General features: G+C 39.0%; 1 protein-coding gene across 1 annotated transcript; it reads left to right on the forward strand.

Moving 5' to 3' along the window:
• Positions 1–16,077: 16,077 nt before the first annotated feature.
• On the forward strand, positions 16,078–100,596 carry FCRL3 (Fc receptor like 3). Its single transcript, XM_037807531.1, has 25 exons — positions 16,078–16,146; positions 17,128–17,148; positions 21,285–21,548; positions 21,797–22,081; positions 22,902–23,189; positions 23,620–23,898; positions 24,194–24,310; positions 39,351–39,378; positions 40,149–40,234; positions 40,477–40,542; positions 42,784–42,815; positions 46,489–46,592; positions 46,760–47,034; positions 78,331–78,729; positions 79,189–79,455; positions 79,703–79,987; positions 80,767–81,054; positions 81,437–81,715; positions 85,402–85,680; positions 86,032–86,151; positions 97,185–97,212; positions 98,097–98,209; positions 98,431–98,499; positions 99,899–99,930; positions 100,013–100,596. The coding sequence occupies exons 1-25, from the start codon at positions 16,116–16,118 to the stop codon at positions 100,130–100,132; spliced, it is 4,155 nt and encodes a 1,384-aa protein (XP_037663459.1). The 5' UTR covers positions 16,078–16,115; the 3' UTR covers positions 100,133–100,596.
• Positions 100,597–128,001: the final 27,405 nt, after the last annotated feature.

A 128,001-nucleotide genomic window follows, 5' to 3' on the forward strand; every position in this document is an offset into this window, starting at 1 on the left:
GAACTATAATTTTTAAGTTCTTTTTGCTAGGGTCAGTGAGTGGTATATTCACTGGGATCAAAAGTCTAAAAGGAGAACTGAAGGTTGATAGTATGTGAACACTGAAACTTACAGGTGATCAAGATGATGGTGTAAGACAATCCAGGGTGCCATTCCCCCACAGACTCTTTGAACAACTAGCAAAAACTGGCAAAGTCGTCTTCTTCAAAATTCCAGAAAACAGTTAAAGGGTTGCAGTAACCTAAGCGAGTGTCAAATAAAGAAAATGCAGTTTTAAAATGGCAGGGGAAGCTGATGGCACCATAGCTGCTGCCTCTCCTCCCCCCAGAGTGGAATGGAGCCCTCTGCATCCACAGTGACCCTGTCCAGAGAGAGCAGCATAAAACCTGTGCACACACTGGGGTGCTGCATGTCCACACCAATCTATAGGGTGGCAGCCTGAAAGACTGAACCAAGAAACTTCTCTTTGGCTCATCTTCCCAGAACTTGCCCTGCAGGCAGGAGCAGCTTGAGGACCACTAAAGCAATGTAAGGAATGATGAAGTCAAAGCCACCTGGGGTGAGGATTACAGGCCTTAAGACATAGAGGAGACCACCTAGAAGGGATGAAAAGTATTTTATAGGGAGTAGGGAATATTCAGATTCCTAAAAATGGGAGGATTCTTAAGGTCAGGAGCCAGCACAATCCAGGACACAATACAGGCTGAGAAGACAGAGAGGTCCCCATACTTCACTTTTGCCTCAGACTGACTTTCTTGACAAGCGGACTGGACTCTAAAGGACAGCACTGGACAAAGCAGAGCCAATTTGCAAAGACTGTGAAAGATGTTTTCTTGCACTGGTTTGTTTGTTTTTGTTAGCCTTGCCACTCAGGGAAACTTTTGTCATATGACTAACTGGGTACAAATTTAATGAACAGATGGCTTTGGGACTAAATACCAGAGTTAACACACTAAAATATTAAAAAATACAGTGTGCAACATGATTACAAGACAAATAATGAAACAGGAAATGATAGCCTATCAAAAGTAAGAAGATAAACATCCAAAAACTAACAATGAGGAAGACCAGGCCTTGGACATACCAGAAAAATACTTTAAAAAATGATCCTCAATGTGATCAAGGAGATAAAGGAAAACACTGAGAAAGAACTAAAGGATATCAGGAAAATGATAACTAAACAATCTGAGACTCTCAATGAACAGAAATATTTAAAAAGAATCAAACAGAAATACTGAAGTTGAAGCCTACACTAACTGAAAAAAATTCCCTTGAGGAACTCAACAGCAGATTGGAGCTCACAGAAGAAAGAGTCAGTGAACTCAAGACAAAACAATAGAAATGATTCATGCTAAAGAAAAGAAAGAAAAAAAGAATGAGTGAAGTGAACAGAGCTATTCTGGTTTGGAGCTTTTATGTACTCCAGAGAAGGCCATGTTCTTTTAATCCATTCCTGTGGGTGCAGACCCTATTGCAGGTGGGAACTTTTTGTTAGGTTATTTCAATTGAGATGTGTCCACCCATTCAAGGTGGGTCTTAATCCTTTACTGGAGTCCTTTATGAGAGGATAAAAGGTAGAAAAAGCTGAGAGAACTAAGAGAAAATCCCTGAAGGAGATAAAAGAGGACCCACAGAAGCTCAGAGAGGAAGCCACTGGTACCAAAGTGAAGGACCAGCAGACTCTGGCCATGTGCCTTGCTATCTGATAGAGGAAACTCGGATGCTAGCAGCCTTTCTTTAGAGAAGGTATCATGTTGTTCATGCCTTATTTGGGACATTTTCATGGCCTTAGAACTGTAAGCTTGTAAATTAATAAATCTCCATTGTAAAAGCCAACCTATTTCTGGTATATTGTTTTCCAATAACTTTAGCAAACTGAAACAGAGTCTGAGAGACCTGGTGAAAACCATCAAGTGGATGAATACATGCATTATGGGAGTCCCAGAAGGCGAAGAAAGAGAGAAATGGGCAAAAGCAATATTCAAAGAAAAAATGGCAGAAAACTTCCAAAATTTAACAAAGAACATGAATACACAAATTCAAGAAGTCCAATGAAACCCAAATAAACTCAAAGAAAACTACATCCAAATACATAATAGTCAAATGGTTGAATTTGATGGACAAGGAGAGATCTGAACACTTCAAGACAGCAGCAATTTGTTATGTACAAGGGAAATGTGATTAAGTGCTTATTTCTCATCACAATCCATGGAGACAAGGAAGCACTGGATGAATTATTTAAAGTGCTGAAAGAAAATAATTGCCAACCAAGAATTATATATCCAGTGAAACTGTCTTTCCAAAATGAGGGGGAGGTTAAAATGTTCATAGATAAACAAAAACTGAAGAATTTTGTTACCACTAGATCTGCCCTACAAGCAATGCTAACTAAAGGGAGTTCTTCAGACTGAAGGGAAAAGATACCAGACAGTGAATCAAAGTGGTATAATGAAATAAATACCTCCAGCAATAGTAAACATATTGGTAATTATAAATTTCATTACTATTTTGTTATACTTTTTGGTATGAAACTCCACTTTCTACTTTAGAGGTTCTAAAGACAAAGTGCATAAGAAGTACTGATAAATTTATGGTGTTAGAAATACAATATATGAAGATATAATTTGTAACAAGTACAACAAAAAGGTGGGGGCATGGAGAGATATAGGAAGAGTCTTTGTGTACGCTGTTGAGGTTAAGTTGTTATCAAATCAAACATGGTAGTTAAAAATTTAGGATACAGTATTAAATTTAAGCCCCATGGTAACCACAAAGAAAATAACTGGAAAATACATACAGAAGGAAATGAGAAGGGATAAAATGGTACTTGACAAAAATTAAATAAATAACAAAGTAAGCATTACCAAAAGAATTTTGGGACAAAAAATGTGTAAGACTTACAAAGATCAAATAAAAAAGTTGCCAAAGAAAGTCCTGCATTATCAGTAGTTACTTTAAATGTAAATGGATTAAACTTTCCAGTCAAAAGCAGAGATTGGCAGACCTGATACAAATGCATGACCCAACTGTATGCTGTTTATAAGACATTTACCATAGATTCAAAACACAAAAAGGTTGAAGGTGAAAGGCTGGAAAAATATACTATGCAATTAGTAACCAAAAGAGAGCTGGGGTAGCTGTACTAATATCAGATAAAAGAGACTTTAACTCAGAAACTGTCATGAAGGACATAGAAGATCACTGTATACTGATAAAGGGGTTGATTCAAAAGAAGAAATAACAATTATAATATATATATATACATCTAATGGCAGAGCCCCAAAATACATGAATAAATACTGACAGATTTGAAGGGAGAAATAGATGGATCTACATTAATAGTAGCAGACATCAACACACCACTTTCAGTAATGGATAGAATGTCTGGACAGAAGATCAATAAGGAAATAAAAGACTTGAACAATGCTATAAACCAACAGACATACATAGAACACTTCATGCAGCAGCAGCAGAATACATAATTTTCTCTAGTGCGCATGAGTCTTTCTGCAGAAAACACAATAAGTTAAGTTACAAAACAAGTCTCAATAAATTTTAAACTATTTAAATCATGCAATGTATCTCCTCTGACCACAATGGAAAAAAGCTATAAATCAATAATGGAGTGAGAACTGGAAAGCTAAACCAACAATGGAAGCTTCAACAACCAATGGATCAAAGAAGAAATCACAAGGGAAATTAGGAAATATCTTGAGGTGAATGCAAACAAAAACACAACATACCAAAACTTATGGGATAGCAGCAAAGGCAATGATGAGATGGACATTTATAGCTTTAAATGCTAACATTATAAAAGAAGAAAGACTTCAAATCAAAGACCTAATCTCAAAAGTGGAAGAACTAGAAAAAGAAGAACAAATTAAACCCACAGTAAGGAAATAACAAGGACTAGAGTGGAGATAAATGAAATAGAGAATTAAAAAAAGAGGAAATTGATGAAACCAAAGATCAGTAAAATTGACAAATGTTTAGCTAGACTGATGAAGAGAAAAAGAGTGAGGATGCAAATAACTAAAATCAGAAATGAACATGGGGAGATTGGAACTAACCCCACAGGAATAAAAAGGATTGTAAAAGGACACTGTACATTTGTATGCCAAAAAGTTAGATAATGTAGATTAAACGGACAACTTAATGGACAATTTCTTAGAAATATGCCTGCTACCTACAATGACTCAAGAAGAAATAGAAGATCTCATCAGTACAATAACAAGTAAAGAGATTGCATTGGTAATCAAAAACCTCCCAACAGAGAAAAGCCCATGACTTGGTAGCTTCACAGGGGAATTTTACCAGTTTTTCCAAGAAGAATTAATAGCAATCCTGCTCAAATTCTTCCAAAAAATCATGGAGAAGGGAAACATTCCCTAACTCATTCTATGAGGCCAATATCTTTAAAGCCAAGGTCAGATATAGATACCCCAAGGAAAGAAAATTGCAGGCCAATATCCTTTATGAAAATAGATGCAAAAATCCTCAGTTAAATATAAGCAAATCAATTCCAATAGTACATTAAAAGAATTATACACCATGATCAAGTGGGATTTTTCTCAGGTGTGCGTGAGAAGTTCCGCAATAAGAAAATCAATTTATATAATACACCATGTTAATAGAACAAAAGGGAAAAAAGCACATGACCATCTCAATTGATGCAGAAAGGGCATTTGACAAAGTCCAGTGTGCCTTCATGATAAAACACTTAGAAAACTAGGAATAGAAGGAAGCTTCTTCAACACGATAAAGGACATAGGTGAAAAACCCACAGCTAACATCTTACTTAACGGTGAAAGAAATCAATAATGATTTCCTCTAAGATCAGGAACAAGACAAGGATGCACACTGTCACAACTGTTATTCAGCACTGTACTGGAAGTTCTAGCCAGAACAATTAAGCAATATAATGAAATAAAATGCATCCAAATTGGAAAGAAAGGAATAAAACTTTGTCTGTTTGCAGATGATATAATTCTATATATGGAAATCCTGAAAAACAAACAAAGCTACTAGAGCTAATAAATTAATTCAGCCATGTTGTGGAGTACAAGATCAATATGCAGATATCAGTAGTGTCTCTATACATTAGTGATGATCAATTCCATAGTGGTTGGAGAAGATACACTGTATAATGTCAATATTTTTATATTTATCGAGTCTTAAAAGCATGGTTTCTGAAGAAAGATCATCTAGATTTACATTTTGATTCCACTACTTGCTAGCTCTGTAATTTTCATCCAATTAATTAACCTCTTTGTGTTTCCTCGTGTAATATTGGGACAGCAATTGTATCTAACATAAAGTGTTGTTTTGATAATTAAGTGAAATCATTCATGTAAAATGCTTACAAGCATGCCTGGCACACATTAAGTGCTCAAAAAATAAATTATTATTATCTCTTTTCAAATGCACTTTCTCCTTATTTATTGTGTTTTATTGTTATCTGTTTAATACATTTTATTATTTTAAAAATCTTAAGGTTTAAAAATTTTTATTGAAACTTTTAGATAGTTCAACTATTTGATATTTTAGGTATTTAATCCAGAATTTATCACATATTTTGAATCTTGTTCATGGTTGATAGCTTGGTGCATGTTTGCAATTTTAGATTAAGAATCTTCTTCGGGAATTCCCTGTAGAGTGGGCCCTGTAATGTGGCCTTCAAAAGCAGTTTTATAATTGTTTCTTCTAAGCCTTTAGGGTACCACTGGCCCAAGACCAATTTTTATGGTAATTCCTTAGTTGGAGTTTCTCAGAGCACACACAAATTATGACTGTGACACAATAATGGGGTTTTGTTATTTCAAGGGAAACTTTCTATTCCCTACATAACTCATGCAAAGACAAACTTACGTGTCACCTGTCTGTGCTGGTGCATGGATTTTCTCCCCACCAACCACTCATTTGTTAAGAAGGAAGTCTCCAGAAGGTCCAGATTTTATCAGTGGGTTGAGTTTCAAGTCTCTGCCTTTCACAAGCAAGGTCTTGTCGTCCAGTTCTGCATGGGCATTAAAAGCCAAGCCCATAGTAATTCTCTAGTCGAATGTCTCTCTCCTTCCCCAGGAGAACAGCAGCGTCACTTTACATGTTTAAAACCACTTTTTTTTCCACTTCCTTTTTTTGTCGGTAATAGGGGAATTTCTGTTCTTTCTTACATCTTTAATTATGAATTTAAAACACTATATGCTGTCTATAAGAGACACACCTTAAATTCAAAGACAAATAGTAGGTTGAAAGTGAAAAGATGGAAAAAAAATACCATGCAAATAGTAACTAAAAGAGACCTGGGGTAGCTATGTTATTATAAGACAAAATAGACTCTAAGTCAAAGACAGTTGTGAGGGACAAAGATAGCCATTATATACTGACAAAGGGGACAATTCAACAGGAAGACATAACAATTTAAAGATACGCACCTAACAGCACAGCCCCAAAATATATGAAGCAAATGTTGACAGATTTGAAGGGAGAAACTGACAGTTCTACATTAATAGTAGCAGACTTTAAATCCCACTTTCAATAATGGGTAGAATATCTAGACAGAAGAAGACACATAGGACTTGAATGATACGTTAAACCAACTAGAACTAACAGACATATGTAGAATACATCACACAACAGCAGCAGTATATACATTCTTCTCTAGTATACATGGATCATTCTCCAGAACAGACAATATGTTGAGCCAGAAACCAAGTCTCAATGAATTAAAAAATACTGAAATCATAAAATGTATCCTCTCTGACCACAATGGAATTAAGGTAGAAATCAAAACAAAGGGAGAAATGGAAAATGCACATTTGTGTGGAAATTAAACAATGTACTCAAAACAATTAAAGGATTAAAGAGGAAATCAGAAGGGAAATTAGGAATATCTTGAGGTGAATGAAAATGAAAATACAATATATCAAAACATTTGGGATGCAGCAAAGGTGGTGTTGAAAAGGAAATTTATAGCTCTAAATGCTTACATTTAAAAAGAAGAAAGATTTCAGATCAGAGTCTTAACCTCAAAACTGGAAGAACCAGGAAAAGAGAGCAAACTAAACCCAAAGCAGCAGAAGGAAGGAAATAACAAAGATTAGAGTGGAAAAAAAAGGAAATGGAGAATAAAAAAATTATAGAGAGAATTAACAAAACCAAAAGTTGGTTCTGTGAAAAGATCGATAAAATGGACAAACCTAGACTGATGAAGAAAAACAGAGGGAGGACACAAATGAATCAGAAATTAAAAGGGGGACATAACTACTGACTGTTGAAATAAAAAGAACTATAAAGAGGATCTATGAACAACTGTACACCAACAAATTAAATTAGATAACCTAGATGAAATGGCCGCATTCCTAGAAACACACCTAGAAACACCCACAGTGACTTAAGAAGAAACAGAAGATTGCCACAAAATAATAACTAATAAAAAGACTGAATCTCTAATGAAAAACCTCCCAACAAAGAAAAGCCCAGGACCAGATGGCTTCCCAGGAGAAATTTACCAAATATCCCAAGAAGAATTAGCACCAATCCTGTACAAACTCTTCCAAAAAATTGTAGAGGAGGGAACACTCCCAAATTCATTCTATGATGCCAAACATCATCCTCATGCCAAAGCCAGTTAAGTTACCACAACAAAAGAAAATTACAGACCAATATTTATTTTGAATATAGATGCAAAAATTCTCAACAAAATACTAGCAAACCAAATCCAAAAGCACATTTAAAGAATTATACACTTGACCAAGTGGGATTTATCCCAGGTATATGAGTGTGGTTCAAAATAACAGAATTAATTAATGTAAAATAGCACATTAGCAGAATGAAGGAAGAAAACCACATGATCATCTCAAATGACGCAAAAGAGGCATTTGACAAAATCCTGAACCCTTCTTGATAAAAACTCTTAGAATACTAGGAATACAAAGAAATATCATCAGTATGAAAAAGGGCATATATAAAAAGTTCACAGTTAACATTCTACTTAATGGTGAAAGACTGAAAGCTTTCCCTCTGAGATCAGGAACAAGACAAGGATGCCCACTTTCACTATTGCTATTCAAAACTGTACTGGAATTCTAGCCAGAGCAATTAGGCAAGAAAAAGAAATAAAAAGCATCCATATTGGAAAGGGAAAAGTAAAACTTTCCCTATTTGCAGATGACAATATCCTATATACAGAAAATCCTGAAAAGTCCACACCCAAGCCTCTGGAGCTAATAAGTGAATTCAGCAGTATGGCAGGGTATAAGATCAACACCCCCAAATCAGTAGTGCTTTTATACACTAGCAGTGAACAATCAGAATAAGTAGTCAAGAAAAAGTTATATTTACAATAGCAACTAAAAGAAACAAATATCTAGGAATAAAAATCTAACCAAGGATGTAAAGCCCTTGTACAAAAAACAAACTACAAAACATTGCTAAGAGAAATCAAAGATGATCTAAATGAATGAAAAGACACTGCATGTTCATGGTTTGGAGCACTAAATTTTAAGATGTCAGGTCTACACAATGTGATTTACAGATTCAGCGCAAAATTTCAACAACCTTCTTTGTAGTGATGGAAAAGTTAATCATCACATTTATATGGAAGGCTAAGGGGCTCTGAATAGCCAAAGCCATCTTAAAAAAAAAAAAGAAAAGAACAAAGTTGGGAGAGGAACACTTCTCAATCTTCAAACATACTACGAGGCCACAGCAATCAAAGTAGCATGGTACTGGCACAAAGGCTGAGATATAGACCAGTGGAATAGAACCAAGAGTTCAGAAATCAATCCCCACATTTATGGTCCACTGATTTTTGACAATGGGGCAAAGACAATTCAATTGGGAAAGACGAACTCTTCAACAAATGGTGCTGGGGAAACTGGACCTCCATTTGCAAAAGATTGAAAGTGGACCCCTACCTCCAACAATGTACAAAAATCAACTCAAAATGTATCAAAGACCTAAATTTTACAGTAAGAACTATAAAACTATTAGGAAAAAAATGTACAAAGCATTGTCAATATCTTGTTTTAGGCAACGGTTTCTTAGACTTTAAACAGAAGTACAAACAATGAAAGAAAAAATAGATAAATGGAACCTTAACAAAAATTAAAAATTTTTTGCCTCAAAGGACTGTAAAATGACAACTTACACAATGGGAGAAAATATTTGGAAACTATATTCTGATAAGGGTTCATTATCTAGAATATATAAAGAAATCCTTCACCTCAAAATAAAAAAGATAACCCAATTAAAAATGGGACAAAAGACTTAAATAGTCATTTCTTCAAAGAAGATATAGAAATGGCCTTCTCCTGTCTCAGCTCTGAATTACTTGCCCAGTGGGGCCATCCATAGCTTTGCCATAATACCTCTTATTATGTCCTGAGTCCTCTTGGACAGGTGAAAAATAGTATGTGAACTTTTGCAACCCAGGAGTGGAAGTTTCCTGTGAGACACAGACAAACCTGTCACTAAAACACTCAGGAAATGACAATACTGATTTTGAGTGAGACCGTTAAAGAGAAAGGAAAGAAAAAAGGAGGCCAAAGATGAGACAGAATATCCAAGAAAGCAGCCACTGGGAAAATCTGAGAATCCTGCAGGGTTTATATTATGAGATTACAACTAGCTTGATTTCAGGGGATCTGGCATGGCTTCTAGGAGGAACTACTACCAAGGAAATCTAAGGGGTAAAGGAAGATGAGTGGGAAATGACCTCAATCAAGAGAAGCAGAGCAGGCTGCCTTAAATAAGTCCAGAGCAAGTTGGTAACTCAGTAAAAACAAGATTCAGGAGCCTGGAGTATTCCTGGATTCTGGTTTCCCTCTTATAACTCACAATTAATCAGCCACCAAACCATAGATATTTCTCTCTTCTGGTATTTAGAAGAGATATCATTTAGGCTCTTCTAGTATTTATCCCTTCCTCTCTGTCATCACGGACATTGCCTTAGCTCAGACTTGCAACCTTCCCATACTGCACTCTTTTAGTGACAACCTACTTGTTATTCTCTCTAATTGTGTACTCTACAGTCCACCACATACTCTGCTCTCAAAACCCAAAATGATCATGTTATTGTCATGGTTAAAATGTCATTTAGTCTTACACTAGTCTTGGAATAGTTAGGGGTTTATGGATGTTTCTCAACCTACATGTCCCCTCCACGTTCTGAACTAAGTTGAGAAATGAAATTCAAATGGAAGACAAAGTAATCAGCTTTATTAATGGCAAAGCCGGACTGGGTCATGTAGCTGGGATCTGAGCCAAATGGGGGAAGTCTCTACCTTTCTCTCAGTAAACTTTGGAACCTTTATTTTGGGAGGGTTGGGCCCAGTAAGAAAATAGAAGATCCTGGCTCCTCTGACAATAATTCCCCATTGGAAGATGAGTGGAAACATGTCACCTCTGCTTGAGGACTAAGAAAGCAGAGAGCAAGATGCCATGAGCTGGGACATTCACCACCATCTCACCAATCGGATGAGCCTCTTATCCTGTGAAAAGGAGCAAGTGGCGGGATGAGTGACCTTCACAGTGGTAAAAGGACCAGAAGGGTTTTATCTAATACTGTTCTTTCCTGGGGAGTGGAGTATGAGAGGTGGGAGTAATAATATGCTCTCTAGATTTTTAGCATGACATACAAGGTTATCCCTGATCTTGCTCCTACCCGCCTTTGGGCCTTATCTCTTGTGATGCTTCTTCTTGCTCCTAAGCATCTGCCATTCTAAAGTGCCTGTGGATCCCTGAGCAGCCCAAATTGTCCTTGCCTTCTTATCTTGCTCTTGCTGATTGCTGGGCCTGGAGTCCTTCCTTCTTCCCCGGTTTTATCTGTTTGATGAAAACCTACCCATCTCTCAAAATTCATTTCCTTTGGAAGCCTTTCCCCACACTCCTCAATCTCCACAGTGCCCATATCATACACTGCACAGAATGCCACTGGAAAACATACCACATAAGTGTGCTTACTTCATGTTAGTCTTCTGTTGCAGAGTGTAGTGCCCATAAGGATAGGGACCGTATATTTTCATCTGTGTCTAGCATAGGGCCCAGAGAGTAGAGGGCATCAAATACAACTTTACTGAATGCATTCATGCATGAATGAATGCTCCCCTGCCTGGACATCAGACCTGTATGAATGGGGAAGGAGTTGTTACTGGAGGATATCAAAAGAATGAGCAAACACCTTGGGTGAAAATAAAATTGAAAGTCAGAAGCATATTCTGGATCTTTGGTTCTTGGCTATTCTTCTGCAACAGTATAACTGATGCTCAGTTGCTAGGAAGACACCCACAGGAAGCAGCTGTGGATGACTCTCTTAAGGTTGGTTCAGTCAATGACCCATGGTCTACATTTCCCCATTGGTCCCATCCACCTGCTGGAAAACTCACACACTCACAATTTTAACAGAAAGCAAAAAGCTTCAGATCAAATTGTCTTTGACCCCTGGGGGTCCCTCTCCACCTGCTTTCCCCAGGGAGCCCAGGCTACTTACAGGAAGTGCTTACTCACACAGAGAGAGGACTGCTTCCTGTTGCAGGTCCTCCACTGGTGTCTTTCTAGAGCCTCACTAAGTGTTCCTGTGTCTCTGACTCCCCTCAGACCCCAAGACTGGATTCTATTCCACTCCACATCACAGGGATAGCAGTGCCTTCTTTGGCAATGGCTTATCAGACTTTCTGCTGCTACTGAAGGAACTGGTACTATTGATGAAAAAGAAAAAATTGAGCTCTACAAAACTCCAGTCTCTTGAAGCAGTTATTATCTGAGACTGCATCCTACTTTGGCTATTCTACAATTACCTGGGATAAATATACAGATATAAATCATTCAAAAACTGGATCCCTGGGGCACTATGTGGAGCTGTATGCCCCCCAGAAACACATGTTCCTAAACACATGTTCCTAAACCCATTGTCTGTAGGACCTTTTTATGAAGTTGCTTCAGTTAAGGTGTGGTCCAGGATAGGTCTTAATCCTATTACTGGAGTCCTTTATTAGCAGAATGAAATGCAGACACAGAAAGGGAAAGCCAGAGGAAACAGCCAGAAGCAGAACATTCACAGAACCCAGAAAAGAAGGGAGAGACCAGTAGACACCATCATGTACCTTGCCATGTGACAAGATAAGAACCAAGAATCATCAACTGCTGGCCCCAGAATGCCAGTTTTGGGGGAGAAAGCTTCACCTTGATCATGCCTTGACTTGTACTTTTTCTTAACTTCAAAACTGGGAGTGAATAAATTTCCATTGTTGAAGCCAACCCATTGCTTAAACAGCCAAGGAAACTAAAACAGGTACCTCCATCTTTGGATCTGCCATGGAGGTTATGAATAACAGCTTCCAAGTATTCTTACCCAGTTTGAATGTCCTGTCACATTATTTGGCCCATGCAGGTCCCAGTGGACTTATAGCAATCAATGAATTGAATTTCAGTGGAGTTTCTGGGCAGAGGTGTCTGGGTCTACCTGAACAACATTGGAGGGTGTCTACGTAGACATCTGGATTTCTACTGGTCAATTCTGCTCCAGGAGGTCTACAACAAACAGCATCACCTCTACATCAACCCCAAATGTATATATTTGTAACACTGGACATGTAATTCTCAGGTCAAGTTCCATTCAACAAAGACATAGCATGTTGTTGGGTTATTATAGTAACTATTAAAATTACTATTAAAATACGTTTACCACTACCACCACAACAACAATGATGAACAGGGTCATGATGATTTCTACTGCCATTTATGCAGCAATTATTGTGATAAGTGATTTATATACATTATAACATTTAATTCTGTCATAGTAGCCTCAGAACCCTATGCTTGATACAAGATATCCAGAGATTTCTGTTGTTTATCAGCTCCATTTTCCCATTCTAACTGCCCTAATACTCATACTCTTCAAGTGACAGATGAGATTTGTTTTCTTCTCACTTCTATTTGTCTCTGTCTCATTCCTGGCACACACCAACTTGGCACTGTGCTTTGTGCCCCACTCAAGACATTGAACATGGTTCACAGGGACAGCTGTTGCTCTGCATTAACAGAGTATTTTCCTGGATGCTACACCTGTAGACTCTCCAAGTCGAAAGTCTGCCTGGCTGATCCAAGGGGCTTTTATATGGATGCCTAATCCTGCTTCCCTCTGGTACTTGTGACTCTGTGCCACTGGTGGTTAAAGTTCCCTAGCATGAGGAGTAGTTTTATCTGTCACTTTGGCCAAACCTACACACAAAACATTTCACTTCTATGACTATATCTTCTTTTTTAAAAAAATTAGAGAAATTGGGGGTATATGGAACAATCATGCAAAAAAATACAGGATTCCCATATACCACCCCACCACCACTATTACTCTATTGACTTGGTTTTCCTCCATCACACTGCTAAGCCTCCTAATCTGTGGCTGTGGTGCCTGGTTTGCATCCATGTATGGTATGCTCCAAGGCTATGTCTAGCCAAATGTAGCTGTCTACCATCTATCAATACAGAGCAGCACCCAGATTTAGGCTGTCAATCATCTTAGAGGACTTATTGCTACCACTGTGGTCCACATGCCTCACTCTCACAGCATCTGTCTCCAACAATTCACTATTCTTCTTCTCCACCTGTAGCACTCACTTTCACACCAACCATGAATTCCACCCCATATCATTTGGTGGGGCCTTGGGAAATGTTAATTCTCAAATCAAGAGGGTGTGTTGCCATAGAGGGCATATCAGAATCAAGAAAGGACATGGGTGTTTTGACAGTGCTCCTCAGATGAATGTGAACAACCTATACCCACCACCAACTCCTCCACCACCATTTGCATTTTCCCCTTTCTACTCTCTTCCTTAATTCCCTTACATCCCTACAAACCCTATGCCTTCCTGTCTGGCCAGGATGGGTAGGAAATGCAGGCCAGTAAGAAACCCATCCAGCAGACAGGGACTTGACAAGAAGCTCAGTGACCAGCTGTGGTCCTGGGGAGAGAATCACTCTCCCTCTCTTCCAAATATATACAAACCATTTGACTTGGCAGAAAGTGAAAGTAGCATTGCTCGGTATCCTCTAAAGCAAGATAGGTGATGAAATCCAGGTCTTCTTTTAAAAATACATAAATAGCATGTGTTTATTGTAGGAATACTAGAAAATGCTCATAAGCAAAATAAAGAAAATAAAAATCACCTTGAGTCCCATCATTCAGATATAATTACACTAACTGGTGTTTATCATCTCCAACACTTTTTATGGGGGGACAAGAATGGTATATAGCAGATAAATTGCATTCTGCAGCCACTTTTCCATCAATAATATATCATAAACATTATTGTCATTAAGTATTCTTGCACAGAATAATTTTAATGGCTGCTTGGTATTCCACTGTTTGACATATCATTTATTATTTAAATCTGCCTTTGTTGAGTATTTTTAGTATTTTCTTTTTTCACTATCATTAGCATTGCTGTGATGAATACTGCATACATTCATCAGCATTTCCCAAAGCAAAACTACATTTATAGTGAGTGATAATGTCATGTATTCACCTGAACAGATGACATTGAGACTATGACTACTTCGCTACCAGCCAGTCCCCAGGTTACAACTACCTGTGATTTTGTAGTTTAAAGTTTCATGCTGTAAGGTCTAGATGGACTGATCCTGAGTAGGTTGTTATGTACCACATTATAGGGATCACATCTAATCAGGTTGAGAATCCCAATATGTTCTGTCATGGTGCAGTCTTTGCAGGGTGTGGCTATATTAGGATCAGCCTTGTGTGGTAGAAAAACAACATGGAGTAGAAATAGTGAGGGAGACAATCATGTTTTCAATTATATAGAGAAAGTATTTTGAATCTTAGTAAAATCCCATTGTACAAAGACAGAAATTGACTAAGGAAAATTTCAGCTGAAAAACCTGAGCCATTTGGACAATATCCCTGCTGTCTTAAGAACATTTGAGAAACAATATATTATAGTAATATATCACAGTGATTAAGAGACAAACTGTGGAACTGGACCACTTAGGTTTGAATCTCCACTCTGCTACTACTAGAAATTGACCAAATTGATGTTAGTCAACTTACTTATCTTTCTGCTGCCTCAGTTTCTTCAGCTGAGTAAAGGAGATGATAATAGTGCCAACATCAGAAGCTTGCTGTGAGGATTAAAGAACTTTGTGAGCATACAACACTTAGGACTGTGTTTGACTCATTAGAACTATATATAATTAGGGTCAAGATGCAGTATCTTTACTATTAGTAGTGAGATATCATTAGTGTCAAGAATAATGTGTCATTAATGTCTCTGGCATTAAGAGAGGACTATCTTCAATTCTCCTAGCACCTACCTACCAGACAGAAAATTTCAATCAGAAATTGTGCTGGTTTGGATGTATTATGTCCCCCAAAATGTCATGTTCTTTAATGCAATCTTGTGGGGGCTGACATATTAGTGTTGATTATGTTGGAATTTTTGGATTAGGCTGTTTCCATGGAGATGTGACTCACCCAACTGTGGGTAATACCTTTGATTAGATAATTTCCATGGAGATGTGGCCCCTCCCATTCAGCCTGGGTCTTGATTAGTTTATTGGAGCCCTATAAGAGGTCACAAACAGAAGAACCACAGAGCGGCTGCAGCCAAGAGAGACATTTTGAAGATGGCCATTGAAAGTAGAATTTTGATACTCCAGAGTTCATCTGGAAGAAACTAAGAGAATACCCCCAGATGCTTAGAGAGAAACATCCTGGGAGAAAGTAATTTTGAAACACAACCTGGGAGCAAAGAAAGAAGACACCAGCCATGTGCCTTCCCAGACAACAGGGATGTTCCAGACACCATTGGCCATTTTTCTGTGAAGCTACCCTATTGTTGATGCCTTAGCTTGGACACTGTATGGCCTTAGGACTGTAACTTTGTCAACAAATAAACCCCCTTTATAAAAGCCAATCCATTTCTGATGTTTTGCATAATGGTAGCATCAGCAAACCACAACAGACATGTCAGCGCTTTTTAACTTCTTCTTTTACTAATTATACAACACGTATTCTGAAAGGCAGTTTCCATTTCTTGTCCACATGCTCCAGTTGGTGGCTCATGAAAACATCTCTTCTCACATAGCCGGACCAGATCCCCATGCTGCTGCGGTTACTGCTGGTCATGTTTGGTGAGTTTGATAATTTGAGTTAGAACTGGATGAGGTCTCCAGCTCTGGCCAGGCATGAGGTTTTTTACATGAGGTTTTTTACAGAGCCCAAAGACTAGCAGGAAGGCTCAGGCCTCTGCTTCCAGCTCAGGCTTCAGGGGCAGATGAAAAGCCATGCAGAATGGAGAGATCTAGGCTTGAGAAAAATCACATTGCAGCACATCCCAATCCTTAATTTGCCAGGGGTAGGGGGACTGTACTATTTGTTGGTCATGAATTCCTGCTTTGATCTCTTAGATCTCAGAAAGTATTATGATATTTTCGTGAATAAAATCTTCATAATTCCAATGCTTAATACTCCCCTTATTGTCCATGAAAAACCAATTATTAAACCAGTTACCTGTTAGATTTCAGTTCAGAGGATGCATTGAGACCCTTTGCTAATGTTCCTCAGTTGAGCTGTGGGCCATGAGGGAGATGAGGGCTTCTGCTGGGAAATGAGATTTCTTTCTCTACAGTTGGTAGACACTAAATAAATACTTGTTGAGTAAACAGTCGCTAACATAAAATACGACCTGGGAGAGGGATCAATGTAGAGTGAGTTCAACTCATAACCCTCACAGCCCTCATTTCCTGATGACACCTTCTGTGACTTATGACTATGTTATCATGTAGCAGGTGTCTCCTTCTTGAAAAGCAAGGGGCAGAGTGGAGGTGGGGTGGGGGTAGAAAATGAAATGAAGGAGAGAGTCACTAAATGTCCAGCATCCATGGGGCTTGCTCCTGGCAATCTCTTTGGTCAAGGGATGGATTTGCCATTTGCCTTGTGATTGCAAAATGAATGAGAGTTAGTTGTATGTTTGAAGAAGATTGAATTGTTGGTGAATGGGGAATAGGGGAGCAGACAGAAAAGTTTTTGGGCAATTTATCAGAGCAATATAAATTTCTAAATTGTAAGGGCTAATGTTCTGTGCTAACCTCTGACTTTTGTCTCTCTCACAGCCCTGGACAGTGGTCAGTCACGTGAGTCTCCCTTATCTTTGATCTTCTCCTTCTCTGGTTATCAGTCACCAGCCCCTGGAGGGTCCTGTAGAGATAGCCTGTGGAGATAGCCAAGTGTCACTGTTCCCGAGGGCCAACCTGTTCTGAGGTCCGGTAGTCTCTGCCTGCTCAGCTGGGGGAGCAGGCCCTGCCCTACCCAGCCTTCTCCAGGTTGCAGATGTTTGTGTCTTTGTGAAAAGCCCCAGTGGTGGGGAGGGAAATGATGTCTGAAAGAGGTTGTGCAGACTGGACAGAAGGTTGATTTAGGAGAATTTGTTTTCCTGCCCATAGGACTCAATAGTGTCTGGCTGAATGTCCTCACAACTCTGAAAACAGCTATTGTTAGAGGAAAAGCTCAGCACTAAAAAGTTAGTGAACTTGTGTCGTCATTGCTTATTTAGGTCTAGATCAGGGGTCAGCAAACTTTTTCTGTAAAAGGCCAGATAGTTCATATGTTAGGCTTTGTGGGGCTCTGTCATAACTACTCTGTCTTAACTACAGGAAAATTGCTATAGACCATATGTAAATGAATGAGTGTGTCTGTATTTCAAGAATATTTTATTTACAAAAGCAGGCAGCTGACCAGTTCACAGACCATCATTTGCTGACACCTGCTCTAGACCCATTTGTTAGTTCTGATTTTTTTATACATACATTACTTTTCTAAACTTGTACGAATAAAACTAATTTCTTCTCACTCTTCTTGATTTAACGCTGTGCTCAGCCAAGAAAATAAATACATACAGAATCTCCACATGAGAGGGAGAATTTGTCTCTTGCTTGTTCGATGCTAACCCCCAGTGGGAAAGGGCTCTCTTGGGCTCTAAGGAGCTGTGCTGGGATAAGCAGATCACTGTCTCACCTTTTGTGGAGCACGAAGGTCCCGGGATACCTGTTGAGCCCTGGCCTGGAGCTTGTCTCCTCTCTTGTCTCTGGCCCACATAAGGTCCCTGAGCCCTACCCTAGGACACCCATTATTTCACTTCTTGTCTGGGTGGAAATTCGAGGAAACCTCAGTCAATGCTAACATCTGACCATGGATGGAAATCATGCTATTGCGCAGTCTCAGTGTGGCGTGGACAGGCTCCCTTCAGTGACTCGCCCACAACCATTACAGGACAACTGCCACTTTACTTTCCTTTTTTCTTCTGCTTAAAGGCGTCTCAGAAATCGGGGATGCTCCACAGAACTTTGAGATCTTTCTCTTCAAGAAAAGATTAAAGAGAACTTGGTTTAGCATGATGTAGTGAAAAGAGCAGGCGTTATGTAGCTGGAAAGACCCGGATTCAAATTGTGGCTTTGCTATATGTCATCTGTGTAGCCTGGGTGGTCACTTGGCTTCCCAGAAAAAGTCTCCCCAAGTCTCCCGCATTTGGGGAAACCCACTCCCCTACAGCTTGTGAAATGTAGCACCTGAAAATATCTTTTTTTCTCCACCCACTCCCTCAGGGCAGTCTTCTCTCCCATTTCCTCCTTCTAGCCCCACCCACCTACTGCCCTCACCATCTGCGACCTTTCCTTTGCATGCAAATGCCTGAGAAAATAATAGTTTGCCTTCTGCTCTTGTTGCTGTTCTGGTGAAAATATTTTTTATTGGAATTGTTGTGAAAAAAATTCTTCACCTCAATACATCTTGCCCTTAGTTAAATCCTCGTGGTCTCGGTTATTGGCTGTACCCAAGGACCCCTCCATTCACCACCTAAACTTCTCCCTGGTTCCTACCATTGTCCTCCCCAATACAATTCTCTTCTTTTCTCTCTGAGGTCAGCAAGATTTTAATTGGACAATTTTGTAGGTGCAGGCACCCTCAGCCTGATTGTGACTGTTGGGTTCCTCTCGATCAAACCCAGATGCTAGAGGACGAGAAACCCACTGAGGATGAACAAGTCAGCATTAGGGCTTGACCCCTGCCCCTTTAGGGCCTTTGACTCCTTTCACATGATTAAGAGATGGAGTGCACAGATTAAAACCCTCAAGGTTGCAGACATCACCACAATGACAGCCAACATAGGACCAGCTGAACTTCTGCTGAGCTCTCCAAAGTGCTAGGTGGTGGGCATCTGAGTGGTCACAGCAATTCTGGAAGCAAATTATACAAACTCTTACCCAAATCCTATTCTGATCCTTTGGGGCTTCCTGATAGAAACTGTGCACTAACTTATGTACATTCTCTAGGACACTGTTCTCAGGGAATTTGACTCTAAGTCACCTCCCTCCCTTCACGCTCCCCAAGTCTGCCCCATTTCTCAGACTTGAAACCTGTAACTGTGGTTTCTCTTAAAGTACAGCCATGATCACCTTTCATTCTTCCTCAGCCATAATTAACTTCAGCAATAAAGAAATTCCCTCTCAAGACTGTGGATATTAGCTAAGCAGTCCATATATAACAGGCACGGTTCTATGCTTATCTCATAGAATACTTAAAACATCCATATGAGAGATAAGTTTTCTTATTATTCTATTTCATAGATGAGAAACCCAAGTACACAGACAAAAAGTGCTTTATCCAAGATAAACATACTAAGTAGTAGACCTGGATTCAAAACAAGATGATATGGTTCTTAACCACTTGGTATAACATTCTAAGAACTAAAATCAATCAGTAACCCTTGGTGATGAATCACTCTCTCTGGAACTTCACTCCTAGGTCTCTGGGCTTTATATTTCTCTCCCCAGTGGATTCCTCTCTAATGGTTACTGTCAGCTCATCAAGCTGCTCCCACTTGCTGGTCTGCTGTTATGGATTCAGCATCCCCAGTCCCCACTAGTCAGCACCCTGTGGCTCTTTCTCAAGGCAGCCTGTCACTGGACAAGGGGTCTGTGGCCATGGGTAATTCCTTAGAGTTGATCCAAAGTCTCGTTTAGTCAACTGCAGCCCTGAGCCTGTGAGGAGGCCCATCGGGGACCATTCCAATAATCTTCTCTAACCGTGACTCAGAACATTTCCCTTCTATTCCTAACACCATTCTCCCTGGGAGTTCTTCCAGTTTCTGGATGAAGGCTGCCCCAGTGGTTTGTAAGTTGGCTTGATTGCATGTCCTGCAGCATGAGCTGAATCCCCATGGGATCCAGTTTCCAGCTGCACAGAAGGAAAACAATCTTGAATGAATGAATCTAATGGTTTTGGCAACCCACCTTCTCTGCCCTTCTAATTTCATTAAGAATCATTATCATCAGCATTCCATCATTATCAGAAAAGGTTCCTTTCCAATTTCCAACTGGGAAATTTGGTTTTCTACCTGGAACAACTAGCTCCACAACCAAGTTCTGCAAGTCTCTGTAGGTGTTTTATGAGGCACTCCATTTCTTGTTTGACTGACCTCTACTTCCTAACACTACACATCCAAATTATGGCAGTCATGGTACAATTGAATAGTGGTAAAGGGATGATTTTTATTTGAAATATAACTTAGTGCCTCATCTTGAGGTCCAAATTCTGGACTATAATACAGAAGTCACAAACACAGAACACAGCCCAGTACCATAAATCAGTGATGTGTCAGGGCAGAAATTAGAGTGCCAATGACCAATCTAAGAAGTGCAGCCCCTGGTCTTTTGCAATGACTTTTTTCTCACTACAATCATACCCTAGGAACATTGGATTAAAAATAATGTGTCTCATTATACATGGAATGGATGAGAAAAAAATTTCTGAAAGGAGTATTCAAGCAGAAAATCACAAGAATTAAAGATATGGGATCTTATTTCAGTAACTGGCTTATTCTTTAGTTACCTAGGCCATTTGATGGTTTCAACTGGTGAAGCAAGAAGGAGGGCTGAGACTGGAACTTAGACACTGTGCTATGCATGGTGGGGATGAATACATGGAGGGATGGCAAAGTAATGTTCCCATTGAGGCTGGTGATCTCCTGCATGATGCCACTAATGGCTAGAGCTAAGGAGAAGGCATTTTGGTTACCTTGATACTCTTTCCACCTGCAAAAAATGGGATGCAGCCCTGAGTAATTAAGGCATGTGTTGGACCCTCTGTCTTGTCTAACCATGTAGGGGCTGCACCTAACACCATCTCCTGGGAAAGTGCACTGCCTAAGAGCAAGGCAGCAAATCAGACACTTGGGTTCTCTGCAGAAATGGTAAACCCAGTTTCCCTCTTGCAGGCTGGCTGACCCTTCTGGCTCCCTCTTCTGTCTTTGAGGGAGACACAGTGGTTCTGAGATGCCAGAGTGAAGATAATAAAAAAATAATTACCATGTCTTACTACAAGGATGGAAGAGAGTTTTTTTTTTCAAAAAGAGTCTCAAACTTTCCTATCCCGAATGCAGGTTTGAGTGACAGTGGCCAGTATTACTGCACTGCTTCTGGGAAAAATATTTTTCACTCATGGAAAGAAACTTCAAACACAGTAAACATCAAAGTCCAAGGTAGACTTTTTGATTCCTGTGGGGGCTGGAGCTGGTCAGGAACCTGTGGTAGCAGAGCAGGGTGGGTGTCTGTTAAAGAAAAGCTGCCTGCGGGTGAACATGGACAAGAATTTTTGTGGTTTGACCATGCAAGGGAGACATGATGGGTGACATGCATCTTGTTCTTAGTTTCCTATTTTACTGGGGTTGCTTCTTACCAGGTTCCCTGATTCTCACGACTCTGGGGACTGTTGTGATCCTTCTTTTAGAGCTGTTTCCACAACCTGTGCTGAGGGCTAACCCTTCCCGGCCCACAGAGGGGAGACCAGTCACCCTGACCTGTGAGACCCAGCTCCCTCCACAGAGGCCACATGCCCAGCTCCAGTTCTGCTTCTTCAAAGACGGCCAAGTCCTGGGTCCAGGCTGGAGCAGGTCTCCAGAGCTCCAGATGCCCACCAGGTGGAGCAAAGACTTGGTATCTTACTGGTGCAAGGCAGTGGCAGTGATTCAAAAGGTCAGAAAGCAGAGCCTCCCATCCCAGATTCACGTGCAGAGTAAGTATCAATAAGGCTAAGCCTTGGAAAAGAAGAGTGTTGCAGTTGTAGCTTGGACTACTATTCTTTTTGTTTCTTTGTGCAACTCCTGTCCTTGTGGAAAGTGGCATCTGGGCTAGAGAAATTCTCCAAATTGCTCTTGATACCACTCTTCATAAGAATCAAAAATGGATTGAGCTCCCTGTTAACCTTATTTTCTTTATCAGTCAAATAATCAAATATTCACTAATCCCTGACTCTGCCTAGCACTTAGTGAGGTCTCTGCCTCTTGACAGCTTATCTATGGGCATCACAATACACATCGTCTTATTCAAAGACAATGTAGTGCTACAGTATATGGGATTGAATGATGGATCAGAGTAAACAGAGATCAAGGTGAACTGGAGTGTCAGAGGAGGCTTTGGGGTGGAGGGATTGAATTTGTATTGAGACTTAAAATTGAGAATTATGGGAGAATTGCTATTGAGATTGTTATTAGTAATACCTTTTCCAATGCTACCAGAGTCCCTCTTCATTTTGCACAAAAGACGTTTGTCTGCAAAGTGACTTATCCAAAAAAAAAAAAAGGTTTTCTGTCTTGTGGAGTAGATGATCCATCACAGATTCTTCAGTGATGGCTATCCATTAAATTAGCCAGGATCAGGGCCAGGACATGAAAATATTCAATGAAAAGTATAATAAATTCAATACTTCTTCAGGAATACTTATAATGGGTTACATATGCACACCCATATCCTCTCTCCCTGCATTAGAGAGTGAAATCTTTTCCCTGGAGTTTTCCATGGTCAGGGTTCTCACATGTTACCTTAAATCCATCCAGGAGTCCCCGTCTCCAATATAAGCTTAGAGGCCCAGGCCCCTGGGGGGCAGGTGATTGAAGGAGGGAAGCTGATCCTTATCTGCTCAGTGGCTGGGGGCACAGGAAACATCACATTCTCCTGGCACAAAGAGGCCACAGGAACCAGTGTGGGACAGAAGACCCTGCATTCCCTGTCAGCAGAGCTGAAGCTCCTGGCTGTGAAGGAGAGTGATGCCGGGGACTATTACTGTAGAGCTGACAATGGCCTTGATCCTATCCGGAGCAACGTGCTGAATGTCCCTGTGAAAGGTGAGTTCCACTCTCATTCATCTGAGGCAGGAATTCCAAAACTGAGGTTACCGGATCCAGGACTCATGAGGAATTCCCAAGAGCTTCTAAGAATCAGTGCTGTAGAGAACTAACAGAAATCTGAGAATGGATTACCCTTGCAAGTTAAACTTCTGACATTTTGTAGAGCGAAACATAAAGAGGGCTGGAATAGCATAAGGAAAATACGAGATGACGACAAATGACTATGTCTCTAGACAATACCCCAGAATTGATATTTCCCTAAATTTGTAAAACGTTGTTGAGAAAATTACCTCTGAATTTTCTAGTGGGGATGTAAGAATGGGAGGAATAGAGAATGACCAAGGGGTTAGGCCCTTTGTTGAGACCCCATTATGGGAGTTTCTGAGTCTGTTGCAGGAACAAAAATCCTCTCTCATGTCTCTGTCAGTCCCCGTGTCTCGCCCTGTCCTCACCCTCAGGGCTCCCAGGGCTGAGGCTGTGGTGGGGGACGTGGTGGAGCTTCACTGTGAGGCCCAGAGAGGCTCTCCCCCGATCCTGTACTGGTTTTACCATGAAGATGTCACCCTGGAAAACAGCTCGGCCCTCTCTGGAGGAGGAGCCTCCTTCAACCTCTCCCTGACTGCAGAACATTCTGGAAACTACTCCTGTGAGGCTAACAATGGACTGGGGGCCCAGCACAGTGAGGCCGTGCCCCTCAACATCACAGGTGGGTTGGAGGTACCTGGATACAGGAGCAATAAATGTCTCTGTCTAACCAGCCCCCAGGGATACCATAGTAGGGTCTCAGAAGAGAGGAAGTGTCCTAGGTGATGTCTCCTGTGCATGGGGAAGTGGAAAGGCTGATCTCAGTGTCTGGCTGCTGCTCTTCTGCCCACCTTAACTTTAAAAGCATAGACCATACTTCAGTGAATTTTTATTTACTATTCCTGCCTAGTATCCAGAAGGACCCTAGGGCCTGAGCCCTTACTCTCTAAGGCTGAGGCACTGGTTTCTTTCCACAGGATCTGATGGCTACAGAAGAGGCCTTGTCAAAGCAAGAGTTCTTGGGGGGCTGTTTAGTGTCCTTAGTTCCATTGCTGTTGCTCTGCTATTTTATTGCTGGTTCCACAAGATATCAGGTTGGTATCTACTAATTGATTTGTTTTCCCTTTACTGCTATGACTTTTCCATTACTGGTATTGATTGGATTTGCAAAGAAAAGCTTCCAAACACCAATAATTTCTTCCTGTGCTTCTTAATTCTGCAAGCTTCCATCCAGTGGGCAACATACCATAATGCTAATCTTACAATATGTTGCTTGCCCCTGTGTGTAATGTTGAGATTAAAAGCCATTTTAACAAGAATAAAAGTTTCCATGCTGGACTTTTAAAATTAGAAAGTCTATTAAATATCAGTTAATTTCATTAAAACTTTTTATTCTATTACTATATGTACAACTTAACTTTTACTCCCCCCCCAAAATTAATAAATATATTTTAATGCTGTTGATTATATTTACAGTGCTGTTACACTCTCACCAACATCCATTGCCAAAAAAGATTTCCATAGTCCTAAACATGAACTTAATGCCCGATTCTCACACAGTCCCCTGGTAATCTATATTCTAGATTCTTACTCTATGAGTTTGATATACTAATTATTTCATATCAGTGAGATCGCACAATATTTATTCTTTTGTGTCTAGCTTATTTCATTCAACATGATGTCTTCAAGGTTCATCCATGTTGTCCCATGTATCAGAACTTCATTCCTTTTTATGGCTGAGCAATATTCTATTGTATATATGCTCCACATTTTATTTATACCTTCTTCAGTTGATGGACACTTGGGCTCCTTCCACCTTTGAGCAATTGTGAATAATGCTGCTATGAACATTGGTGTCCAAATATCTGCTCCTGCTTTCAATTCTTTTGGCTATATACCTAGATGTGGGATAGCCAGGTCATGATTTGATTCTTAACTTTCTGAGGAACTGCCAAACTGTCTTCCACCAGGAATAAATGAGTGTTCCTATTTCTCCACATCCTCTTCAACACAAGTAATTTTCTGGTGTTTAAGTAGTAGCCATTCGAGTGGGTGTGAAATGGTATCCCTTTGTGGTGTTGATTTGCATTCCCCTGATGGCTAATGATGTTGAGCATCTTTTCATGTGATTTTTTGGCCATTTGTAGATCTTCTGTGGAGAGGTATCTGTTCTAGTTTGCTAATGCTGCCGGAGTGCAAAACACCAGTGATGGATTGGCTTTTATAAAAGGGGTTTATATGGTTACAGAGTTACAGTCTTAAGGCCATAAAGTGTCCAAGATAAGGCATCAACAATCAGGTACCTTCACTGGAGGATGGCCAATGGTGTCCGGAAAACCTCTGTTAGCTGGGAAGGCACTTAGCTGGTGTCTGCTCCAAGGTTCTGGTTTCAAAATGGCTTTCTCCCAGGATGTTCCTCTCCAGGCTGCAGTTCCTCAAAAATGCCACTCTTAGTTGCACTTGGGATATTTGTCCTCTCTCAACTACTTTGGAGCAAGAGTCTGCTTTCAACGGCTGTCTTCAAACTGTCTCTCATCTGCAGCTCCTGCACTTTCTTCAAAGTGTCCCTCTTGGCTGTAGCTCCTCTTCAAAATGTCACTCACAGCTGCACTCAGTTCCCTCTGTCTGTCAGCTCATTTATATGGCTCCACTGATCAAGACCCACCCTGAATGGGTGGGGCCATGCCTCCATGGAAATATCTAATCAGAGTCATCACCCACAGCTGGGTGGGGCACATTCCAAAGAGACGCTCAAAGAATTACAATCTAATCAACACTGATAACATCTGCCCACACAAGATTACATCAAAGATAATGGGGTTTGGGGGACACAATGTAGTCAGACTGGCACAGTATCTATTCAGGTTTTTGCCCATTTTTAAATCGGGTTGTTTGACCTTTTGTGTTAAGTTGAAGGATTCCTTTACATATTCTGGATATGCAGATTCCAAATATTTTCTCCCATTGTGTGCACTGTCATTTTACTTTCATGATAAAGTCCTTTACAGCACAAAATTTTTTAATTTTGAAAAGGTCCCCTTTATCTAGTTTTTCTTCTGTTACTTGTGCTTTGGGCGTAAAGACTAAGAAACCATTGCCTAACCCATGGTCCTGAAGATGCTCCCCTATCTTTCCTTCTAGGAGTTTGAATAGTTCTGGCTTTTATATTTAGGTATTTGATCCATTTTCAGTTGATTTTTGTATGCGCTGTGACAACAGGGTCCTCCCTCTTTTCTTTTCTTTTTTTTTTTGGTTTTGAAAATGAAGATCCAGTTTTCCCAGCTCCATTCATTGAAGAGACTGTTCTTCCCCAATTGAGTGATCTTTGCCACTTATTAATATCAGTTGGCTATAAACATGAGGATTGATTACTGAGCTTTCAATTAGTTTCCATTGGTCTATCTGTCCTTGTGCAAGTACCGAACTCTTTTGATTACTGTGGCTTTGTTATAAGTTTTCATATCAGGAAGTGTGACTCCTCCAACTTAATTCTTCTTTTTAAAGATGGCTTTAACCATTCAGGGCCCCTTACCTTTCCATATAAATCTGATGATTGGCTTTTCCATTTTTATAAAGTTGTTGGTATTTTGATTGGGATTGCATTGAATCTGTAAATCACTTTGGTTAGAATTGGCATCTTAACATTTAGTCTTCTGGTCCATGAACACAGAATATTTTTCCACTTATTTAGGTCTTTGATTTCTTTGAGCAATGTTTTATCGTTTTCTGCGTACAAGTCCTTTCCATCCTTGGTTAGATTTATTCTTAGTATTTGATTCTTTTACTTGCTATTGTAAATGGGAGAAGGTCTCTCTCTCCCCAGGATTGTACTCAGTTATTGTAACACAATGCCACCCTATGTCAGTTAGCTTTTGCTGTTTGACGAATCAGTTGAAACCTTAGTGCCATCAAGCAACAAGCATTGATTTCTAGGCAATACTTTTTCTTTTCTTTTTTCTTTTTTTGCCTTGTGAAGTCCTTTATTCTGGTCTTGAGCAGCATACAAGCATTGTTTGCAAGTTCCTGGCCATTCATAATTTTCCAATTATATATATATATATATATATATATATATATATTTTTTTTTTTCCCATGAAAGTATAACCTCTTTTATTTCATTACCCAAGTACGAGTCTAATTTATGTTTAGTCTCAAAAGTCTTTTAAAATATATTGGTCCTTCAGTATTAATACATAGCTTCAGGGTAATATGTCCTTTTTCAAAAACAGTGTGTTTTATCTTGATTTGCTTAGTTTAGCACTTTTAGGACTCAAAAGAATTTTAAGGAATAGTGAGGAATACTGGGAATGCATTTGCTTTTCCTATTTGATTAATTATCATATCATTTTTGGCATATATGGGTTACATTTAGTAGATGTTAATTCTCTCGAAAGTCACCAGAAGCTTTTAACAGATAGATAATGTAGCTTTCACAGTGCATACATTATTTGCATCAATCTCTCCTAGCTTTGACAATTCTTTGACCTATTCTGAGATACTTGGTAATTTCTATTGCTTTTATATTATCTGGGGTTGTCAGAGAATTTGTGTCTTTGACCCTTAATGACAAATCAAAATGCAGCTTTATTTATTTGTGTACATCTCCCCAGTTGGTCCTATATACTCTAGGCAGTTCTTCTGGACTGAGTTGGGATGGCTTGGGCTGGGTGGTCTAGGCTGGCCTCACTGTCATGTATGGGCCTTCAGCTACAAGGGACCTCTCCTTCATGGCGTCTTATTCTCTAGGAGGCTGTGCCATCCTCCTTCACATGGTGGCAGGAGGATTCCCAGGACCAGCAAGAGAGGGCACACACCTGTGTGCACAAACCTTTCAAAACTTCTGCCACGTCACCTTTGCTGTTGTCCTACTGTCCAAAGAAAGTCACAAGTAAACCACTGCTTCTTAGTTTACATGCACATACCCACACAAGACCATTTTCCTCTAAATTTGCTTATAAAGTTAGGGTGACTAAGAGTAGGCTTTCAATTTCAGGTACAAGTTGGCCATGGCTTTGACCTTCATATATGTGAAATTAACACCATATTTCATGATGAGTTTTACTTAAGTAGTTGACCCATGGGGACCACCTCAAACAATCAAAGATTATCTAATAACAAAAGAAAGTGGGGTCTTGATCCTTTGTTTCCATGAGGGCCCTTGGGCCTCTCCATAGCTTAACTTTTTTTTTTTTTTGTTAATCATTACAGTTTATGTATTTTAGATCCTGTAGGAAGTAAATAGTGGAGTTATAAATCAACCATACAGTAGTCTTGGTCTTTATATCTACCATGTGATCTTTACTGGAAATCTTTATTTCTTCATGTGGTTTCAGTCAATTGTTTAGTGTCCCTTCCTTTCAGCCTGGTTAGGACTGATCTACTGGTGATGAAGTTCCTCAGCTTTTGATTGTCCAGGAATGTTTTCATCTCCCCCTCATTTTTATCTTTCAGGTGTTTGTGAATTCTCCAAGTCTCTGATGGTTATTGACTTCTATTTGTATTCCATTGTGGGCAGAGAATGTTCTTTGAACAAATTCATTTTTATATTTTTTATTTTATTGAGGCTTGTTTTTATGTCCCCACATACAGTCCATTCTGGAGAAAGATCCGTAATCACTAGTGAAGAACATGTGTCCCAGTGACCTAGGATGTAATATTCTATATATGTCTGTTAAAAGTCTCTATATCTCTCTGACATTTCTTTGTTTCTCTGTCAGTAGGGCTCGCTTTAGTATCTGAAGTAGGGCAGGTCTTTTATTAGCAAACTCTCTCAGCATTTGTTTGTCTGTGAAAAATTTAAGCTCTCCCTCAAATTTGAAGGAGAGTTTTGCTGGATAAAGTATTCTTGGTTGGAAATTTTTCTCTCTCAGAATTTTAAATATGTCATGCCACTGCCTTCTCGCCTCCATGGTGGCCACTGAGTAGTCATTACTTAGTCTTATGTTGTTTCCTTTGTATGTGGTGAATTGCTTTTCTCTTGCTGCTTTCAGAACTTGCTCCTTCTCTTCAGTATTTGACAGTCTGATCAGAATATGTCTTGGAGTGGGTTTGTTTGAATTTATTCTATTTGGAGTTTGCTGGGCATTTATGCTTTGTGTATTTATATTGTGCAGAAAGTTTGGGAAGTTTTCCCCAACAATTTCTTTGAATACTCTTTCTAGACCTTTACCCTTCTCTTCCCCTTCTGGGACACCAATGAGTCTTAAATTTGGACTTTTTATTTTATCCATCATATCCCTGAGATCCATTTCGATTTTTTCAATTTTTTCCCCCATTCTTTCTTTCGTTCTTTCATTTTCTGTTCTGTGCTCCTTGAGGAGGTTGAGTGGTTGTTCAACTTCCTCTAATCTTGTATTATGAGTATCCGGAGTCTTTTTAATTTGGCCTACAGTTTCTTTAATTTCCATAAGATCTTCTATTTTTTTATTTACTCTTGCAGTATCTTCTTTATGCTCTTCTAGGGTCTTTTTTATGTCTTTCATATTCTGTGCCATGCTCTTCTTCAAGTCTTTTATATCCCGTGCCATGCTCTCCTTGCCTGTCTGTAGTTCTTTGATTAATTCTGCCAGGAACTGTGTGTCTTCAGATCTTTTGATTTGAGTGGTTGGGTTCAGGTTCTCCATGTCATCTGGTTTTATCATATGCTTTAAGATTTTCTGTTGTTTTTGGCCTCTTGGCATTTGCTTTACTTGATCTTTAATTTGTTAGAATTGCAGCTTGGTGACATACACTTTCTCTAACTAACCAGCAGATGGTGTCCGTGAGTCACTTATTCCCCTCAAGTCAGTTCTCCCCAACTTTGTGGTGTGTGGGGATCTGATTATTTTGGGGTCCAATTGGTGCACCTAATTTGGGTGTGTTGTTGATGCTGTCTGCCCTCAATGACGGGCGTGTGCCTGAGTGGTTAGGGAGGAAGGGCAAGTTTAACAATCAAACCTCCCAGGTGTTCCCAGAGATTTAAGGCTGTTCTCTTCCGCTGACACAAAAGTCCTTGGTATTGGCGTAGGTTCCTTGGGATTTCCGAGCGGTTCCCCTCTCCCTGCTGTGCTTTTCCAGGACCTCTGCTGAGGTGGGGAGGGCCGTACCATGTCACAAGTGAGCGCCAGCCTTCAGGGAAGCCCTGGGCCGCCGGGCTGTGTAGGGGCGTTCCCAGCCCACTTCAAAGATGGTTGAATGGGACGCGTTGACTTCCCCCTTTCTGCACAGCAATGCTCTCCCAGCTCCAGGACAATCAGCCGTGAGTGTATTCAAGGCCACTGTCCATGGACGATATTGTGTCGTGCGAGCAGTGCTGCGGGAAAGACTCCCTGTCAGGCTGGGTTTCTTGTCTCGGTTCTGTGCTGTGCACTCGGCCCTGCGCAGGAGCAGCCCTGCCCGCTGGGGTGACGGCCGCGAGGCTGGGTTTCTCCCCTTTGTTTCTCTGGACCCAAGACAATCAGCAGTGGGTGTGGGAAGGGGTATCCTCCACTCCAGACACCGAGGCGTTAGTCCAGACCGCTCCCGTCTTATCTGCAGCTGTTCCCGGGCTTCTCTCTTTTTTTTTTTTTTTAAAAAAAATGTCAACCCAACATCTCCCCGCCCTGCAGCATGGCCAACGGATCAGCCGACTCACTCACTCGTTTCAGAATGCAGACTCCTGGTTTCACCAAACGCACGTTCCCTGTGGCTTTAGCAGAACTTGTCCGGGGGTGCTACTTTGGAAGTGGTATTCTGGGTCCTTTCTGGTTTTTTATCTAGTGTTTTCCACGGAGGTGTTTTTTTCTCTGTCTCATCTAGTCGCTATCTTAGGTTCCTCCCATAGCTTAACTTTTGAAGAATATATGGACAAGGTGGTGGCTGTTGCCAATGAAAACAGTGTCTCATTTTATTTGTTAATATCACATCCTAGGACAATGAATACCTCTCTACCTACCTAAAAGAAATTACTCATACAGTTCTTCCTAAAGTGGAAAAACATCTTTTAAATTTTTCTTTAAAAATTAGTTGAATAAATAGATAACAAACACATTTGGAAAACATTCAAAGATGCCAAAGAGTTTAGGGTGAAAGGTAATTCTTCTCTCACTCCTGCTTTTTGGCTTTTCAGAGGCTACCACTATTAGCCATATCTTGTGCATTCTTCCAGAGATATTTAAACATATGCAAATATCATTGTAGGGAAATTCTTTGTATTCACACAAATAATAGCATACCATGTACAATATTCTGCACCTAGCTTTTTTTTTTATTAGAGAAGTTGTAGGTTTGCAGAAAAATCATGCATAAAATAGAGCTCCCCCAAATCCCCCTGCACCTAAATTTTTAATCATACATCAACACATATAGAGTGGCAACAACTTTTTAATGGTTGCAGTGTGCTATTTATGGATTTGTAGTCATTATTGTAGTCATTATTTTAGTGGTTCCTTGTTGACGGACATGTAAATTGTCTCAAGTTGTTTTCCATTACAATGTTACAGTGAATATTCTTGTTTAGATGTCATTTCTTACATATGAAAATTTATCTGTAGGATTAATTTCTAGAGGCAAAATTTCTAGATCCAAGGTACATATATTTGTTTGTTTTTACTCTGTATTTTCTTCACAACTTTAAGGTTTAAAAAATATCTATGATTAGCTGTAATCATTTGTTATTACATACCAATAACTTTTTCAATTAAAAATCAATTATGATTTACATACATAGAATTCACCCTATATAGTGTACAGTTGGGTGAGTTCTGACAAATGTATACAGTCACGTAACCACTACTATAATCAAGATAGAGAAGTTTCATCGCTCTAAAAATTTGCACTGTGCCCCTTTATAGTCAACCCCTCCCTCTAACACTGACTCTTGGCATCCACTAATCAATTTTCTGTCCCTATATTGTTGCCTTTATAAGAATATTCAGGAACCATAGAGCGTATAACCTTTTAAGTCTAGCTTATTTCACTTAGCATAATGCATTTGAGGTTCTTTCACGTTACTGTATGTATCAGTTTTTTTTATCATTAAATTTTTTTTATTGCTTTCATCATTGTGTGGATACACCAGAGTTTTTTATTCATTCCTCATTAGAGGAACATATGGATTGTTTGCAGTTGTGGGCAAGAAGGATGAAAACTGCTACAAGCATCTGAGTACAGGTTTTTGCATGAAGGTAGGTTTTCATTTCATTTGGGTAAATACCTGTGCATGGAATTGTTGTGTAATATGAAAATATATGTTTAACTTTATAAGGCACTGCCAAAACTGTTTCCCAAAGTTGCTGTACCACTTTGCATAACCAACCAGTAATGTATAAGAGTTCCAGTTGCTCTGTATTCTCACTCAAACTTGGTATTATCAGTCTGTTTTTCTTTTTTTCAGATATTTTAACAGGTACACAGTAGTATCTCAGTGTTGTTTATTTGCATTTATCTAATGATAAATAATGTTGAACATCTTTTCGTGTGATTTTTGAGGTCATCTGTATATCTTCTTGATGAAGTGTCTGCTCAAATGTTTTGCCCATTTCTTTTTTAGGGTTGCTTATTTTCTTATTTCATTTGGAAAATTCTTTATGTATTATGAATACAAGCCCTCTGTCAGATTTGTGATTTGCAAATATTTTCTCCCAGTCTGTGGGTTGTTTTTTCATTCTCCTAACATGATTGCAAAGTAGAAGTCCTTAATTTTTATGAGGTATAATTTATCAATTTTTTCTTTTATGGATGGTAATTTTGGTGTCATATCTAAGATACAAAGATTTTCTCCCATATTTTGTTCTATAAATTTTATAGTTTTGCATTTTACATTTAGGCCTATAATTCATACAAAGATTTTCTCCCATATTTTGTTCTATAAATTTTATAGTTTTGCATTTTACATTTAGGCCTATAATTCTTTTTGAGTTAATACTTATAAAGAGAATGCATATGGATCTAGGTTTTTATTTATTTATTTTTTCATATTGATATCCATTTTCCCAGTTTCAATTGTTGGAAAGACTAAGAATTCTCCATTGACTTGCCTGTGTGCTTCTGTCTAAAATCAATTGATTACATATGTGAGATCTATTTCTGGACTATTCATTCTTTTCCATTGGTCTGTCTATCTATTCTTTCTCTCAAATATCACATTCCCTTTACAGAATATACATTTCTAATTCGCTAGACATTGCCAAGTATCACTTATATTGGTTGTACCAAATGATACACCCACAAAGCTATGTAAGTTCCTATTTCATAATAGTTCCATAGTATACTATCAGTGTTTGATCTTTGTCTGCCTGTTAATTGAGAAATGTTAATATCTTGTAGTTTTAATTTGTGTTTCTTTTTTGTGAGCTCTCTGTTCATGTCATTTCACCATTTTTCTATTGGATTTTGGTATTCTTCTTAGTGATTTGTAAAGGATCTTTTTATACTAAAAATATTAGCCCGTTGTCTATGATATGAATGAAATAGGTATTTGTGGTGTTTGAAGCTGTATGTATCTCTGAAAAACATGTTCTTAAATCTAATCAATCCCTATGGCATGAACTCATTGTAAGTAGGCTCCTTTATGAGGCTACTTCAGTTAAGGTGATACCCACCTCATTCAGGGTTGGTCTTAATCCTCTTACTAGAGTCCTTTATAAATGAAACAGATACAGAGAGAGAGGAGAAAGCCACAGAAGCAAGAAGACAAAATCAATGAAACCTGGAAGAGAAAGGAGAGACTAGCAGATACTGCCATGTGCTTTGACATGTGACAGAGGAGCCAAGGATTGCCAGCAGCTGGTCTTTGGGAAGAAAGCACTACCTTGATGTTGCCTTCAGATGGACATTTCCCAGGCCCCCAAACCATAAGCTAATAAGTTTGCATTGTTTAAGCCAGAATATTTCATGAAATTTGCTACAGCATCCTAGGAAACTGAAACAGATTTTGGTACCAGAAGAGTGGGGTGCTGCTATTGCAAATACCAGAAATGTGGAAATCGCTTTGGAATTGGGTAATGGGTAGAGGCTGGAAGAATTGTGAGATGCCGGATAGACTAGGCCTAGATTGCTTTGAAGAGACTGTTTATAGAAATATGGAAATTAGAGGTACTTTCAATGAGGTCTTAGAAGAAGGAGATTGTTGTGTTATTGGAAACGGGAGGAAAAAGTGATCTGTTTTAAAGTGCCAGAGAACTTGACAAAATTGAGTTCTGCTGTGGGATGGAGGGCAGAATTTGAGAGTGATGAATGTGGACATACAGCTGAGGAGATTTCCATGCTCATGGTGGAAAGTGCAGCCTGGTGTCTCCTTGCAGATTATAGTAAAATGAGAGGAAAGGGATAAGCTGAGAACTGAACTCTTGGGTACAAAGAAATCAGAAACTGATGGTTGGGAAAATTCTGAGTTCCTGGAAAGTGAGTCCCCAGGGAATAGTGCTCCATGTGAGGATTTGACTGAACATGGATCCAGTCAGCTATTTCAGGAGAAGTCAGGATTGGAGGTGCAGTTATCCAGGAAGGATCTGTGGAAAGTCCTACTGTCTGATGGTTTGAACCCCTGCATACCACATGCAAAACTCACACTTTTTTGTGAGATCTGTATGAAAGGAACCACTGCCAGCCTGGACTAAAAGGGACAGAAAAGGGACAGATTAAAGTAAAAATCACTTCAAAGGCAGAACCGTGGAAGCTGAGGTCTGGGCCAAAGAGCAGGCCCACCTGCGTGTGTGGAAAGGGTGAGTCTGCCCTGGTGCTTGGAGAAGGCAAACCTTCCATTGTTCAGGAAGATTGCTGCCACGCCAGTGTTCTCAGAAGTCGGAGCCTGTGCCTTGGGAATTGTGGGGAGCCTGGCCACCACCCCAATGCTTGAAGAGGGTGGAGCCTTCACCTCAGTGTTTCAGGAGAGCATGGCCATTGCACAAGCCCCTGAAAAGTGTGGGGCTTCCACTCCATCAGGCCCAGAGAACAAGCCATCATTCCACAGATGACTCTCAGACCTTGAAATCTGGAGTATGCTCTGCAGTGTTTTGTAATTGTTTGGGACCATTCACCCCTGTTTTCCTTCCGATTTCTTCCTTCTGGAATGGAAAAAGTTATCCTATGCCTGTCCCTCCATTGCCTATCAGAAGCAGATAACTTGGTCGCTAGGTTTCACAGTCCACAAACAGAAACAGAGGGGAACTGTGTCCCAGGACAGACAACACCCATAATTTATTTTGATGAGACTTAGTGTACTAAGTATTGTTCCTGAAATGACTTAAGTCTTTTGAGATGTTGTGATGGAATGAATGTGTTCCTTAGGTGGAAAGAACATATGTTTTTGGCATCTGGAGGGTGGAGTGTGGTGGTTTGAAGCTGTATGTATCCCAGAAAAACATGTTCTTAAATCTAATCCATTTCTGTAGGTGTGAACCCATTGTAAGTAGGAACTTTTGTTGAGCCTACTTCAGTTAAGGTGTGACTCACCTCAATCAGGATGGGTCTTAACGCTCTTACTGGAATCCTTTATAAATGTAATGAATACAGAGAAAGAGAGAGAGGGAGGGAGAGAGAGAGCCATGTAAGCAAGAAGCTGAAATCAATGAAAACTGGAAGAGTAGGGAGGGACCAGCAGACGCCAACATGTGCCTTTCCATGTGGCTGAGGAGCTGAGGATCACTGGCAGCCAGACTTCAGAAGGAAAGCATAGCCTTGATGATGCTTTGATTTGGACATTTTTCCAGCTTCAAAACTGTAAGCTAATAAATTCCCACTTTTTAAGCCAACCCATTTCATGCTGTGAACTGGAGCAGCAAAGGAAACTAAAACAGTATTCTTGCTATGTAAAATAAATCATCTCTATATAGTCTAATTTAGCAATCTTTTCTTTTATGGATTCTGGGTTTTGTGCCATATTTTGGAAGGTTGTCCCCATTCTTAGATGGTAAAAAATTTCTCCCATATTTTCTTACAAAATGTTATTGTTTTCATAGCTTATGTGTTAAAAGTTTGATCTGTCCAGAAATTATTTTTGAATAAGTTCTGAGGCCAGAAGCAAACTTTTTTTCCCCAGATTCCTACTCAATTATTCCTATACCATGTACTTAATAATTTCATCTTTTCTTCAATGTGGTGATAACTTTATAATATACCAAGTCTCTATACATATTTGGCTCTAATTTAATGCTCTGTTTCTTGGACTTGTATGCCTTAACTTTCTAATATTTTCCCCTCTACTTCCTCTATTTCTTTTCAAGAAAGTTAGTACCTTTACTAAGCTTCTATTAACATTTTAGATTAAATAAAGAGGAATTGACACCTTTGTGGTGTGGAATTTTTCTCTCTAGGGCATGTGTTTTCATTTTCTTTGGGTATATTTTGGGTTGTAGGGTCTTCTTTATATAGGCCTTCTTCATTTCTTTTAAGTTTAGTCCTAAAATATTTATTATTAATTTGTTTATTTATTTGTTTATTTCTATTATAATTAATTCTGAACAAGGGGTGCAATCATAAAACTTATTTATCTCCCTCTTCTAATTGGTCATTCACACTCACACTGGGGAGCCTGCATTTTCCTTGCCCCTGGTTGAAATCCCAGGCAGGCCCATATTCTATCCACTTATTCTTAGATAATTTTAAACAGACAAAACACCAACCGCAATAAAAAACAAAAACGTAGTTTCGCCAAAGAGTGCTTGTTTAGTGATTAAGGTGCTCGCTCCCATGTAATAATGATTTTAAAACTCTCTGAATCTCATTCTAAGCTAAAGCTTTTCCCCCTCCTCCCACCCCTTGCCCGAGCTCAGGCCCTGTTCAGGCTGGTCTGGGGTACGAAAGGGGCCGTGGTCAGATGTTTCTCTGTTTCCTCAATTTGCTTCTGCTTTTGAAGCCGCCGTGGTTGGCACTGATTACTTCCTCCTGTGGCCAGCAGTTAAAACTGATTCTCCAGACTTGACAGGTTGAGCAAAGCTGACTCTCATTTTGAGAGTGTGTTTGTGGATTCTCCAAGGTCTTCCAACTAGGAACACTTGACTGCACTTCCTGTAATGCAGGTGATTCATTTTTCTTCAGCTGGACACTGAACATTTTTTAGTTCCCTGTGATTCTGGAGACCCATTCCCCACCTTGAGATCACCTTGTCCAGATTTGGAAATTGCTCCAAGCAGGCTCTCTTGCATGGCCCATGTCTTGTCCACAAGAAAACACTCATGCAGCCTTGTCCCCACCTTTATGTGCAGCTTCTGTAGTTTCTTTCTCTCTCTCTGACTTGCTGCCTCAGGCAGCTGGCTGCAGACTCTCTCTTTGAGATTCTATAGACACGTTTCCACCAAGGGATGCATCTGAAGCTCTTCAGCTCAAAGCACAATGACTGTTCTCTTCAAATAAGTTCTACAGTTTCCAATTATCTTCTGGCAGCCTTTCCCACCTCTTACACAGAAAAGTCCTCAGCTAAGGGTCACAAAACCAGTCCTGGGCCCTTCTTTGCATGTGCTACTCAGGTGGTTTTTAAAGTTTCACTTTGGAATGTGGACATAATTGTAACTTACTGTCTTTGTGCTTCAGCCAAAATGGAAACAAAAAAAGTCTCATTTAACATTATTAGAAATTGTTTTACTTCCATTATAGATTCTAATTAATAAAAAAAAATCTGTATATGAAGAGGTTATTTGTTTATGTAAAATGATTTTGAATTCATTCACTTTGAAGAATTGTTTCATTTTTTTCAGTAATACATCAATTCTACTGATTTTTTCAAGTACCAAGACAACCTACAAAACACTAAAACATTTACTTTCTCCTTTCCAATTTTTATGCACATTATTTTTTTCATGTTTAATTACATTGTCTAAGGCCTTCAGGACATTGTTAAACAATAGTAGTTCAGTGGATATCCTTGTTCTTGTTTTTAAGGGAAATTCTAGTGTTTGACTACTATATAATGTATCTAAATACTCCTTTTAATACAGTTCCAGCAGTTCTTATTTAATAAGACTATTTTTCAGGAATAACTTTCAATTTTTGCTAAATAATTTGTTAGTCCCTGTGAAGATAATCATACAATATTTCTCTTCTTTATTAAATCAGTATATTATATTTCTAGATTTTATTACTCGATTGCTATTATTGACTAATTTTTGCATTCCGAATAAAACTCCAATTTTTATGATGCATTCTTTCAACATCAGCTAGCATTTTGTTGAAGATTTTTCGCATCAATATTTATGTGTGAGATTTGTCAGATTTTCTGTTGTGCTTTTTACTGGGTTTTGTACACAATGTTATTCTGTCTTCACAAAAGGAAGTTCAAATTTTTCCTTCTGTTTATATATTCTGAAAAACTTTATATAAATGATATAATTTCCTGTTCTTTAAAGATTTTATGGAACTCCCCTGTGAAACCATCTGTGCCTGGAGGGGTTTTGAAGGAGCCACTTTTCAACAACTTTCTCTATTTCTGCTCTCGTAGTTAATCTTGTGAGAGATATTGCTAATGTTCACCAATCTTCAGTTCTTCTTTACTTCTGGGCTTGTGGGAGAATGAGTTTTTTGAACTGGGGTGGTCCTATACCTTCTAATGTGGCCTTGTTCACTGAGCTGTTGCGGGTGGGGAGACTAGAAAAGAGCTCCTGGACCACTATGAGAATGCCCTCTGGTGAAACACATGAAACCTTCATGCTGATATGTTGTTTTTATTTTTTTCCACATCTCTCTGCAAAGCTAAATGGTGCAAGGGGTAACCTATTGTGTTGTGAAAGTCAACATTAAGCCAAACCCAAGACTACTACTACAGATGGGTGTTAAAGATATCAAAACATTAAAGAAGTAAGAATGGCCATGTAAAGTCCATAAAAGAAGAGCATTAAAGTAGAACTAGAGCCACAACTTATGAAAATACATTATATTTTACAGTAATTAAAGCAGCATGAATAGACAAAGAGACAATAGATCAGGATAGAAAATTCAGAAACATAGTCCAACGCATATGGGGTTTGCCACTTGAAGTGGCATTTCAAATCAGCGGGAAAAGATGATGGATTATTTAACAAAGAGTGTTGGAATAAATAGGTAATCATTTGGATGAAATACAATTGGATTCCTATTCTAGAACTTGTACTTACCAGCTGATTGCACATGGTTTTAAGTCATGTAAAAGTTTTGAGAGATAAAGCACCCTCTGCTGAAATGAATGTTCCTTTATATGCTTTTCAGGAAGACGTTCTGCCACTAATGCACCCAGGTGAGAACTTTTCCTATTCAAAATTGCAAACTCTAGAAGCCTCCCTTATTCACAATTTTAAATATTTATTTCTACTCTTTACATAGAGTTCAAGGTTACTTGATTATGTGGTATCTTTCCATTGTATGCTCTACTTCCATACATTCACGCTGTTAAAATACTGTTAGGATGAGCCATATGACCCTAGGTGTTATTTTGAATAGTAGCAAATATATTTTAATTATCTTACTAATTCATATATTTCAAGATTATTTATTGAGTGTCTATAATGTATAAGAGTTGTCAGATATTAAAAGAGGTGAAATATGCATGGAATGGAGTTCATTTCCTCAGTGGATATATGGTCTTAAAGGGGATATAAAATATGTACAGAATACACAAAAGAGAGAGAGAGATATAAAGTAATGAGAAAGATCCAGGTAAGTCCTATGAGAGTTTATAAGAGAAAAAATTAACTTAGGGCAATATTGTCTTATCTATAACTTTTGAAAAGACCAAAGATGAGGAACGGGCTATTTTTGCCAAACCAAAGTATTTCCTACCCTGTAGGGAAATACTTTGTGGCTGTGTGGCCTGTCTCTGGCTATGCACCTCAGTGAGAACCTGGTTTCTCCCTGCAAGACCACACAGACAGTCTATGCAAAGGACAGTAAAACCACCTAAGCAGAATGATGCCAGCCTGGCTTCTTACAACCTCTCTTCCCAGCCTCTCCTCTCTGTTCTCACTTACTACCCTTGGGATTATCATGTACTTACTTCACTTTTCACAGAGGCCCTACCAACCCAGGCCTTCAAGAGGGCACCCACCCCAATGTACTCACAGAAGTGGAGGAGCAGCAGCCAGAATATGTCAACAGTGAGTCCACCCATTGGAAGGGGCTCTGGGACTGAGGCCGGGAGGGAAGAGGAAGCAGGGGAAAGGACCATGAGATGATGGAGGCCTCAGCTGGTTTCCTAGCTGCCCCAAGCTCATGAGGCCCAGCCACTCCCAATAAATAAATAACCCCTCTAGTATCATGTTGGGGTTGGGAGGATAGTTATGAAGTACTTTGTGCCCATGGCCACAGATAACTGTGAACTCTTGTCTTCTCCATCCAGTGGATCCCGTAGGTGTGAATGTGATTTATTCCCAGGTCTGGAGCCTTCAACAGTCAAGAGACTCAGGTGAGAAATTACAAAGTGGTTCTTGTCAGATGCCTCTTCCCAGGGAACTGGAGGCTATCCTGTGGTTCCAGATGTGCAATCAAGGCTTCATCACATCACTTGTCCCTGGGGAACCAGAGGAGGGATCCAGCCTGTTTTCAGCATCGAAGAACAAATGAGTGGCAGGACCAGAGGGGGCTAGAAAGGAAAATATGGTGCCCAAGAAAAGGGAACAGCCAAAGCAGGCGAATGAGCCCCACATCCAGTTGTTGGTGAACATCTATCACTTACTGAGGTCATAGATCGAGCATGGGGTGCTGAGACCAGAGACGACTTGGGCCACCTGTATCTCCAGCTCACAACGCAGTGGGAGGAGATAAGTGAATGAAGCAACCTGGGGGTGCTCAGGGCTTAAGGTCCCCTAGCAGACACAGGGATGGGGAGCAGGGAGTGCTCTCCACCTGGGGGTGGGGTAGGGTTTCAAGAACTAGAGCCTGAGCTTAGGCTAAGGGACAAAATGGGGAAGCAGTCCAAGTTGAGAGCACAAGTACGAAGACATGGATTGTACGTTTCCCATCAAAAGGAAGACCTGGAGGCAGTTTCCTGTGGAGAAGTCGAATTTTTAACAAAATAGGAAGAAGGTCCATTGAGTCTTCATTCTGATGTGACTAACCAGTCAGGGAGAATCTAAGAAACAGGGCAAAGGGAGAAAAACCAGGGAAATCAGGCAAGAGTGAGAATATCTAAAGTCAAGGGAGGAGTACTGAGCCAGGAATTTCCTGAGTTGAAGAGGCTTGTTGTGGAACCTCTCTGAAAGAAACTACTGTCTTGGGTATGTTGGGAAGAGTCACTGAATGCATCTAGATGCATCTAGAGAATTTTCCCTATGACATGTTAACTTTGCAAGACCTGAGATGATAGTTCCACAGCAAGGCAGAGCCATGTCCTTCAAGATGCTGCCCCAGCACCCTTGACACTGCAATCCTGAAGCCTGCCTTTTGGTCTGTTTAGTTTCCTGGACTGCTCAAGCAAATACCATGAAATGGGTCAGGTTAAACAATGGCAATTTATTAACTTGTGGTTTTGAGGCTAAAAGAAAGTCCAAATCAAGGCATCATCAAGGTGATGCTTTCTCCCCAAAGACCGTGACATTCTGGGGCTGGCTGCCAGTGATCATTGGTCTTTGGCTCCTCTATAACATGGCAATGCCCATGGTGACCTCTCCTGGCCTCTCCCTTCTCTTCCTGTTTCCGTTGAATTTCAGCTTCTTTCTTTCTGTGACTTTCTCTCTGTCTGAATTTTATTCTGCTTGTAAAGGATTCCTACAATAGGATTAAGACCCATTCTGATTGGGCAGGGCCACACCTTAACTGAACTAGCCTCATCAAAAGGTCCTACTTACGATAGGTTCACACCCACAGGAGTGGATTAGATTTAAGAACGTGTTTTTCTAGGGTACATGCAGCTTCAGACTACCACATGTTCTGTGCTATGGGCTGTCTCCTGGGGAGCCAGTGGCTGCTGGCAGCTTAGCCGATTTTCTGGTCAATGGTCAGCCATACACTCCTCTCAGCCTGTGGAGCTGGGTCCTCTGCAAGCTTGATCAGAGGTGTGCCACTGCAGCTCCTTACATGGAGTTGATTTTCCTGTCATTGTTCTCTACTGTAACAGCCCAGCAGAATCAAAAAGATAAAACCATCCTCACCATGCCCGTGGATGCTCATCTTCCAGCATTCTCTAGGTAGAGATTTTCAGGTAGGAGAATGGAAGATCAGTCCCATTATGCCCAACTGAGATAAGGGAGAAAGAAGCAGAAAACACTGAGCAGCCCCTTCTGCCAGTCGCAGATTCTGTGGGAAACTGCTGTTGAGACTCAGGGTCCATCCAATTTCCTTCTGTGTAGAGAGGTGAACCATCCATGGTTGGTCATCTATAGAAACCTAGAGGAATGACAGGAAAGTGAGCTCTGACAGGATATCATAAGGATCAGAGAACCCAAAAGCAAAAAATCCATGGAAGTCACATCAGAGAGAGGAAGGGCTTTGTCGATGGAGGACTTAGAGGACAGGTAGGGTCTTAGAGGATGAGTAGAGTCTTAGAGGACATCATTGTGGGCAACATTAAGGGATAGTGTTTACAGAAGAACAACAGAGAATGGAAATCTACACATTTGACAAAGTAATCCTGTGCCCTGGGACATAAAGTCTGAGAATGGCATCTATATAGGAATTGAGACCTCATTATGTTTTTTTCTTTCCACAGCAAACACTGAAAGGATGTTTCTGGAGAATAAGGTGAGCTAGATTCCTTGGAAGTTCTCAATCTCACCTCCCTCAACCATGTTTCTTCTCTAGCTCATTTAGGCCCTTACTCCTGTGTATCTCCCTCAGGACTTCTCAGTGATCTACTCCGATGTGAAGAAGACTTAAAACACCTGGAGGAATCAGAGGGGAAGCCCAACAACAATAGACCAGAATAAGAATTTCCACAATCTTCATGAAAATGTTCAACTCTCATAAACTTTCATGGCCAGAATGTGCTTCAGGGACTCTAGGCAAGCCACCTTGCATCATCATTTCTGTTCTCCTCATGTTCTTTCTTCAATATTTTCTTTTATTCATTCAATATTTATTGAACTGCTACAACATCCCAGGCACAGTGTGAGGAAATTATTTCTGACATCATCTCTTTAGATATTAATGTGCAAAGACCTGAGAAAATAAGAATGAACAAGAGAGACAAGATCACACCTTCACCTACTTCAAGATGATGAGAACAGAATGCATTTCTGGAATGTTCTTTCCCTTCCACACCATGATTCAGTCATCTTCTGCCTCCCCAGTTACCTCAAAGTTTCAAATTGAATTCTCCTCTTGGTTTTGTGAGAACTTTAGGGTTGGGTTTGAGGGAAGGAACAGCAGCCTGAGTTAGCTCTGCCATACTGCCCAGGCAGTAGAATGTTTGAGTTTACATCAATTTAAACAAATTAACAAGGGATTTTGTGTCTTCTTGTAATGCTAAGTATTTTCACTTTGATTGGCAACATGGTATGGGGATTAAGAGCACAACTTCTGGAGCTAACTGCCTGGGTTGATGTCCCAGTGCTGTGTTCTTGAGCAAACTGCTTAAGCTCGCTGTGCCTCAGTTTACTCACCTTTAAATGGAGATAAACCATTTAAACATGAAGGACTATTACGAAGGCTAAATAAGTATTTTAAATTGCCTGGAACTGAATCTGGCATATAGGTGGCACTATATAAGTGTTCATTATATAAAATATACATAATTATCACTCCACCTCAAACTCTGTACCAAGAAAGTTCAAAAAATAAGTAATGAGAATCTCTAATGAAATGATTGTCAAAGACAGCTATCAGAATTTTCATCACATTCCTTTGATTAGCATTTTGTAGCAAGGCTGAATCTACAAAAAATAACTTAATGTGTTTTTACAAACTATATAGAATAATTTTGAAGTTCATCAGGAAATTAATCAAGAATGTATACAATTATTGCTATTATTATTTAACTTTTTATGTTGAAATAATTATAGAGTCACAGGAAGTTTAAAAAATGTACAGAGAGGTCCTGTGTATCCTTAATCCAGCTACTTTCCACATTAACATATTGTATAACAATAAAACTCTTATCAAAACAGAGAAATTGACACTGGTACCATGCATTAAGCTTATTCAGATTTCACCAGTTTTAGAAGCACTCGTGTGTGTGTGTGCATGTGTGTGTAGTTCTATGCAATTTTATTACATGTAATCACTTCCACCTCAACTTCCAATAACCACTAATCTGTTCTCCATGTCTACAATTGTGTTATTTCAAAAATATTATATGAATGGAATCATGAAGTATGGAATTTTTTAGATAGACTTTTTTGATCAGTATGTCTTGAGATCTGTCCAAGTTGTTCTGTATATCAATAATTCATTCTTTTTCTATTGCTGAATAGTATTCCACAGTGTGAATGTACCACAGTTTGTTTATCCTTCATCTATGGAAGGACATTTGGGTTGTTTCCAGTTTGGGACTATTATTAATAAAGCTTCTATGAATATTCACGTATGGGGTTTTGGGTGAACATAAGCTTTCATTTTTCTAGGATGAGTGCAAAATAGTGCAATTCCTGGGTATAATGGTAAGTGCATATTTAGTTTTAAAAGAAAATACCAAAGTGTTTTCCAGAGTAGTTGTATCATTACCCATTCCTATAGCAATGTATGAGTGATCCAGTTTCTCCACATCTTTGACAGCATTTGGCATTATCATTATTTGTTTGTTTGTTTGTTTTAGCCATTCAGATAAGTGTATATCTCATTGTGGCTTTAATTTGCCTTTTCCAAATGACCAATGATGTTGAAAATCTTTTCATGTATTTATTTGCCATATCTATGCTCTCTTGAGTGAAATGTCTATTCATGTCTGTTGTTCATTTTCCAATTTGATTGTTGGTTTTTCTATTGTTGACGTTTGATAGTTTTTTTAATATATTCTAGATACAAGTGGTTTGTTGCATATTTGGCTTGCAAATATTTTTTCCCAGACTGTAGTTTCTTCCCATCCTCTTAACAGGGTTTCTCTCTCTCTCTCTCTCTCTTTTTATATGCAGGAATAGCTTTATTAAGTCACACAACACTTTTAAAAAACCATGTGGGATGCCCAAACATTTTTAAATGGCTTAAGAGACAACTAGCACCTCCTTGGTAAGCAAGTCCCACTTTTAAAATTTTTTTCTACCAAATGATCAACTGCAGATTACTCATCTCTTTTTCTTCTTTAATGTATCTTTCCTACAGCAGTTTGTCAAAACATTTGTTACACAAACACATTACTTAACAAATAAGTACACCATGTAAAGAATATTAGACATTAACAAGACTTGAAATATTTAAAGTAATACACAATAATAGGGTTATTCAAAGACTATGGCATTTTTCAATTCATTTTTGTTATTTTATTTTCTTTTTTAAAACATTTTCTTTAAAGTCTCTCTGTCTAGGTTTCATTTCTTTTAAATGCACCATGCTCTCTCTCTTTTTTTTCTCCTCAAATGTTCATGTTTTTGCCATTTGAATTCACTTGGCCAAGGAAAAGAAAAGTTATGAACTTACAAGGAACATTTACTGACACCTGATTTTTACAGCCTTAGCCACAGCACATACCTTAAAACAAAAAAATTAATGGCATTCTCTCTCTCTAAGCCAGCTTGGCAGGTGGACTTGCTGCCCTCCGCTCCACGTGGGACATGACTCTCAGGGATGAGTCTGGACCTGGCATCATGTTCATGAAAGCCTTCTTGAACAAAAGAGGGAAGAGAAATGAAACAATATAAAATTTCAGTGGCTGAGAGATTTCAAATGGAGTCTAGTGTATTGGAATAGCTAGAAGAAAATACCTGAAATTGTCTAACTGCAACTCAGTAGCCTTGATTTTTGAAGACGGTTGTATAACTATGTAGCTTACATGTTGTGACGGTGTGATTGTGAAAACCTTGTGGCTCACACTCCCTTTATCCAGGGTATGGACAGATGAGTAGAAAAATGGGGACAAAAAAGTAAATGAATAATGGGGAGGGATTGGGAGAAGGGATGTTTTGGGTGTTCTTTTTTACTTTTATTTTTATTATTATGTTTTGGAGTAATGAAACTGTTCAAAAATTGTGGTGATAAATGCACAACTATATGATGATAGTGTGAACAATGGATTGTACACTTTGGATGATTTTATAGTATGTGACTATGTCTCAAAAAAATTGCAGGAAAAAAAAAGAACACACACACACAAACAAAATCAATGGCATACAGGTGACACCTTACACTGGGATTAGTCCAGACTTTCCGCACAGCGCACCGCATAAGGAGAGGCAGGTCGGGCTCCTGAGGCCCAGGGCTTACATAATGTATTTGTTGAGCAGCTCCTCGGTGGTCTTGGTCTCCTTGGGGGATACGGAGGCAGCCGTCGGGCTTCTTCTCGTGGGTCAGCAGCATGAGGAGTAGCTCCTGCACGCTGACATCCGTCTTCGCCGAGGTCTCCCAGCAGGCGCGATTGCACCTCAGCGCGTAGGCGGCTCGATCCCTCACCGCCAGCTCGCGGCGGGTGTCTTCGCTCTAGTTGCCAGCAGCACGATGGTGCACTTATGCAGATTATTGACTTTGATCTCGCGGATCAGCTTATAGAAGAGGTTCAACTACTCCATGGTCTGCTTCTTGGTGACCTGGTCGACCAGAAACGAAGGCACGGCCCTTGGCAATAGCGAGGCGCTTCAGGCCGGGGTATCTGTGGCTGCCAGCGGCGTCGGTGACGTGCAGAGCGCCCACGTTGTTGTAGCAGCTCATCACCTGGCGGTAGGTGTTTTTCATGGTCGGCAGGTACGCATCACGGAAGGTGCAGCGCACCCACTTCTGCACCAGCGCGCTCTTGCCCACTCCGGCGAAGCCGATCACCACCTCGCGGAAGTCTTTGCTCCGCCTCTGGGGCATGAAACCGCGGATAAGAAGCAGAGTGAGCAAAGGCTGCAGCCCCGCATCAGCCTTTCCTTGAAGCCAAAGCATCCTTTGCCAGTTGTTGGGAATTGGCTGGGAGTTGCGTGTACACAGTCCCGGGGACTTAGCTGGTGGTGGGGTAGCCCTGTGTGTGCTCAACCTTACTGCCTCTCCTTGCACCCAGTTGCTACAAAGAGCTGGTTGCTCCCAGAGATAGCATCTTCTACCTCCTGGAGAAAGGAGTTCACCCGGCAAAACTCCACCAGCGCCTGCCCCACACGGATCCTGCAGCATTTTCTCTTCCTTAACAGGGTCTTTTGCAAAGCAAAAAATTTTAAATTAGCTGACGTCTAATTTATTGATTTTCTAAAAGCAGTTGTGCTTTTAGTATCAAGTCTAAGACTTCTTTGCATAGTTCTAAATCCCAAAGGTTTTCTTCTGCATTTTTTCCTAAAAGTTTTATGTTTTTACATTCTTACAATGTAAAAAATATTTTTACATTTTACATTATTAGGCCCATGATACATTTTGAGTTAATTTTTGTATAGTGTTTGGAGTTTAGGTGGAGGTTCATTTCTTGTCTCTGGTTGTCCAGCACCATTTGTTGAAAAGGCTGTCCTTCCCCTTGCAATTGCTTGTAAACTTTTGTCAAAAATCAGCTGGGCGTATTTGTGGAGGCCTTTTTCTGGGTTCTGGGCTCTGTTCCACTCATCTTTGTGTCTTTCTCTCCACCAGTGCCACACTGTCTTGATTACTGGAGCTATATAGTAACCTTTAACATTGGGAAGAGTAATCCCTCCCACTTAATTCCTTTTTCTCAAAGTTGTTTTAAATATCTATTATTTTTAAAGAAGCCTAATAAGAGAGTACTAGCTTTGATATAATAACATATTTCAAACTCTAAAAATGAAATTAGAGTGAAAGTGGACAAGAAAGTATAGGCCAAAATAATGGAATAGAATTTCAGTTAAGAATAAAAAGTTGAAAAGGAAAAGACAGTGATACTGTAAAAATTTAACAAATCAAAAGAAGGAAACTTCCATTATTTCAAGATAACAATATTTTTATCTTTATGTTTGATTTCCTTTCTTTTCAAATCACCATTAAAATTACTCAAGAAACAAAAAAAAAAAAATTGAGGGAAATATGCATAAACACATAAATTCCTAAAACAGGGAATTTCTATGAGGTATTATGCAGCTAAAACTAAATAAATGGAAATACTTATTTCCAGGAATTAAGTGGTATTGTTTGCAAGACCCTCTAATTTCTAAGCTTTGAACGTCAGGGGCTGAAAATTAGGGTGTCCCATGGGGTTACTGACAAGGTGGGGCTAATCTTGACTAAACAATTCACGCTGGGGGACTCAGTGAGTGCCAGCGTGGAGAGAAGGCCATGGTACCTTCCCACAGCCACCTCTAGGCAGTCCCAATGACCAGTTTCAGGGCTCACTGTCCAAGTGGGCCTCTAAGGAGGAGAGTCAAGCAGGTTGGAATACAAAAGCAATGTCCCTTTTAAACTTCTACAAGTTTACATGTAACCAAGTCCTTGAAAGGACTTAAATCCAAGCATTTTGGAACTTATGTTATGAAGAAACCAAAAAGAAATTCCAGTGAACTTATGTACACCCACTGTAGTTGAACTATGGATGCCCATTTGTGGGGATTTAACTCCAACTTTTTTTAAAGTACATTTTTATTGTGAAATTTAACATACATACATAACAGTGATAACTTTCTTTTTTTTTTTTTCTTTTATTTATTTATTTTTTTAATTCAGTTTTATTGAAATATATTCACAAACCATACAGTCATCCATGGTATACAATCAACTGTTCACAGTATGATCATATAGCTATGCGTTCATCACCACAATCTATTTCTGAACATTGTCCTTACATCAGAAAGAATCAGAATAAGAATAAAAAATAAAAGTGAAAAGAGAATACCCAAACCATCCCCCCATCCCACCCTATTTGTCATTTAGTTTTTACTCCCATTTTTCTACTGATTTTTTTTCAATTTTTTAACTTTGTTTATCAAAAAATTAAAAACAAACAGGCAACAACAACCAAAAAAACCCCACAACATTTCAAACAAAGCAATGGATTAAGGAAAACAAATAACCTAAAATAACTACTTTGCTTCCAATATGTTCCTACCATACCCCAAGAAAATTAATAAACCATGTCCAAACAGAGGAGTAAGAAAAACAAATAATCTAAAATAACTACATTGCTTCCAACATGTTCCTTCCATACCCCAAGAAAATTAACAACCCCTAAGAAAACAAAGGAATAAGAGAAAAAAAAAACCTAAAATAACTCTATTGCTTCCAACATGATCTTACTATATCCAAGAAAGTTTACAAACCATAATCATAATCATAATCTGTTCTTATTAGATTATCATTCCCCCTCCACTAATTGGTATCTCTAGGTCCCCTACATTCTACAGTGTAAAACATTGTACATTTTTCACAGAATTCACATTAGTGGTAACATACAATATCTCTCTTTTTGTGCCTGGCTTATTTTGCTCAGCATTATGTCTTTTTTTTTTTTTTTTTTTTTTTTTAATCTTCATTTTATTGAGATGTATTCATATACCACGCAGTCATACAAAACAAATCGTACTTTCAATTGTTCACAGTACCATTACATAGTTGTACATTCATCACCCAAATCAATCCCTGACACCTTCATTAGCACACACACAAGAATAACAAGAATAATAATTAGAGTGAAAAAGAGCAATTGAAGTAAAAAAGAACACTGGGTACCTTTGTCTGTTTGTTTCCTTCCCGTATTTTTCTGCTCATCCATCCATAAACTAGACAAAGTGGAGTGTGGTCCTTATGGCTTTCCCAATCCCCTTGTCACCCCTCATAAGCTACATTTTTACACAACTGTCTTCGAGATTCATGGGTTCTGGGTTGTAGTTTGATAGTTTCAGGTATCCACCACCAGCTACCCCAATTCTTTAGAACCTAAAAAGGGTTGTCTAAAGTGTGCGTAAGAGTGCCCACCAGAGTGACCTCTCGGCTCCTTCTGGAATCTCTCTGCCACTGAAGCTTATTTCATTTCCTTTCACATCCCCCTTTTGGTCAAGAAGATGTTCTCCGTCCCACGATGCCGGGTCTACATTCCTCCCCGGGAGTCATATTCCACGTTGCCAGGGAGATTCACTCCCCTGGGTGTCTGATCCCACATAGGGGGGAGGGCAGTGATTTCACCTTTCAAGTTGGCTTAGCTAGAGAGACAGGGCCACATCTGAGCAACAAAGAAGCATTCGGGAAGAGGCTCTTAGGCACAACCATAGGGAGGCCTAGCCTCTCCTTTGCAGCAACCGTCTTCCCAATGGTAAAACCTGTGGTAGAGGGCTGAACCCATCAAACCACCAGTCCCCTATGTCTGTGGTCATGTTAGCAACCATGGAGGTGGGGTAGGCGAATACCCCTGCATTCTCCACAGGCTCCTCAAGGGGGCACTACATCTTTTTTTTTTTTTAACTTTCCCTTCTTTTTTAAATCAACTGTATGAAAAAAAAGTTAAAAAGAAAACAAACATACAATAAAAGAACATTTCAAAGAGACCATAACAAGGGAGTAAGAAAAAGACAACTAACCTAAGATAACTGCTTAACTTCCAACATGTTCCTACTTTACCCCAAGAAAGTTACCTAATATAGCAACATTTCTGTGAACTTGCTCCTACTATATCCATCAGAAATTCACAGACCATAGTCATTCCTGGGCATCCCCAGAACGTTAAATAGCTTATCTGTTCTTCTTGGATTATTGTTCCCCCTTCCTTAATTGCTCTCTATTGCTAGTTCCCCTACATTCTACATTATAAGCCATTTGTTTTACATTTTTCAAAGTCAGTGATAACTTTCAAAGTATGATTTAACAAGCAATTAGAGAGCAAATTTCAAAGAATGTTATGGGTTACAGTTCCACAAGTTTGGTTATTTCCTTATTATGAAATATAACATATATACAGAAAGGTGATAACTTTCACAGTGCAATTTAACAAAGTAGTTATATAGGTAATTTCAAAGAATGTTATGGGTCAACATTCCACAGTTTCAGTTATTTCCTTACTGTGAAATATAAGACATATACAGAAAGGTGATAACTTTCAAAGTGCAATTTAATGAGTAACTATAAAGCAAATTTCAAAGAGTGTTATGGGTTACAATTCCACCATTTCAGTTATTTCTTTCTAGCTATTCTAATACCCTAGTATCTAAAAAAATTCATATGAAGATTTGGTACTTGTAATCCTTTGTTAGATCCTATCTTTTCTGTTACTATCCCCTTCTCTCATTTAAGCACTTTCTCAATCTTCAGAGGTGTCCAAGTTAGTAACTACCCTAACTTGTTCATATTAAAAGGGGTGTCGATATTATGGGGAAGAGGGCTGCATATGGTTGTTGTTCTTAAGGAGGCTGTTGCCTCTGGATTTTAGGACTTGTCTGGTATAGGAATACTTTGGTGGATTTATTTGAGAGAGGCAGGGATGCCAGTCAATTGCATGATTTGGTAGGGACAGGAGCCAAGATCCTCTGAGTGAGAATAGGGGCTTACGTTGACGGGTACACACATATCTGCCATCAATCGTGCTAAAAGAGGTCAATCCTGGAACAGGAAGTGAGGGCTCAGGATGTTAAGGAAGAAACCCTTGGCCTCTGAAGGGTGTAAACATCAGAATGCTCACTCATTGCTGGTGGGACTATAAACTGGTACAACAACTTCAGTATCTTATGAAGATGAAAATAGGTATACCACATGACCCAGCAATTCCACTACGAGGAATACAGACCCATCGTGAATGTATAGATACATTCACCAGAAGAAATGTATGCTGTTCTTAGCTGCACTGTTTGTCATCTACCTAAAACTGAAAATTACCCAAATGTTCATCAACAGTAGAATAGACAAATTGTGACACAATCATGCCGTGAAAGATGATCTGACAATGAGAATGAAGGAACCATAACCACAAGCAGCAATATACAATTGTGCAAAAGGTGTTTGACACAAAGAGTTCATGTTGTTTTGATTCCAATTTTACAAAATTCAAAAACAAGGAAAATCAAACCTATTGCATTAGAAGTGAAGATAGTGCTCACCCTTGGGAGATTAATTCTGGAAGGAGGAATGAGGGAAGCTTCTGGGATGCTGCTAATGTTGTTTCTTTATCTGGGTGATCAAGAATATGTCACATTGTGAAAAATCATTGATCTGTATCTTAGATTTGTGCACTTTTCTGTATGTATGTTGTATTTAATAAAAACTTCCAAAAGAAACCAACAGTCGTTAGACTTTAACCAATCTTTAGTTTTTCTGCTAACTTATTTTGTGGTAATTTGTTCTAGATATAAGCAGCATTGTTACTATTTTGCTTCAAAATTCTGCTAGTTATCTTATTTCCATAACAGGAAAATTACTATTACAAACTGTTCAAATGCAGTTACATTATGGAGGTTACATTTCTCTCCACTGTAAAGAGTCAACAGGAGACCATAGCTGAGGTAATGTATTATAGTGACTCAGTGAAGTGTACACTTTAAAAGATTCGTTTTATTACCTTAATAAAGTTAATTAAAAATTTTTCCCAGACATAAATTTTATATTGGCTCTAGTTTTTATGCTATGATAAGATTAATGTAGAGATTTGTAAACATATCCAAAATTTTACTAAAATGTCCCACTTTGATGGGGTTTGTCAAATATATACTCTTCTATAATCACCATGCCAATTAAACAAAAATATTCTCTTGTGTCTCCTTGCACTCAATAGGCCCCACACCCACTTCAGGCAACAACTGATAGGGTATCCACCATTATAGATTAGTTTCCTATTTTCTAGAATTTCATATCAATGGGATTATATAGTGTGTTCTCATTTGTGTCTGGCTTGTTTTACTCAGCATGATCTTTTTGGGAGTCATTCATGGTTTGCATGACTCAGTATTCATTCCTTTTCGTTGCTGAGTGGCATTCCATCATATGAATATACCACAATCAATTTTTCTTCTGGGACATTTTAAAAAGCACTTTAATAGACATACAATCAATTGTACTTATTTAAAGTGTACATTTGATGAATTTTGGCATGTATGCAATTATGAAACCAACATCACAATCATGAAAGTGAATGTATCCATCGATCCAAAAGTTTACATGCGTTCCTTTGTAATTTTTTTCCAACCTACCCCACCACGCACATATACATACATGCCTGTCCCCAGGCAACCACTTTCTGTCATCATAGATGGGTTTTCATTTACCAGAATGGAATCCTGGAGTATATACTCTTTTTTGGTCTGGTTTTTTCACTCAGTATAATTATTTTGAGATTCTTCCGTGATGTAGCATGTATCAATAGTTGAGTCCTTTTTATTTCCTTTTCATAGTATTTCAGTGTATGAATATGCCACAGTGGATTTATCCATTCACCAATTGATAGACATTTGGGTTATTTTCAGTTTTCCATTGTTAAAAATAAAACTGCTAAGAACATTTATGTATAAGTTTTTACACGGTTTCTTTCCCCTTTGGTAAATATCTAGTATTGGAAAGGGTAGATCACATGGAAGATACATGTTTAACTTTTTAAGAAATCGCCAAATTGTTTTTCCAAAGTGGTCATATCTTTTACATTCTCATCATCAGTTTATGCAAGTTCCACTTTCTCCACATCCTGGTCAATACTTGGAATTGTCAATCTTGTACTCCAGTACAATGTTCAATACAAACGGTGAGAGCAGACATTGTTGTCTAGTTTCTGATCTTAGGGGAAAAACATTGAGACTTTCGCCATTAAGTAAGATGCTAACTATAGGTCTTTTTCTAGTTCCTTGAGGTGGAAGCCATGGTTATTGTTTTGGGGCATTTTTTCTGCTCTAATATAGGTGTTCAGTGTTATTAATTTTCCTATAAGTACTGCTTTAGCAGCATTCAACATATTCTGATATGCAGTGTTTTCATTTTCATTTAGTTCAAAATACAATCTAATTTCTCCTCTGATTTCTTCATTGACCCACTTTTTTTTAATAATAAATTTTATTTTGAAATAAGTTCAATCTTACAAGAACAGTTGTAAAAACAGTGCAAACTCCATACATAGAACTCCATCATACCCCGACCCCCCTCCCCCGATACCCCGATCCATCACCTTTAAGATCCTGTCACACCACTGTCTCTTTCTTTTCCTCCCTCTCTCCCTCCCTCCCTCCCTCCCTCCCTAACACCCATCATCTATTGCTCTGTCCTCTGAACATATGAGAGCAAGCTGCACATATCTTTGAACAAACAATATAATTCACATATACCTTTCCCATGGACAAGAACATTATTTTATGCAGTCTCATTAAACGCAGCTAAGAAGTTCAAGAAATTCAACATTGATATAAAGCTTACATTCTATATTTCCTTTTTTTTTTTCTTGTGTCCCATCTGTGTCCCTTTGAGCCTCCTCTCCTCTGACCTCAGATCCTATCCAGGATCATCCTTGGCATTTAATTGTCATCTATTTAGACTGCATTGACCCACTTTTTTTTTTTTACTTAATTTATTTTTTTTATTTAATTCCGTTTCATTGAAATACATTCACACACCATACAATCATCCATGGTATACAATCCACTGTCCACAGTATGATAACATAGTTATGCGTTCATCACCACAATCTATATCTGAACATTTTCCTTACATCAGAAAGAACCAGAACAAGAATAAAAAATAAAAGTGAAAAAAGAACACCCAAATCATCCCCCCCATCCCACCCCATTTGTCCTTTAGTTTTTATCCCCATTTTTCTACTCATCCATACACTAGATAAAGAGGGTGTGATCCACAAGGTCTTCGCAATCACACTGTCACCCCTTGTAATCTATATTATTATATAATTGTTTTCAGGAGTCGAGACTGCTGGGTTGGAGTTTGGTAGTTTCAGGTATTTACTTGTAGCTATTCCAATACATTAAAACCTAAGAGGTGTTATCTATATAGTGCATAAGAATGTCCACCAGAGTGACCTCTTGACTCCATTTGAAATCTCTTAGCCACTGAAATTATTTTGTCTCATTTTGCATCCCCCTTTTGGTCAAGAAGATACCCTCAGTCCCATGATGCCGGGTCCACATTCATCCCCAGGAATCATATTCTGCATTGCCAGGGAGATTTACACCCCTGGGAGTCAGGTCCCACGTAGTGGGGAGGGCAGCGAGTTCACCTGTCGAGATGGCTCAGTTAGAGGGAGAGAGGGCCACATCTGAGCAACAAAGAGGTACTCATGGGGAGACTCTTAGGCACAATTATATGCAAGTTTAGCCTCTCCTTTGCAGTAAGAAGCTTCATAAGGGCAAGTCCCATGATCGAGGGCTCAGCACATCAAACCACCAGTCCCAATGTTTGTGACAACATCAACACCAGTCCAGGTGAGGAAGTCCAACACATCCACACCTTCCCCCAGATCCTCAGGGCTGGGGAGGGGGAGGCTGTAAATATATTTTTTATTATCTGCCCAAATTACTCTGGGATGTGTCAGTATTTCACTCCAGCCTATACTAACCTACCGTATTTCACTTCCTATTCAAAGTTCCATGCAATTGTGGTGTTTGAACAAACTGACTGTAGAGTTGTACCATTTGGAAAATTTAGATCCTGTACCAAATAAACATCTCTTCCCTTGGTCTCATATGGAAGTTGAAGTTTTAAAACACAGTCAGTTTCAACCTTTACCCTTTGGCCTGGCTTGCCTTGGTCTTAACCAGACCTGCTTCATTCATATCACTAATTGAAGTCTGGGCTGTTTTTCAGCTTTTTTTTTTTTTTTTTTTTTTTTTTTTAACAGTGGCTGTATGCACTAATACTGACATTCATATCTGCCGAGCTCTAGCTCTGAGTTTCAGGTGTCTCAGAGATATGCATTGTTCCAGAGACCAATCAGGTTATATGCTAAGGGATCAGCATCTCAAAGTTTAGAGATAGGCCTTACAATTCAGGGATAAAGATAACTGCTGTAAGAGCTACAATCTAGGGACTATTACAACAATTATGTCCACATTAGGCTATGTTCTAAGATTCAATTTTGAGTTTACACATTATAGTTAGTCCATATTGGTGAGGCATTAAAGTGTTTGCCTTTATTTCTGGTGTACTTCACTCAAATACTGTGTACAGGATCCATTCACTTTGTTGTGTGTCTCACAGCTTCACTCCTTCTTGTAGTTGCTCAATGTTTCACTGTACGCGTACACCACAGTACACCATTCCATTCTTCAGTCAATGTACCCTTAGGCCATCTACACCCTTTGCAAATCATGATTACTGCCTCCATGAACACCAGTTTGCAAATGTCCATTCATGTCTCTGCTCTCAGATCTTCAAATGACATACCCCATAATGAAGTTGCAGGACCTTTTGGTCCCCACATACTTAACTTTTTGTGGAACACTCACACTGACCTTCAGAAAGGCTACACCATTCTACCTGCTCATCAACAGTAGACAGGTACATCTCTCTCACCATGTTTCCTCCAACACTTTTACTCCTATATATATATTTTCCTACAATTTTATAGAGTTATATTCACATATCATACATTTATCCACAGTGTACAATGAGTTGTTCATGGTATCATCAAAAAGTTTTATCACCACAATCAGCACTTGAACATATTGATTACTACAAGAAAATTTTTTTTTTTTAGCAATAAGAAAAAAAATGATAAAAAGAAAAATAACATGTTGTACAATATAATATACTAGTAAGGACAGCAAATAACACCACTACCAAGAATCCCATATTCCTCCCCTATATCCCCCTCTCATATACATTTAGCATTGGCATATTGCCTTTGTTACATTTAATGGAGGTATATTACAATGTTACTGTCGACCATAGACTCCAGTTTGCTTTGATTATGTTTTTTCCTGAATACCATCCCTTTTTCAACTCTCTACATGGTTGACATTCATTTGCTTTCTCACATGCAAAAACATTTTTATATTTTTATATTTAGTAACAGTCATTGGCCACTCCAGTTTTTGCCAAGTTATACAGTCCCAGTCTTTAATTGACCCACTTTTAAAAAGAGAAATGTTATTTAGTTTCTAAAAGTTTGTGGTTTTCCAGAGATTTCTGTTATTGATGTCTAATATAATTCCATTACAGTCAGGAATATACTTTGTTGACATATAAGGAATAATATCCAGTGAATGTTAGATCCTTTGTTGTAGACTCTAAAGTAAGGAGAGAGGTCTATTTAGTAAAGTAATAATTGAATGCTGTAGGTAAAGTAGAGGTAATCAAGGGAGGGCATGTAGAAGTAGGAATAAAAAGTACTTAGGGGAGAAGGAGAAAGATGGTGGCATAGGGAGTTGTAGGATTTAGTCTGTCCTAGTAAATAGCCAGGAACTTTCTGAAACAACTGTTTGGAGGACTTTGGAGACCAGGCACATACCGTATACCAGCCAGGAATGAGTGGCAAGTGTGAGGATGATAAATTGCAGTAAAGAGCTGTAAGTAAATCCTTCCACACTGTGGAGGTCGGTGCCCTACCCCACTGGCACAGCAGGCTGACCCAGAGTCACTCTCTGGTAGGAAACAGAAGCCCTTTCTCCAGGAACAAGGAAAGGGGAACTCTGTCACACACCAATTGCAGATTTGATTAACAAATTCAGGCTGCTGAATACCTGTCTTCTCTGGGAAAAATTGACTGGAGTAGATTCTTTCTGAGGGGACCCTCCTTCCCAGAATAAGCCCTCCAGGTAAAAGTTGCTAGGAGGTAAGGAAAAGAGTGTTAAAAACATATAGAGACAAAACAAAACAAAAAAACAAAAACAGCAGATCAATATTTCCTGAGGAGGAAAAGGGAAGAGAAAACTTTTTTCCTGGGGGCAAAACAACTGCACAAAAAGGGCACTCTCAAAAATCATTCCATGTATGCAGGATAAGAATTAGAAAAATAAGAGCTGAATAAATTCTGATCAGATAAACAGAAGCTATGCTAGAGGTCTAGAATAGGTTGAATCAAATGTCAAAGAATAGTTACAGCACAAAGTCAATCAAGAAGAAAACCCTAGGCAAGACAGAGAAAATGATCTCCAGAACAAAGTAAATAAGAAAATTAGATGCCTAAACATCAGCAAAAAAATTGCAAGTCACACTAGGAAGCACGAAGATATAGCACAAAGGAACAAACTAAAACTTCAGACAAGATACAGGAGTTGAAACAACTAATTAAGGATGTTCAAACAAATCTTCTAAATCAATTCAATGAATTGAAGGAAACTGAAAAAGAGATGAAGGATATAAAGAAGACACTGGTGGCCATTAAGAAGAACTAGGAAGCTTGGGGAAAAAAATAACAGAATTTATGGGAATGAAAGGCAGAATATAAGAGATGAAAAATGCAATAAAAACATATAACAGCAGATTTGAAAAAGCAGAAGAAAGAATTAGTGAACCAGAGGACAAGACATCAGAAATCTTATACACAAAATAACAGATAGGGGAAAGAATGGAAAAATTTGAGCAGGGTCTCAGGGAATTGAATGACAACATGAAGAATGCAAATATATATGTGTTATGGGTATCCCAGAAGGAGAAGAGAAGGGAAAGGGGGCAGAAAGAATAACTGAGGATAAAATCACTGAAAATTTCCCAACCCTTATAAAGACCTCAAATTACAGGTCCAAGAAGCACAATGTATTCCAGACAGGATAGATCCAAATAGATCCATTTCAACACACTTACTAATCAGAATGCCAAATGCCAAACAGAAAGAAAGAATTCTGAAAGCAGCAAGAGAGAAGTGATCTGTTACATACAAGAAAAGCTTGAAAAAACTCAGTTCAGATTTCTCAGCAGAAACCTTAGAGGCAAGAAGACAGAAGTATGATATATTTAAGATAATGAAAGAGAAAAACTGCTAGCCAAGAATTCTCTATCCAGCAAAATTGCCCTTCAAATATAAGGGAGAGTTTAAATTATTTGTGGATAAACAGAGAGTTTGTGAACAAGAAAGCTGCTTTGCAAGATCTGCAAGAAATACTAAAGGGAGAGCCAGAGACTGATAAGAAAAGACAGGAGAGGTTTGGAGGAGATTGTAGAAATGAAGATTATTAGCAATGGTAACTAAAAGGGTAAAAAGGGAGAAAATAATAAGATATGACATAAAAAATTGAAAGGACAAAATAGTTGAAGAAAGTATTGTGTATACAGTAATAATATTGAATGTTAATGGATTAAACTCCCCAATCAAAAGACATAGACTGGAAGAATGGATCAAAAAAGGATCCTTCTATACATTGTCTACAAGAGACTCACTTTAGACCCAAGGACAAAAAATAGGTTGAAAGTGAAAGGTTAGAAAAAGATATTCCATGCAAACAGCAACAAGAAAAGAGAGGGGGTAACTATATATTTATATCAGACAAATTACACTTTAAATGCAAAACAGTTAAAAGGGAAAAAGAGGAACACTATATTAATAAAAGGGACAATTCATCAAGAAGAAATAACAATAATTAATATTTATGCACTTAGCCAGAATGCCTCAAAATACATGAGGCTAATATTGGCAACACTGAAGGGAGAAATAGACACCTCTACAATATTAGTAGGAGATTTCAATACACCACTCTTATCAATGGATAGAAGAACACTTAGGTGGAGGATCAATAAGGAAACAGAGATCCTGAATAATATGATTAATGAACTGGACTTAGACATTTACAGAACATTGCACCGTACAACAGCAGGATATGCATCCTTCTCATGATTCATTCTCCAGGATAGACCACATGTTGGGTCACAAAAAAGGTCTCAATAAATTTAAAAAGATTAAAATCATACAAAATACTTCCTCATATCATGATGGAATTAAGCTGGAAATCAATAACAAATGGAGGGAGGGCTGGAAAATTTCACAAATATGTGGAGGCTAAACAATACACTTTAAACAACCAGTGGGCCAAGAAAGAAATTACAAGAGAAATAAGTAAATATCTTGAGGCAAATGAAAATGAGAATACAACATATAAAAATGTAGGGGATGAAGGAAAGGCAGGGCTGAGAGGGAAATTTATTGCCCTAAACACCTATATTAATAAAGAAGAAAAAGCAAACATTGAGAACTTAACTGCACACCTAGAGGAACTAGAAAAAGAACATCCAACTAACCCCAAAGCAAACAGAAGGAAAGAAATAACAAACCTTAGAGCAGAAATAAATGAAATTGAGAACATAAAAATAATAGAGAGAATCAAGAAAACCAGAAGTTGGTTCTTTGAGAAAATCAATAAAATAGATGGACCCTTAGCTAGACAAGGAGAAAAAGAGAGAGAATGCAAATAAATAAAGTAATAAAAGGGAGGGGGAACATTACTACTGACCATGCAAAAATTAAAGAGATAATGAAAGGATACTATGAGCCACTGTATGCCAACAAACTAGACAACTTAGATAATGTGGACAACTTCCTAGAAACACAGGAACAACCAACACAGACTTGAGAAGAAATAGAAAACCTCAACAAACCAATCACAAGTGAAGAGATTGAATGAGTCATCAAAAACCTCTCAGGAAAGAAACTCCAGGACCAAATGACTTCACATGTGAATTCTACCAAGCATTCCAGGAAGAATTAGTACCAATACTGCTCAAACTCTTCAAAAAAATTGAAGAGGAGGGAAATCTACTTAACTCATTCTATGAAGTCAACATCACCCTAATACCAAAGTCAGACAAAGATAAACAAGAAAAGGAAATTACAGACCAATCTCTCTAATGAATATAGATGCAAAAGCCCTGAACTAAATACTTGCAAATTGAATCCAGCAGTGCATTAAAAGAATTATACACCATGACCAAGTGAGGTTTATTCCTGGTATACAAGGTTGGTTCAGCATTAGAAAACCAATTAATGTATTATACCATAATTACACCGTACCAAAAAATTGAAAAGGGAAAATCACATGATCGTCTCGATTGATGCAGAAAAGGTATTTGACAAAATTCAGCATCCTTTCTCGATAAAAATGCTTTGGAATATAGGAATAGAAAGAAATTTCCTCAACATGATAAAGAGAATGAAAAACCCACAGCTAACATCATATTCAATGGTGAAAGACTGAAAACTTTCCCTCTAAGATGTGGGACAAGACAAGAATGCCCACTGTCACCATTGTTATTCAACATTGTACTGGAAGTTCTAGTTAGAGCAATTAGGCAAGAAAAAGAAATAAAAGGCATCCAAATTGGAAAGGAAGAAATAAAATTTTCACTGTTTGCAGATGACATGATCCTATATTAGAAAGTTCCCAAAAATCTACAACAAAGCTACTAGAGCTAATAAACGAGTTTAGCAAAGTGACAGGATACAAGATCAACATGCAAAAATAAGTCATGTTTCTATACATTAGTAATGAGCAACCTGATGAAGAAATCAAGGAAAAAAATTCCATTTCCAATAGCAACCCAAAGAATCAAATATCTATGAATAAATTTAACTAAGGACATAAAGGACCTATACAAAGAAAACTACAAAACATTCCTAAAAGAAATCAAGGAAGACCTAAATAGATGGAATGATATACTGTGTTCATGGATTGGAAGACTAAATATAGTTAAGATGTCAATTCTACCCAAAATGAGTTATAAATGCAACACAATACCCATCGAAATCACAACTTAGTTTGCAGAACTATAAAAATTAATAATCAAATTTATTTGGAAGGACAGTGTACCCTGAACAGCTAAAAACATCTCAAGAAAGAAAAATGAAGTTGGAAGTCTCACACTTCCTGACTTTAAAGCACATTAAAAAGTTACCATGGTCAAAACCGCATGGTACTGGCATAAAGCTAGATATACCAACAAATGGAATCAAATAGAGAGTTCAAAATAGACCCTGTCATCTATGGACAATTGATTTTGTTAAAAAATTAAATTCAGTTTTATTGAAATATATCACATACCATACACTCATCCATGGTGTACAATCAACTGTTCACAGTACCATCATATAGTTAATGCATTCATCACCCCAATCTATTTTTGAACATTTTCCTTACATCAGAAAGAATCAGAATAAGAATAAAAAATAAAAGTAAAAATGAACACCCAGATCATTCCCCCCATCCCACCCTATTTTTCATTTAGTTTTTGTCCCCATTTTTCTGCTCATCCATCCATACACTAGTTAAAGGGATTATGATCCACAAGGTTTTCACAATCACACTGTTACCCCTTGTAATCTATACTGTTATGCAATCATCTTCAGGAGTCCAGACTACTGGGTTGGAGTTTGATAGTTTAATGTATTTGTTTCTATCTATTCCAATACATTAAAACTTAAGAGGTGCTACCTATATAGCACACAAGAATGTCCACCAGAGTGATCGCTCAACTCCATTTGGAATCTCTCAGTCACTGAAACTTTATTTCATTTCATTTTGCATTCCCCTTTTGGTCAAGAAGATGTTCTCAATCCCATGATGCTGCACCCAGATTCATCCCCGGGAGCCATATCCTGTGTTGCCAGGGAGATTTATATCCCTGGGAGTCAGGTCCCACATGAGGGGGTGGGCAGTGAGTTCACCTGGCAAGGTGGCTTAGTTAGAGAGAGAGAGGGCCACATCTGAGCCACAAAGAGGTACTCAGGGGGAGACTCTTAGGCACAATCATATGCAAGGTTAGCCTCCCTTTGCAGTAATGAGCTTCCTAAGGGCAAGTCCCATGACAGAGGGCTCAGCACATCAAACCACCAGTCCTGAATGTTTGTGACAACATCAGCTTCAGTCCAGGTGAGGAAGTCCAACACTTCTGCATTGTCCCCCAGCTCCTCAGGGGGACCCTGCAAATATATTTTTATTCTCTGCCCAAATTACTTTGGGATGTGTCACTAGTTCACTCTAACCTATACTAACCTACCATATGTCACTTCCTATTCAAATTTCCATGCAATTGTGGTGTTTGAACAAACTGACTGCAGAGTTATACTGTTTATAAAATATAGATCCTGCCCCAAATAGACATCTCTTCCCTTGGTCTCACATGGAAGTTGAAGTTTTAAAACACAGTCGGTTTTGACCTTTACCCTTTGGCCTGGCTTGCCCTGGTCTTAACCAGATCTGCTTCATTCATATCACTAATTGAAGTCTGGGTTCTTTTTCAGCTTTTTTTTTTTTAACAGTTGCTGTATGCGCTAAATACTGACATTCATGTCCGCTGAGCTCTAGCTCTGAGTTTCAGGTATCACAGAGATACCCAATGTTCCAGAGATCAATCAGGTTATACACTAAGGGATCAGCATCTCAGAGTTTGGAGATAGCCATTACAATTCAGGAATAGATTTGACTGCTGCAAGAGCTTACAATCTAGGGACCATTACAATAATCATTTCCCTGTTAGACTGTGTTCTGAGATTCAATTCTGAGTTTATACATTGTAGCTAGCCCACATTGGTGAAGCATTATAGTGTTTGCCTTTATTTCTGGTGTACTTCACTCAAAATGCTGCATACAGGATCCACTTACCTTGCTGCGTGTCTCACAGCTTCCCTCCTAGTAGTTGCTCAATATTCCGTTGTATGCTTACACCACAGTTCACCTTTCTGTTCCTCAGTCTATGTACCCTTAGGCCATCTCCACCCATTGCAAATCATGAATACTGCCTCCATGAACACTAGTGTGCAAATGTCCGTTCATGTCTCTGCTCTCAGATCTTCCAATTACATACCCCATAATGAAGTTGCAGGACCTTATGGTCCCCACATACTTAGCTTTTTGTGGAACCACCACACTGACCTCCAGAAAGGCTACACCATTCTGCCTGCTCATCAACAGTAGATAGGTACATCCCTCTCTCCATGTTGTCTCCAACACTTTTACTCTTGTTTATGTTTTTTCCTACAATTTCATAGAGTTATATTCACATACCATATATTTATCCACAGTGTACAGTCAGTCATTCATGGTATCATCATAAAGTTGTATATTTATCACCACAGTCGGCACTTGAGCATATAGATTACTACAAAAAGGACAATTGATTTTTGACAAGGCAGCCAAATCCACTCAATTTGGTTAGGATAGCCTCTTCAACAAATGGTGCTTGGAGAACTGGATATTCATATCCAAAAGAATGAAAGAGGACCCTCATCTCATACCTTATACAAAAGTTAGCTCAGAATGGATCAAAGACCTAAACATTAGAACTAAGTCCATAAAACTCTTAGGAGAAAATGTAGGGAAATATCTTAAAGATTTTGTGATAGGAGTTGGTTTCTGTGTCCTTATACCCAAAGTGCAGGCAATGAAAGAAGAAATAGATAAATGGGATTTCCACAATACTGAATACTTTTGCCCATCCAAAGACTTTGTGAAGAAAGTAAAAAGGCAGCCTACTCAGTGGGAAAAATATTCAGAAACCACATATCTGATAAGAGTTTAATATCCAGAATATATAAAGAGATCCTACAACTCAACAACAAAAAGACAATTAAAAAATGGGCAAAAGACATTTATAGACACTTTTCAAAAGAGGAAATACAAATGATTCAAAAGCATATGAATAGATGCTCAAATTCACTAAGTGTTAGGAAATGCAAATCAAAACCACACTAAGATATTACCTCACACTTATTAGAATGGCCATTATAAAAAAAAAAAAACAGAAAATACAAGTGCTAGAGAGAATGTGGAGGAATAGCTATACTTATTCACTGTTGGTGGGAATGTAGAATAGTGCAGCCACTCTGGAAGGCACTTTGGTGTTTCCTCAGGAAGCTAAGTATGGAATTGCCCTATGATCCAGCAATCCCATTACTAGGTACATGTCTGAGGAACTGAAAGCAGAGACACGAACAGACACTTGCATACAAATGTTTATAGTGGCATTATTCACAATTGCCGTTAGATGGAAACGGCCCAAATGTCCATCAACTGAGTGAAGAAACAAATTGTGATATACACATATGATGGAATATTATGCAGCCACAAGATGGAATAAAGTCATGATGCATACAACAATGTGGATGACTCTTGAGGACATTATGATGAGCAAAATAAGCCAAAACAAATGGGCAAATACTGTATGATACCACTAATATTAACTAACTATATTGAGCAGACTTAGAGTTAAATTCGAGAGCATATGTTATCAGGAAATAGAAAGAGGGCAGAGATTGGGCAATTGAAGCTTAAGGAGTATAGAATATTCAATAAGGTTGATTGTAAAAGTTCAGAAATGGATAGCACAATACTGTGTGGTGGTAGCACAATATTGTAAATGTAATTTATCAAAGTGAGTGTGAGTATGGTGAAAGAGGAAAGCTAGAGTCATGCATGTCACCAGAAGGAATTAGAGGATCAAAACTGGGACTGTAAAACTTAGCGAAACCCAAAGTGGACAATGATGGTGGTTAATTTTTACAAATATAAGAAAGTTTTTACATAAATGAGAACAAATGTATGTCACTATTACAAGGTGTTTAAAAAGGGATAGTATATGGAAAAAAATCAATTAATGCAAACTAAGGTCTATAGGTAACAGTAACACTGTAATCCTCCTTTATTAATTGTAACAAAGGCACTTATCCAGAGCTAAATAACAATAGAAGGAGGATATAAGGGGTATGGGATTTTTTTTCTTTGGAAGAAATGAGAGTGTTCTCATATTGACTGTAGTGATGAATGCATAAATATTTGATTATTCCAAGAGCCATTGATTGTATACTTAAGATGGATTGAATGATGTGTGACTAAAACTGTTAAAAACAAATAAAATAAAATAAGTAAAAATAATTTTTTTAAAAGTACTTAGGATTGAGACCAGAGAAATACTAGCATTTAAGAGATGAGCAGAGATCACAGTCTGCAAAGTCTGGGAAGGAATATAAAGACAAGTAGGAAGAAAATAAAGAGAGCATTGCATCACAGAAACAAAAAGTAGAGGTTGTTTCAAAAATGAAGAGGTCATCTGTGGAAATTACTGCCAATAGGTCAAGTAAGATAAGGAATAAAAGAATCCTATTTGATTTAGGGACACCAAAATTGGTGACTTTGGCCGGAGCAGATTCAGTTGACTAATGGGGGCAAATTTGCAAATGCCTGGGTTGGGAACTTGAGTAGGCAGAGAAGACAGGAGAATATGAATGCAGGACCTCAAGAAGTTTGAATGTAAAGGAGAAGGAAAAATAGACGATAATGAAAAGGCTAACACACAGCATTTATTCTATACCAGATACTAATACTACTGCCATTATCCCCATCGTACAGATGGGGAAATTAAGGGACACAAGGTTAAATAACTTGTCAAAGATCACACAGTGAAAAAGTAACAAAGTCTAAATTTGAACCTGGTTTCTGACTGTCCAGAGGTAGCTTGAAGAATGTTTGGGTCAGAGGGAGAGGTTTTTTAAAAGGAAAAGAACTTTCCGTATTTGAACACTGACAGGAAGAAGAGTAGAAAGGATGCCATTGAGGAAAGTTGAGAAAGAGATGGATAATCCACAGCAGAGTCAGTGAGAAGGCAGATTGGTTTGACATCCAGATAACAGGTGGCAGGACTCGGCTTAGGAAGGGGAGTACCTTCTCCACTAACATCGTCGGTTGGGAGGAACTGATGGATCCAGAGTCAAGAATTAATACGCTTGACGGCTTGAAATTGAGTTCCTATGAGGTGTATTCCATTTTCTTTGTGAGACAGGAGGCTAAGTCAGAATTTAATCTGAGGGTCAAGGGAGTGCAGATTGGGCAAGGGAGCAGGGTTGGAGGTTTGAGGAGGCTGCCAGGGCACTTCACCTGGATTTCCAACTCCCTCTCTGTCCACACTCCAGTCTCCATTGCTCTTCCTCCACCATTAGCCTTCCCTTAAATATCTGTCCTCCACAGAGCTCTGTCCAAGGCCTTGTTCTCTCCTAGTCTAGACAGCTTCCCGGGCAATCTCCTTCACCTCTATGACTTCAGCAATTTCCAAGTAGAGTCTGATCTCAAAATTACTCCATCACTGCCCAAAGGTGTTGAATGCTTTCAAACTCTGTGCAATAAAAACTAAATACAATCTCACACACGTGGTCAGTTCAAGATCTTGCTGTGTAACCACTCTATACACATTATACGTGGGCTTGGAGTCAAATGTACTTTCTCTACCATTTTAACTCCCGAAAAACAATTGGCCTTAAAGTAGAACATAACTTTTTCAAGAATTTAGCTGTCAGTAAACCACAAAGCTTCAGTCTCCCTGTGTGTTTATCTTGCTTTCGTATCTCATCTGTATGTGTCTCACTTATTGCATTTTAGCTCATCCAGTTCAACATTGTTAGCAGTCTTGTGAGCCAGGGAGGGAGTTATAAAGGGAGAGAAAAGAGAGAGAGAGAGAGAGAGGGAGAAAGTTGCCATATTGTATTGACTATTAAGCTTTCAAATGTTTTGGGGGTCAGAACAATGGAGTACAAACATCTGGCCTCATTCAAGAATGAAGCACAAGATTCCTATCAGGCTATAAACTATCTATGGCTTTCTTCTGTTTCACTATCCCATATAGAACCTCTGCTTTGACATACATTTATGTCACGTAAATCATTTTTATATAATGTACTTGTATAATTGGTTTTCACATAGCAGTTTGTGCATATTTCTTTGATCACATGTATTGCTCTTAATTACACAAATTTGTGCATATTTTTAGGGATCCTATCTTGTCTGTCCTTGACTTGCCAGTAATATCTCTTAATTTTGTCAGAAGTTATCCACATTCTTGAAGCTGCTCCCCCAGGACCAGCCCTGCTCCTGTGGATGTCCTTGTGAAACCACTGTGGGCAGTGTAGAATTTTCCCAGAAGACTCAGGAAAAAATATGTTAATTAAATAACACCAATGTCATTTGGCACCCCCGGCTAAGAATTTGCTACTAATTACATTTTCCACCTCAAATTAAGTCTAATAAGCAGAGGTTCCGCAATGTGATCAAGCAACAACATCAGATCCTCCAACAGTAAAATTTCAATATATAGACATGCCCCAAATTTAATACAAACCCCTTCCTTTTTAATATTCCTAGGAAAAAAAAATTAAAGTTGAAAGTATAAATCCCCTTGTAAAAAATTCCAGACAAATTAAATGCAAATAATTTGAAACCTGAAATCAGATTCTCTCTTGTGAGTTGCAAGTCTAAAGAAATGAAAGTGACCCATCCATCCCCAGATTTTTTATTCTGCTTAATCTCAGCTAAGAAGATGTTCTCAATATCTCGGCGGAGTTAAGATTGTTTGAGCAATTACTGTCTGGACTGTTTGACGGTGGAGTTTAATAAATGACTTCCTTCAGGACCTTAGAGGTTGTGTTGATTTCCATACTCATGAGCCACAATTTTAAACAGTTCAAAGAATTAAAAGGATACACAAGATGATCACCACATAGGCTCTATACCCACTGAATTTTAAAAAGCCAATTACCAACTCCAGAACAGTTATCTCAAGCAGACCATCTAACAGAGACTCAGTCACAAGTGAGGAAAGAAGAGTAGGTAAAGAAATTCTTTACTTCAGCAGGACACCAGTCAGGTGACACCAGGTGACCCAGAATCTTTGAACTCAAACTCAGTTGTGAGAAACCTCCCGGACAGGGTTCATTTTGACACTAAGCATGTACTATTTTGAGAGTGGGTGGGAACCACCTAGTGTGTACCCTTTTTTTCCATTGAATATATTCAAAACCTCTCAATTTTCACTTCCCTTTGAGCAAAGTGCTTGTGACACTTCAGCTCTGGATAGAATGAGGGATCTTTTAAGAAATGCAGTGTCCACACTCTTGAGTAAGTGGGCTGCTGCCTGGTGTGGAATTATATTAGTCTGAGAAGCCTACCTCCTGGGGAATATTTCACCTTGCCCCCACCTTTGTTTCAGTTGGAAAATAAATCACAGCAGGTTCCTATAATAAACCTGCTATGGATGTTTCTGAAGCCTGTGCCCCAAGGGTACAGTATGGACAAATCCTTCCCAAATGTGCCCCTCAAGATCCTGATTTTTCTTCCCTTTTGAATCTCACAAATTTAGCAACCATATTCCCATAAGATACAGGCAACATCTGTATGCCCATCTACAATAACTATATCTTCTTGAAACTCACCCTGTAATTCCTTAAATATTTTCCACTCTGAAGCCTAGGGAGGATGACATGATTTCAAGATTGCTTCCTCCAGTTTTCTCCTTGGGCCTGAATGCAGAATTGGAGGCAACTAATATAGGGTGCCCACCTAGGCCTGGCACTAATGACTTGAAGCTAGATCCTCACTGGTGCTCTGTAGTACACAAGGAATCTTATAGCTAAAAAACTTAAAAAGTACCCCAAAAAGCTGCAAAGATTTTGATTTTCCCTAAACTGCCTATTTGCCTCCCTTAGCCATGACTGTCTAGGAAAAGCTACTTGGGATACCCTGAGCTTTTGCTGAGCCACTCTCAGAGCCCCCAAGTGTCTGTTGCTAGATAGCTTTCATAGTCATCTTTGTGCCTGCAGCCCACAGTTAAGCCCTTCCTTCTCCATCCTTTGCAGCTCTCTACAGGCCCTGCTGAGGTTCTCATGCCTTTTGCTCATCATTACCCATAGATACAGTTTATAGATATAGCCACTGTCCTATCTGGCTAAGCCACCTCAAGCTGATGTTATCCACCAAGGTCACAAAATCATTGGCCTTAAAGCTGCAAGCCTCTTACGCAGGCTCAGTAGTTAAGTTTAAAAGCTGGTCAAGTATGAGCCTCTTTAAGCTCCAAAATCAAAACATCTTGCTCTCTTACTAAAGTCCAAGGCCTAAAGCTCTTGGACCCACCAAAAGCTTTTCCCCTTCACAATTGTGAAAATCAGGCTCTCCTTATGTTTGTTCCTTCATTTTTATTTCTCTTACTTCCAAGAAACTTACTTTTATTTCCCTTACTTCCAAGAAACTTCCAAGAAACTTCAATTGTTTGTGTCTCCAAGAATTTGCTTTCCATACTCCAGACCAGTCCCTACTTGTTCACAGACCTCTCCACCAGCAGGTTTGTATCTGAGGGAAAAAGCAGGGAACAAAGTTAAGCATTCTTATTCTTCCCAAATTTATCAATCAGATAAGCCACTTCACCTATCCTGGGGTAGAGAGAATAAAGGAGCACAGAGAGGAGCAGGGATGGTGGAGCTGAATAAACATGGAAGAAAACACAAGCATCACCCAATACAATCATTCGTTAATTCATTTAGGCAAATGAAAACAGATTCCACTAAGTTAGGGTTGCCAGATTCTGCAAATAAATGTAGAGGATATCTCATTAATTTGATTCTCAAATAAACAATGAGCACATTTTTAATATAAGTATATCCCAAATATTACACAGGACATACTTATACTAAAATTATTTGTTTTTTTTAATCTGAAATTTATATTTGGGTGCCCTGCCTTCACTTGGAAATCACATTTTAAGTGTCAGACACTGTATTAGGTGCTGGGAATATAATGGTGAACATGAAAAATTCCTGCCATACAGAAGGGGAGATCAAAAAACCAACAGGTGATACACACCAGATGGGAAATAACATTCAAAAAGGTTTTTTTCTGAGCATCTCTTTCCAAATGGAGAAACAACTGGTAGCAGTAATCATCAGTGCCTTCACCTGTTACCATCAAATGAATTGCATTGGTCATGTGTAGAATAAATCTCATTTTCACATGATGAATCTCAAAACTATCCATATTCAACTGATTTTGCTTTGTGTTAAAGGCTGTGCTGGATACAGAGAAATCAAAGTGAGCCAGAGTCATTTCCTTCCTACACTACCAAGGAAGTCTGTCAAAAAAAAAGGATTAGCACATGCTCCAGAACAGCTAGAAAATAGCCAGGAACTGTCTGAAACAACTGTTTGGGGGACTTTGGAGACCAGGCACACACCATACACTAGCCAAGAATGAGTGGAAATGTTGGACTGATAAATCGCAGCAAAGAGCTGTAAGTAAATCCTTCCATGCTGTGGAGGTTTGTGCCCCTCCACCTCTGGCATGACAGGCTGACTCGGAGTCACTCCCTGGTGGGAAACAGATGCTCTTTCTCCAGGAACAAGGAAAGGGGAACTCAACCAGGCACCAACTGCAGATTTGATTAATGAATTCAGGCTGCTGAATACCAGCTCCAAGCACAGATAAATTTACAACACAATCAAGAAAGAAACTGAGAATTCTGTTTCAGCCCTGCTCCCAGCAGGGAGGAGGCAGGGCTCATGGAAAAAAAAAAAAGAAAGGCTTCTGGAGTTGGCTGAACTCAGAGTGCTGGAAAAGGGCTGTGCCCAATAAAAGGAGCACATAGAGCCAGGTACCAACTCTGGCTCTTGATTGGCAAATAGCTTTCTTTTTTTAAAAAAAAAAAAAAAAAACCATTAAAAAAAGCAGAAAGCATTTTCCACCCTGCCCTAGGCACGGACAGAAGTAAGGTTGACTGAGACACAAAGTACTAATCAGGTGGTGGAGATAGTTCCCTAAAGAGTGAATCTTCCCCAAGAAGTAGGGGCAGGGCCCAGTGCAAGTGGTAGATCTCTTTCAGAGAATTTAGATCCCAGGGACAACAGTTTCAACCCCCCAAAAGTGGAGCCCAGCCTCTATGTAAAACATGCTCCACCAGGGGTGGAAGTGGGGCTGCTCAAGAGTGCTGTAACTTTTCCAGCTGGCAGGGCAAAGAGCAGCTCATCCCCAAGAAAAGGCCCAGCACAGGGAGTGGCTATTATTTAGAGAACTCAGACTCCAGGTGCCAGGAAAATAGCAAGAGTTTCAAAGAGCTATCCCCCACCCCTGCAGCTTCTGACTCAATCATGCCCATGGCAGAGTTAAATAAATTTAACCAAGGACACAAAGGACCTATACACAGAAAACTACAAAACATTCCTAAAAGAGATCAAGGAAGATCTAAATAAATGGGAAGACAGACCATGTTCATGGATTGGAAGACTAAACTTAGTTAAGATGTCAATTCTACCCAAAATGATTTATAGATTCAATGCAATACTTATCAAAATCCCAATAACTTACTTTGTAGAAATATAAACACCAATAGTCAAATTTATCTAGAAGGACAGGGTGTTCTGAATAGCTAAATATACCTTAAGAAAGAAAGATGAATTTGGAGTCTCACACTACCTGACTATAAAGCATATTATACAGTTACAGTTGTCAAAACAGCATGATATGGCATAAAGATAGATATACCAACAAATAGAATACAATTGAGAGTTCAGAAATAGAAATCATCTATGGACAATTGATTTTTGATAAGGCGGCCAAGTCCACTAACTGCGTCAGAACAACCTCTTCAATAAATGGTGCTTGGAGAACTGATTATCCATATCCAAAAGAATAAAAAAGGACCCTTATCTCACATGTTATCCAAAAATTAACTCAAAATGGATCAAATCTTAAGCATTAGAGCTAAGTCTATAAAACTCTTAGAAGAAAGTGTAGGAAAATATCTTAAAGATCTTGTGATAGGAGGTGGTTTCTGAGACCTTACATGCAAAGCACAGGCAATGAAAGAAGAAATAGATAAATGGTATCTCCTCAAAATTGAATATATTTGTGCATCAAAGGACTTTGTCAAGAAAATAAAAAGGCAGCCTACTTAATGGGAGACAATATTTGGAAACTGCATATCTGATAAGTGTTTAATATCCAGAATATATAAACTCAAAAAGAAATACATAAACTCAAAAAGAAAAAGACAAACAAAGCTAATCAAAAAAAATGGGTGAAAGACATGGATAGACACTTTTCCAAAGAGGAAATGAAATGGTTCAAAAGCATATGAAAAGATTCTCAACGTCACTATTAGGGAAATGTAACTCAAAACCACAATAATATACCATGTCACACCTCCTAGAAGAGCCATTATCATTAAAACAAAACTACAAGTGCTGGAGAGGCTGTGGAGAAATAGGTGCACTTATTCATTGTTGGTGGGAATGTAAATGGTGCAGTTGCTCTGGAAGGCAGTTTGCTAGTTTGAAACTGTTATGGACCCCAGAAGAACCATGATCTTCTAATCTCTTTTGATTGAGTGTTTCCATGGAGATGTGACTCACCCAACCATGGGTAAGACCTTTGATTAAATCATTTCCATGGAGGTGTGACCCTGCCCATTCCAGGTGGGTCTTAATTAGATCATTGGAGTCCTTTAAGAGGCTCCAGAAGAGAGACAGGAGCTGGAGCTGACAGAGATGCTTGGAGAGGTGGACAGGATGTTTGGAGATGCTAAGCTAAGAGATAAAGCCCAGAATTTTCCCCAGAGAAGCTAAGAGAGGACCCCAAGGTGCTTAGAGAGAAACACCCTGGGAGAAAGAAGCAAGGAGGCACAGAATCTGGAAGAGATGAGCTAAGACAGAAGCCCAGAGACATTTTGGAGAAAGCTTTTTGAAACACAATTTGGAAGCAAATGACCAGCAGATGCCAACCACATGCCTTCCCAGCTGACAAAGTTGCTCTAGATGCCATTGGCCATCCTTCGATGAAGGTATCCTCTTGTTCATGCCTTAGTTTGGACACTTTTATGGCCTTAGAACTGTAAATTTGTAACCTAACAAAACCAATCCATTTCTGGGATTTGGCATAACAGCAGCATTAGCAAACCGAAGCAGGCAGTTTGGCTGTTCCTCAGGAAACTAAGTACAGAATTGCCAAATAATCCAGCAATCCCATTACTAGGTATATACTCAGAGGAACTGAAAGCAGGGACATGAATAGACATTTGCACACCCATGTTTATAGTGGTATTATTCACAATTGCCAATAGATGGAAACAACCCAAGTGTCCATCAGCTGAAGAGTGGATAAACAAATTGTGATATATACATATATGGAATATTATGCAGACATAAGATGGAAGAAAGTCATGATGCATGAAACAATGTGGATGAAACTTGAGGACATTATGTTGAGTGAAATAAGCCAGAAACAAAAGGGCAAATACTGTATGGGCTCACTAATATGAGCTAACTATATTCGGCAAACTCATAGAGTTATCAGGAGATAGAAAGAGGGAGAGATTGGGCAATAGATGCTTAAGGAGTACAGAAGTTCAATAAGGTTGATTGTAAAGGTCCAGAAAAGGATAGCACAATACTGTGTGATGGTAGCACAATACTGTAAGTGTAATTAACAAAGCTGAGTACAGTGTGGTTGCAAGAGGAAGGCTAGAGTCATATATGTCACCAGAAGGAGGCTGGAGGATAAAAACTGGGACTATATAACTTAGCAAAACCGAGAATGGACGATGATGGTATATAAATATAAGAAGGTTCATATATGAACTAAGGCAAACGTACATCACTATTACAAGATGTCAATGGTAGGGTGGTAGATGGGAAAAAATGAAGTTAATGTGAACTAGGGTCTATAGTTGACAGGAACTTGAAATATTCTTGCATTATTTATGGCAAAGGCACTATACCAAAGTTAACTGTAAATAATAGAGGGATATAAGAAGTATGGTTTTTTTTCCTTGGAAGAAATAAGAATGTTCCCATATTAACTGTACTGGTGAATGCATAACTATGTGATTATACCAAGAGCCATTGATTGTAGACTTAAGATAGATTGCATGGTGTGAGAATAAAACTGTTAAAAAATTAATAGGGGTGGGATGAAGAATATGGGATGTTTGGGGTTTTCAAATTTTTATTTCTTTTTTTTTTTGGAGTAATGAAATTGTTCTAAAATTGATTGTGGTGATGAACGCACAAGTATGTAATGATACTGTGAGCCATTGATTGTATATTTTGGATGTATTATATGATGTTTGAATATATCTCAATAAAATTGCATAATAATAGGAAATTATGCGTTACTGTGACAAGCTCTATGGTGAAAGAAATCAACATCTATTGAAGCACGTAAGAACACCTAACCAAACTCAGGAGTCAGGGAAGACCTATTAGAAGAAGTGGCATCCACATTCTAAAATTATTACTGACAATCACTCCATACCTTTAATGAGCTGGGAACAATTTTAATAAACTACTTAATGTAATTTAGATAGAACGAATACCTCTTCTCCAAGATATTGGAGAAACCTTTAACCAGTAATGACTAAAGAAATATCTTAACATCACCCTGTTCTATTGTCATCCTGTTCTTCATTTTGCATTGGTCATTTACTCATTCAACAAGTATTTATTGACAATTTCGTATGTGACAAGTACTCTGCTAAGCACTGAAAACACAATAGAGAAAAACCAGACATGTATCCAGCCTTTGTGGTACTACAGTCTAATTGAAGAAAGGGGCATTACACAATCACATAAATAGATATCTAAAGACAAAATTTGATCAATACCATTGAGGAAGGGATTGAATGCTATTAGGCTAAAGAAAAAGACCAGCTTTATGTTACAGGCTCAGAGATGGCCTCCCCAAAGAAGGGACATTTGATCTGAGGTCACCTTCCATCTCTCATGTAAAGTCTCTTTGAATAGTCATAACTTTCTACCCCAGTAGCTAGATTGCTGAGAATTGTCAGATTCTACATCTAGAGCATGCATTTCCAACAGGAACAATTTCATTCCCAAGGTGGCAAAAATTGGTTCTTGGGGAGGAGAAAAGTATCTTACTCTTTTTATGTATACAACACAGACATACACACAGTACATAAACAAATGTATAGTATATATGTGGTATTAAAATTTCATGGAGGAGGGGAACAACTGGAAAAAATGTCTAAAAATCTTCTTTGAGGGGGCAATAATGAAAAAACCTTGAGAAACACTGATTAAGAGTTTCTCACAGTCCATTTAACCCTCCTTCAAAAATATTTACTGAATTGTGAAAGACACAGGGAATATAAAGGTGGATAAGGACATGGGCCCTTATATGTTATGGGGGAAAAGACACAAAAACAAGCAAGAATATAGAGAAAATAATTACAGATTGTGCTACATGCTGTGAAAGTAGCACATGAGGGCACGAAACTAGAAATAATGGAGTGGGGACCAGGAAAGACCTTTCTGAGGAGGGCTCTGGCTTAAAAAAATAGTGGTTTTTATTTGTATGCATGTTTATTTATCTCCTAATTTGCACATATTTTGGTGGGACTTTTGCAAATCTGTGACTTCCTATTATTTTCCCGTTCAGCAGTTTCATGCCAACTTATGCTTAAGGTCAAAACATCTCTGCTTTGAAATCTAGACTTAGTGTGACTCACACTGTACGACACTGGCGGGACACCACACTCATCAGGCTGGTCTGTATTAAGAGCTACCCTCAGCACCAAAGGCTGTGCAAATTTAAGTAATGAAAGGGTTGTCCATTTGAAAAATACAGAAAAGGTTATTTGAATCCTTTCAGATGCACAATTGACATTTTCAGAGACTTAAGAAACAGCTTTGGGGAGACCTGAATTGTTGGAAGATGACCCCCAGCATCTGAGGATGTACACTTGGTAGGACTGAAGGATTTCAGAAGGCAGTCACGTGCATGTTTCTAAACCCAAGGCAGGATATGATGCTGAGTTCTTCTACTTCCCCTTTTTAATTCTTACAGATCTCATCTGAGTAGCAGCCTCCATTTCTCCTTCTTGGATGGAAGATAAGCTTGGCTTTTGGTGAGAGAGAACTTCTCAGACCAGGTTCTGATGGTTCTGGGTCTGCTGCTGCTGATCCTGGGTAAGTAGATGCGCAAGGCTGGGATAAGGGCTTCAGCTCCTCAGAGTCTGTCAGGGGAAAAGCCAAGGAACTTCTGCCTCTGCTTCCACTCAGGTTTCAGAGACAGCAACAGGTGGGAAATGAGAAAGCCGATTTCTGGGAAAGCCAAAAGGCTCCAAATACAACCACCAGGACACTCCAAGATGTTTGTTACTCTTTGTTTCTTACTCATTTCTGTTTCCATCTCATAGGAAACTTGGATTTTTCTTTCCGCCAAACCACAGCTCTGTATCCTTCCCTCTGTCCCAGCCTCAAACTAAATAATTTTTTTCAGATAAAGTTATTTTCCAAAACTTAGGTGAGAGGAAATCTGCTGAGAAACATGACTCCCTTCCCTAGATTTTAAGCTAAAATTTAACCAGAAGTTGAAAGAGTAGATGGAATAGTGCCCAAGAATCGAGGGGAGGCAAAAGCATTTCTCTGAGCCCTTCCCCGCCTCTGTGCTGCTGAGTGCAGCCTGGAAAGGAGAAGGAGGCAAGGAATTATGAAGCTGCTAAGTAAGTAAGAGTAAAGAGATGAGTCAAAATTGTGTGCAGAAGCTACTGTTTATAAAAGAAAGTATAGATTAATTGTTTGTTTGGGGACCATGGTGGAGTAGGATGGGAGCACAAAAACAAGAAGGAAAAATTAAAGAAGCCATTGTGTCTGAATTGTTGGGGTAAGTTCTCAGAATTTTTTTCATTTGTAAGGTTTGAGAAAAAAATGCTTTGTGCTAATCTTTGAATCTTGGCTCCCTCACAGCTTCCGGAAGTGAACAATCTGGTGAGTTTCCCCTTCTTTTTGCTTCTCAACATCTCTGGGCACCACCTGTTGCAGCCCCTGAAGGTGAGGGCTCAGGGATGTACCAACACCAGTGGCATTGCTACTCTGAGGTAACACCTCCCTACTATGAAGATGAGCAGGCTCTCCTCTGACTTCTCCAGTCTCCAATCTACCTCAATACAGAGAGGAAGAAAGCAATTGCAGAGGGATGGGCAAAGCTTCAGATATGTTTTCCTCTATTTCCTAAAACCCCTCCATCTGTATGTCCAAGCTAGGTGCTCTTATCAAAGGATAGGAACAGCTTCCATTCACAGGGGAAAATGCTACAGCCAAATCCTTATTTATACCCCAAAGGAGCTCATGTCACTGCCATGACTTAAGATTCAGGACCATCAGTCAGTCCTAATTCTACACACTAGTCTCACTTCTCAAGCATCCCAGGTCCCTTCATTCAAATTCTTTATATTCCTTAATTATTGATTGTGTCCAACTTAGATAGAGAGTGCAGAAAGGTTGCCTTCTCTACAGAATCTCCAACTAAGCAAGTTTTAAAAGTAATGAAAACGAAAACAAATCTTGTTCATTAAAAGTTAACAACCAAATAAGAAGTGGTTTTTTAATGTCTAGACACTGCTTCTGGGGTTTGCACACCTCAGACTCACCAGCAATGAAAAGGACAAAAGCATTTTAGAATTATCCCACCTCCTGAAGCCTTCACATGTTTGCCCAGCCTCAAATCACATCCCCTGGGCTTTTCAGAGCCCACACCAGGGACCTGAGACCTATCCCTTATGATCCCCACCTCCAGGTTAGGATTAGGATGAGGAAGAACAGATTCTGTCCCAGCTATTTCCCCAGTTTGTTTCTGCTCAATTTTCAATGCTGGTGCTCATGGGGAATTAACCAGGAAAACTCCCAGCTGCAAGGCCAGGCCTTTTTCTGTGCTGTTACCACCTCCCATGTACCTTCATTGTTCTGCTTTCTGTTCAGGGGCAGCTCCAAAAGCTGTGCTTCTTCTTGATCCTCCATGGTCCCCCCTCTTCAAGGAAGAGAAAATGACTCTCACATGCAGAGGATCCCACATCCCAGCCCAAGGAGACACATCTTGGTATTATGAAAGTCTTTTGTTGGAAGCAGATTCCGAAATGATCCAAACAAATTTGCCTGGAAATTACCAATGCGAGACCCAAGGGTCCTCCCTCAGTGACGCGGTGCATGTAGGATTTTCATCCGGTAAGGACAGAAAGGGGGAGTCTCTGAAATCAAGCACTGGGGCAGAGTGTCTGAGGGCTGGATAATGCAGGGAGCCTCAGCAGAGATGTACAGTCATGGGTATATTTGATGTATTGACCCCAGTGGGGAAAATAAGGAGGTAGTGAAGCAGAAGGCTACTGCATTGCCCATCTTATCCAACCCAAGAAGTGTTGGCCACCAAGCAAAAAGGAACTGAGGTCTGAAAAAGGATGGGATTAAATTCCTACTTTTTTATAATGATGTGTGAGGATCTCTCAGACATCTTCTGGGAATCAGTTCACTTTCCTAGGGCAAGGGAGAATTGGGAATTGGGACCATGAGGAAATTTGGGTGGAGGCATAAACCAGGACTGTAGCTCTTCCCACATGGGCAGAAGTGAGAGCTTGAAGAATGAAGCTGCAGGGAATAAACTAAGTGTGTTCCTCCATCTCTTTGCAGACTGGTTGATCCTCCAAGCTTCACATCCTGTCTTTGAAGGAGACACTGTAAATCTGAGATGCAAGGGGAAAGAAGAAAAGAAAATTATTGAAAAGATGTACTACAAGGATGGAAAAGAACTTCAGATTTATAAGAACTCAGACTTCAACTCAGACTTCATCACAGTAAAACCCTGGGACAATGGTGAATATTATTGTACTGCTTCTGGGCAAGGTTTTCTCAGACTATGGACAGAAACGTCAAAACCTCTAAGAATTCAAGTTCAAGGTAACAACTACCTTCCTGTGAGTGATAAGGCTTGGCAGGGTAACAATGTGTGAGGGTGGAGGGAAGGTGCTTCTCAGTGGAGAGCTCATGAAAATCCTCTTACGGCCCAGCCATGGGAGGGAGATGGGAGGTGGTTCCATCTGGGTGGTTCTTTATCTCCTGATGGCCAGTACTGAGCGCACAGGTGCATCTCTCCAGGATTTTGGAGCCTCCCTGCCCTGAGGACTGTATTCACTCTTCTCTCTAGAGCTGTTTCCACATCCTGTGCTGATAGCCAGTCCCTACAGGCCGACAGAGGGAACTCTAGTGACCCTGAAATGTGAGACCTGGCTCCCTCCAACGAAGTCAGACATCAAGCTTCGATTCTGTTTCTTCAGAGGGTATCAGGCCCTGGAGCCAGGCTGGAGCAGGTCACCAGAGCTCCAGATCCCCACCATTTGGAGTGAAGACTCAAGGTCTTATTGGTGTGAGGCAGAGGCAGTGACCCCTGGCATTAGAAAACGAAGCCAGAGTTCCCAGATATATGTGCAGAGTGAGTATCCATGGGACTGCTCTCCTAGAGTCAGAGCTGGGAGAGGAGAGCAGAGCGGTGACATCCCTTGCCCACCCTGGAATGGTGGACATAACAGAGAGGAGCTCTCAGCTATCCTGGTATCCTTCCCTCTTTAGGTCAGCAGGAGTCTAATTTCTTTAGAACATTCTTCTAAGCCCAAATCATTAATATTAATAAGTTATTGATCACTTATAGGGTACCCAGCCCTGTGGGAGTTACAGAGATATTTAGGATATGTGCACTAGTGAGTTAACAGACAACTAGAAGCACAGTTGACCACATGCCATCTTTAGATGTCACCATGGCACTTCCATTTGTGGACTTAAATGTAGACCAAAAGAATTGGAAAAGAGGAAGATGAACACAAACTGGAATGATAAGAGAAGAAGGTAGGGAAATGGAGGTGGAAGAGAATCTTGAAGGATAGGAGGGGATCTGGATTCAGGGAAGAGGTAACATCCCCAGTGCTCTCTCTTATTCTGGGATCTGTTGGTGTATTACAGATTCCTTAGAGATAAATGTCCATAAAATGTGACTGCAGCCAATGTTAGGGTTTGGAAGATCGTGGTACCCACATTCTCCAAGGATGAGAATTGTGTGGGAGGGGATGGGGATGCTCTCTTCATAATGATATACATAATTAATTCCTTTATCCTTCCTTTCAACCCCTGCTTCTTGCACCCACTGCTCTTAGTCATCTCCTTGATCTTGAAGTCCCTGCCACTGAGACCCTGACATGTCATCTTGTGTCCTCCCAGGAATCCCTGTGTCTGATGTGAATCTAGAGATCCAGCCCCCTGGGGGGCAAGTGGTTGAAGGAGAAAATCTGGTACTTGTCTGCTCAGTAGCCAATGGTACAGGGACTGTCACATTCTCCTGGTATAGAGAGGGCACAGAAGGAAGTCTGGGGAGAAAGTCCCAACGTTCCCTGTCTGCAGAGCTGCAGGTTCCCAATGTGAAGGAGCGTGATTCTGGGAGATACTATTGTGCAGCTTACAACATTTACAGCTCCATCTACAGCAAGAAGATTGAAGTCACTGTGAGAAGTAAGTTCCTGGTTTCCTTTTATTCAGCCTTTGATTCTTATCCAGGGGTTAGGTGATCTGTCACCCGTGAGGATCTTCACAAAGAGGGCAAAGGAACAGAGTTGTGATGATTTAAATGTTATCCAAGGATGTCAAACATGGCAAAACAAGTTGAAGACATCTTACTTCCTGTGGAGAGGACTGAGTAATGATGAGAACAAAATTATGCAGACTTACTCCTCATAGTGTTGGAAAAACGCCTCTGATTATTAGATGAGGAGAGTGTGCTCAGTGGGAAACAGCGACGATCACAGGAATGTGTCTATTTCTAGGCTCATTGGGTGGGCATATGTACCTGTCACAGTGTCTGAGTCCCCTCTGACTGCCCTACTGTCTCTGTCAGTTCCAGTGTCTCGCCCTGTCCTCACCCTCAGGGTCCCTGGGGCCCAGGCTGTGGTGGGGGACGTCGTGGAGGTTCACTGTGAGGTCAAGAGAGGCTCCCCTCCGATCCTGTACCAGTTTTATCATGAGGACGTCATCCTGGGGAACAGCTCGGCCCCCTCTGGAAGGGCAGAGTCCTTCAACCTCTCTCTAACTGCAGAACATTCTGGAAACTACTCCTGTGAGGCAAACAATGGCTTGGGAGCCCAGCACAGTGAGGTGGTGCCACTCAGTGTCATAGGTAAGCAGGATATACTATAGTAGTCATTGCCGAAACACACTGTGCCATCTCACAAACAGAACTCCACTGGGCTACTGGCTGGTGTGACATCTCAGCAGACTCCCCATTTTTTCTGCCTCCACCTAGAAGTTCTGGGTTTCTTCCTTGTGGCTACATGTTCATTAACTTTGACTGTCTTTTACTTCCTCTACTGTTGTCATCAAGAGCTACATGTTCCACACAGTTTTTCTAGTAGAGGTGCAAAGACCATGTATATGATAGTTCAGCAATTATTGACAAAGGAACATTGTATAGCAAGCCTTATTTCTGAATTCCTTTGTCCAGTGACCAGACTATTATTTACCAACGTTTTCTCCCCTTACCTCCAATCAATCTAAATCCCTACTCAGTTCCCTGGATCTCTAGACAGATTATTTCTCCTTGGAGGCCTCACCCATGATTTAGTGTCAGTTGAGCAGCAGATCTCTCTCATGGCTTCCAGATTCTAATGACCTGTCTGGCCTCTTCAATTTCTCCAAATGCCTTCTGACTTCTTGAATGCTCGTGTCTTATTTCATCTAATATCTTCAGCATCCCCAGTGAAAAGTTTCCTTCACCAGGGGCACGAAGGCTTCTCAGATTTCCCACTTCCAGCCCACGTTATCAATGAACAAGGTGCCCAGCCACATAGGCGAGACTTCCAGCCCAGGCTGTCGTTATTCCCAAATGCCCAGCATTTGGAAGGTGGGATGGGACATTCGGACATAGGAGGAGATGTCAGGATAAAAGAGAAAAGGAGATGACTCCTAGAGACTCAAACACTTACATTCTCTAGGTTTTGCCTTGGCTTCCTTCTTTGCAACTATTCCAGGCTTTGATTTTGGGAGGTATTAGGACCTGGGAATGCCAGACAGTGTTCCAAAACTGAGATTCCAGCCTTGAACGGGAAGATACCGAGTTGCATGACCTTGAATAAGTCTTCTTTACTAAACTTGCCCTTGATTTTCTCACTTATAACACAATTGAACCAAGTAGATCACAGAGGTCCAAACAGTTCTGATCCCATACCACTTTCAGTCAAATGTTTTGACTGTGCACACCCCATATTTATTTATTTATGAATTATATACATGTACTACTATAATAATTTAATATGCACATTATAAAACAAATGGAAATATGAATTAAATAAGAAATAAATAAGGATGAAATAAACAACATTTTAAAATATTCATAGAATCTCTGACTAAAACAGTTTACTCTTTGTGGTACACTTATCTGGAGGTCTGATTCTGAGTCTGATTTATTTCAATTGATTTTAAAGGCTATCTTTGTTTGAAACAATACATTACCAAGATATCTAGATCCAAGTGGAAGCAGAACATCGCTGGTTTCTCTTACAAATCCATACCACTCATTTTGCAATCCCATTTAATTATTATGCAAAAATTTTCACCGCAATTCAGCTGGTAAATTTCCATTTTCTTTGATATCAATCAATTTTTCCTGTAACTAAGGAAGTGCTGCCTGTTTGTTTCAAGCTTTGGAAGACTCATAAACTGGTTAAATGTTGTTTCCATTTTTAAGTAGACAGATATGAGTTTTTAAAGTTGATGCATTGACATTTTCTGGTAATAAAACTGCATAGAAATGTAAGTATCTTAAACATCCATTTTCCACAATATTTATCTTCATGGCATGAGTTTATTAAGAAAAGCAGTTCAAAATTGTCTGCTAAACAGTATACCATTGACAGCCACTTATCACAAAAAAAGTCACCAGAAATGAAATACCAGCCTTTCTTCAGAGAAAAACACGACTCATCTTTATATTTAACTACTCTTTTTAGAAGTTTGCCACAAAATAATTGAAAAACTTCTTCAAGAAACAAAAAGGTTTTGTGTCATTTCTCCAATCTCATTAGAAAGTATTGTAAAGATTTTATTATTTAATTTAAAATAGTCTGTAAAACCACTCAAGTAACCAACTAAAAGAGAAATATGTTCCAATATGCTGAGAGTGACAAACAAGTGAAGGCAACACTTACACACACACACACACACATATGCTGGGGATCCATCTGCCTTCACAGGGACTTCCTCACTGTTTGGAACCCAAGGTATGACGTGGCCTGAGTAAAAGCATCAATGCGAATACAGTAAAGTTAATTTCTTTCTTACTCTTCAAGCTAAAAACTAAATGTTACTAAACATTCTCATATTTTCTGCTCATACCCCAATGGATTGTCTTGCAATCCCCCTTGGAGGCCACTGGACTTGGTGATGATTATGGTCTCGTTTGGCCTGAGAAGTCTCTGGTTTCAGGGGAATGTGCGCAGGGACCAGAGGTGCCGTGAGAGCTAAAGGGAGACATGAGCTGGAAGCAGCTGACAGTCACTAACCCCAGCACACAGAAGCTCAGAGATATAGGCTGGATACATGGGTGGGAAGGCACTCTGAGATGCACAAAGTGCCACACGAACCCCAAGGCCCCCAACATCCAGCCCAGGTCACTTTATATTGCAGAGAATTACAGAAGGGCCAAAGTCAAGCTGTCTGTTTCAATTTAGCAGGAGCCCTACGTTTCCCAAACAAGGATTTGGCCTCTCTACCCTGATGAGATGGCAGAAGTGATCTTCCTTGTGGCCAGCAGATGGTTCATTTTCAAGTTTTATCATTTTCATTTAATGAACAGTCCCCGCACTCACACTCACTCGCTATTAGCCAATCTCTGATGCAGCACACAGTTTAAGATCCTTACCAACCCTATCTCACTAATGAAGCATACAGTTTATATCTAAAGCACCGCCCACAGATATACACATGGGCTCATCCAGATTTCCTCACAACTTGGAACCAGTGATCTTACAGATCACATTCCATATTAAAGGCTTTCTGTTCTCTGTGACTGTCCCATTTCTATCAACATCAGTTAATATGGAAATCATTGTTGCTAGCGCTATATCTTGATGTTTTCCTGGCAATCTGGAGCAATGCAGTCACCCATTTAATCACCAATTATTGACCATCTTCTATATGCCAGGCAAAGCTCTGGTAGCTGGAAATACAGCAATGAACAAATAGACAAGTCCCCATCCTTGTGGAATTTAATTTCTAGTGGGGGAATTAGATATATAATAATATATAAATGAGATAGATAGATAGATAGATAGATAGATAGATAGATAGATAGATAGATAGATAGACAGGCAAATAGATATAGGTAGAAGCTGGATAAATGTTAGGTAGTACTAAATTCTACACAGAAAAATAAAGCAAGTTAATTAGATAAAGAGTGATGAGGTCTTACTTTAGATAGGTGTGGGAGTCTGGGACTTAGAGCAAAAACACAGTTGTAGGGAATGTTCAGAAATGAACCTTGGTTTTAGCTATTATTTCTATCAATAATAATATCTAACATTTATTGAGCACTTTATACCTGATTCTTGTTATTGCCCCAAATAATCTGAGATATAATTTATTATTAGCTCCATTATACAAATAAACTGAGACTCAGAAAGATTAAAAAGCTTAAAACAAATCAAGATCACAGAACTTACAAAAGGCATAGACAAGATTCAAACTCAGGTTTCCTGAATCCCAGGTCTGTGTTCCTTCTACTAAACTATGATGGATATTTCCTTTATTAAGTTCTCTTGCAAACGAAGGTAAGCAAAAACTGCTGATCAACTATTTTCCATCCTTCAGTTCCAGTGTCTCGCCCTGTCCTCACCCTCAGGACTCCCAGGGCCCACGCAATGGTGGGAGATGTGGTGGAGCTTCACTGTGGGGCCCAGAGAGGCTCCCCTCCAATCCTGTACCAGTTTTATAATGAGGATGTCCCCCTGGGGAACAGCTCAGCCCCCTCTGGAGAAGGAGCCTCCTTCAACCTCTCTCTGACCACAGAGCATTCTGGGAACTATTCCTGTGAAGCCACCAACGGTCTGGGAGTCCAGCGCAGTGAGATGCTGCCAATCATTGTTACAGGTTGGTTGGTGGTACCTGGACTAGAGGTCAATAAAATATTTCTGCAGCTTATTATACAAATTCTACCAGGGCCATAGAGTTTTTGAACATGCACACCAAGGCTTGAGGCTTCTAGAAATTGATACTGATTTCATGGGGGAGAGGGAAAGGGACTAAATTGTAATCATAGATACTGGCGATCACCCCTCATGTGCCATTATTTTGAAAATTACAAATTTTACTAGAGATCATTCAAATGGAGAAATTAGGACGTGGCAAACACCTGCCTTGATAGATCTCTAGTCCCCGGCTGCAAGGTTTTTGTCTAGAAAACATTGCCCCTGGAACTCAAGTATGGATTTCCCTACACAGGACTTCCTGGGAGCAGAACAGGCCCCATAGCTGCAGGTGTCACCGGGGGGCTGCTCAGCATCCTTGGCCTTGCCACTGCTGCTGCTCTGCTGAGTCGCTTAAGGACCCACAAGCAACCAGGTGGGTGTCTACCATCCTACCCTTGGATGTTGTAACTTTTGCTATTTGCTATGATAACTTGGAATGGCTTGCATCCTATAAAAGTAAGTTATTTCCTTCTAAATACCAGGCTTTCACTTCTTCTCAGGCAACTCTGTACACAGTAGTGACAGGAAAGGTAGAATAAACTTCCCATGTGTTTAGTCTGAGATTTAAATCCAGTGGTGGAATTTTGCTTCCAGTTAGAAATTAGAAGATTAAATAATTATTGTTCCACCTCCATTCCAAAGCACACTGAAAACAACCAGAAGGATGAAACACAGAGAAAAGTCCTCCAGTCATAACAAAAAAATAGGCATTAATCTTAGATGCAAACCATAAACTCTGAAGAATATCAGTCGCATACTGTGAGATTTGGAGAAAATTAATATAGAATGCTGAGAACAAGATTAAAATTTCAATTTCTGATTGCTGCAGGTACATAGACTTACAATAGATTTTTGTAGGTTGATCTTATATTCTGCAACCTTGCTAAACTCATTTATTAGTCGTAGTAGCTCCTTTGTAGATCCCATCCTATTTTCTTCACAGACAAGCAGGTCATCTGTGAATAAATACTTTCTACTCTTCCTTTTTAATATGGATCCCTTTGCTTTCATTTTCTCATATGATTGCACTGGCTGGACTCTCCTATACAATGTTGAACAGAAATGGTGACAGTGAACATTCTTGTTCTATTCCTGATCTTAGGAGGAAAGTATTCGGTCATTCCCCATTAAATATTATGTTAGCTCTGAGTTTTTTGTAGATGCTCTCTACCAGGCTGAGGAAATTTGTCTTAGTTTTCCAGGCTGTTATGAGAAATACCACATAATGGGTTGGCCTAAACAACAAGAATTTATTGGCTCATGGTTTTAGAGACCAGAATGCATTGTCCCGGTGTCAGCAGCGTGGGATGGCCATCCTCTGTCACATGGTGATGTCCTTGGTCTCTTTCCTATGTCTTTCTCTGACTTCCGGCTTCTCCTTATAAGGTCTCCAGTAATATAGTTTAAGGTCCACCTGATTCAGTTTGGCCACATCTAAATAGGATTTTAGAAGATCTATTCACAAATGAGTCCACACCTCAACTGATGATCCATCTTCAAAGGGTCCTATTTACCAATGGGTTCACACCATAGGAACATGGATTAAGATTCAGAACATGTCTTTTGTTAGAGCAGATGATTCAATCAACCACAAATTTAGCTTGTATTCTTAAATTGTTGAGGGTTTTTACAAGAATAGATGTTTGTCAAATGTTTTTCCTACCTTGCTTGAGATGATCATATGGTTTTCCTTTTTTTAGTCTATTGATACAGTGAATTTTGAATGTTGAACCAGACTGCATTTCTGGGGGGAACCGTACTTGGTCATAATGTATTAACATTTTTATATATTGTTGGATTTAATGTGCTAAAATTTAAAGAATTTTTGCCTCTGTGTTCATGAGGGATATTATTTAGTAGCTTTCCTTTCTAGCATGTCTTTTTATTTCTAGGTTGTTGTTAAGGTAATACCCATGTAGTTATCACTTCCAGTGTTCTTCATTCCTTTTTGTATATCAATATTTCCATATGGTATCATTTTTTTTCTGCCTGAGGGAACTCTTTTGACAGTTCTTGTAGTACGGGAATGCTGGTGAACTTGTTGAGGGTGTTGCTGAAGTCTTCTATGCAATTACTGATTTTCAGTCTACTTAATCTATCAAATATTGAAAACTTCAATTATATTTGTGAATTTGTGTCTTTCCTTTTCCAATTATTTCCCATTTACATTACTGTGATAATTGATATAGTTAAATTTCAGTCTATTACTTTTCTATTATTTTTCTGTTTGTCCCGTCTATTCTTTATTCTCCTTTTGCTCTTTTTACCTTCTTTTGGGTCAACTGAGTATTTTTTAATGATCCTATTTTATTTCCTTTGTGAGGTTATTAGCTATAACTCTTGCTTTTGTACAGTGGCTGCTTTAGGGTTCATAGTATACATATTTAATTTATCACAGTCCACCTTCAAGAGATGTCATATCACTTCATGTATAGTAAAACAATCTTACAATAGTGTACTCTAATTTTTCTATTAAATATATCTAAATGTAAGAATGTATTTACCTACAGAGTTATCACTTCCAATGCTCTTCATTATTTTTGTATATCTGTATTTCCATCTGGTATCATTTTCTTTCTGCCTAAAGGATTTCTTTTAACATTTCTTATAGTATGTGTCTGTTGGTGATGAATTATTTCAGCTTTTGTATGGCTGGAAAGGTCTTTATTTTTCATTCATTTGTGAGAGAGATTTTTGCTGGTGTAGAAGTCAAGGTTGAAGAGTTTTTTAATTCTCCCCTTCAATACTTTAAGATGTTGCTCCACTCTCTTCTCATACGCTTTGTTTCTGACAAGAAATCTGTTATCGTTCTTATCTTTGTTCTTCTGTGACCGCTTTTTTTTTCCTCTCTCTAAATGTTTTTTCATGGATCAGGAGCCTTTGGATGTATGGGTTCTTTTCCTCAGTGCTTGAGATGCTTGCTAGGTCTCAAGACTTTGTATTTTGGAATTACGTAAGCCTTTACTTTCTGTCTGCTGCCTTTTGTGGTGCAATATGGCATCATCTTTTGTCAGACCAAATGCTTCTGTTCTCTCTTTCTCAGGGCCCATACTTAAAATGTGTCCACATGTCAACTGAAAATACATCTTCAAAGGATCCTATTTACCAATGGGTTCACATCTACGGGAACATGGGTGTGACATAAAATAAAATAAGGTCTGCAAAAAAGAAATAAATAACATATTTGGACCTCTAATTAATGAAAAATCTTACATATTTTATTTAATGATGCTGTTCAAGCACTGTCCTTTTACCCCTGTTTTCAAGTCAGTCATTGAGGCTCCATCCTTCCCCTTTCTTGCAAGAAAAGAGCCACCAATGCTTTATGAATGATATTTAAAATCTATTAGAGCAATTAGTATTTTCTTAATAATGTTTGTATTAGTATTTCTCAATAACATTTATAAAATATACAAATTATATGCATATATATTAAAAATATATGAAGAGAATAACACTAATCCCAATAGCACTTATAGAATCTGTCAATAATTTAAAGTCTATTATATGCAGCATTACAGTTTTTCTAATTTTTTCAATTATTCAATAAGTCCAATTCAGTTCAATTCAATCAATATTATTATCCCAAATGATGAGGAAACAGACATTTTGGGAATTAAGCAACCTTTCCAAATTCACATAACTTTTAAGGGTCATGGTTAGATCTGAACTGGGGTTTCCTTAACCCCTAGTTCCTCCATGATGTCTTGGTGACCTGTGGAAGGCTGGGCCATAGCTCCTACTTTCAAAATTACTTTTCCATCCTACAGTCCATCCAGGGTGTTGTTTATTAATCCATAACAAACACCAGAAGTGGAGACATTACAATCTCAGTGTCGAAGCTGAGAATGTTCAAAAGCCAGACCACTGAGTTAATACAACTCAAACAGCACCAGTGAAGGAAAGATTGGTGTGGTAGGCTGAATAATGGCCCCCAGAATATCCACTTCTTAATCCCAGGAACATGTGAATATTAACTTAGATGGCAAAAGATGGGATTAAGTTAAAAATCTTGAGATGAAGAGGCTATCCTGGTTTATCTGAGAGGGCCCTAAATGCAATCACAAGTATCCTTATATGAGGCAGGTTGAGGGAGATATGACACAGAAGAGACAACATGACCTTGGAGGCAGAAATTGAAGTGATGTGGCCACAAGTCAAAGGATGCTGGCAGCCACCAGAAGCTGGAAAAAAAGGCCAGAAGCAGATTCTCCCCAGAGCTTCTGGAGAGAGTATGGCCCTGCCAATACCTTGATTTCAGCCCAATAATACAGGTTCAGACCACTGACCTTCAGAACTGTGAGAAAATAAATATCAGTTTTCATGTCACCATGCTTGTGGTAATTTGTTACAGCAGTCATGGGAAACTAATGTTTAATAATTAATTGATAATTAAGGGCCCTCACTTTAGAGATCTGGGTGAACAGGAGCCCAGGTGGTTCTGTCCTCCAGATCTAATGAAAGCCGTGTTTTAAAATAAACAAACTCAGCCAAGGAATTCTGACAGCCCGCCAAGCACAAGGTCTCTGCCTTTCTCTCCTCAAAATCTTACCCATGGTCCTTCCCTCATAGCAAAGCCTCCCTTCTCGTTATTGACAAATTTTCTCAGGCAGGTGCTCAACCCTTTTGAACTTTTTCTAAATGTGAAGAGCTCTGCTGCTTAGCCTGAGTGCGTTCTACAGGTCACCAAAGGGAGTGATTGACTTATTGACTTTTATGGTCCAAATGCCTGAGTTAAAATTCCAGTAATGTAACTTGAAAACTGCTTAACATTACGCATGTAAATTGAAATCTCTGATCTCCAGTTTCTTCACCTATAGGATGGTCATAGTAATAGTACCAACCTCTTAGGTGCTAAGAGAGAATCTATGTCCACTGCTTAGCACAGTGCCCAGCTAAGTCCTCGGTGAATATTAGCTAGTATTATAAATAGCCACCTCTCTAGACGCATCCCAGGATTGAGCTAAACTGCCCACAGGAAGGACATTGGTTATTGATCCATTGTGAGTTGCGGTTTCTCTGAGGAGAGAGGTACAGGTCTGAATCATTTTCATTACCTTCATTTTAACTCAGGAGGCTGGTTCCCAAGCACAGGCTTTTTAGGCATCATTCAGTCCATTTATGGTGGGAAGCAAATCTGGGTGTGTTTACTTTGGGTAGTAACTTGTGTCCTCTAAGCCCAGTGAGACAGATATAGGGCCATGGAAAAAAAAGGCAAAGTTTGGAGTAGGAAAGTGGGAGGAGGCTTGTATTTGCGTAGGCCAGAAAGGCTGCTGTTTTTAAGCAATGAAGAAAAACTGCCATATTTTCAGGGATGATGGAGGAGGCTTCCACATAATCCCTATTATAAAATTGTCATCTTGTCAATTTTTTAGACTTAAAAGTATATACTTTAACTTACTCAGTTATTTAACCAGTCTTAATGAATATTTTCAGTGTGCTAGCATTGGGAATACAAAAGCAATTAAGGAAGCGTTCACAGTCTCAGGTAGCACACCTTTTCATGAAGGAGAGAGTTAGAGGCAAACAGAAATAGACCATTTCAGTTCAGTATAGTAAATTAATATTAAAGGCCCTCTATACAGAGGTAGGCCACGAAAGCCAGCCTGCTGGCATCAGAGAAAACTCTGGAGGAGGAATGATAAGTTGGAAGGAGCCAGGTGAAAGAGAAGGCAAGAGGTGTGGAGAAACAGTGCAATGTGTACCTGAATAATATGCAGTTCGGGATTGCTGGAATGGCTGTGTGGGGTCACAGCTGAGAAAGAGAGGAGCGGTCTGAGCTTATTATGGTAGTCGAATTGAGCCACACTTGTGTAAGAGTTCTGTCTTGATTTGAAGCCTCTCCAGGCACAAAAGGGCTCAGCTGCCTTCTCTGTAATGATGGGAGTAGCATCTATCTCGTAGGATTAAGCCGTAGGTCTGGAGAAAGCACTTGGCCAAGGCGTCGATTTTTTTTCCCTTATTAGAGAAGTTGTAGGTTTACAGAAAAATCATGCATAAAATACAGGACTCCCATATACCACCCTACTACCAACACCTTGCATTCGTGTGTTGTGCTTCCATTGTCACTATCCATCACTAAAACATTTCCATCGTCCCAAATAAGAACCCTGTACATTTTAAACCTTAACTTCCCATTCCCTATCCACACCCTGTCCCCTGATAACCTATATTCTAGATTCTGATTCTATAGGCTTGTTTATTCTGTTTCAAATCAGTGAGATCATATAATATTTGTCCTTTTGTGTCTAGATTATTTCACTCAACATGATGTCTTCAAGGTTCATCCAGGTTGTAACATGTATTGGGACTTTATTCTTTTTTACAACTGAATGATATTCCATTCTATGTATATAGCACATTTTATTTATCTGTTCATAGATTGATGGACATTTGGGTTGCTTCCGTCTTTTGGCAATTGTGACTAGTGCTGCTATGAACATCAGAGAGCAAATATCTGTTAGAGTTCCTGCTTTCAACTCTTTTAGGTATATACTGAGTAGTGGGATTGCCAGGTCACGTGATAGTTCTAAACTTAGCTTTCTGAGGAACGGCCAAACTGTCTTCTACAATGACAGCACCATTTTACATTAAGGAATGAATTACTGTTCCTATTTCTCTGCATCCTCTCTAAAACTTGTTATTTTCTGTTTTCTTTTTTTTAACAGCAGCCATTCTAATGGGTGTGAAATGGTATCTCGTGGTTTTGATTGCATTTCCCTGATGGCTAATGATGTTGAGCATCTTTTCATGTGCTTTCTGGCCATTTTGATTATCTTCTTTGGAGAGCAGTCTACTCAAGTCCTTTGCCTATTTTTTAATTGGGTTGTTTGTCTTGTTGTTGTTAAGTTGAAGGATTTCTTTTTATATTCTGGTTATTAAACCTTTATCAGATGTGTGGTTTCTAAATATTTTCTCCTATTGAATACCCAGTCATTTTACTTCCACAATAAAATCCTTTGAGGCACAAAAGTTTTTAATTTTGATGAGGTCCCATTTATCTATTTTTCCTTTTGTTGTTTGTGTTTTGAGTATAAAGAAACCATTACTTAACACAAGATCCTGAAGATGCTTCCTTATATTTCCTTCTGGGAGTTTGATAGTTCTATTTCTTATAATTAGGACTTTGATCCATTTTGATTTTATTTTTCTATATGGTACGAGGTAGGGGTCCTCTTTCTTTTTGCAATTGAGATCCAGTTTCCCAGTAATATTTGTTAATGAGACTATTATTTCCCAATTGAGTGGTCTTTGCCCCCTCGTCAAAAATTAGTTGGCCATAAATGTGAGGGTGAATTCTGAGCTCTTGATGCAATTCCATTGGTCTATGTATCTGTCCTTGTGTCAGTACCATGGTGTTTTGATTGCTGTGTCTTTGTAATAAGTTAAGATCAGGAAGCATGAGTCCTCCAACTTAATTCTTCTTTTTCAAGATGGCTTTAGCTATTTGGGGCCCTTGCTCTTTCATATACATTTGATGATTGACTTTTCCATTTCTGCAAAGAAGGTTGTTGGATTTTTTATTTGGATTGCATTGACTCTGTAAGTTGCTTTGGGTATGACTGAAATCTTAATGATATTTTGTCTACCAATCCATGAATGTGGACTGTCCTTCCATTTATTCAGATCTTTGATCTCTTTTAACAGTGTTTTTGTTTTGTTTTGTTTTGTTTTGTTTTGTTTTAGGCAATATTATTTTGGATTATCTATTATAGACAGCCCAACAGATTATTTTTTATTGCAATTTTATTGAGATATATTCACATACCATACCATCTCTTGAAGTGTGCAATCAGTTGTTCACAGTATCATCATACAGTTGTGAATTCATCAGCACAATCAATTTTTGAACATTTTCATTACTCCAAAAAATGAAAATTGAAAATAAAAATAAGAATAAAAATAAAAATGAAAGTAAAAAAGAACACAGAAAGCATCTCATTCCCCTCCCCCCCAAATATTCATTTACTTTTTTGTCCACATTTTTCTACTCATCTGTCAATACACTGAATAAAGGGAGTGTGAGCCAACAGTTTTCATAAACACACAGTCACATCATATAAGCTATATAGTTACACGATTGTCTTCAGGAATGAAGGCTACTGGATTGCAGTTCAACAGTTTCAGGTATTTCCTCCTAGCTATTCCATTACACTAATAACTAAAAAGGGATATCTATATAATGCATAAGAATAACCTCTAGAATGACCTATTGACTCCACTGAAATCTCTTATCCACTGAAACTCTATTTTGTTTCATTTCTCTTCCCTCTTTTGGTCAAGAAGGCTTTCTCAATCCTACTATGCCAGATTGAGGCTCATCTCCCCGAGTCATGTCCCACATTGCCAGGGAGAGTTACACCCCAGGGAGTCCTGCCCCATATAGGGTGGAGGGCAGTGAGTTTACCTACAGAATGGGCTTAGAGAGAGGGGCTACATCTGAGCAAAAAATGAGGTTCTCTGGGGGTGACTCTTAGGCACAATATTAAGTAGGCTTAGCTTCTCCTTTCCAGGAATAGGTTTCATAAGGGTAAGCCCCAAGATTAAGGGCTCGGCTTACTAAATTGGTAGTCCCCAATACTTGTGAGAATATCAGGAACTCCCGAGGTGGGGAAGTTTAATATTTCCACATTTTCTCCCAGTCCCTCAAGGGGGCCTGGCAAACACTTTTTACTCTCTGCCAAATTACTCTGGAATGTATCAGGACTTCACATTTAGCAATGCTTTGTAGTTTTATACAAGTCCTTCGCATCCTTGGTTAGATTTATTCTGATATTTGACTCTTTTGTTTGCTATTATGTATGGAATTCGTTTCTTGATTTCTTCTTCCAATTGTTCATTGCTTGTGTACAGAAACACTACTGATTTTGGGGTGTTGATATTGTACCCTTCTACTTTGCTGAACTGAGTTATTAGGTCTAGGAGTTTTGTTGTGGATTTTTCAGGGTTTTCTGTATTTAGGATTATATCATCTGCAAATAGAGAAAGTTTTACTTCTTCCTTTCCAATTTGCATGCCTTTTATTCTTTTTCAACATTTCAGTACAATGTTGAATGCAGTGGTGACAATGAGCATCCTCATCTTGTTCCTGATCTTAGAGGGAAAGCTTTAGTCTTTTACCATTAAGTAGGATGATAGCTGTGGGCTTTTCATATATCCCCTTCATCATGTTAAGGATGTTTCCTTCTGTTCCTAGTGTCTAAGTGTTTTATCAAGAAGGAGTGCTGAATCTTTTTAGAATGCCTTTTCTACATCAATTGAGATGATCATGTGGCTTTTTTCCTCTATTTCTGTTAATGTGGTGAATTACATTGATTTCCTTATGTTGAACCAACCTTGCACGCCGGAATAAATCCCACTTGATCATTGTGGTTGATTCTTTTAATATACTGTTGGGTTCAGTATGCTGGTATTTTGTTGAGGACTTTTGCATCTATATTCATAAGAGATATTGGTATGTAATTTTTTTTCTTGTGGTATCTTTATCTGGCTTTGGAATGAGAATGATGTTGACCTCATAGAATGATTAGGCAGTGTTCCCTTCTCTTCTGTTTTTAGAAAGAGTTTGAGCAGAATTGGAGTTAAGTCTTCCTGGAATGTTCAGTAGAATTCCCCTGTGAAGCCATCTGGTCTTGAGATTTTCTTTGTTGGGAGGTTTTTGTTTACTGATTTGATCTCTTTACTAGTAATTGGTTTGTTGAGATCTTCTATTTCTTCTGAGTCAATATAGGTAACGTGTGTGTTTCTATGAATTTGTCCATTTATGTAGGTTATCTAATTTATTGGCATAGAGTTGATCATAGTATCCTCTTATAGTCCTTTCTATTTCAGTGGGATCTGAAGTAATGTCCCCACTTTCATTTCTGATTTTAATTACTTGTATCCTTTCTCTTCTGTCTGTGTCAATATAGCCAAATATTTGTCAATTTTGTGGAACTTTTCAAAGAATCAACTTTGGGTTTTGTTGATTCTCTCTAGTTTTTTTCTATTTCATTTATCTCAGCTCTACTCTTTGTTATTTCCTTCCTTCTGCTCACTTTGGGTTTAGTTTGCTCTTATTTTTCTAGTTCTTCCAGTTTTGAGGTTATGTCTCTGATTTGAAATCTTTGTTCTTTTTAACCTAATCATTTAGAGCTATAAATTTCCCTCTGAGCACTGCCTTCACTGCATCTCATAAATTTTGGTATGTTGCATTTTCATTTTCGTTCACCTGAAGGTATCTCCTAATTTCACTTGTGACTTTTTCTCTAGCCAATTGGTTGTTTAAGCGTATGTTGTTTAATTTCCACATATTTGTGAATTTTTCATTCCTCCCTCTGTTACTAATTTCTAGCTTCATTCCATTGTGGATGGAGAATATACATCATATTATTTCAATATTTGTGAATTTATTGAGACCTGTTTGTGACCTAACATATCCTGGAGAATGATCCATGTGCACTCAAGAAGAATTTGTATTCTGTTTTTTTTTTTGGGTGAAGTGTTATACTATATATGTCTGTTAGGTCTACTTGGTTTAGAGTACCACTCAAGTCTTGTATTTCCTTATTGGTCCCTTTCTCTCTTTCTTCTCCTTCTGGAACTCTCATAATATGTATATGAGTGTGTTTGATGGTTTCCCAAAGGTTTCTTAGGCAATTTTCACTTTTAATAATTCTTTTTTTCTTTCTGCTTCTCAGTCTGACTCATCTCAAGTGTCTTGTCTTTGTGTTCACTGATTCTTTCTTCTGCCAGCTCCAGGCTGCTGTCCAAACCCTCCTGGGCAGTTTTCATTTCAGTTATTGTGGTCTTTGATTCCAGTATTTCTGTCTGGTTCCTTTTATAAATTTCTATCTCTTTACTAAGATTCTTTATTGCTTACTCATTATTTTCCTGCTATCCTTTAGTTCTTCCTCTGTATTTTCCCTCAATTCCTTGAGCATTTTTAAGATCATTTTTTTAAAAGCTTTTTTTGATATGGATACATTCTCATGTGCTTCATTGGTGTTTTTTGCATTTTTATCCTCTTCCTTTGGATGAGCCATCATTTCCCATTTCTTTATTTGTCTTGTACTCTTGTTGCACACTGTACATTTTAATATTTAAGAATGTTAACTCTGGGTGTTATTCCCTGGATGTGTCTGTTTCTTAATTTTGTAACCAGCTAATGATAGGAGAGAGATTTTCTTGAGCTTCAAACCCGGTATCAGGAAGGTCTGCCCAAGATGGAGGCAGTGTGGAGAGTTTTCCCCATCTACTGGGAATCTTATTTCCAGGGAAGAACATTATAACATAGAGCATATTATCCACATATGAAATTGGAGAAAGAGAGAAAGGGAGGGAGAGATGGGGGGTGGTAGGGGGAGGAAGAGAGTGCACATATGTAAGAGCTTACTTAACATGAATCTTTCTTTGTTTGCTTTGCAGGAGGAATTTTTGCCCCTGGAACACCCAGGTGAGGTCTCTGCTTATTGCACTGCCAAAGTTTTCATGATTTATTTATACCCACATGATAGGCACATGGAACTAGATACATTTTAAAAATATTTGATTGGACCTCCATATTAAAATTTTCACCTTATAAAATCCAAAAACATGATTAAGAAGGCCCTTCTTGCTCACATTTGTGAGTAACTCTCACTTATATCTTCTTATACACAGAATTCATGTTATTTACCAATTTACCTACTTCCTTAAATGTACCCTAGTTAGAGAAATGGCCATTGACATCTTAATGATATTATCTTGCATTGGGCTATAATTCATTCACTCCTTTATTGCTCATTCCTCCACTAAACTCATTTAGGAAACCTTTTATTGAATACCTGTAATGCTCGACTCACAGTTTTCAGTGCAGAAGGAAATGGAATATGGAAAAAACCAAAACTTTTCCTAAAGGATCTCCATGGTATCTTACAGGAGAATTAGATTATTGTAATATGAGGTATAAAATTGAAAGGGATGTTTTAAAAAGACAAAGATCAAGTTCTGTGGGAGTGCAGAAGTCTCTGGTCTCAATGACTAAGCATTTACAGTTTAGAAAATAATAAAAAAAATTAGCCCAATAGGAATTGTTACCCTGTCAAAGGAAACTTGAAACTGTGAACTCTGTCTTCTGACTCTGCCACAGTCTGTCTGCCCTTTGATGCTGTCCTGGGTCTTGTCTTGTACCTTACTCCTGAGATTTTCTTGAAAGAGCTGAACAGACTCTTGGAGTAAGCAGCCACATTTCTCCAGCAACCTTGCTATGCTCTGTGCCTTGTTGGATTTCCCTGAGACTCTATGTCATCTACAAATACTTTCACCTCTGGTCTCTCTCCCCTTCTATCACAATTACAGTCCCCAGGAGTTTCAGGAGCCGTCTCTGGTCAGGACCTCCAACACAAACGCCTATGAGCCCAGCTGCTCTGAGACACCATTCCTAGTGGAGCTGCAGCCAGTGTACAGCAATGGTGAGGACTCCTCAAGGGGAAATGGGCTCCAGGGATAAGCCAGGGGGGCTAGGAGGAGGGATTGAACAGCAGTCCATGGTCCAGACACATCCAATTAAAAATAGCATTCCTGGCATTATATTGGGGATAGAAGGTAGTTATGAACTAACTCAGTGGCTAAGAAGAAGAGACAAGAGTATGGGCTCGTAACTCCAGCTGACTGTGACATCTTCTATTCACAGTTAATCCTGAAGAAAACAACCTGGTTTATTCTCAGATATTGAGCATCCAGCATACAAGAGAAGATTCAGGTGAGACACCTCCCAGACAAGTAGGGTAAGGTGGCAGTGTGGTATCTGATCCAGCAAGAGGCCTTTGATCAAGGCATCATCTCAAATACAATCCAACATGGGAGTCAAGGCATTACCTGCTCCTCCTGAATTGACAATCACATAATCATATCCATTCCTTCTTACCTGTTCATGCTGCCATTGCTACCCCATAAGCTTTAGAGGACAATGACTTTTTCACTAAAGTATCCATAGCATCTAATGCAATGCTTGAAAAATGGAAGTATTTTTCAAATGAATGAACACTATTTGCCAAATTAAGCCTCCCATAATCCAATATGCAGACACTTGTAATCCTCTTAGCTGGTTTATTTATTTTTAGTCTTGTTCTCCTCCAACCTTCCAACAATCTATTTCCAATATGTTCCCTCTGAAATGCACAATTGATTGCATCATTCTCTACACACCCTCAATGACTCTCCATTCCTAAGCATGACCCTTGTGTTCCAACCAGTCTCCCAAGCTCTGCCTTATGTCCTCACTCCAGCCATACTGAACTCATGGCATTTTCCTGATCAAATCAGGCTATTTCATGCCGCAGTGTCCACACTTCTCACTCATCCTGGAATGTCCTTGATCATGGTTTAACTGGTGAGCCCTGCTCATGTGTCAAGACTCAAGTACCACAGCGAAACTTACAGTGACTCCTACCATCCTTCCCCAGGCTCAACCTGGAAGGAACTGATCACCCGTTGTGGCATCAGAATAGTTCAATATGTATTTCTATCTGGGTGCCCATAATGCTTGTTGCATTTGTTCCCATGTCCAACTCTCCCATTCAAATTACAGGCTCCTTGATCATGTGGACTGTGTTTGGGTCATTTCTGTCTCCTTATAGTTTACCTAATGCCTAATACAAGGTTATTGTTCAATGAATGCTTATTGACTGAATAAATAAATGAATGAGATGTAACAAACCCCTTAGAAGGATAAAAGAAACACACTGAGAATCCCTGGCTCCCTGGAAACTCTTGTGTGTCCTTAGAGTGCCAACCCCTGCTCTGGCCTCCTCCAATTTAGTGAAGTAAGTTGTATTTGTGCCTTCTCCCAGGAGATCAATACAGTCATGGAGGCTTGAGAGGGAGAGGGTCTCTGCTGGGATTGTGATGAGCAGAGGAACAAGAAGGAAATCATCAGGAGAGTCGTTTGGGCATTTGGTGGGCAGGGGAAAGGCTTTGTTAATGTGTGTGCCATGTTGAAGGTGCTTTTTCATGAGGACTTGGAAGAAGTCTGCAGAGGAAATGGTCAAAAAGATGAGTTAGAAGACAAAAGATTGGCTTGGAATGCATTGGGAAGAGGATATAAGTTGGAATATATTGTCTGTAGTCTAATATTTTTCTTTCCTCCTCCCATCCAACAGCAAATTCATCAAGGATGCATCAGAAAGATAAGGTGAGTCAGACTTCCTGGCTTTCTTTCCCCTCTACTGGCCCTCTCCTGGATTTAGATACTTATTGTTTGTGTTTTTACCCAGGAATCCCCAGTCATCTATGCAGAGTTGAAGAAGGCATACCCAGATGACTCCACAGGGGAGGCCAGCAGTATGGACAGGGACCACGAAGATTCTGCGGAAAACTACGAGAATGTCCCATGAGTATCATCCAGTCTCGAGCCGCTAGTCCCTTACCCAGAATGTATACCCCAGAGCCCCCCGGGGGGAGCAGCCTGTGCCCTTCTCCCAGGGGGCTGTGTATAAGGTCTGCCCACTCCTCTGTGCCCGAGTCTGTGTGTCCCCGAGGGACAGGGTTGGCAGCATTAGAGCAAGTGCTTCTTTCCTTTCACAGTGGAGATACATGGCCAGGCAGGTGGGCCTACTGCTCCAGGGGCTGTGGGATTGAGGAGGAGGGAGAAACCCATGAGAAGTCATGACCATTTGGCCTGTGACTGAAAGCTCTTAAGGTGCTCTCTCTCTATAAACAATCTGCTTCACGTGTTTTGTTCCCCTTTTTGTGTGGCCGATGGTTGCATTGTTGATGCTTTCATGCATACGCTGTGTTCCTGTTCCCAAACTGGAAACAATCAGAACAAGTTATAGAAAAAGATTTTAAGGTGACTCTATCTGAGATGCATTTTTGTACATTTAGGATGATATTCCCAGCCAAATAAACCTCAGATATGGTTGAAAAATTATATCAATATAGCCATTATATTAAAGTCTCTGCAAGTTGATTTAATATGGAACCCCTTCATCCCCATTCAACAGCCTTAAGTGCAAAAAATACTTTAATAACAATCTTTGCTTTGTGACGTAGGCTCATCATTTGCCATGCATGACCTGCTGCTAGTTAGTTAGCTAGTTAGTTCTATTTATAAGTACACATTAATCCACAAAGCAATAATTTACTACATCTATGTGGCCTTTCCCATCCCATTTCCCTGCCTCACTCCACCTTATGCAAAATCACCCTGAACCTCATGTTCATTATTCCCTTGCTCTCCTCTTTATCATATAACACACCTATATGCTTCCTTTAAATATATATTTTATGTTAGTTGTTTTAACTTTATACATTAAAAGAATGTATTGCTGTACATAAGTTTTTAGGACTTACTGTTCACTAAACTTTATATTTGTAAGATTCATTCACATTACACATTTCTATAGTCCATTTGTTTTTTTTTGTTTTTTTTTTTAATCCAGTTTTATTGAAATATATTCACAAACCATACAGTCATCTATGGTATACAATCAACTGTTCACAGTATGATCATACAGTTATGCGTTCATCACCACAATCTATTTCTGAACATTTTCCTTACATCAGAAAGAATCAGAATAAGAATAAAAAATAAAAGTGAAAAGAGAATACCCAAACCATCCCCCCATCCCACCCTATTTGTCATTTAGTTTTTACTCCCATTTTTCTACTGATTTTTTTCAATTTTTTAACTTTGTTTATCAAAAAATTAAAAACAAACAGGCAAACAAGCAAAAAAACCCCACAACATTTCAAACAAAGCAATGGATTAAGGAAAACAAATAACCTAAAATAACTACTTTGCTTCCAATATGTTCCTACCATACCCCAAGAAAATTAATAAACCATGTCCAAACAGAGGAGTAAGAAAAACAAATAATCTAAAATAACTACATTGCTTCCAACATGTTCCTACCATACCCCAAGAAAATTAACAACCCCTAAGAAAACAAAGGAATAAGAGAAAAAAAAAAACCTAAAATAACTCTATTGCTTCCAACATGATCTTACTATATCCAAGCAAGTTTACAAACAATAATCATTCCTGAGCATTCCCATAACATTGAGATTACCCTCCATAGTTTATCTGTTCTTATTAGATTATCATTCCCCCTCCACTAATTGGTATCTCTAGGTCCCCTACATTCTACAGTATAAAACATTGTACATTTTTCACAGAATTCACATTAGTGGTAACATACAATATCTCTCTTTTTGTGCCTGGCTTATTTTGCTCAGCATTATGTCTTTTTTTTTTTTTTTTAATCTTCATTTGATTGAGATATATTCATATACCACGCAGTCATACAAAACAAATCGTACTTTCGATTGTTCACAGTACCATTACATAGCCGTACATTCATCACCCAAATCAATCCCTGACACCTTCATTAGCACACACACAAAAATAACAAGAATAATAATTAGAGTGAAAAAGAGCAATTGAAGTAAAAAAGAACACTGGGTACCTTTGTCTGTTTGTTTCCTTCCCCTATTTTTCTACTCATCCATCCATAAACTAGACAAAGTGGAGTGTGGTCCTTATGGCTTTCCCAATCCCATTGTCACCCCTCATAAGCTACATTTTTATACAACTGTCTTCGAGATTCATGGGTTCTGGGTTGTAGTTTGATAGTTTCAGGTATCCACCACCAGCTACCCCAATTCTTTAGAACCTAAAAAGGGTTGTCTAAAGTGTACGTAAGAGTGCCCACCAGAGTGACCTCTCGGCTCCTTTTGGAATCTCTCTGCCACTGAAGCTTATTTTATTTCCTTTCACATCCCCCTTTTGGTCAAGAAGATGTTCTCCGTCCCACGATACCAGGTCTACATTCCTCCCCAGGAGTCATATTCCACGTTGCCAGGGAGATTCACTCCCCTGGGTGTCTGATCCCACGTAGAGGGGAGGGCAGTGATTTCACTTTTCAAGTTGGCTTAGCCAGAGAGAGAGGGCCACATCTGAGCAACAAAGAGGCATTTGGGAGGAGGCTCTTAGGCACAACCATAGGGAGGCCTAGCCTCTCCTTTGCAGCAACCGTCTTCCCAAGGGTAAAACCTATGGTAGAGGGCTCAACCCATCAAACCACCAGTCCCCTATGTCTGTGGGCATGTTAGCAACCATCGAGGTGGGGCAGGCCAATACCCCTGCATTCTCCACCAGCTCCTCAAGGGGGCTCTGCATATTTTTTCCTTGTTTTTCTTTTTTTTTTTTTTTAACTTTCCCTTCTTTTTTAAATCAACTGTATGAAAAAAAAGTTAAAAAGAAAACAAACATACAATAAAAGAACATTTCAAAGAGACCATAACAAGGGAGTAAGAAAAAGACAACTAACCTAAGATAACTGCTTAACTTCCAATATGTTCCTACTTTACCCCAAGAAAGTTACCTAATATAGCAACATTTCTGTGAACTTGTTCCTACTATATCCATTAGAAATTAACAGACCATAGTCATTCCTGGGCATCCCCAGAACGTTAAATAGCTTATCTGTTCTTCTTGGATTATTGTTCCCCCTTCCTTAATTGTTCTCTATTGCTAGTTCCCCTACATTCTACACTATAAACCATTTGTTTTACATTTTTCAAAGTTCACATTAGTGGTAGCATATAATATTTCTCTTTTTCTGCCTGGCTTATTTCGCTCAGCATTATGTCTTCAAGGTTCATCCACGTTGTCATATGTTTCACGAGATCGTTCCTTCTTACTGCGGCGTAGTATTCCATCGTGTGTATATACCACATTTTATTTATCCACTCATCTGTTGAAGGACATTTGGGTTGTTTCCATCTCTTGGCAATTGTGAATAATGCTGCTATGAACATTGGCGTGCAGGTATCTGTTCGTGTCACTGCTTTCCGATCTTCCGGGTAGATACCGAGAAGTGCAATCGCTGGATCGAATGGTAACTCTATATCTAGTTTTCTAAGGAACTGCCAGACTGACTTCCAGAGTGGCTGAACCATTATACAGTCCCACCAACAGTGAACAAGAGTCCCAATTTCTCTACATCCCCTCCAGCATTTGTAGTTTCCTGTTTGTTTAATGGCAGCCATTCTAACCGGTGTTAGATGGTATCTCATTGCAGTCTTAATTTGCATCTCTCTAATAGCTAGTGAAGCTGAACATATTTTCATGTGTTTCTTGGCCATTTGTATTTCCTCTTCAGAGAACTGTCTTTTCATATCTTTTGCCCATTTTATAATTGGGCTGTCTGTACTATTGTCATTGAGTTGTACGATTTCTTTATATATGCAAGATATCAGTCTTTTGTCAGATACATGGTTTCCAAAAATTTTTTCCCATTGAGTTGGCTGCCTCTTTACCTTTTTGAGAAATTCCTTTGAGGTGCAGAAACTTCTAAGCTTGAGGAGTTCCCATTTATCTATTTTTTCTTTTGTTGCTTGTGCTTTGGGTGTAAAGTCTAGGAAGTGGCCGCCTAATACAAGGTCTTGAAGATGTTTTCCTACATTATCTTCTAGGAGTTTTATGGTACTTTCTTTTATATTGAGATCTTTCATCCATTTTGAGTTAATTTTTGTGTAGGGGGTGAGGTAGGGGTCCTCTTTCATTCTTTTGGATATGGATATCCAACTCTCCCAGCCCCATTTGTTGAAAAGACCATTATGACTCAGTTCAGTGACTTTGGGGGCCTTATCAAAGATCAGTCGGCCATAGATCTGAGGGTCTATCTCTGAATTCTCAATTCGATTCCATTGATCTATATGTCTATCTTTGTGCCAGTACCATGCTGTTTTGGCAACTGTGGCTTTATAATAAGCTTCAAAGTCAGGGAGTGTAAGTCCTCCCACTTCGTTTTTCTTTTTTAGAGTGTCTTTAGCAATTCGAGGCATCTTCCCTTTCCAAATAAATTTGATAACTAGCTTTTCCAAGTCTGCAAAGTAGGTTGTTGGAATTTTGATTGGGATTGCATTGAATCTGTAGATGAGTTTGGGTAGAATTGACATCTTAATGACATTTAGTCTTCCTATCCATGAACACGGAATATTTTTCCATCTTTTAAGGTCCCCTTCTATTTCTTTTAGTAGAGTTATGTAGTTTTCTTTGTATAGGTCTTTTACATCTTTGGTTAAGTTTATTCCTAGGTACTTGATTTTTTTAGTTGCTATTGAAAATGGTATCTTTTTCTTGAGTGTCTCTTCAGTTTGTTCATTTCTAGCATATAGAAACATTACTGACTTATGTGCATTAATCTTGTATCCCGCTACTTTGCTAAATTTGTTTATTAGCTCTAGTAGGTGTATTGTTGATTTCTCAGGGTTTTCTAGATATAAGATCATATCATCTGCAAACAATGACAGTTTTACTTCTTCTTTTCCAATTTGGATGCCTTTTATTTCTTTGTCTTGCCGGATTGCCCTGGCTAGCACTTCCAGCACAATGTTGAATAACAGTGGTGACAGCGGGCATCCTTGTCTTGTTCCTGATCTTAGAGGGAAGGCTTTCAGTCTCTCACCATTGAGTACTATGCTGGCTGTGGGTTTTTCATATATGCTCTTTATCATGTTGAGGAAGTTTCCTTCAATTCCTACCTTTTGAAGTGTTTTTATCAAAAAGGGATGTTGGATTTTGTCAAATGCTTTTTCAGCATCTATTGAGATGATCAATTGATTTTTCCCTTTTGACTTGTTAATGTGTTGTAATACATTGATTGATTTTCTTATGTTGAACCATCCTTGCATGCCTGGAATGAACCCCACTTGGTCATGGTGTATGATTTTTTTAATGTGTCTTTGGATTCGATTTGCAAGTATTTTGTTGAGGATTTTGGCATCTATATTCATTAGGGAGATTGGCCGGTAGTTTTCCTTTTTTGTAGCATCTTTGCCTGGTTTTGGTATGAGATTGATGTTAGCTTCATAAAATGAGTTAGGTAGTGTTCCATTTTCTTCAATGTTTTGAAAGAGTTTGAGTAAGATTGGTGTCAGTTCTTTCTGGAAAGTTTGGTAGAATTCCCCTGTGAAGCCATGTGGCCCTAGGCATTTATTTATGGGAAGATTTTTGATGACTGATTGGATCTCTTTGCTTGTGATGGGTTGGTTGAGGTCTTCTATTTCTTCTGTAGTCAGTCTAGGTTGTTCATATGTGTCCAGGAAATTGTCCATTTCCTCTACATTATCCAGTTCATTGCCATACAGTTGTTCATAGTATCCTCTTATAATTTTTTTAATTTCTTCAGGATCTGCAGTATGTCACCTTTTTCATTGATTATTTTGTTTATATGGGTCTTCTCTCTTTTTGATTTTGTCAGTCTAGCTAGGGGCTTGTCAATCTTGTTGATCTTCTCAAAGAACCAACTTTTGGTGATATTTATCCTCTCTATTGTTTTTTTGTTCTCTATGTCATTTATTTCTGCTTTAATCCTTGTGATTTCTTTTCTTCTACTTGGTTTAGGATTGGTTTGCTGTTCATTTTCTAGCTTCTTCAGTTGATCCATTAGTTCTTTGATTTTGGCTCTTTCTTCCTTTTTAATATATGCGTTTAGTGCTATAAATTTCCCCCTTAGCACTGCTTTTGCTGCATCCCATAGGTTTTGGTATGTTGTGTTCTCATTTTCATTCATCTCTATATATTTAGCAATTTCTCTTGCTATTTCTTCTTTAACCCACTGAATGTTTAGGAGTGTGTTGTTTAACCTCCAGGTATTTGTGAATTTTCTAAGTCTCTGATGGTTATTGACTTCTAATTGTATTCCATTGTGGTCAGAGAATGTGCTTTGAATAATTTCAATCTTTTTAAATTTATTGAGGCTTGTTTTATGTCCCAGTATATGATCTATTGTGGAGAAAGTTCCATGAGCACTAGAAAAGTATGTGTATCCTGGTGATTTGGGATGTAATGTCCTGTATATGTCTGTTAAATCTAATTCATTTATCAGATTGTTTAGGCTTTCAATTTCCTTATTGGTCTTCTGTCTGGTTGATCTATCTATAGGAGAGAGTGATGTGTTGAAGTCTCCCACAATTATTGTGGAAACATCAATTGCTTCCTTTAGTTTTGCCAGTGTTTCTCTCATGTATTTTGTGGCACCTTGGTTGGGTGCATAGACATTTACGATTGTTATTTCTTCTTGCTGAATTGCCCCTTTTATTAGTACGTAGTGGCCTTCTTTGTCTCTCAAAACATCCCTGCATTTGAAGTCTATTTTATCTGAGATTAATATTGCTACACCTGCTTTCTTTTGGCTGTAGCTTGCATGAAATATTTTTTTCCATCCTTTCACTTTCAGTTTCTTTGTGTCCCTGTGTCTAAGATGAGTCTCTTGTATGCAACATATTGATGGTTCATTTTTTTTGATCCATTCTGCGAATCTATATCTTTTAATTGGGGAGTTTAATCCATTTACATTCAATGTTATAACCGTGAAGGCATTTCTTGAATCAGCCATCTTATCCTTTGGTTTATGTTTGTCATATTTTTCCCCTCTGTCTATTAATATCCTTTATTGTACCCATACCGAATCTCTTTAGTACTGAACCTTTCTCCAAGTCTCTCTGTCCTTTCTTTGTTTCTCTGTCTGTAGGGCTCCCTTTAGTATCTCCAGTAGGACAGGTCTCTTGTTAGCAAATTCTCTCAGCATTTGTTTGTCTGTGAAAAATTTAAGCTCTCCCTCAAATTTGAAGGAGAGCTTTGCTGGATAAAGTATTCTTGGCTGCAAATTTTTCTCACTCAGAATTTTAAATATATCGTGCCACTGCCTTCTCGCCTCCATGGTGGCTGCTGAGTAGTCACTACTTAGTCTTATGCTGTTTCCTTTGTATGTGGTGAATTGCTTTTCTCTTGCTGCTTTCAGAACTTGCTCCTTCTCTTCTGTGTTTGATAGTGTGATCAGTATATGTCTCGGAGTGAGTTTATTTGGATTTATTCTATTTGGAGTTCGCTGAGCATTTATGATTTGTGTATTTATGTTGTTTAGAAGATTTGGGAAGTTTTCCCCAACAATTTCTTTGAATACTCTTCCTAGACATTTACCCTTTTCTTCCCCTTCTGGGACACCAATGAGTCTTATATTTGGACGTTTCATATTATCTATCATATCCCTGAGGTCCATTTCGATTTTTTCAATTTTTTTCCCCATTCTTTCTTTTATGCTTTCATTTTCCATTCTGTCATCTTCCAGGTCACTGATTCGTTGTTCAACTTCCTCTAGTCTTGTACTATGAGTGTCCAGAATCTTTTTAATTTGGTCAACAGTTTCTTTAATTTCCATAAGATCATCCATTTTTTTATTTAGTCTTGCAATGTCTTCTTTATGCTCTTCTAGGGTCTTCTTGATTTCCTTTATCTCCCGTACTATGGTCTCATTGTTCATCTTTAGTTCTTTGAGTAGCTGCTCTAGGTGCTGTGTCTCTTCTGGTCTTTTGATTTGGGTGCTTGGGCTTGGGTTATCCATATCGTCTGGTTTTTTCATATGCTTTATAATTTTCTGTTGTTTTTGGCCTCGTGGCATTTGCTGAACTTGATAGGGTTCTTTTAGGATTTGTAGACCAATTGAAGTCCTTATCTCTAATTTATCAGATCTACAGCTTCCTGGAGTACACTTTCTCTAACTAAGCAGCAGGTGGCATCCATGAGCCACCTGTTCTGCACAAGCCAGTTCTCCCCTGCTTAGCCTTTTTGGTGAGTGGGGGAGTGAGTCTTGTGGGGCCCAATTGGTGTACCAAGCTTGCGTGTGTAGTTGGTGTTGCCCGCCCTGTATATGGGGCGTGTTTCTGGGCAATCAGGGAGGGGGGGGGGTGTCTCTAACAATCAAATCTCCCTGGTGATCCTAGAGTTTTAAAGCTGCTGCAATAGTCTAATCTTTCAGTTCAGTCCTGCCACAGTTTGTCTCTGCCACTGACCCACAAGTCCTTGGTATTGGCGTATGGCTCCTGAGACTTGCGAGTGGGCCCCTCTTCCAGGCCGTGCACCCCCTGGTCCTCTGTTGAGGGATGACTGTGCTGTGTCACAGGTGAGTGCCGTCCCCCCAGGGTGGTTCTGGGCTGCTGGGCTGTGTAGGGAGGCTCCCAGTCTGCTGAAATGATGGCTGAATGGGGCTTTGTTAATTCACACTGCTCCACCTTCCCAACTCTGGGACAATCAGCTGAGGTTGCAGGGAAGGCTAATGTCCACGCCCAGTTTTGTGGTGTGTGCCTGTTATTTGAAGCACTTCCGTCACACTGGGTTGTCTGGGGCAGTTCTGGGCTATGGGGCTGGCGATGGGCAGGAGTGTTTCCTGTCCACCAGGATGATGGCTGTGAGCAGACACCCCCCTTTTCTTGGGAAGTTGTGGTGTTTAGTGAATTTTCTCAGCCACTGGATTACTGCCTTTTGTCTCAGAGCTCTCTTAGTTCTGCTCTTGACTTGACCTGCCCAAATAGTAAGTCTTTGAAGCTTTCTGTATTGGGCTTCTTAGAGTAATTGTTTTAGAAAAAGAAAAAAGGATTAAAAAACAACAACAACAAAAAAAAAAACGGGCCCTCCTCAGAGATCTAATGGGTTATTGAAATGCTAAGAGACAAAGCAACCAGGGCCATAAAGGAAAGGTGCACAGGGCAGAGAGATCAGCTTTTCTTCGGGATTTGCATATGCGTCTCAGGGCCCTTCCCCTTTCTATGTTCACCAGAACTCCAAAAATCCTCCACTTTTATTTTGGAGTTTTTCGTTTTGTTTTTTTTTTATGCCTGTCTCCTCTCTGCTGGGCTGGCTGCTCTCAGATTCTCTGGTGTCTGGTCTCAGTCTATCTATGTTGGATTTTGGATCAGTAGAATGAGTTTCCGATAAGGGCTGCCACTGCAGTTCTCCCTTCTCCTTCCCGGAGCTGACAGCCCCTCCTCCCCCGGGACTGAGCCTGGCAGGGAGGGGTGCGGGTCCCCTGGCCGCAAAAACTTACAGATTTCGCTGATCTCAGCAGTTCCACGTTTTCATGAGTGTTGTATGAGGTATGCCCAAAGTCAGATTGCTCTGTGGTGTCCAGTCCACGCAGTTCCTGGCTTTCTACCTACTTTCCTGGAGGAGTAACTAAAACATACAGCTCACCAGTCTGCCATCTTGCCCTGCCTCTCTCCGGATGTGCTTTTGTTAAGAAAAAAGAGAGAAGTTCTATCCTAAAGGAAAGTGACTGGTTGTTGTAGAATGAGAAAGAGGTAAGTGTAGTATAAAACTTGAACAGATATGAAAAGTTGTAGAAGATTAAGGGAAAAGGAATTTATTTTTGTTGTCAAAGCTGGGTAACATTTAATGGATTTATTTATAATATTTTTTAAAGAGCTTTAGTGTCAAATAATATACTGATGCAAAACTAGAATATTTTTCTCTGTTAAAATGACACACTATTCTTAATTATTGTTCTGTTCTTAATATGAGGTTGCAAACAGTTTTCTTTATCTTCTGATTAACTTGCCTAGAAGACAGAGATTCTGTGTCTTCTCAGAATAATTTCCTGTATTTTATGTTGACTTTATCACGCCCTTGATTATTTAAGCGAACCAAATCTTCTCACTTTTAAAAGAACTAAGGTTTTTACAAAAATGTTACCTCCTATATTATTTTTAAATCTGTTATTCTCACTTTGGTTAGAACTGTTTCATTATTGCTTCACAGTGATACATGATCTATTTAACCAAGTTTTCAAACATCCTCACAAATTTTGACGTTTTGCCTTCCCAGAATCAAATCTTAAGTGATATCTTCTTGATCTCAAACTGTCTTTAGGATTTTCCAGAGGGTTCTGAAAAATCACAAAGGATTTATTCTTTCACCTTATGAAAAGAAAGGTGCTAAATTAATTAGGTTTATTGTATATGTTATGAATTACATGGGAAGTGTTGTCAAATTAAAAGAGATACTTGACCTTCTTGTGGTCAAATTTGTTTGGATAAGAAGTTATTGATATAAATATTTCAGAAATTATATGAAATCCCTAGAGATTGGTCAACGTCTTCACTGTCCATGAGATATCCTGGTTCTGCTTTGCCTGGTGTTAGACAACTACAGTATAATGTTGCCAGTCATAATTTCAGTTATTCCTAAAAAATGTTACATGCCATGGAAACAACCAAATTCCCTCATCAGTTGCATTATTTTATAATGAACTCTCATGAGATCTTTCACTTTAGTAGAACAGTAATAAGTTAACCATGGCCACTTTAAGTTTTTGTCATCCAAAAATAAGTTTTTGTGTTTATTTTACTCCAATAGTTCCCTAAAAGTTCTTACAATCAATTATTTGCCAGAGGGTTTCCTATAAAACGGACTCTCTCAGACACATGGAAAAGACTGTGCCAAGTAATCTGTTGACTTTGTTGAAATAACTTTGAGACCAGACCACTGGACTGAGTCAAAATTTCCAAAACTCTAGTGGCAAAGCTGGTAGGTGCACAAGATTGCTAACACAAGATTGAGCAGAAAAAGAATCAATTACCTAGGACACAATGACCTGATAAAGGAGGTTTATGGGTTTTGTTTAAAGTATTACTGATACTTTAATGTTCCATTTTCTGGAAATAAAGAATCCCTTTATGTTTTACCTTGAGCTATCTACAATTTATAACAATTTAGTAGACTATACTTCTGTAAGGAATAATGAAACACTTATCTTTTTGTTCCTGCCTGATCTCTCCAGAATTTGGAAACTCTTGAGTATACTTATTCTCATGGCAATATAATTATTTGCACAGGTTCAATTAAGGATCTGTCCTCCCTAAAGGGAGAAGAGAAATGAAACAAAATAGAGTTTCAGTGGCTGAGAGATTTCAAATAGAGTCAAGAGGTCATTCCAGAGATTATTCTTACACACTATATAGATATTCCTTTGTAGTTTTTAGGGTTTTGGAATAGTTAGAAGGAAATACCTGAAACAAGTCTTGATTCTTGAAGATGATTGTGTAACTATATAGCTCTTAAGGTGTGACTGTGTAATTGCAAAAACCTTGTGACTGACACTCTCTTTATCAAGTGTATGGACAGATGGGTAAGAAAACAAAGACAAAAAATATATAAATATTAGAGGGGGATAAGGGGTATTGGATGTTTTGGGTGTTCTTTTTTTATTTTTGTTTTTATTCTTATTTTAATTTTTTTAGCATAATGAAAATATTAAAAAATTGATTGTGGTGATGAATGCACATCTATATGATGATACTGTGAACCACTGATGACATACTTTGGATAATTATCTGGTATGTGAATATATGTCAATAATTGCATTAAAAAAAGAATCTGTCCTTCTTGTTAACAGAATATAATTGGAAACATTGGCTACATAACCAAAGCTTGTAAAGAACTGAGACACTTTTAAGGAATTAAGATTTACTTTATGGAGCCAATGTTTACAAAGCCTTCTTGAAAAAACTGGCTTCATACTTGATTTATAGGGCTCCCAGGCTTACAGGTAAGTAAAGAAAGTCACTTCCTGGCAAGCCCAGGAATCAAAAGATTTTTAGGGATCTTCAGGAGGGAGGAATTCCCCCATTTCTGCAGGTACTGCAAGTAAAATCTGGTGGTGAGTTCTCAGCTTGGTTTCTTAGCCTGTAAAGACTTTTAAAGTCCAATCTAAGTTTCCTTATAGAAACTTCCAACAAAGCAAACTTAAAAAAAAAGAAAAATCTTATATACTAAATTACTATTCTTACTGCCCCTATGTAAATAATCAGACCAAATTTTAAAAAACCAACCTTATTTTATATTCAAGACTAATCTTTCTTTGGGATTATCTTTGATTTGAGGACTACAGAGAGAAATTTTGTGTTTCAATAGAAAACCATAGCACACTCCTGTGGGTTAAAGCATTCTGTTACTGCACACTGTGTTTGAGTTATTTTGCAGCCCCTTTGAAAACTGCAAGTAACTGCATGGTTTTGTAATCTACCTGTAAACTGTATTGGATCCTGTTGTCTTACATATGTTATCAACTTTCACCAATTTTTCGGTTCTTGAGGTTTCCTTCAGTATCTGGCCGCAGCTCTCCAAACTAATGTTTCCATTTTCCCTCCCACTCTCCTGACTTGGGTCACAGAAAACTAAAACTTGACTGCTCAAATCCATATTGAAACTCTAGGTTATCTTGTTTCTTCTCCCCAGGGTCTAAAGGAGTGCTTTAGATGAGTCGAAGGACTTTAGATGTGTCAAGCACTTTAGATGAGTCAAAGGACTCATTCCCTGCGGCAAACCATGCATCAGCTAGATTTCTCCCTAGGCAAGCTGTTTCTGGGTCTCTAAAGAAGTCTGTTAAAATGCTCAGGTCACACGTGCCATCAAGTGAGAAGTAACTATGACTGTGGACAACATCATATGAAATTGCAGTAAATTCTCAAGCAAAAAAATTCTGAGAAGTAGATATTATAATCCTTCCTTTACAGATGAGGAGAATAAGGCTCAGGGAGATGAAATAGCTTATCGGAGATCATATGCAAATGAAAGTGAGATGCAAACCCAGGACTAACCCTGAAACCTGTCCTCTAAACTGTCATACTATACTGTCTTCTAGTTACAAGATGGCACTAAAATTCAAAAGGATGGAATACTATATAAGGAGAATTACATGCAATTTACTAAACAGCTAGCTTAAGCAAGTACAAATGATCTTCAGGATTATTCTATCAAAAGCCACTAATCCCTCCCCCTAAGCAGTGTTCTGGTTCTCTTCTTTCATTGTCTTGGTTTTGCATTGTTCATTGATTCTTTATTTCTTCCCTCAATGATCATTCAGTGTACGATTTGCATCATAATGGCTTTTCCCTTCTGTCAGGACTTTTAATGAAAATTGCAAAATTGCAGTTGCTCAAAGTACAGGATCTTTATCAAACCGGTTTAAGGGGGGTTGCTTCTCTGTGATGTCAGATGATGCAGGCATGTCGGATGATTGTGTCTCTGATCAAAAGATTCAGTTATCTGCATATATGCTATTTCTTCATGAAATGTATGTCAATGCTGAGATTTTTTTCTAAGGACATACCTTTTTTTCAATCTTATCTACTTGTATTTGTATTTTATTAATTTACAAAGTCATTTATTCATTCAATAAACAGCTATTAATATTTTCTTGCAGAGCCTGAGTTTAAAATCAGACATTCTGTAACTAGAATCCCTCTTCTTACCAATTTGTTTTGCTGTCTCAAATAACATTTTGGTGAAACTGGAAGCAATTTCATCCATGTTAGGCTTATTATAGACTTTTTTCCCTTTTTTTATTAGAGAAGTTGGAGGTTTACAGAAAAATTATGCAGAAAGTTTAGAGTTCCCATCTAACACCCTATTATTAAGACTTTGCATTCATGTGGTACATTTGTTACAATTCATGAAAGAACATCTTAATAATTATATTATTAACTATAGTCCATCATTTACAATAAGGTTCACTGTTTGTCTTGCTCAGTCTCATGTTTTCTTTTTTTAATTTGCATTCTAGTAACATATACAATTTAGATTTCCCCTTTTAACCACATTGAAATATATATTTTAGTGCTATAATTACATTCACAGTGTTGTGCTACCATCACCACCACCCATTACCAAAACTTTACAATCAACCCAAGTAGAAACTGTCAATTTAAGCATTAACTTCCCATTCCCTACCTCTACCCCATCTCATGGTAACCTATATTCCAGATTCTGACTCTATGAGTTTTTTTATTCTAATTATTTCATGTCAGTGAGATCATACATTTGTCCTTTTGTGTCTAGCATATATCACTTAACATGATGGCTTCAAGGTTCATCCGTGTTGTCACTCTTGTTGACGGCTGAATAGTATTCCAGTGTATGTATATACCACATTTATTTCTCCAATATACTCAAAATATTTGAAAGCAGGGATTCATAATTGCCAAAATATGGAAGCAACCCAATTTTCCATCAGCTGATGAATGGATAAGAGATTTTTTTTAAATAAACAAACAATTTTGTTTAATGGGAATAGAGCTTCCAAATTGTCTGAACAGATAGATATATAGATAGATGATAGATAAATAGATAGATAGATAGATAGATAGATAGATAGATAGATAGATATGAAGATAGATGACAACTCCCTGCACAGAAGCACAGAAGTGATGGTCTCCAGGAACCTCCTCTGTCACAGTATAAAACATCTCTCCTACCTGTAGCAGCTCAGTTTCACTGTTTAATTATTCAACACACACAATTTGAAGACTACAGAGGCATCACACCCTTACAAGCCGAGTAGAACCAACAATTTACATGACTCAGATGGCAAAGTTCAATGTCACCCAGGAGCCCCCATGAGCTGAGCTGCAGTGGAACATGCAAGTGAAAGACATCAGCCAGTAAGCTTAAAGGAGGACATCCTTTTCATTGCTTAAAGGCTGTTCATCTATTCTTCAATCAACTGACAAACATCGAGTGCCTACCACTGAAGAAAAATAAAATGAAAGCAGGATGTCTTTTATTCATAAGTTCTGCTGGGGCAGGTAAAAGAATAACAAATTGTTAGCCTCTATCACCTGGTATCACACTGAGCTTATAGCTTTGAAAACAATAGACCTTAAGAAAAGAAGCTAGTAAGTCCATTAATGACTGATGTACATCAACTGATGCATTTTGTGGACATCATTGATTTTACACCAGCAATTCTTCATGACTTTAAGCAACTAACACAACGAAGCCTCACAAACCTTGAAAATAACTCAAGCATAATATATTTGGTGTATTTCAAATTTTATGCTTTTCTCCTTGGGTGTCAGGAGCTTAGACAACAGAAAGAAAAGCATATAGCAAAAGGCGATCTGATTTGAGGTTTTTATCTCAGACTAATGAACTCGACTAGTAAGTTAATTCACTGAGAAAAAAATTGATTTCCTTCATAAAGAGGAAATGCATATCTTTATGACATTTCTTGTTTCCGCATTACTAGGTGCAAAACACAATCCATGAATGTGGGCTGACCTTTAGAAGGAACAAAGAATCCAGGTGGACTCTGTATCTGTGCTTAAATTTTGCCCCAAATGCCTTTCAACTGGGGAATCCAGGGAGGACAAAACTGTTCTATACAGCAAGCTGAGTGGGTTATGTCACTAAATGCCCGCTGTGAGAAAGCCATCTGAAAGAGTGGTCCAAAAAATTGAAGCAGTTTCACTATTGACTAAAGATAGAAAAGTCTCAGAGGAGAAAGACAGGAGTGGAGCAGTGTCTTTATGGACAGTGAGAGTCATTTCCAGGGGTGCCAGCAAGCAAGGAGAGCAGCCTCTGTGGAGAGAATCAGCAAACAACGGATCTGGCCAGCAGGAGAAACGGACACCAGAGGGAGCCCTCAGTATACAAAATTCTGAGCATATGGGGGACCTGCCTGCCAGAATTCCCTATCTAAGTCCTGAAACTGAGAGCAAAGGGAAAAAACACTGTGGTAGTACCTATAAGCAGTCAAAAGGAGTTTAAGAAATATTTGGGAGAAGACTCCAGAGGAAATCATGTTTCCAGCTAGTCAAGGAAGGGAACTTTGCCTCAAGATTTGGGACATTACTGTAATTTCTTTCTTGACATTCTACTTGCTTATTTTACCCAAGGTGTGAAGCTCTGTCTTTCTTCTATAGGTATTGATTCAAATCTCAATTCAGTTTTTTAAGTCTCTGGTGCACTGCTTGAGACTTGTACATGATTTACACAGAAAATCAAGGGACCCGCTTCTCTGATTCTCTCCTCTCTGGAACTCTGTCCTCACTTTCTGGAAGCTGAAGTTCACCAGGCTCCTTTCCTTAGTTCCTTTGGCAGAAAGACAGTGGGCTTTCTATCAGTTTTAGCCACCTACAGTGTACCTCTCAATACTGCAACCTGCCCTCAGCTGAAAGCACATAAAATGAGAAATTCACCCCTGTTCCAGTTGCTTCTCTAAATTTCAGCTCCTTGCAGTCTGCCTGCCCTTGCTTACCCTTCAGATTCTGCAGGTAGCTGGTTTCTGTATTTTATCCAGCATACATAACTGTTATATCAGCTGGGAGGCTTGTCTATAGGGCATTTACACCACATACAAGAAGTGGGATTCCTGTTTTACTATAAATGGACACATTTGTACCCACTGGCTGATGAGGTCTGGGTTCTTCAGGATATATTCATATATGTGTGCGTATGCATTTTACATACTTGGGCTACAACTATGTTAAATATTTGTTCACTCAATATATTTGGACATTTTTCGTGCTTTTAAATATTCTTTTAAAATACAAATCGAATAGCTGTATACTACTACATCATATAGATTACCCTAATTATCCCTCCCCCAATTTTTGATACTTTGTTTCTACTTTTATAAAAACTTTGAGATGAAACCTTCACCTGCCTCTGATTATTTCTTCATAAGGGTTTTCAATCCAGAAAAATTTTACATTTATTGTTCCAGAAATATTGTATGAAAGTTTCAACCCTGGGTGGGGTAAGTTTTTTTTATCTTAACCAAAATGATACCAGAAATTCTAATTTGTTGTTTAAATTTTAATATATTTGGTTACTAATGAAGTTAAATATCACTTTCTATGTTGTTGTCAGTTTTCTTTTTTTTTTTAACCAATAGTAAGTTTAGGATAAGATTTTTGTGCATTTGTAACAGTTGTAGTACTCTTTTTTTCTTAAAGAATTCAGTGAGTTATTTATGAATGAAGGCTGACAATTCTTTATCCATCATGAATGACGTAGATATTCACGGTGCACCATTTGTCTTTCACTTTTGTTTATGTTGTCTTTAACATGCCAAAGTCATCCAATAGGTTATGAGGATATATTAATTTACTAAGATGCCCCTTCCTAACCATGGGCTAGGGAACAATAGGGCCTCTCCTGCAATTTCTCCAAACGTCTCTAAACATAAAACCAAAACGTGATCTGAGTCAGAGAAGAGAGAGGAAACGCCCAAGAGTGATGTGGAGGGCAACCCATTTCTCCAATGGGGTTCTCAAAAACAAAGTGTCTTGATTGTCAAGGCCCCTAAAAATTAGGTGTCAGAGAGAGATGATTCAAGACAGAAATTACAAACAACAGACGACCTAACAGCAAAGAACCATTGCAGAATCATGGATCACAGATTACTGTTTAAGAGAGACGAGATCCTTGGGTACAGTTTCACTTTTCCAAAAGTGAGTATGATGGAATATAGATTGAAGTATTCACTTTTTGCTATGCACCTAGAGAGGAAATACTCTTAAATTCAAGCCAAAACAGTGCCTCATTGACAAATAAAGAGACATTCACATCAAGAATTTTAACTGACAGTGCAGTAGCTTCTCACAGGTCCCTTTGATGTTTCCTCCTCCTCCTGTCCATTTTTGTGGATAAAGTGAAATTTATAAACTATTCTTTTCCAAAAAATTGTAAATTCGCCTCTCTCCTTCCTGGGATTGAAAGAAGTTGAATGGACCTATTTACATAAACTTAATCTCTCCCCTCTGCTGTGTCAATGGGTAATTGATTCTTCAGCTCTTCAGCTAGGATAGGGCTGCTTTACATAGTTTATGACGGGGTGAAAAAAGAGCAGAGGGAAGGAAGCACAAAAAGTGGGAAGTAGTGGTTTGTGGGTTACTAAGAAATTTCCCAGAGGTTGCATATTGAAAATGTTGGAAAATGGACACATTTGTGCTAGTCTCTGATTTCTCCTCTGTGGCAATTCTAGGCAAACGAAAAAATCTGTGACTCCCTCTGTTCCTTCTTTATGTTCTCCAGGTAAAGTCAACACCCTGGCTCAGTGCACAGGAGACTCATAAATGTCTGTCTAAGCCCCTTCTTTCCAATAGCTGTAAGAATGTGATCTCCTATAGCCCTAGGCCGAGGACCTGTCTCTCCTACAGTCACCTGGTTGTCATTCTGGATGAGCAGGGTCCAACCTACAAGTTAAGCCTATCTGCTCAGGAACCCCAATGATGGAGGGAGGCAAGAACTCGAAACGGAAAGGCAGATTTTACAGTGACTATTGAAGGAATGATGTCTGTACTAAAATCTCCTTGGGATACAGCAGTTGGCTGGCTCCAGTGAGAAGGATCCTGACAACAAATACATACACAGGGAATCTTACAGATAAATCCATGGTCTACGTCTGACAGAAGGAGAGACATCTAAAGAGATGTCAACCCACTCCAATACAGATGTCAGAGTCACCAGCAAAAGCACGACTCACACAAGCTCTAATGAAAAGACGTTTTATTCACACAGAGAAGAGACAGAGCAAGGTCAGCTTGTCTAATGGGTATCAGTTCCTCATAGCCAGAGTGCCTTTTCTAAACGCAATTTTATTGAGATATATTCACATAACATACAACCATTCAAAGCGTACAATCAGTTGCTCACAGTATTGTCATACAGTTGTGCATTGATCACCACAATCAATCTTTGAACATTTTCACTACTCCAAAAAAAAAAAATTAAAATTAAAAGAATATCCAAAACATCCCCTCCCCTTCCCCCATTGTTCATTAATTTTTTTAAATACAGTTTAATTGAGATATATTCACACACCCTAGCCATCCACAGTGTACAATCAATTATTCACAGCACTGTCATACATTTGTGCATTCATCACCAGAATCAATTTTTGAACATTTTTCTTACTGTAAAATAAAAATAAAAGCAAAAAAGAACCCCTAACTCTTTCCATCACCTCTATCCCACCTTATTCTTCACCTAATTTTGTCCCCATTTTTCCACTCATCTGTCCACACACTGGATAAAGGGAGTGCAAGCCACAAGGTTTTCACAATCACACAGTCACACTATACAATCTTCATAGTTATACAACCGTCTTCAATAATCAAGGTCACTGGGTTGCAGTTTGACAGCTTCAGGTATTTCCCTCTAGCCACTCCAACACACTAAAGACTAAAAGGTGACATCTATGTAACACATAAGAAAACCCTCCAGAGTGACCTCTCAACTCCATTTGAAATCTCTCAGCCATTGGAATCTTATTTTGTTTCATCTCTCTTCCCCCTTTTGGTCAAGAAGATCCTCTCAATCCCACAGTGCTGGGTCCAGGCTCATCTCCAGGAGTCATTTCCCACATTGCTATGGGGATTCACACCTCTGGGAGGCACATTCCAAGTAGGGGGAAGGGCAGTGAGTTCACCTCCCCAGTGGGCTTAGAGAGGGGCCACATCTAAGCAATGCAGAGGCTCTCTGGGGGGGACTCCTAGGCACAATTATAAGTATAGCCAGAGGGTCTTGATCCATGAATGGCACAGGGAGATGTTCTATGCATAGCACCCCTCTCTTGTTTTTGTGTGCTGCTTTAAGAGAGGAACCCTGCTCCCTCACTGCCTGGGACAGATACACCATCAGGGTGTGAGCTGGATGTCATAAAATGTGACCACCAGAGTCAGACTGTCTCCAGTGAATGTTTATATACACTCGGGACAATAAAGGAAGGAATGTACCGGCAGTCCCCTTATCTACAAGGGGATTGTGTTTTATCCCACCAGACCTGCACACCTGGTCCTGAGCACAGGATGCATTTATGGGCCCCAGGGAAAGATGGCCAGCCACACTAGGGTTGTCCCCCATCACAGTCCATGTACAGAACAAAGAAAAATAATTGTTATCATCACCTGTTTTCAGTAGCCAACTCTACCATTTAGCTATAGCTTCATTTCATTAATCTAATTTCTCAGGTCAACCAGATCCCTCAAATATTTCTTCACCCAAACTCTTTTTGTTAGTACCTCATAGAAACAAAAGGCCCAAGGCTAATATGGAAAAAGGAAGAAACTTGCCTTGTACACAGGTTTAAATCTACTGAAAGTGGGAATTGCTCTTTCATTCATATAATACTGATAGGACCCTTTTGGTAGCAGGGAACAGGAACCAACTTCTGTGCTCTCCAGTAGAAATGGGAATTTATTATAAAGGTAAAGGGATGACTTTTAGAATATGTGGGCAGAAAGGTCAAACTGGACAAACTGGAATTGGAAAGTGGGACACAATTGAGAACGTTGGCACTACCCAGCCCCTGAAATCAGACAGACTTCTCCACCTACCGTCCACGTCCTTGGACAAGTTCTTCAACCTCTCTAATGCCCCAGTTTCTTCATCTGTAAATGAGAATAATGAAAAAGCAACAGCAAGATTTTTATGAAGAGTCAATGAGTAAACACATGCAAACAGCTTAGAACTGTGTCTGGAATTTACTAATTACTCAGATATTAACTATTGCTGCTGCTATTGGTGGTGGTGATTGTTTCATTCTATCTGCCCAGATATCTCAGTTCCTTTTCTGTTTCTTCCATAGAATTTCCCACTGTCTGAAATTATCTTGTTTAATTAGTTTTTTATTTGTATATTATAGGTCTTCTCCAATCTTATGTAAGTTTTTCACACCCCCATAGAGGAAGGGTGGTGGGTGTTCTGCTGTGTTTCCTGTTTGCTAATGCCGAGAACTCTCAGCCTGTTTCTGAACGCCTCTGCTCCAAAAACTCTAACTGCAAACTATCATTGCCTCTCATCACTCACACTGGACTAATCTGGACTTCTGATTCTCTTCTACTGTGTTTCCTCTGCCTCCGTGGGAATAAATGCTGCCCTGAAGTAATCTCAGTGTCCTGGGCTCCTGTCCTCTCAGCTTCAATGCTTGGCACCCACAATCAGGACTTATTTCTTCCCATTATGATTTTTTAAGTATTTTCCATTCTTTAATGTTCATAGTCTTTCTGTCAAAATATACATGGATAATTCAGAGGTTTAGTCTTAATGAGAATGGTCATTTGAACCTAATATATACAATTAAACCCTTTTCTCACTCTCAATACATACAATATGTAAAAACGTGATCTGTTCACTTCCATTTAAACACACACACACACACAAACACCCTTGTCTCTCCTAACTCTGACTCCATGTCTCTGCTATCCACCATTGCAAAGTCTGTCCAAAAAAATGGTCTATAGTTACTGTTTCCTCTTCTCTCCTCAATTCACTGTCACCAGTCCTCCACCCCACCAATCCACTGAGCTTCCTCTCCACTCAGGGTCACCACTGGCCTGTAGGCTGTGAAATTGAAAGGTCACTTTTCTATCCTCATCTTCCCTGATCTCTCAGAGCATCCATCACTGTGGACACCCTTTCCCTGGTGCTTCTGTCTCTCGGCATCTGAGATGTCGCACTTCCCTGGCTTCCTTCCTATCCTGCTGGCTGCTCCTTCTCTGTCTCCTTTGTTGACTTCTCCCCTCCTCTTAATGAGATTTAACTTCTCTTTTCTATCAACGTCCTCTCCCTAGGTGCTCTCTTACAGCCCTGGGGCTTTAAAAGTTATCTATATGCCACCAAGTCTCAGATTTAAGCATCTAACCTTGGCTTCTTCACTGAGCTCCAGACACCCAAACTAGAACACTCCACTCAGATGCCAAACAGGCACCTCAAACTTTATGCAACTAAAATAAACCTCTAGGACACCCGTCACTCCCAAACTCCCCAGTGTCCCCTACTTCAGGCAATGATACTGAAATAAAAACACCCTGAAAACATTTTTGATTCCTCTCTTTCACACACTACCACCATCTCTAATGGCCAATTAATTTTGAAAAATTCAGTTCTTCCTCTAAATTTTATAATAAATCTGATTTTCTTCTTCAACTTCACCACTATCATCCTGGTTCAAAGCAACAATTGCCTCTTGTATGAACTACTGCAGTGGCCTCTCAATTTCCTACTTTCCTTGCTATCCCATTGATCCATTCACCACAACCTGAGTAATCTTTTAAAAACATAAATAAGATGCTGCAACTCTTCTGGAGGGGTATGAGAAATCCTACTGGTTTCTCATTATGACTAGAATAACATCTAAATTCCTTACTGTCAGACCTCAGAAAAAAGAGTCTAACATATAGAAGGAATGTCTGATCCAGGGGCCCTGCTGCTTATCTCATAGATACCAGGTGCGCCATAAACTAAGGGTTGAAGGCTGTTTTAGAAATCCCAGTCACAGTGGTGCCTAGACTCCAGGGGCGGACAAGGCAAGATCAGATAGGCCCATAAGATGAACGACCACAAACAAGCCAAAAGGCCTGCTTCCTCCACATAGATAATACAGTGCACATCAAAGAAGAGTAGTGTGTTAGAACCCTAGTAGCCAGTCAGCTCAGAAACTGATAAGCACTCACCCAGTCGAGGCACAGAACACACTCAGCAGGACCCTTCCCCTCCAACACCCAACGTGGGTTTTCCCTTTAAAAAATGCAGCTCTCAGATAGAGGGCCAAAGGCATTTTCTTCCTTTATCTTTTCTGATGGCTCCCACCTTCTTTCTTCTGCTTTCTTCCTCTAATAAACCTTAAACTCTCTACTTAAACCATGACTCACTGCATTGTGTGGATTCCTGAATGGCTCTGCCCTAACACTTACCACAGCTTCCAGGGCATTTCCTGATCTGACCTCTCCTGTCCTCTGAACTCACCCGGCACGAGCCGACCTGGCCTTCTCTCTGTTCATTGAACACACCGTGGGTGATCCTGCCTCAGGCCCCTTGCACTTGATTTTCTCTCTCCCTTGATTTCTGCTGTCTGGATGTTTGCACAACTGGCTTCTTACAATTCAGGTCTCAGATTCATATTTCATCTTCACTGAGGATGTCCCTCACCATCCAATCTAAATCAGTTTTATTTTCTTCATAGCACTTACTACTGTCTGAAATTATCGTGCCATAGCCTCCCTCTCTCTCCCTCAACCACTATAATTAAAGCTTCACCTGAGCAAGGACCTTCTCTATCTTCTTCACCATTGTATCCCTGGTGCCTAGAGGAATGTTTAACACACAATAGGTGCTCAACAAACATTTATTGGAGCAATGGACTCATTCACTGATAACACAAGAATTACTGGTTATATGAATGCTAGAGTCTTACCTGAATATCTTGTAGCCTAAAGATGACATCATAAGATTAACCACCAATAACAATACTTGCATAAAATTGCAAGGGAAAGGAGAAAGGATGGAGAGTTTACACACACACACATCACACACACACATTCATAACAAGCAGCATAAAAACACGCATGGATGCCACAGTCCTCATTTCTGTAACTGATCAAGACATGGTAGTTGATATTTATGGCTTCCTCCTTCCATTACACATTCCGTGTTCTCTTTTCCCTCAATCAGCACCTCAGCTGGTCAAGGGTATTTACTTTGTGAGGTAACCCCAAGGGGACTGAATCCTACCTTTATTGTGTTTCTATATGTTTTCATTAACTTTTACTCCTGGACATGGAAGTACTAAAAGGCATCACCAATCCTCCCGATCTAGTCTTGTTCTTCCTAAGTCCCCAACCCTCCAGCCAAGCTGTTAGTCACTGCTCATGAATCACTGTAGATTCATTCCTTGGACCATCTCTCAGTTCAGACTGACAAAGTAGATGACCAAATGTAATGCGCTGAAGCTCTGCTTCCTAGGAGTAGTTCCTTCATCACTTTCTTTCAGGAACATTCCTAAGTTAGGGTTGTGATGCTACAGCAGTCCATTTCTAGGTGATGCCAGCATACTGTGCAAAATCATCTGTAACACAAGTCCTAGTTGTTTTTAACTAGGTAAGTGATTATAAAGAATTCCACATATGGCCATAGGTGTGGACTGAGGGAAAAAGTGTGTGCCTTAGCAGTCTGAGCCACCTGTTCATACAACTCACTTATGCTTGCTTCACCCCAGTCCTTCTTTATATTATTTCCTCTTGATGATGGATTGCCATGGTACATGCACAAATATATAGTTTCATGAGTCACATTACAGCCAGCTTATAATGAGAAGTTCATATTGCATGGTCACTATCTGATGTCCCATGATTAAAGACTGAATTTCTAGTAGGGCACAGTAATGAAAAAGATGCTAATTCTCAAAAGAAGAACATTTATCTCCAGAAGATGGTATAGTTTTGCTCTAAAATCCCAACAGTCTATGCTTTAATTCACCTCTTATGGTTAATCAGAAGCCCCATACAACATTCATATTTGCTACAGACACTTCAAGCAACATCAGTTCTGCTGGATCATAAAGTCTCAAGTGTTGAGCAGCTTGTATGGCAATTTGGACCTGTTGTAAAACTTTCTCTTATCCTGGTTCTCACTCAAAACTGACAGCCTTATAAAAACTCAGTAAATGGGTAAATGCAGCACACTTAAATGAGGAGTATATTGCCTCCAAAATCCAAAGAGGCCCACCATACATTATGCCTCTTCTGTAGTGATAAAGTAATGCAAGGTGCAGCAATTTGCTTTAACTTCGGAGGAAATGTCCTGAAATGATGATAATAATATTATCTAACTTACAGACATTTTATGAGAATCACATGGGTTTCTTGACCCAACACCTGGTATTTAGCAAGTGCTTAATATGTATTAGCTATGATGATAATAATGATGATGCCAGCGGAGGTGGTGGTATTGTGTTTACTCTTTCCAGAATTCCTAAAGCTTTGTAGGGCTTCAACCTGTATCAGTTTGCAAACCATTTACTCCCAACAGGACCCTTATTATTGTAAATGTTGGCCACCAACCAAAGTGCAAGTACTTCCAGTCAACTATTTACTCAAATGTTGTGATCTCTATTCTACTTTATGCTTATCAACCCCAACTACTTCCCGTTGCTGGCTTCCTTCCCAAATATTTGCATTCTGCTATCTCAAACAAACTTCTCTACACCATCAAACCTCTCTTCCTCTCCTTAGATAAAATCTTGCTCTCCTCTGGGACCTCAACTTCCTTTGAAATTCTGAAGTGAAGACTTGCCAATCTCATGAGTCACAGTGCAGGAAGATGATGTTGACATTCTTTTAGTTTCTATCTCAGATAGACTATTACTGCTCTATTTACATGTGAAAAACCCTGCTCCTTTGAGGCTAATAAAATCCAGTTATACTTCTACCTACTCTCTCATCCTTTCACTCATTGAAGTCTCTGAAACCTGACTCAAATGTTTCCTCTCTACACTAAGGTCTACCATCCTAGGTCACTTCATCCATGTAAATGACCCATATCACATCTTTGCCTCAAAGTTCTTTAACTTTTTTTAGTATCAACTCCAATTCTCACCTCCACTTACCTTCGGCTACTAGTTGCCAAGGCTGTCACCCCCAAAACTGTCTCACCTCTGAATTCTTAACTCTATTTCCCACTTTCTGAAAAGAACTTATCAGCTCTTCTACCCACCTAATTCCTTATTCTCATTATGCGTTTACCCTCCATTAGGCTTACAATCCCTTTCCCTACACTTTTCCAATGATGTCACATTCTTCCAAGCTCATCACTTCTTGTAGCCGAATAGAACACAGGGGGTGTCACTTCAACCATTCTGAATAGGAAAGTGCCTGTAGTTTTCAAGGAATACCATGGAGGCCAAGAGAAAATCCAGTGTCAGTTGGCTTCAGCACTGCTTGGCAAACATTTGGCATCTTCCTCTTCAGCTTCCTCTTAAATTTCCCACAGCAACTATTCTAAACTCTTACCATGCTCCTCAATTCCCCTTTCTCAACCTCCAAATTTCTGTCTCAATTGATAATCCATTTCTTGCAAAGAGAAAAGATCAGAAATGACCTAAATGTCTCACACCTCATCTAATCCATAAAGTCATATAAATTCTAACTTTAAACATACATTCTGAATCTAACCACTTCTTATCACTGCTCCGGATTCCACCCTTGACCAGGCCACCATTAACTCTCTCCTGGATTACTATATCTCCCTGTTTTCTCTCTCGTCCCCAAGAAACAATTTTCCATGCAGCAACCAGAGTGATTAAATTACATCACTTCTCTGCTTAAAATTCATCAGTAACTTCCCATGATATTCAGAAAAACATCCAAATATTTGACAATGGCCTCAAGGCTTTATGTGGTCTGACTTCTCAGCAGCCCTTTGACCCAGGAGCTAGGGACACTTGAAATATTAGACTAGGATATCAAATCTTAAAGACCCTAGATTACTCCTCTAGTTTAGCCATAATGACCTATATAAAATAGAACAATTTTATTTCCTTAGGATGCACAGCAAAGGGAAAGGTGATTAGCAAATAGCAGGGTCCTTGACTTTCCTTTATTGAAATCTTCTAGGTCATGCTCTTTGGTGCCTCTGTGGACAGCCTCTGTACCCACACCTCAGTTGTACCGTCAGTTTCCAAGAGAATCTTCCTCTGAGTCTCCTGGAGCAAGACCCCATGCTACTATGGCCTTTGCTGTTAGTTCCAGGTGAGTAGACACCACGGAGTAGAACCTGGTTTAGATGCAGCCCTTAGCCTTCACCAGAGCCCTAGACCCAGGTCCCCACAGGAAGTTTCCCTTGGGCAGGTTTAAAGGGGACTGGGCAAGCTTTCCTCAGGACTGTAAGAGAAATGTTAACATTTATTGACTGCTCAGTAGTACTTTACATGTGTTAATTATTTTAATCCTTATACTAACTATAAACAAGTAGGAATTGTGCCAGAAATGAAAAAGATACGGAATTCCACTAATATTATATAATAAGCCACATCACAATACTAAATAAGAGAAATCTTATGGTGACGACAGGTGCCCAAAATTTATTAGATAGGTATTAATAATCCATCAATAGCCATTCCTATAATAAAGATCATTTAAATGGGAACAGCAGAATACTTGCTTAGCATGATAAAGAATATGTGTTCTAGATTGAAAGCCAATATTATGAACAAGACTGAAATTGCCTTTCAAATTAGAATACCACGATACCTGCTATCGTCATTATTATGTAATCATTTAAAAACTCCTGGCCAAAACACTATCATTAGTAGTAAAAATAAAAGGAACACATTTTGGAAGGTAAGATTAAAATATAATTACTAGTTCTTTTTTTTCATTCCTACTCCACTGTTTTAGCACTTGCTTCTTGCTCCAGTTGCTATAAACTATACATCCTCTGCTCTTGATTTTATTATCTATGTGGCATAGCTTGAAATGCATCAATACAAATTAATTAGGCAGATTCAAGATAAATATCCAAAATTCAGTAAAATTCTTGAATATTAGCAATTATTAGTTTGAGATTATAATCAAGAAATCCCATTTAAAATAGCAATGAATCTGAAAAAAGGAGTAATTAAGAGATGTTCTTTAACCTGTAAAAGAAACCTATAAAATTATACAAATAAAACTTCAATGAATGAGGACATATTACCAGTCTGGATGAAGTGCTAGACTATTAAATGTTATAAAGATGTCAGTTCTCCCCAAGGTGATTTGCAGATTCAATATCATTTCAATCAATCTACCTAAGGAATTTTCTTTGTAACTCAATAAAATGTTCAAAAATGTATCTGGAAAAATATATTAGCAAAAGTTT

The sequence above is a fragment of the Choloepus didactylus genome, chromosome 2 (genome assembly GCF_015220235.1).
Source record: "Choloepus didactylus isolate mChoDid1 chromosome 2, mChoDid1.pri, whole genome shotgun sequence".
Classification (NCBI taxonomy): Eukaryota; Metazoa; Chordata; class Mammalia; order Pilosa; family Megalonychidae; genus Choloepus; species Choloepus didactylus.

Coding starts and splice junctions, on each gene's coding strand:
- FCRL3 (XM_037807531.1), top strand. CDS start 16,116: ATGCTGCTGCGGTTACTGCTGGTCATGTTTG. Junction 16,147..17,127: donor GTTACTGCTGGTCATGTTTG/GTGAGTTTGATA, acceptor TCTCTCTCACAG/CCCTGGACAGTGGTCAGTCA. Junction 23,190..23,619: donor GCTGAATGTCCCTGTGAAAG/GTGAGTTCCACT, acceptor TGTCTCTGTCAG/TCCCCGTGTCTCGCCCTGTC.